A 144179-nucleotide genomic window follows, 5' to 3' on the forward strand; every position below is an offset into this window, starting at 1 on the left:
ACTAGAAATAAATGTTCCTAAAACCAAAATACTCAGATTAAATGCAAATTCCCAAGAACCAATTACTATTGGAGACCAAATTCTTGAGGATGTAAATTGTTTTGAGTATCTTGGAAGTAAAATTGATGAAGCTGGAGGCACTTTAACAGATGTTAAAGCTAGAATTAACAAATCTAGGACAGCCTTTGCCAGCCTGAACAAAATTTGGAATTCCAACAACATCTCCATAAAGACCAAGTTAAGACTGTTCAAGTCAAATGTTCTCTCTGTTTTGCTGTATGGGGCTGAAACTTGGTTCCTAAACACAGCAGTGGTCTCCAAGCTACAGACATATGTCAATAAATGTCTAAGGAGAATCCACAAGATCTTTTGGCCAAATAAGATCACAAATGCTAAGCTTCTAGAGCGCAGTGATATGTCAGACATTAAACTGACAATAAAACAGAGAAAATGGAGATGGCTGGGGCACACTCTAAGGAAAGGGCATGATGATATAACCAATCAAGTCTTGACCTGGAACCCCCACGTAGGAAAGAGGAAACCAGGTAGACCAAAAACAACCTGGAGGAGGGAACTCTTAAGTGAACTGAAAGAAAAGAAAATTCCATCTTTCAGCAATGCCTCAAAACGGGCCCAAAAAAAGGAAGATTGGAGAACCATTGTGCATGGCCTACGTTCTGCCGAGAACTAAAAGGCAATGATGATGATGAATCCAAGCTACCTGATTTGTTGTAGTATAATCCAAGCTACCTGATTTGTTGTAGTATAATCCAAGGTACCTGATTTGTTGTAGTATAATCCAAGATACCTGATTTGTTGTAGTATAATCCAAGGTACCTGATTTGTTGTAGTATAATCCAAGGTACCTGATTTGTTGTAGTATAATCCAAGATACCTGATTTGTTGTAGTATAATCCAAGATACCTGATTTGTTGTAGTATAATCCAAGCCAACTTATAGGCTTACCAAACCCTTTCCATTTGGGTGTATCTTGAATGAAATACAAAATATAAAATTAGGGTTGGGCCAGATATCCGGCTGGATACCGGATAATAAAACTATCCTAATACTGTATATATCCGGCTGATTTATTTTGCCGGATATCTGGTTATTTGCCGAATATAATTGTTCTATTCATTTTTTAAAAGCCATCAGTTAGTCTGTCAGTGTGTTTACAGGGAAATATAATTTTCTCAGTTGTTATTCAGGATAGATGGCTAATTTTTTTTTGTGAATATTTCCTATGCAATGAACATCCAGTATGTAATTTAAATTGTCCATAAGTTTATCAGTCATGATAAAAAGTTTTCTTCTCCAGTATATTTTTAACAAATGCTCTTTAAAACTCTTTGGCCATATTCCCAACCAGGTTTTTGTGCTTTGCTACATACATATGTTGTCATCCTTGTTGATAATATTAATCAATTACCACCACAACTTGCTATTACTCCCATGCCCTCAGCCCAATAATATTCATTCTCAATTCCAGGATACTAGAAAAAAAAGAGATAAAATGTACAGTAAGACTCACCAAAAAGTATTTTTTAGCATCTGCACAGCCCATATTTCTCAATTAATTATTAAAAGATGCATATGTCCTTGTTCTCTATAGATATCCACATAAGAAGATATAAAAATATGTTTTATGTCAATTAATAGCAGAAATTTTTAGAGCTAAAGTTTTGAAAATGTATTTGAGGAAAAGTAGTTTCCTAAAAAAAATGTCATGCTTAAAATACTTTTTCACTTGTTATAAAAGGCATTTTCGAATAGTGTATATGTGTATTGTGTAACACCCTAACAAAAAGAAATCCTATAAAAATAGTAGCAGATTAAAAGTATACATAAAAAGAAATCAAATACTCTTTATTTTAAGAAGTAGGAGATATTATAAGGTTTGTGGGTAAATGGTTAAAAGAAAAAAAGCATTCAAAATTTCAAAAGGAATTTTTTTATATGTAAAACTAACATATATTTTGTAAACTTGCTCTTCTTTTTAATTTGTTTTTTAATTGGTTGAAAAAATGTACTATACTAATAATAAAGCACTTTTTTCCAGACTTTGGCCTTAAAATCCTTCAGAAATAAATACAAAGAACGAGGACATTTGCATTTTTTAACAATTCATTTAGAAATATGGGCTGCAAAGGCTAAAAAATAGGTCTTACTGTATCTATAGGAAAATCAAAAAGAAAATTTACTTTATTTAAATTTCCAACTAACAATAATATTTACATATTCAAAGCAACCCTCAAAATTTGCCAGTGGTGCAATAGTCAGTAGAAAATCAATCTTGGCATCACTTTCTATGAAGCCAGGTCTGCTGTGCCGTATTTCTTTACATTCTTTGATCTGGTCTTCATCTTTGCCCTAAACAATAGAGATAGTCTAATGTAGGGTTGGGCCAGATATCTGGTTGGGCCGGATATCTGGCCGGATACCGGATATTGGAATTATCTGGATACTGGATATCCGGCTGATTTTTAATTCAGGATATCCGGTTATCCAGCCGGATATTTGGTAATTTGCCAGATACCGGATATCCGGCATTAGAATTTAGCTATATATCTGGTATCTGGCCAACCTTAATCTAGAGATACACTCTAAATCATCCAATAGAAAAAGATTGGAGGACGAACCCGCCCACATTTTTGGTCAGAAAGTGTGCAGATTTTGGTGAGAACGGGCAGTTATTTTTTCATTTTATTTGCATATACAAAGTGTTTGTTAAAATTTCCTTTTAAAATTTTTACATATTATGAGATCAGTTTGATCCTTTATGTATTATATCTATTTCTTGAATAAAATCATAATAATTTTAGCATTTTAAAGCAGGGGCGGCCAAAGGAGAATAAAAAAAATTTCCCCCCAACAAAAAAAAAAAAGATGCCAAAAACTTACTTTTTTACTTTTTTTGTTGGTCATGTGAAGACATTGATGTCCATCAAAATCATGCCATCCTTCTGGACAAGCTAAAAAAATATAATTTCTAGAAGCACAAGATAAAGGGTGTGCAAAAACAATTCGGACATTTTAAAATTTAGATTGCGCGGCTTGTGTTAATAGTAGAAAAACGTTATGCATACCATTAGAACCGCTATAAAGTCTATTTTTTGGATATATAAAAACGATTCCTGTGCTACGTATAGTTTAGGAGCTATGTGGTAAAATGTCCCAACTGGCTTAAAACTTGACTTACGAGTAAATCATTAAAGATTAAATTAAAGGGTATGCAAATAAAAATACGTACATTTTTAAAATTCTAATTGCTCAGCTTGTGTTAATAGTAGAAAAACGTTATGCATACCATTAGAACCTCTATGAAGTAATTTTTTTGGAAATATAAAAACGATTCCTGTGCTACGTATAATTTATAAGCTATGTGGTAGAATGTCCCAACTGACTTAAAACTTGACTTGCGAGTAAATCATTAAAGATTAAATTTTTCCACTTTTCTCATATTTATCAATACAGCTCCTAAACTAAAAATAGCACAAAAATCTTATTTGTATTTCCAAAAAATAGAGCTTATGACGGTTTTAACGATATGCATAGCATTTTTCTACTATTCACACAAGCCGAGCAGTTTGAATTTTAAAAATGTCCGCATTTTTGCACACACTTTTTTTATCTTTGATGATTTACTCGCAAGTCAAGTTTTTAAAGTCAGTTGGGACATTTTACTACGTAGCTCCTAAACTATAAGTAGCACAGTAATGGTTTTTATATTTCCATAAAATAGACTTCATAGCGGTTCTAATGGTATGCATAACGTTTTTCTACTATTTACGCAATTTAAATTTTAAAAACGTACATATTTTTTTATATACTTTAATCTTTAATGATTTACTCGCAAGTCAAGTTTTAAGGCAGTTGTGACATTCTACCACATAGCTCATAAATTATATGTAGCACAGGAATCGTTTTTATATTTCCAAAAAATTGACTTCATAGCGGTTCTAATGGTATGCATAACGTTTTACTACTATTAACACAAGCCGCGCAATCAAAATTTTAAAAATGTCCGCATTTTTTTTTGCATACCCTTTAAATATATCTTTGCATATATCTGCAATTTTTTATTTCACTTTAAAGTGATATTCAAAGTAACATTTTTAAATTCATTTAAACTTTTTTCCCCTTTCAAAATAAGTTTTACCTGGTAAAATATCCATTAAGTATCTTTTATGTCTTGTCAAATCTAGAGTATCAGATGGTTTCACCCCATCAGAACAGGTAAAATCAAGAGTCCAGGAGCTGGGAGGTTGACTTCCTGTTTATTAGCAAATATTATTGAGTTAAGCTGGCAGAAAGGGTTGTCACCACCCCCCCTCCCCCTCCAACAAACTTAAAATTTAAATTTAAATAAGGATTTCCCATATAACTTAAAATTAAAAATTAATAACTATTTTGGGAGAGAGTACCAACAACCTATTTATCTGGAGAAGAAAATTATACCCACCTCCCCCCCCCCCTCACCCTTCATCTCAAGCCCCTCAAAAATTCCTCTATGGTTGAAGCTGTAAGAAGGAGAGTTGATAGATAGATTTAAGTTACCTGTCCAGTCATTTTCTGTCAAAACATTCTGCTGGCTATCATCACATTCAAGAACATAAACATTGTAAGGAGAGCTGGATTCTAGTTTTAAAACCTGAAAAGTTTTATTTTTACTGAGGAAAAACTGGGGATATAGATTTTTTATCTAAAAATCATTATTTTAGTTGTCCTTTACTGGGTACTGGAACTAATGCAAAATTAATTGTCTTTGGCTAATTTTTAAAATTCTAGGTACAAATGCAGATTTGTAAAGCTTATAGTGAACAAAACTCACTGAAATATAACATTTGTTTATTACTATAGATTAGGTTAGGTCAGGTTATATTGGGTACTGGGTAGCCCAGCAAATTTAATGCCCCGCAGGGTTAAGACCCCTACAGGGGATATACATACCAAAAACTAGGCGCCCCACAAAAGATAATTTGAGGGGAAGCACCTCTAATTTCTATATACCTTTCCTGTTTAAAATTATTTAATAACATTTTTTTATTAAGATTTAATTATCTCCTGAACCAATTCAGTTCTTCATCATAAGAAAGCTTCACATTAGTCCTGGGAAGGTTTTTTAGAGATATAATTTGATGATTTTGAGGTATGATTCTGTCCTTCCCTAACCATTCAAATACAGAACCTCTTTTATGGTAGGGGTGCAGCTACTAGTAATTTATATTATTTGTATGTTATTCATCTGGCTAGTAAATCTTCCTTTCAACTTTATGGTAGGGGTGCAGCTACTAGTAATTTATATTATTTGTATGTTATTCACCTGGCTAGTAAATCTTCCTTTCAACTTTATGGTAGGGGTGCAGCTACTAGTAATTTATATTATTTGTATGTTATTCACCTGGCTAGTAAATCTTCCTTTCAACTTTATGCTAGGGGTGCAGCTACTAGTAATTTATATTATTTGTATGTTATTCACCTGGCTAGTAAATCTTCCTTTCAATTTTATAGTATGGGTGCAGCTACTAGTAATTTATATTATTTGTATGTTATTCACCTGGTTAGTAAATCTTCCTTTCAATTTTATGGTATGGGTGCAGCTACTAGTAATTTATATTATTTGTATGTTATTCACCTGGTTAGTAATTCTTCCTTTCAACTTTATGGTAGGGGTGCAGCTACTAGTAATTTATATTATTTGTATGTTATTCACCTGGCTAGTAAATCTTCCTTTCAATTTTATGGTATGGGTGCAGCTACTAGTAATTTATATTATTTGTACGTTATTCACCTGGTTAGTAAATCTTCCTTTCAACTTTATGGTATGAGTGCAGCTACTAGTAATTTATATTATTTGTATGTTATTCACCTGGTTAGTAAATCTTCCTTTCAACTTTATGGTAGTGGTGCAGCTACTAGTAATTTATATTATTTGTATGTTATTCACCTGGCTAGTAAATCTTCCTTTCAACTTTATGGTAGGGGTGCAGCTACTAGTAATTTATATTATTTGTATGTTATTCACCTGGCTAGTAAATCTTCCTTTCAACTTTATGCTAGGGGTGCAGCTACTAGTAATTTATATTATTTATATGTTATTCACCTGGCTAGTAAATCTTCCTTTCAACTTTATGCTAGGGGTGCAGCTACTAGTAATTTATATTATTTGTATGTTATTCACCTGCTTAGTAAATCTTCCTTTTAACTTTATGCTAGGGGTGCAGCTACTAGTAATTTATATTATTTGCATGTTATTCACCTGGCTAGTAAATCTTCCTTTCAACTTTATGCTAGGGGTGCAGCTACTAGTAATTTATATTATTTCTATGTTATTCACCTGGCTAGTAAATCTTCCTTTCAACTTTATGGTATGGGTGCATCTACTAGTAATTTATATTATTTGTATGTTATTCACCTGGCTAGTAAATCTTACTTTCAACTTTATGCCAGGGGTGCAGCTACTAGTAATTTATATTATTTGTATGTTATTCACCTGGCTAGTAAATCTTACTTTCAACTTTATGGTATGGGTGCAGCTACTAGTAATTTATATTATTTGTATGTTATTCACCTGGTTAGTAAATCTTCCTTTCAACTTTATGGTATGGGTGCAGCTACTAGTAATTTATATTATTTGTATGTTATTCACCTGGTTAGTAAATCTTCCTTTCAACTTTATGGTATGGGTGCAGCTACTAGTAATTTATATTATTTGTATGTTATTCACCTGGTTAGTAAATCTCCCTTTCAACTTTATGAATGGATAGAAATTACATTTATCATCCAAATGTTCAAACATATCACAGGCTGGACTCATTAAACAACGTCTTAACATAAAAAAATACAATTTAAACAAGGATGACAAAACCCATGACCAAGCACAAAAATCATAGGTGGACAAAAACAAAATGGAATTAATGCATCATATGTTAAGTTGTAATAAAAAGGGAAAATTTTCACCATACCTAAATTATAGGTATGGTATTATGTAAGTCCTTTGAAGCAAAAATGACTGACTGGCGGCTGCTATTTGGTATTGAAAGCCATCAGCTGTCTACCTTTAAAGCAACCGAGAAAAAAAATCAGATTTCCCCTGTAGAGATACGGACAGACAAACAAAGTCAGTTATAGAGTAGCTTTGCTACTAAAAAAATAATTAAAATAATAATCATCATCAGAACACTAATGATTTTAAATCAATCATTTTAGAAAATTATTATCATTAAAATAGACCTCAATTACAAAATTAAGATCATTATTAAACCATAAATGATTCAAGTATCATTAGATAGTTATAATCAAGAATAATCATTATTGAGCAATGTTTATGACAAATAAACAATTATTGTAGAAGCATATATAGTTATAAAACTTTTAATGAGATATTCTTAATAGTACAATTTCACAAAATAAAAATTGACAATCTTATTAGAATGGAGGGTGGGAGGGGACTTTGGTCTGTCTATTACATTAGTCCCCAAAGTTTAAATTAACTTCCCCTTATTAATTGGCTTAGCAACTTTTGGGACTTTTATTGAATTTTGGTTGCTTGTTTCATTTAGTTGATTGTCAGAACTTTCCAACAACTACTTAATTGTAAAGTACAAAAGGGGTAATTTTGTTTATCATCATTGTTGATGAACATTAATTTATTGGCCATTGTCTTATCCTTTTAGATCCCTGGCAAGATATTTTTTTACCTGGCACAGTCATCTGCAGTGTATATACCAACAATTTTTCGTTTTCCTGTCAACTGTTTGTGCACTGCAAATAGTAAATATTTAGGGTGGGTCGATTTTGGACATTTTTATATAATAACAAAGCGGGAACTTGCACATGGTGGTTTCTAAGGCTTGGAACATACTATTTTGAAACGGACGAAAGTTCCTGATTCTACTCCTCAAGGCCTTTTCTGGGAGCACTATGAAGCCATAGTTCTGATTCAATAAATTTTGACTCCCATTCAAAAAAAGCTATACAATTGTATGTTTTGTAGCCAACGGTTTTTAGACTTAACTTTACATAAATTTAAAATCATCCATAACATTCATAAAAATCATGTGCAAGTTCCTGCTTTGGTCTCAGATGAAAATGTCCAAAATCGATCCCCCCTAATATACATTCATCAATATAAGAAACAATTTATCATTTCTGTATAAAATTATAATTGATTTTGTAATATGCCAGGTTTAAATCATGGAGGGAGGGGATATTGGGCTGTAAATCACGTTATCTTCTTTGTTGGCTAAAAAAAATTATTAAATTCTAATTAAAATTTGATTGATTGGGTTCAAACCTAAAGTGTCAAATTATTTAAGCTAATAATTTTAAGATTTAGTTTTGTTTATAATCATTGGGAATATCATCTATTGCCTAACATTGTTTGAATTCTTTGAAGTTTAAATGATGATCATTCTTGTTAAGTGTTATTACAAAATATCTTATTTTAGTTGGTGAAAATGAAATTAATTTAAAAATTCACCTATAGAATAGTCCACACAATCTAAACAATCACACTCAGCTGAACACTAGGGAAAACAATTTTCTTGTATGTATTTGAAACCGATTATTATCCGGTGGATTAGAACCGGTTCCCATCCATAAGAAAAATGTTTTCTATGAATATAGAAATGTACAATCATCAGATTGAAACCAGTTTTTTTAGCTTGTTCCTTCGGCATCTCAGGGTTAAAAAATTGGTTTCAATCTTATTATTGTACATTTTATATCCGCAGAAATCTATAATATGATGCCAGAAATAACTATTGTGCACATTTAGAATTTATGAATTCAAAGACTAGAATTAGTAAATACTCAGACGGACGTAAAAAAAACGGATCTACTGCAGTTCACGGTAAAAAATTGCTGGTAACGAATATTACCAAAAATCTATGAATTTTAAAGGCTGCTATATAGCTGCCAAACGGCTCAACGTACAGATCATACCCGCACACTATTTTATAAGGCCTACAAATAATCTGGAATAGCCAAGATCTAATGATGCACAGGGAAAGCTTCACTGAAGAAAAAACGTGTAAAATAGGCCTTTTTCGCGCATTTCTCTGCACTGCGAGATTATTATGCATTATTGATTTATGGCTATTCCAGATTATTTGTAGGCCTTCTTATGCCGCTTAAAACAGTGTGTGGGCATGATCTTTACGTTCAGCCGTTTGGCAGCTAGCAGCCTTTAAAATTCATAGATACTAAGATTCTTAATATTAGTGGTCTTTTTGAATCTGTAAAATACAATATCTATGAAACTATAATTGAATATTTTGATTTGCCAAATAAAGCTTTCCTTAAAGAGTGTCTCGCCAGAATAAGTATTCTACACATAGAAAAAGTTGCGTTACTAAATTCTAAATTTAACCAGGATTCACTCGTTATTAATTGGATTAATATCAAAGAAGCCACTATTACGGATTTATGTTCAAATTTTCCCACAATTGAAAATTGCTACTTATTTCCTTGCACTACTTCACCTGAGATTTTTTTAGATATTTTATTAATGAATATTAAGAACAGTATCATTTCTTTTCAAAGTCATTATAAAAGTAAAGCATCAGCCTATAAAAAGGAATTAAAAAAAAAACTTTATAATTTAAAAAACTTACGTGTTCGTTATGACGATGTTAACTCTGAAATTAACGACATAGAATCTCAACTATCCTCTTTTGAAGATGAAGAATGCTTAGCGCTAATTCAAGATTCTAAATTTTTCAATATAATGAATTTAGAAAAGGCAACTCCAGCTTTTGTAAAAATTCTTAAAAACTCTTCAAATAAAAACTGCTTAGCTTCTCTAACAGACAACAATGGACAAAGATTTTCAGATTTACAGGCTAGAGATAAGTACTTAGTTGATCATTTCAAAGCAAAGTTTGAAAATCCTTTCCCCTTAAGTTCTAACATACAAACTTTTTTGGGCAATTTTGGTAATCATCCATTGGTCCAGCAACACAAATTAACTGATATTGAAAGGGATTCTCTCGAGGGGGAAATTACAGACTCTGAACTTGACCTTTCTCTAAAAACCTCTAATCTTACTTCTTCTATCGGACCTGATGGTATTCATATTAAATGTATAAAAAAAATTTTGGTCTTTTCTAAGAACACCCATTAGGGTGGCCTTTAATAAGATGATTACTTTAAAATCAACAAATCAGCTTATGCGATGCTCCAGGATAAAATTAATTGAAAAAAATGGGGATTTGGATCTTTCAAAAATTAAATCACTACATCCAATAGCAAATCTAACACACTTGTACAAACTTTTTAGTGGTGTTCTTGTAAACTGTTTAAAAAAATTTGTAGACAAAGTATGTTATAAAGCTCAGAAAGGCTACAGTTCTAAATACTGCATTCAAGAAGGTCTCATTTACACCTTTGAAACTATTAATAAGGCAATCAAAACCAATACACCCCTTGCTGTACTTAATTTGGATTTTTCTTCAGCGTTTGACGCTATAGGTCATGAGTACATTTTAGAAGCATTTAGATTCCACAACTTTGGACCTTACTTTATCGATTTCTTAAGTACTTGCCTGAACAATAGATATGGACATATAGCAACTGCAGAAGGAATTACTGAAAATTTCTGTTTTAATATAGGTACTCTTCAAGGAGATAGACCAAGTCCAGACATCTTTAAAATTAGTCTTAATCCACTAATCTTAAAAATTGTTCTATGTGAACAAATAAACATACCTAGGGAAATCCCCTTTAATTCTGATGAGACTTCTGCGGAAGCTGACCCTTTGGCAGCTTTTGCAGATGACCTGGATGTGTTCTTTAGTCCTACTCAGGAAAATGTAGAAATCTGCAACTCTATTTTAACACACTTTGGTAATCTATCTGGTCTCAAAATTAATAGAACAAAAACAAAAATTTGTCTTATTGGGGATAGGATAAATAATGATTTCAATAACTCTTGTAATAATCTAGGTTTTGAAATAGTTGACTCTTTTAAGATGTTGGGTATTATTTTTGATCATAAACTTGAAAGAATGCATTTAAATTGGGACAGATGCTTTGAAAAAATAGTCAAGATAAGGAACTTTTGGGGTATTTTTGGTCTAAGCATACCTGGGAAGGTAAACGTTATAAAAACATTTATTTTTCCACAATTAAATTATATAGGCTCTGTGCTAAATGTTCCTGATTTATTCTTAAAGAATGTTGAGGAATTAGTTATTAGCTTCCTTAATCAAGGGACACCAATAGCTAAATCAAAGATCTTTACACCTGTTTCCAAGGGAGGGCTTGGTTTAGCAAAACCTAGAACTTTCTTAAAATCTTTAGATTTATTGCTTTTCAAAAAATCTTTAAACATAACAGATTCATGGAGCTCAGAACTACGTCATGCTGCACTTAATATCAATGATAAGTTCTATTATACTAATAATATTGAAAAAAATTTTAACCCAATTTTACACAGAATTATCTCTTCATACAAGGAATTTTCTACTTCATACTGGTTAAACCATTCTAACATTTTAGATATGAGAATCTATGACAATCCCCTTTTTACTGATGCCTTAAATAACAAGTTTAACAGGACCCTCTTCACAAATCATACCTGGGAAAGGTTTGGAGAGATTTTTTTTACCCTTAGAATTGTTGACATTATCAATGACGAACACAAATGTCTTGACAGGGAAGCTTTTCAATTTAAAAACAATTTGGTAATTAACGTCATGGAATATTTTAGACTATCAAGCATTTTTAGATACAGTTTAGATAAATTTAGTTAAAAAATTAAAGAACCTTACCTATGTATTGATGACTTTTTTAAGAAAAAAAACTTGAAGTTAAAAAATTTTAGAAAATACCTATTCTATGATGATATAGATATTACAAAGATTTACACTAGTAAATCCAGATACTCGTGGACTGATTCCAGGGTTATGGACGTAGAGAGAGAAAAAAAGTGGCTTAATGTTTGGAATCACAGTTTCATACCCATACAAATTAGAGAATTTGGCCTTAAACATCTTAATAATACTAATAAATATAAATGTCATTTATCGAAAATTAATCATAATATCTCCCCCACCTGTACTTTTTGTGAACTATACAATCTATTACCTGCTCAAAGGGAAACTATCAAACATTTTTTTATAGACTGCCCAACCTCTATTTCATTAGCAAACAATTATTTTAATAATAATTTAAAGGTGGCAAACTTTAACTTTTCAATGGAAAATCTTTTAATAGGAGCACCCTCTTATCTACCAGATTTTGTAATTTTTATTCTTAATATAGAAATATTAATGTTTAATTATTTTCTTTATAGCTGTGCCAGGAAAGGAAAGCCACCCTTGATGGTTAATCTTATTTGTTTTATCTCTAATTACAGAAAACTGTTTTTAAAAAATGGCAGTTATAGTAAGAGGTTTTCTAAAATAATCTTTGACCCAGGTTGATATAATAAATAAATGATGAAAGGGGGAGGGGGGGGGGGGTGAGATGAAACTGCGCTACAATTTATATTTGGGTTTTTTAGTTTAATAAAATTATTAGGTGGATTATGAGGGGAGGTGAAGGGAAAATAAACTTATTTTCTTTATCTAAATTAAAATAAAAACTTTGTGTCTTTAACAGAAGCTCTTACCTGTCCCTCTACATAGAGTACAATTTTTTTCCCTTTTCATATCTCTTAGTTACAATGTTGAATGTATGTACATACGGCCAAGGTCAGCTATGGAGAAGCTACGCTACTAATTAATAAACCAAAATGTGTTTTTTTTTATTCTTTTTAATTTCAGTTTCCTTCAAAGTGTCTTGTTGTCCATTGAACCCTGAAAAATCCCACCCTCTAATTCTTCTGTTGCATAGCACCAAACCCTGTTACTGTTAAAATTTTTCTGTATTCTTTAGGAATGATTATATGGGGAAAAGGGGGAGTGGTGACGCTAATTCTATCTTCTCTTATTTACAATTTTATAAGAACGGACGAATAATAGTTATAAAGAAATTTTGCTACAAACTTTTTATTTATTTTAAAAAAAGTCCTCTGTCTTAACCTTTGTAGTTTCCCTTTAAGTACCTTGTTGTACACCGTCTTGTCAAACTTTTAAAATCTAAACTTTCTTCCTCTTAAATTGTAGTGTTTTTCATTAAATTAACAATTTCTTTCTTTTCAGCTGCTGAGCACAGACGAGACCAGGAGTTTTTCCAGCATCGGCGTTTTGGAGTTGGTGAAGGAGGCCACCCTGAGCGTGTTCGTGACCGCAGTTCTAATGGAGGTGCTGGACCCAGCCGTAGCCGCCGTGATGAATTCAGTGGTGGACGCGCGGGTAGCCATCATAATGTGTATCCTGGTGACCGAATCAGTAGCCATGTCTTGGGTCGAGGCAGAAATGGTGGTAGAGCAGAGATAAATGGAGAGGATTGTCATCAAACAGCTCCCAACAATCAAAACTTAAAACTACAACTTCCCTCAGATAAGGATTTTTACTTGTGTACATTAAGTCTAAACGGTCAACTTCTAGTATCCAGACAAGCATACTCTAATGACAAACTGCCCGTTTTTGACAAGGACAATCGCATCCAACGAATGGGCCTGACTCTACCAAAACCTAACTTCTTTGTCTCTGGCCTGTCAGCCTCTACAAAGGTGACCTGTACGTTTATTGGAGGTACCTGTTTCTCGTGTGATGTTATGGGTAACAGCCATAACATTAACAATGATGCAAGAGTTTTTCTTCTTGGTGATCAACACTGTCCTGTCCTTGCTGGTCTGAAACAGGATTGCTGTCCTGTTATTCATGTAGAGTACGGAACCTTTATGGACCTCAAGAATTTGCTGACTAGACATTTCAAAGCTGGGCTAAGGATACGAAGTGGGTCAATAGGTATATGTCTCCTTCTTACCCTGCTTATGAAGGTTGGCCACACAACATACTGGTCACAGCTGTTGAGCTTTTCAGAGTGGGCCGCTAATCACAACTTGCAAATTTTACCATCTATTCCACCATTCCCTACTGGCTATGGCTTGGACAGTCTAATTTCAATTAAGCAGCTAAACACACACCTGCAAGTGTGTCACTTTGGTAACAGCGCAGGAGGTAAAAATGCGAAATACTCACTCTGGCAACCCCTCACCTCCACTCTTGAACAGCATGGTGCTGTTGACAGTTCCATTCCTTCCCCCCCAATTTGCGTACAGGAGGTGGGGGGAATGTACGCACGCTGTGAAGGGCAATTTTCAGTAGGATGTGAAGGAGACTGGAGCCACGGAATACCCAGGAACATTGAGGAGACCTTCCTCGTATCCTTATTACAGTCTGTGTCAGCTGCCCATATTGATCTGAACCCAGCAGCTCCAGCAGTTCTAATCCCAAGTAAGGAATCCTTATTGGCTGGGCTCAGATCTGGCACCAGATTAGACATAAACAGTGGCAGGAACATCTACATGCTTGGTAGCTCTATAATGCAACAGACGAAACCATTTCTGCAAGAGCTCTGCATCAATAAAGGAGTACAGGTTGTCTCCTGCTGCAAAGGAGGAGATTTTTACAACTACTTCTGGAACCAAGATCACTCCTTCCTAGCTGCTGGTAAGGAAGACGACATTCTTTTCTTACACTGCCTGGGCAATTACATGCTCAATAAGGACAACTTCTGGATGGATATGTTACACAACGGCAAGAGAGTGTTCCATCTGACCCATCCAACAATCCTGACAGACCAGCAAATGGACAAGTTGATCCATGACACAAATAAGCTGACTATCTATCTAGCACAGCACTTCAAGGGAAGGGTGTTCATCCTAGGACCCTTCCCAAGACACATCTCTCAATGCTGTGGTTTACAAGAACACTCTGTGCTAGATAGTGAAAATCAGAGAATATCCATGACCGGTTATACCAACCTCCTCAACCAATTTCTACAGTCAAGCCTGATCCTACCTGACAGATGCGAGTTCTTGGTTTACCAGAACATTTTCGGTAAGAACTTTGACAAACATAGCCTAGCTGATGGAGTTCACCTTACAGCCTCAGCCTATAAAGCATGTGCCAACTTTTTCCTGGGAGCTTTTCAGCGGAAACCGAGAAGACAAGCTGATATTACCTTGAAGATGCCAACCTTCAACAGCTATCTAACCGCCAAGGGACTGCTGACCAAGAATAACTCCGACAACAAAGAACCAATGGAAAGTGCCATTGATGATGCCATCAATCTAGCAAAATAAACTATTGTAATCTTTTTTAACCTGATTTTATTCGTGCTTTTATTCATTATCCTGATATCTTTCTTTTAAATTATTTATTTATTTTAAGAATAAAGTTTTAATAATAATAATATAGATTTTTGGCAATATTCGTTACCAGCAATATTTTACCGTGAACTGCAGTATATCCAAAAAAACATTAGACTGAAAATTTATCAGTCATATATTGTTTTGCTATATTTGTCACATTTTTACACTTTAAAAAAAATATGGGTACACATGGCTGATAGATCTGACCCATTACCTGGTTATTATTATTACAGCAGGGTGTGGCAGAGGTTGGATCACACATGGCTGGTAGATATGAACCATTACCTGGTTATTTGTATTACAGCAGGGTGTGGTAGAGGTTGGATCACACATGGCTGGTAGATCTGAACCATTACCTGGTTATCTGTATAACAGTAGGGTGTGGTAGAGGTTGGAACACACATGGCTGGTAGATCTGAACCATTACCTGGTTATTTGTATTACAGCGGGGTGTGGCAGAGGTAGGATCACACATGGCTGGTAGATCTGAACCATTACCTGGTTATTTGCATTACAGCAGGGTGTGGCAGAGGTAGGATCACACATGGCTGGTAGATCTGAACCATTACCTGGTTATCTGCATTAGAGCAGGGTGTGGTAGAGGTTGGATCACACATGGCTGGTAGATATGAATTATTACCTGGTTATTTGCAATACAGCAGGGTGTAGCAGAGGTAGGATCACACATGGCTGGTAGATCTGAACCATTATTTGGTTATTTGCATTACAGCAGGGTGTGGCAAAGGTTGGATCACACATGGCTGGTAGATCTTAACCATTGCCCGGTTATTATTATTACAACCAGGTGTGTTGCAGAGGTTGGATCACACATGGCTGTTAGATCTGAATCAATACCTGGTTATTTTCATTAAAACAGGGTGTGGCAGAGGTTGGATCACACATGGCTGGTAGATCTGAACCATTACCTGGTTATTAGCATTGCAGCAGGGTGTGGTATAGGTTGGATCACACATAGCTGGTAGATCTGAACCATTACCTGGTTATTTGCATTACAGCAGGGTGTGGGAAAGGTTGGATCACACATAACTGGTAGATCTGAATCATTACCTGGTTATTATTATTACAGCAGGGTGTAGCAGAGGTTGGATCACACATGGCTGATAGATCTGAACCATTACCTAGTTATTAGCATTAATGCAGGGTGTGGCAGAGGTTGGATCACACATGGCTGGTAGATCTGAACCATTACCTGGTTATTTGCATTACAGCAGGGTGTGGCAGAGGTTGGATCACACATGGCTGGTAGATCTGAACCGTCCATGGTATAGCCAACACCACATTTACCATCTGATCTGTATCTCACTGAAAAATATCAAAATGGAGATGTGACTTTAAAGCTGATTAATATCCGCTGGATTAGAACTGGTTATGAGCCATATTTAGAAATCATGTATTGCATCCCATCATAATTTTTTTTCAAATAGTAGAATTCAATTCATGAAATTAATGTATTTAATATATGTTGATAGATTTTTACACTACAATGACATAAATAACAATCTTATTCTGCAATGATAAAGCTTTAGGCAGACATACAGACGGACAGAGAGAAAGACAGACAGACATCATTCTACTTTCTATTATAGATTACCTTGTTTCACAACATCTGTGATTGCGTCAGGATCTATTATTACACCGCTTATCCTAAAAAATTAAATTACCGTTGCTTTAACCTTTTTTCTAGATTATGTTTTTATATTCTTTAAAAATTCTATCAATTATTGGTTAAGTTAATTAATGATTAAAAATTCTAACTTATTTTTACAGATATATCAATCTTATAAACTCCAAATCGGGATGGGGGGTTATATAGATTTGATACCACCCCCGCCAGGACTTTTGCCTTTTAAAAAATATAAAATTTATACCTCTTATGGTTTTTGAAATAGTAGGATGGTGGGTGGGGGGGACCTTGGTACCCCCCACCCCATATAAAATAAAAAAAATTTCATTTACCGCCCTCCCCTCATAATAAAAGTTACCTTTTCCAATCAGGTCTACATCTTTTATGTCCGCTTGTCGCAAATTTAAGTTCACCTTTGAAAATGATTTAACTTTCATTAGAGGATTTTATAAATTTTAATTGGTAGATTTTTTATTTAAAATAAATAAAAATTTTAAAGATGAAAACATCCATAAAAGTGAACTGGATCAAATCTGAGCATTAAAATTAGACTTTATTTGCTTTGCTTAGAATAATGTACCTAATCATACTAGTAATCAATGTTGCAAAATCATAGGATAATCATATCATGTATTTAAAAAAGCTAAAAATCATCATGTTAAAAAATTGACTTTATTGGAAATTATTATAGAGTTACAACGCTTAATAAATTGTACCTAACTGTTAAAAAAATCATCTCACCAAGGTTAAAATCAAAAGGACAATTCTAACATTTAGAAAATCTTTGCTTTTAAAAAAAACATAATAAAATACCTGTCCCCAAAAGATTTTCCTAAAAAATAATAATAAATATTGTAATTTAAAATATGAAAATATTATAAGATTATATTTTGTTATGAAAAAAATGTTGACAATATAAATACTATTACAAAAATGAAAATGTGTCTATCTTTTTAATTATGAAATTATTTAGCGTATTCCCTTAAAGTGCCTTGTTAAGCACTAAACCCCCACCCCTTTTTTTAATATAGATTGAAAATAAGAGGGAGGAAGTGTTTTCCCTATGCCTATAGTCCTTAAATATAGTATCAGGATGTGTGTTTGTCTGTTTGTTTGTACCGAATGATCTCACTAACCGCTAAACCGATCGTAGAAGGGTACCACCACCCCCCACTAAGAGAAATCACAAAAAATCTATATTCTTTTTAACGTTTCTCGATTTTACAAAGAGAGCTAAACGCAACATAAACGTCCACGCAACACAGACATATTTTAAAAACATTTAATGTGCCACTGGAGGCCTCTAGGGGCGTATCCGCTAGTACTAGATAAACAAAAAAGACTACCCCCCACCCGTGTATTCAATTTATTTCAAAATAAGTTGAAGGGGGGTTATTTGTTCAACTAGTCACTTAAAGGGAAACCACGGGCCTCAATTTTCATACCTGCATCAAATAATCTAGAGTAGCTATGCTTTGTTTCATGGCTGCCGAGGTGGAGAGTATTCGGTCCATCTCAAACCAATCGTCAATGTTTCTATAAATGAGGTCCATATTAGCAACAATTAATAAAGTACACTGGTACCCAAAGTTTTATAACTACATAATCTTATTTGTTGGCCCAAAAAGTTTGGATACTTTTATTGATTTTCAACTAGTTGGTTCTAAACTAGAAGTGTTCTAACATCTCCACCAATAACTGGCGACTGAGGTGGGTAATATAGTATTTCTATAAATGAGGTTCATATTAGCAACAATTAATAAATTACACTGGTACCCAAAGTTTTAATATCCACATAATCTTATTTGTTGGCCCAATAAGTTTGGATACTTTTATTGATTTTGTACTAGGATGACAACAACCACCGAAGCTCTGAAACGGTAGGACAAACGGACGTTAACACTTGTATAGTGTAAGAACGGAATAATCAGAATAGAAATGAATAAGAGTCAAAGCAAAAGTAAATTTGTTGAAAAACTGCGTGATACAGGATAATGTTTATGGACATACTTACATTTTTAGGACTTGATTAAAGAGTTGCTTCTCCTGTAATATTGTTCTTTGTTGTGCCAGGAAAAAATATACCAAAATGAGTATAGAGTTGGTTTCTAAATCTTAACTACTACAGGAATCACCATTCAAAGTTTGAAATCGATAGGACAATTCTAACATGCCTAAATTAACACACAAAAAATCTATCTGTCTCGGATAGACGGACTGATTCTAATTATAGAAAAGCTTTGCTTTGAAAAATATACAACTTGACATTTTCGAACCCATTCATCAAAAAAACCTACGTTCAAGTAACCTCTTTTTAAATGGCATTAAAAATGAAAGGGATAATAAATAAAAAAATGACATTAAATGTTGAAAGATAATTAGAAACACTTTTATTTTACATTAAAAAGATATTCAATTAATAAAAAAAACTTATTAAGATTTTAATATTTTATTGGAGGTCTTAATCAAAAACAGAAAATTGAGAGTGAAATGATTCTATTGTCTTAAATCAATTAAAATAAATTCTGCTTTTCCCCCAGGAAGGAAGAGGATACCAGATTGTAAATTACACTGGCATCCAATGTTTTATAATTTTGAGTACTTTTTATTGATTTTCAATTGGTTGGTTGATTCCAAAAAAAAGGTTTCAAACTTCTCAATCTCCATCAATAATTTTAATCTACAGAAGGGTTGTTTTAAATACTCATTGGAGATGAATGCGATTGTTGTATTGTTATATTTGCCCTATTCTTCATAAGATGTGTATATGATGTCTGTCTGTCTGTCTTCCAGTGATATCCTTGCTCTCTTTTACAAATAAAAATTTAATTTAACCTATCCAAAAATGCCCAAATGCTTTGCGAATATCAAACTGACAATAATAAACCCGAAAATGATACTAACATTAAATTATTACTATGGATAAGACAATGGACGATAAATTATCATTTATTCCCAGTCTTGTTAAACAAAACGAACTCTTCTAATTTTAAAGTTTGTAACTACTAGGGTAAAAAAAGCAATCAAAATTGCTTAAAAGTACAAAATTGTCCATTCTAAAGTTTAAATTATTTGTTAAAAGTTTGATGCCTTGAGTTTTTTTATTTTGAGGATTGTACATGTTGGGTCCGTAACCATTCGTCCTACTTAAATCATTTGTGGAGATGTTTGAACCAACCAATGAAATTCAATAAAAGTTTTTAAGCCAACAAATAGGATAACGTTGTTATAAAGAGAGGGGTAGGTTTCTAGTAGAATCCGTAAAGGTGTGTGTTTTAAGGCTTAAAAATAGTAGTAGAATGATAATATTCATTAAATATGTGTATTTCTTATTGAAAAGAACTATAGACAACAACATTTTTTTTAAAGTTAACATAAATATTTACCGTTCTACTACTGTTTTTACCTTATAACACATAACCTTTACGGATTTTACCAGAAACCTACCCCTCTCTTTTTAAGTACCAGTGTAATTCACAGTCTAATGTCCCCTCCCTCCCTAACTATTATATAAAAGCGCTTTTAGAAATAAACATACTTATGTTGTAATATGTTTAAAATTAAAAGAGTAGTTTGGTAGCTAGACAAAGTGTCTTAAAAATCAGCCATGTGACGTCATAAAAATGAGGAAGCTGAGAGGAGAAGTAGGAAAAAAAATCCTAAAAAAACGAGATGGTTAATCCCTCATTTTTATGACGTCACTTTGTCCAGTTACAGTAGTTTGAATATGAAATTGTCCCTTATCGTCTTAGGAAGCAATATTAGCAACTTCAATGGTTTAATCACAATTATGTTATTGTCTTACAAGGTTTGAAATTGATAGGGCGACTCTATTTAATAATATGTTATTAGTTATTTCTCGCATTGTATTATAAACAGCTTTCCGCGGATAAAAAATGGACATATTATAAGATTTAAGGGACAACGTAAAGTGCTATAAAAAACGTCTATTATTCATCTCTTTTTTAGTTGTTTTCTTTCCCACTTCTCCTCTCATCCCTCCCTTTTTAGGACACAACCCAATCTTTCCCGATTTTGTATAATTTTTTGAGGAACACGACTCCAGTGACGTCATATTTTTCTTTCCCGAAAAAGGGAAGGGGGGAGATAATCTCTTCAAAAGAGATGGGGAAAACCCCTTTTTCTCCCATTCTTTTTTTCTTTCCCCCTTCCCTTTTTCGGGAAAGAAAAATATGACGTCACTGGAGTCGTGTTCCTCAAAAAATTATACAAAATCGGGAAAGATTGGGTTGTGTCCTTTTTAGACGTATTTTTATGACGTCACTCATGGCACTTTACGCTGTCTCAAGATTAAAACCATTTTGTTTAGCCCCTAGTTCCTAAAGGTACTTAAATGATTATACATTTTTACATTTGTATAAAACTGGATAGAATACAATGCTAGACATAGTTTTTTTTCGTATGGATATGAACCGGTTCTAATCCACCTGATATTAATCGGTTTCAAATGAAAATGAAAACCTACCCATCTTTTCTAAGTTCCGCCTCCAGACTGCTAAAATAGAAATTGCCAGCTCTACTGACGTGTCCCGCCAGCAAACACGTTCCAAGCAATAAATATACAAGATTTGGTTTTGGCGACATTTTCTGGGGTTTTTTTTATCACATTTTTTCTAAATTTTATGAAAAATATTATCTATTTGTGTGTAGGTTTAGACGTTTAGATCTTGTTAACTACTGAACTAATGGGGCTCTACTTTTCATGGAATATACCTGGAGAACCTGTTTTAGTTTTTAGTTTTTTTGCTAACAAAACAACGCTTTTTTTCAATGCAAAAATAAACAGGGGTTGGAGGACTTCCACACACGGTCCAAAGACAAACGCAGAAGTCCCAAACGTCGGATTTGACAACTAACCCAACCTATTTTAGACCATCCTATAGGTTTTTAAATGCCTTACCACTGCGGGGGGCTTATTTGTACATTCTTATCTTAACCTAAAATAATTTGTATAGAAATACTTAGTAATATGAATTAAATTGATATTTTAACAATCCTGCGTTTGTCCACTCTAACGTTTGGGACTCATGCGTTTGTCCTGGAACCCCAAACACCTCTTAGAAAGAGGCCCCTAGATGCTAGGGCCGAACCACCAACAACATTTAAAACAAAAAACTAAAATCTTTTGTAAATTAGATTTTTAGTTGATTTCACTTGTTCACTAAAATGAAGTTTATTCATCCAAAAAGGATGTGGGGGGGCTGGTAACCCTAAATTTTAAAGAATACATTTCATTATTCTTTAATTTGAGGGAAAGGGCGAGTTTAGATTCTGTACACCACCATTAACTTTTATTTATCAATAATATAGATGTGTTGACTTGATGACTTCAATAAAAATAAATGATGATGTCTGATCGACTAAATACCGATAAATAAGTTATAATTTGTTCATGAAATGTGCTGCACAGTTTTAGGTTGGGCCAAGGCATTCCCTAATTAAGCACTAGTAATGTTATTAGGTTATTAGGCTATGCCGCTGTGTTTGGCAAAGATACGAGATTCGAACCCACTACCTATCCAAGTGCTATATAAGAAAAAGTAGCGGTTTCGCCCCTAGCCTCTAGGGGCTTTGCCCAAAAAGTAAAAAAAATATAAAAAAATTTGGAGATGCAACCAATGCAACGACTAATACATTTTTAAAAATGGGAGGGGAATTTTTGTTTTTTGGGGGGTTGTGGGTGTCCAACCCCCCAAGAAATCTGTTCAGTAGTTACCGAGATCTTAAGGGACGCACAGACTTTCAACTTTGTATTATAGATAAAGTACTGTAACACAAATATAACATTTTATTGTTTCAGACATACGGATAAACTGACATACGAACAGACGGACAGACAGACGGACAGACAGACGGACAAACAGACAGACAGGCAGGCTTTTTATTAGCAAATGGAGTAATAAAATTTTTTAACACAATAAAACGTGGCAATTTCATTAAGGGGAAGGAATGATAACTAATACGTGGACAACCAAAAAAAAACAATCAGTAATCAGTGAATAATCAGGGATCTTCAGGGATAAGACAATGAACAATAAATTGATGTGCATTCCCAATGATGACAATTAAAATTATCCTTTATCTAAATTAAAAAGATATTGGTTAAAACATTTGGTCACTTATCTAAATCAACCAATCCATCAAAATTTAGTAAAAGCCAATGAATAAGAAAACATCAATATAAAAGTTTGGGTACTAGTGTAATTGTCAGTCCAATGTCCCCTCCCTGTCTGTAATGAATATATACTAATAGCATTTTTATTCCACAAAGTTCACTTAAAGCGACAGTAAGGAAAAAAAAATTTCCCAGGCATAAGGACAACTGTTTCTAAAATGTCCCAATGAACATTAGTGGAAAAACGAAAATCTTAAAATGAGGCCTTTTTGAGAAATGTCCCATTGATTTAAAACCTTGCATGATTATTCCTTGAACAATAAGGAATAAGAAAGACTAAAATCCATTTTAAAATGTTTAGTTATGAGCATTAATATAATGTTACAAAAGATTAACAAACTTTTTTCAAATAATTTTCATCAATTCAAACAAAAATTGTAGACGTCCCAAAGGCAAATGAGGGTAGGGGTTGGGGGGGGGTTTAGTTACACATCAACTTTCCAATTTTGTTATAAAAAGAAATTTTAGAAAATTTGTATTGCGAATTTTTATCCAGTGGTGATTTTTCAGGAAGGTTGAAGGTACCATCTCCCCTTAGAGCTATTATGGAGAACCGTATCGGTTCAGCTGTTGGCAAGAACGTAAGTTACAGACAAACATCATGTTACTTTTATATAAAATGTGATAAAAAGTTATGAATGAAGAAAAAACTTGATGTACAGATACATTTTTATTTATCCAATTTTTAATATCTTTTTGCTAAAAAAATTTGTTTTTTTGTATAAACACTGGAATAACAAAACTCACCAATAATTAGTTTCTAAATTATTTTTTGGGTCATTTGCAATTTGAAATTAAATTTTCGAATGTGTACGCAGTTTCCTCGGTGTTTCCTCATCCCATCTCAATATTTACTACTAGCTAAAAAAAATCAAAATTTGAATGTATAAAAGATTTATATAATATACATTCAAAATTTTAATTTTTTAAATTTAGATTTTTTGGATTTTTAAAGCTTTTTTAGCTTGTAGTAAATATTGAGATAGGATGAGGAAACTATGTACACAATGGGCAACTCAAATTCAGCTGACCTTTTTTGAGTATCATTATTATTAGCATGGTTTAGTTTTTACATTTTAATTATTGTATTATAGTCTGTCTTGCAGGGTTCTAAAGGGATAAGACAATGGACGAAAACTTTAAAAATATTTCAATAATGAAGAGCAAAATTACCCCTTTGCAGAGCTGGATCTTTAAATCATTTCAAATGGGGATGAGCCAACTTTCCGCTAATGAGAGCACAGCATTTTACGAAATGCCGCGCTGTGAATGGCTAAAATTCGGCGCACCCCGATTTGGCGCACCATTGAAATGATTTAAAGATCCAGCTCAGGTTAAATTTATCGGAATATAATTTTGGATAATAATGATTTTTAACCAACTAATCAATAAAAAGTACCCAAAAAATTTTAGCCAACGAGTAAGATAAAACTTTGGGTACCAGTGTTATTTACAGTCCAATGTCCCCTCCCTCTCTGACTGTTTGGGGGGGTCAAAAATATTAATGTTATTAAAAAATTTCGAGATTATGCCATATTAATACAAGAATCCTCCTAAAAAACTATCTAAGTATTTATTATGAAAGGACGTCTTAAAAACGTAAAAATTAAATACGGCTTTTATTCCTATATTCATACTATCTACCAAAATTTTACTTTTTATCTATAATACAAAGTAGCTTGATGTCTGTCTGTCTGTCCGTCCGTCCGTCTGAAGCTTAAGATCTTGGTAACCACTGAACCGATCGGATTCTACTCTTCAGGGAATATACCTACTGGTCATGTGGTGGTTTTTGGCTATTTTCTTGGGGGGTGTGACATCCCCAACTCCCCAATCATCTCTTGGGGCAAAGCCCCTAGAGGCCAGGGACGAAACCGCTAGTGTACTTATATTTTAATCATTAAAAAAAACGGTCGGACCATCACTAATTAGACAAAAACTTCAGTTTTAAATCTAAGTATTACAGAAATTATTTACAGCTTTTTTCACAATTTAATAACAAAATTGATGCTTAATAGTTTAGATAGTTTGCTTAATCTAATCATCCCATATATCTGATCTTTAAATAATAATTTCTACAACAACTAGGTATAATATTATGAGCAAAGTATCACAATAAAAAGACCATTGTTTGTATTAATAATTTAATTTTATTGATGTTATCATCCTTGTACAATTAACATATATGGGGTATAGTCCCTTACGTGGCAACGCCCCTTAAGATGCGATTCTTCATATTTTTATTATGCCTTTTGATAGGTTATTTTAGGTTAGGTTAGGTTATATTGTGTTAGGTGATTGCCCTGGAGGGTTTGGCAATTGGCCCCGCACGGGTAGAGCCCCCCGCAGGGGCTAGAAATAGGAGATAAGCTACTGTGAAAATCCCTAAAATCTTTATTAATCACAACCACTCGCAAACAAAATAAATTATAGAGTAGAAGAAATAATAAATATAACAAAAACATTTGTTAAGCTCTTATTTTTCCCTAATATGCATATTATATTATAAATTTACATTATCATTAAAAAGTTACATTATACATTATATACAAATTTTTATGGATGGTATGTAAAAGTGGTATCATAGAATAATACAGTTTTTGCGTATTCTTAAATTTGTAAGGTTGTTGACTTGTTCTACTTCTTTAGTTTGCTCCAAATAGTCAACTTTATCCTCTAGTTCAGAAATCTTGTTTTTCTGCTGATTAAGGATGACAGCAGCATTTTCAGCAGCATTAGTCTCCAGCTTTTGTACCCTTTCAGTCAGTAATTTTAGGGAGCTTTCAGTGTCAGTTCTGAACTTTGACTGAGCACTTATCTCTTTACTAACAGTTTCAGACAGTTTTTTAATATCTGCCCTTAAATCTGACAGGAGAGAGTTATTCTCCTTTACTCGATCTTCCAAAGTTTTTTTAGTCATGTATTCATGTAGGTTATCATCCTCAATTAGATTGAGAGCTTCTTTAGGTAGACAAAATGTATTTATTTTCCCATCATGAACAACTATTGCAAACTTTGGTTGTACTTCCCAGATTATATCTCTGCTATGTGCTTCACATCTATTTCTTTTTATCTTACTATAATTAAAATCTATGCTTGTCTCATTATCTGAATAAATTAAAGTAAACTCATCTCCCCAAGCTGCAAATTCATGTTTATGATCAACATTTTCATCAGCAAATACAATAATATTCATTGCTTCATTGAAATAAAATTCTGAGATATAAGTGATATTGATATAATTAATATGTCTTGGCTTGTTTACTAAATCTTTAATTTCAAGCTCATCATGGTAGCTCCAACTAATTTCATCATATTTTCTAGAAATATTTCTCTTCAATTCTTCACAAAGCTCTTTGTTTTCTAATAAAATTTTCTCCTCAACTTGATTCACTCTTTCTTTTATAGTTAAACTGAGAAACTTCTTTGTATTCGCCTCTCTAATTATATTCTTAGATATTTTTTTGTAAGTTACAATCACAATACCCTCATCCTGGTCCAATAGTTTGTAATCATCTAATATTGCCATAGTAATGGCACTAATATCATGTTTATCTTTGTTGTGATAGTGATGACAATCTATAGCTTCTCTTTCAGCATAAATAAAGTCATGTAAATTTTTATCTTGAATTGTGCCAAATTTGTTTCCTTCAGGAACTTTCTGTTTGGAAATAACAATCGCAAATGACATTGCTCTAAGAATCATATTTCTTATAAAGACATTAGCATATCCTTCTTCTGCAAAATTATCAATTATGATAATATTTCTAGCTTGAGCACCCTGGAATTCCCAGACATTTGTTACTAATATTCCTTCAGGTTTGTTCATATATGTTTTAAAGTCTGACAAAACTGGTCTAGATGAGGAAAAGTGTTTCTTTAACAAATCAAACATTGAGTTGTAATATAAATTTGTTAATACAACTATACCTTCTTGTGGTTGAAGTGAGAAATATTTTTCTACTGCAGCAATAGCTAATAAACCAGGTAAAATATTATGAAGGTTATGATAGTAATAAATATGGCTACCAATGACATTATTGTCAGGAAGCTTAGAAGGTGTTTTTGAATTTAAAGCTTCAGAAAACTTGTGTATTAGTTGGCTGTTTCGTAAGTTCTTTGTTAGATTAAAACATAGAGCATTGTGATTTTTTATCATAGTTTCTATCCACTCTGATCTCTTTTTCTTAGTGCCATCATCTACTTTCATAGAAATGCAAATTGTTTTCACAGAGCCAGGAAATTCACAACTTCCAATTATCATTTCATCAATGAATAGGTGATCACAAAGATTATCTCTAAAGAATTGATTTATTGAATACATTATTTCTTCAGTATTTCTAAATGACAATCTAGATATGCCAAAAAGATCTCTAATAGTAATAACTCTTACATTAGGATAAGATTCAAACTCCACCTTAGCCATTTCATCCATAACAGATGTTGGGTTTGTATAACTCTTTTCTTTATTAACATTTGTTATTGCTGTTAAATCAATGTAAAATATTAGATCTTGATGATTAACAGTGGCACACTTTTTTGCTCTTTCTTTCAAGACATATGTTTTCCCAGTACCATAGTCGCCATCTATGATAAGGAACTTGGCTGTTGAGTGTACTGCTTGCAGTTGTTCATTGTTGAGCATGTAAACAGGAACATAATTATCTATTGATATTCCATCAGACTTTCCTGTCAATGCTTTCTCAACTTCTTTGCTAATGGTTAATGGATCAGATATCAATTGGTTAAATCTACTTGAGTCTTTAATGGATATGTGGTATATCAGTTCAGCAACTAGATCCTCATATACTGTTTGATCATGATTATCAGATGTAACAAGTTTGTGATTAATTATCTGCTTTAACCAAGATGTAACATCATCAACATCTTGTAAAATGAATTGCTGACAGTTGACACAAGGTATTTCTGCACCTTCAACAATTTCTAGATAAGGAACACATGCAGCCCTGACAAACACCCAATCTTTAGAAAGCATTCCTCCAAATAAATTCTGCATGAAAGAAAAGTGCTGTTTAGTTTGATCTGAAGCATCTTTAAGTAGTTTGAGTTTATCTCCTTGATCTTTAGGTCCAAGTTTAACCTCTATATTGATAATAACATTATGCTTAGGAATTATCATGATAGTGTCCCATTCAGTTTTTTTTTCTTGAAGGCTAAAATTATAAAACTGATATTTGTAAAAGTTTCTTAATTTATCATCAGGGATCTTGTACAGGAATGTATTTTCAATTGTATAATGATATTCTTTGGCATACTTTTTTCTTTTAGGACATGGACTAGAAGAACACTGATCTTGGTTAGAGCTGTCAGTTATAATATTCTGGAAATCAGATTGATTGTTCTCTACAACTTTTTCCTGTTGCTTTGATTCATTATTGAAACGTTTTCTGTCTACCTGACTTTTTAACACCTAAAATAAATTAAGCTAATATTTCACATATTTTAAAATTTTTGGTTCTTGAAATAATAACTAATATTGTGATTGAATAAAAAAGAACAATGATAAAAAGACAAGAAAGATTTTTTTAGAAAGTTTGATAAAGGTATGTTTTAGACATCTCAAAAGGAAAATTTTTTAATTATTCATATGAAATATTAATATTCCTGTTTAAACAACCAGTTATCAGGTCCTTTAAATAGCAAAGGATTTTCCCTCCACTTCTTATGTTCCTCAATACAAGACATCAATTTATCCTCCTCAACATCTTCCATGCCAAGGATATCCTTCACTCTTTTCTCATATTGATTAAATTCTGCATAATTATCCTTGCCTCTAGTATCTTTTCCCTTCTTAACTATTTGTTGGATACAATCACCTGATTGAAAGCTGTTGATTATAAAGGTTTCTAGATTTGAATTTCTTGCTGCATTGACAAGCTCATGATGTAAACATTCTTCAAGATATTTATCCAGAATCTGAGCATCTTGCTGTTCTTTCCCCACTTTTCCTAACACAGTTGGTTTCTTGGGTGTTACAAAATGATTTGGAATAGCTATAACCTTACAGTCTGGATCGAAATAATAATCAGCAACTTTCTGTTTTATCTCTTCAATCTTTTCTTTAGCTAAAAGTCTCTGATTGTCTCCCGCAGGTCCATGAAAGTTTATACTCATTTTACTTAATTCTTCAGCCAAATTTGATGTTTGAGAATCTTGTGATGATAAAGGAAAAAACCCAAGTTGAAATCCACAAGTACAAATGGAAGGATCTGTAGACTCCATCTCATTTTCATCCTTAATGTATAATATGTTAACCTGACTGTTCCTGTTTGATAAAAAATGGCTGACTATGACACAATCATGGTTAATGACATGTTCACTTATTTTACTCATTAATTTAGCAACCTTCAATTTTAAGATTTTTTATTTCTTATAGACCAATATCTAAAAGTAATTTTAAAACTAGATTGAAATATATTTAGATAAAATTTGATTATTATTTTCAATGTAGAAGTTAGAGATGGTTTTTGACATTTGTCAGCAAGAAGCAGAAAAATGGTAAAAGATTTTCTATAGATTTGAATGTCTTGTGGCTATTAAAGCAAGAAAGTCAAAAAGGAGGTAAAAGGGTATTTTCCCTCACCCCTGCCCCCCCCCCATAAATTTTTTTTTATTTTGGATGGGGATAATAAGAGTTGATGGATACTTCATGATATCTATTACAATTCTGGGATCTACTGTAGTTCATGGTAAAAATATTGCTGGTAACGAATGCTTCCTGGTTCCTGGCAATATTACAAGAGTCCTGGATCCAGCAGCACACATATTCCCCTAAATCCTATGTTCCTGTTAGCTGGCAATCTGCAAATTTTCCAGGTTACCAGCAATGAGAGAAGATTACTGGCTTGCAGGAGTTTTTTACCCCATACCCCTTATCACATTTTCCTAGGGGGTAAACAGCAATGATTAATAAGGGACAGTTGCTTCAATTACCTTATTAACCCATTAGTGCCGAGCGCCACTTTTATGGGCCGATCGAGATGAAAATCTCAGGGAAGCTTTATAATGGTAAAAACGGAATTCCAATTTTTTTTGTTCTAGTGGCGTGCACAGGAAAGTTGCAAAAAAAACTGGTTCGGCCTGGCCATAAATACCAACCAGGCATTATGACCCGTTTTGGGCGGTTTCCACAGGCATTAAAACCCGGTTTTGTAGTAAAAACCCAGTTTTTTCGACCAAAAATCAAAAAATTTAATTTTTGAACGCCCAAAGTGAGATGAACACTTTTTAGAACTTTGATACAATCCGTAATTGAAAACTACACAACCTCATGTAATCTATAGAGCTACAAGTAATATACGAAGCAATTTATTTAAAATTTAGTGTTTCGGCTATAGGTGCTGCCGTTTTCGGGTAAACAAACCCGTTGCTCGAAGTATTAAAAGACACACACTACAAAAAAAGAACATATAAAATTTGGGTGTTACATATCAGAAAACGAACATAAAACTATTGGGTGACACCTATAGAGATTACTAGGGTTATTAGGGTGGTTCAAACCCTTACTAATGATGTAAACTGTTATTTTTATTGGTTGAAAAGTTAAAACCGGGTAACAAAAACCAAAACCGAGCCTGGTTTTAAAACTGTTGGGTATTTATGGCCAAGCCGAACCGGGTCATAATAGGGCGTAAAAAAACGATAAAAAAATCATATAAAAAATAATAATTTGAATAAAACGAATTCACAAATAGATGTACTTGTCAATAAACATTAGATTTCACGAAAAAAATCAGCAACTTTACTATAAAAACAAAAAAGTTAGAAGGGGTATTTTGAATTATCATGATTTTCAAATTTTGTTACCAGCAAACGGAAGTAAGCTAAACTGCCTGCTCCAGGGGGAAATGAAAGCCAGGGTAGTAGATAGGGATTCATACTGAGAATGATGCAATTATGAAGCCGGAAATCGTTTTTTTTTCCATTTTTCGGAACTGGGTTTTAATGCCCGGTTCGGCACTAATGGGTTAATAGAGGTGGGAGAAGGATATAGGGGTAGTTGGATCTTTACCTATAAATTTAACTGTTTCTATCTTAATATCCATTTCCGCGCCAAAATTTAGGCGCCACTTTTTGTTTTTATAATATATTGAAAAGTGGGGGAGATAAATTTGTAATTTTAATCGTATTAATAAATTAAATTATTTCTAAGTGAGGCTTTGAAATCAAACAGAAAAACCAACGAACTTGAACGCCTAGAGAATGCCAAAGCTTAATACTAGCCCCTATAACCTAAACTAACCTAATTATAAAAAAAAAGTGCCGCGGCCAGGTTTCATGGTTTATTTTTTTTTGGGAAGTAAGGAAATTTTTATGATATTTGTCTCAGTTCCCCCCCCCCCTCTCTCTAATTCATTATTTATATTTTGTTACATCCTCAAAACATATATCTACCATATTATGCTATTGTAACAACATAAAACCATACTTTAAACATTAAGAATTACTGTACTCTACTATGCTGTAGTTTTGTGGATAATCTATGCTAGCTTTTGTAACAATCTATACCCCCCCCCCCCCTCTCTTATATACACTGTGCAGAGTGTCTACCTCAACACCAACCTTTACCACTCCTACACACACAGGGCAGAGGTGCCCCTCAACACAATCACCGTTTGGAAGAAGTAGCAGTTATTTGCGAGCTCCGGTGCTAACACATCAAATTATATTTTCAATAGTTTTTAAATAAATATGCATACAAGGTCCTTGAAAGAGGGCTTTGGAATAAGTACAGCTCACAAAAAAATAAACAAATGAATTTTCTTTTAAGTAGCATTTAATGTTTTTATATCTATTATTTCCGACACCCAGAGGGTTGGCACTGTCATAAAAAAATTAAGTCCAAATAGTAGTATGAAATTATGTTACAGTGCTGTTTAAAAGTTAATAAAAGTTTACCCGTCCATGTGAATAGTCTTAAATTTTTAGAGATTAAAGATGCATTATACATTTTTGGGTACATTTTGGATTCTACCATTACTCTTTTTATTTCACCTCTTTATTCTCTTAAGATAACAAATTTTTTATCAATACTGCATATACTTGTGGTGCCCAAAGACGGGTTATCTTTAAAGGTATTAAAATGGTATGCCACAAATTATATGTAAATTTTATTTAAATTTGTTATCTTAACAATTTGATCAGTGTAAGGTTTTTAATTTAATGTGAATTGTTGCAGAGCGGATCTTATAGCTTTTCCTAACTCCCTCAATTAGTACAGAGAAACACCACTACCCTCCCCCCCCCCCCTCCCCTCACCACATCAGACAAACATGCCAAAATAGCTAATTTTGAGTTGTGTGAATCTTATCAACCTCTAATTGTGGGGTAAGTGTAATAAAAGGGAAATGTGAATTAAAAAGGGAAATATTGCTTTTTAACAGGAATATTTCAAACATGGCAGTGGCCAGGAGTATGCATAAATTGCTGGTAACCAGGAAAGTTAAACATTGGTAGCTCCAGAAATATTTCTTGCTATGCTAGATCCAGGAATCTTCTAACATTGCTAGGAAACAGGAAGCATTCATTACCAGCAATATTTTACCATGAACTGCAGTAGATCCCAATTCTGGAATATTATAGTAGCCTATCTGAATGATTTTAAAATCACAAAATATCTTTGTGTAAAACAAGACTAATATCAGAAATTTTATAAAAATACAAAATACAATACCAATTTTAGGCACTACAAAAATACAGAATACATACCTTTTTAGTATCACTACCAGGACCACCACAACCTGTGTTTTCATCCATTTCACTTCCACTGCCTAATTCCTCCATACTTAAATAATAATTAATAAGATTTTATTTTTTAAAAAGTTATTTTGATCTTTCTCTATAATTAAAACTGTAATCATCAATAAAACTGTTTTAAAATATTTGATTCCTCTGGCGAACTATGTTTTTTTACTATTTTGTTAATTCTTTCTACATTAACTTGATCTCCCCCATAGAGGATATAGTTTTTTCTAAGAAGTATAAGAAGCTTCCCTTTAAAGAAGAATTAAATTGTGGCTATTAGTGTTGCCGTTAGACATAGATAATTTCTCTTTGGGAAAATGTTGTAATACTGTGAAAAGACTCACCTCAACTAAATATACATCTATCTCATTGTAAACAAGTTTATTCTTGGCAGGAGTAGTAACAGCACTCCCAGCTGTTGTTGTGGTAGCCAATGAAACTGGAGGATCTAGGATCTGATAGTTTATGTATTTGTTGCACTGTCACCAGTTTTGTAAACACCACTCTTGTCAACAGAATTGCCTATAATTGAAGCAGTTTTACTACAATATTTTCATCCAATTATGTAAAGTAAAAATATGAATTATAGGATGACAACATCCATAGCAAAGACATATTGCCAAATATTTATGAAGTTGAATTAAAAAGGAGTTGCATGTTGCAATAGTAAGGGGGGAATTTACTAGAAATAACATGATTCCATATTATTTGACAGTTCAGTTTAATGTCATAGTCATTTCAACTTTTTTAGAAATTACTCCATATCATTATAGGTAGACACAGAGAGCAAGTTATACAGACAAAAGAAGTTGTAGAGTAGATGCCTTTTAGAAATCTTTACATTTTCAGTCATTTAATATGCAATATCTAATCAAATCATAGATAGACTAATCTAATATTAACATGGTTAATTCTATCAATAAACAGCAAATCATTAATACCTAAAAGTATTAAATATGAAGAGAAAGAAAAGAGTAAAAGCAGAAAGGAAAAAGATAAAAACAAAAGAAAGAAAGAAAAAGAGGGATGAACAGACAAACCCTACTTATGAATTAGCTGTCGTATAAAAAGGGACTAGCGGCTTCACCCCAAGCCTCTAGGGGCAAGCCCCAAGAGGTTTAATTACATTTTCTGTTACCTATCCAGCCGAAAAAATGTGAATAGATCACAAATTTTAGCAAATAAATAGCAAATTCAAAAGATTCGTAAAAATTCTTTCAAAATAAAAATTTGGGGGGGCGATTTTTTTGTTTTTGGGGGGGTTGGGGGTGTCCCACCTCCCAAAGAAATAGACTAAAAACACCACAGGACCAGTAGTTATATTTCCAGAAGAGTAGAATCTAATCGGTTCATTGGTTACTGAGATCTTAAGGACAGACAAACAGACAGACGGACAGATGGACAGACATACCAACGGACAGACATCATTCTACTTTGTATTATAGATAACTATAATTTACCTTTTACCACTACACTAAGGATAAAGTAATTGTTAGGAGCAAAGCTACTCAGTACCTGCAAAATAGTAATCTATAATACAAAGTAGCTTGATGTCTGTCCGTCTTTCTGTCTGTCCGTCTGAAGCTTAAGATCTCACTAACCGCTGAACTGATTGGAATCTACTCTTCAGGGAATATACCTACTGGCTCTGTGATGGTTTTAAGCTATTTTCCTGGGGAGGTGGAACACCCCCAAACCCCCCCCCAAAAAATTTAAAAAAAACCACCCTCCAAAAGGAATTTATTTACATTTTTTAATAAAATCTCAGTAACTGCTGAACAAATTGGTCTCTACCCTTCTGGGAATATACCTACTGGTCCTCTAGTGGTTTTTAGCTATTTTCTTGGGGGGTGGGGCACTCCAACCCCCCCAAAAATAAAAAAAATCCCCACTTTCAAAATTTTTAATTTATTTTTATTTTTGTAAACAAAAACCAGTAATTGGGGTGGGGGAACCCCACTGCATCATGGGGCGAAGCCCCCATGAATCCCCCCCACCAAAAAAAAATTTTAAATATTTTTTATTACAAATTTTAATTTTGTGTATGCGAACAACCTGGGTGTAATTTTTACGAATTAAAATTTTTGTGCATACAGAGCACAACCTGGGTTTAATTTTACCACAGAGTAATTAAACAAAGAATATTTTTTTTTAATATTTCTATTTAGGAGGGTTGACTTCCTATTACTTCATAGGGCAAAGCCCTTAGAGGCTAGGGGCGAAGCTGCTAGTTCTAATAATAAAGTAACAGAATGTCTGTCTGTAGCAAAGGATCTTGCTAATTGCTGAATGTAATATATTATTGAAGCTTCTTGTAGGTCCAGAAAAGGTCAATAACTAATTTTGGACCTCAAGGTACCACAAGAGAAACTGCATAAAAAAAATTATAATTAAAGTTGAAAGAGGAGCATAGACTTCCCTCAAGTGTCCCAAGAGACCTCCAGGGGCGTGGGTGCAAGTATATAGATAAAGAGGAATAGACAGACAAACAGATACACATAAGTTATAAAAAAGAAGTGCTACTAATAATTTTATTTTACCTCTTACTTTCACACAAAAGATAAAAATGAAGGCCAAGCTTATATTCTTAGGAGCAAAGCCTCTCTATACCTAAAAAAATAAATATGTTTATGTTTACATGAAAGTAACAGTGTTTGTCTGTACCAGAGGATTTTGTTAACCGCTGAAAGGTTCTCTTTAAACTGTTTTTAACCTATTTTTGAATGGGGGTTCAAAAATATACTAGGACACCTATAGAATCAGACTGCAGAGCCCAAATTTGAATTAAGTCCCCAATAAACTTTTTTGGGGGGATTTAAAAATTAATTTTTAGTGTTGCTGTAATCATTTTGACGGAGCAAAAACTCTTTTTTTTTACTTCGGGTAATATTGTGGCTTACAGAACATTTTTATATAATTCACTTTATATTGATACAATAAAAAAAACATTACTCTGTTCATTGGAAATAATTTTTTTTTCCAAAACAATTAATTTCATTGAAAAATCTAACATTTACAATAAAACAAATAATTCTGAAATCTAACCAATAAAAAGTCTTGTTTTATTTCAATTCCTAACAATTCAAAAAAAGAGTGTTTTTACTAAGTGACTTTTTTCCAATGTAGTTAAATAATTTTTATTTAATTAAAATGAAAAGAATGAAAACCATACACACCAAAGATACATTCTTTTTAAAATTACTTTAAAAAATAAATTTGAATAATCTTATTTTATAAAGCATTTGTATATGTGGAAAAAAATAAGTTTGTTGTATTGCATAAACATTTGTTGTCATTTAACCCTTCACAGCCATTTTTATGTTTTTTAAAATAAGTGAGAGAACACAAACATGTTAATGTTAATTCGTTGATATATTATAAAGAATTAACTTTTTTGTGAATTTTTATAGTAAAATCATAAGGCCTAATTTTACTCTATACAAGAATACAATATTTATGAAGCAAAACACTCTAAAAGCTACGAATTTTACCCAAATAAAAAAAAAGACCTTTTGCTCCGGTCTAAATGATCACGGCAACAGTAAAAAATTAATATTTAAATCCCCCCAAAAAAGTTTATTGGGGATTTAATTCAAATTTAGGCTCTGCAGTCTGATTCTACTGGTGTCATAGTATATTTTTTATATACGTTTTAAAAATAGGTTAAAAACAGTTTAACAGTGTAGCTTTGCTGGGAAGGTATAACTTTTTTGGGGGGAAAATCCCAACCCGCAATTTTTTTTACTAAAATAAAAAAATGGGGGATCATATTCAATTCCTGATACAAAGAAACCTTAGAGGAATCTAGAGGCGTAGCTGTTAGCAAATGATAATATTTACTAGCTTTTAAACACAGTAGGGTAGATTTTCATTTGATCATTTCTGTAGGTCAGGTTAGGTTGGGTTAATTGAGTACTTTAATTAATTGGGTTATCAGTGCTGAAAAAGGAACTTTATATGAAGCTTATATACTGTTACAATGTTTCTCTATGATCCTTTTTTTATTGAAAAGGAAGTGTAAAAATGGAATAATGAAAAAAGGGGAGGGACAAAGCATAGATACAGAGTAGCTGCGCTACTTATGAAAATAAATTATTTAACACTTACCTAAGCATAAAAGATAACTCCAAGCTTATATTCATATGAGCAAGTCTTCTGTACCTGAAGTACGTCCATTATTAAATATAGCTGGCTTTTATACACTGTAAAGTAGTTTTTTTGTTTGTTACTTTTGGTGATGTTAGGTTAGGTAGTATTGGGTACTTGGTAGCCTTGCATATATACTTTCAAAATTTTTACTTAGAATATACTGTATACATATGTACATATAATAATTTTTATTAAAAGGAAATAAGAAGGATGACAACATCCATAAGAACAAAGCTCTGAAACGGTAGGGCAAACAACCATTAACACTTGTAAAGTGTCAAAACTGAATAATTATAATATAAATGTACAAAATTATAAGTACATTTATTGAAAAACTGCTGAAATATAAGATAATGTTTCAGGACATACTTACATCTTTAGGACTTGATTTTAAAGATGCTTCGCTTATAACATTGTACTTTCCTAAAGATCAATCGGGTATTTTTATCACATAAAAATTTCTTGTTAAGAGACAAAAAGATAAACATTAACCTGCTTAGAATAGACATACAGACATTCTGGTAATGATTATAGAATTTCTACGCTTTCTAAATCGTACCTAACTACTACAGGAATCACCATGCAAACATTAAAATCGATAGGACATAACAAAAAGAGCTAACTGTTTCAAGAAAAAGAGCTAACCAATATGGACTGACGAACGGACGGACGGACCTACTCAAATTATAGAAAAGGTTCACATTTTTAAAAGGAAAGTGGGGAGGAAGGGACACAATTTCAAAAAATGCACTATTACAAAAATGTATAATTTTACAACTTACCTGAGCATAAAGATAAAGATAAGACCAAGGTCACAGTTATTCTTTGTGAGCAAAGCTTCTCTATAACTAAAAAAAATATTTACATTAATGCTTACACTTTTTGTATTTAATCTTCTTTGTTTTTGTTTAAGCCTTGGTTTTATGAGTTTTTCTTATATTATTTGTTGTCAGATTTGGAAAATCAAAGGCCAATAAAAAGTTTTGAAATGATAAAACATATATTTAAGGGAAGGGAAAGACTTAATTATAGAATAGCTGCGCTACTTATTAAAATGTATAATTCTACACCTTACCTAGACTGCAAAGATAATCCAAATGCAAAGTCCTTGAAAGCAAAGCTTCTCTATAACTAAAATAACAAAAACATCCATTAATAATTACAATTAATCTAATCTTCTTTATAATTGTATGTGCCTTGGTTTAAGACTTGCCCTATTTTATTTAACTAGCGGCTACGCCCCTAGAGGCCTCAAGTGGCACTTTAAATGTTTGTTTTTTTTATTTCAAATATGTAATTATTTCTATGTTGCGTTCAAGTCTCTATGTTAAAAAATTTTCTCGATTTTGTGTGATTTCTCTTGGGGGGGGTGGTGGAACCCTCCCCCAAAATAGTTATAAACCTTCCTGGGACCTTTTAGAAGCTACTCTGTTAAGGAGAACCCGATCGGTTCAGGGGTTAGCGAGATCCTTTGGGACAAACATACAAAAACACAAACACACAGACAAACATTACTAAAACATTACTATATGGATGTCAGATTTCATATACGTCCAAGGGGGGGGAGGGGTAAAGTGGGGATTACCCCCACCCCATTTAAAATTTACCCCTACTTATACCCTTACCCCTTCTAATGAGCCAAGCTTCTCTATAACTAAATAGATAAATACGTTTATTATTAACTCTACTTTGAACATAAAAATTTCCTAAATACATATGTAATATAGAGTATAATAAAAACGAACATAGAAAATGTAACTGACACAGTGGCGTGCGAACCGAAGGGGGCATTTGGGGCAATCGCCCCCCCCTTCCCCCCCCCTAGATATACCACACTTTTCTGGGATCTTGCCAGATCAAGTATCAACTGTGGGGAATACCAAAGGATGACTCCATGCAAAATTTGAGCCTGATCCGGCCAAAACCGGCCGTGATTTTTATAAAAAAAACCCGGTTTTTTCCGGTTTTTAGGGGGTATCTGTAAATCGATTCAGCTGAAATTTGAAATTTTGATTAATTAATAACTTTTTTCTCATAAGAGATAATGACACAAGACTTTCACTTGGTGAAAATTCAGCATTGTGGGCCGACTAGACTTTATATTTGGTGACCCTGGGGTGACGGGTTCAGTGCCCCCCCACACCCACGAAGTGGGCATACTTTTGAAAATCACATTTTTTCTGTTTTTCCTCTTAAAGTAGGGGAAGGAGTCGTTTTAGAGACTTTAAGCATCTTGCATGATGTTGAACAACTTTTTGAGGCGGACATTTCTTTACTTATGTTTGATTCGTCTCCGGCTGACCGTTTAGCCGTTATTCGCCGCCGAAGGCATGATTTTTGGCGATTTTTGCCGTTTCCGAGATTTTAATGGACATTTAGGAGGGGAAAGAGTTGTCCAATCAAGTTGATGATGAAGTACATTTTTGTAGGCAATTACATTGGCTAAATTTCATGTGAAGTAAAATTTTTTGTACCTCCAACCGGTTTTGCTCCAGCTGAATCGATTTACAGATACCCCCTAAAAACCGGAAAAAAACGGTTTTTTTTAAAATCACGGCCAGTTTTGGCCGGATCAGGCTCAAGTTTTGCATGGAGTCATCCTTTGGTATTCCCCACAGTTGATACTTGATCTGGCAAGATCCCAGAAAAGTGTGGTATATCTACCCCCCCCCCCCTGCCCACCCTAAAAGTTGAAAAATGCAAAAAGGCAGTCTGACCGCCATTGATGTGTTCTTGAAACGAAAGGAAATTTAATTTTGATATCTATAACTGAAAAACTTTGGAAATTGGACCATAAACACCAAAGGTATGGAGAAAAATGTTAAAAATAAAAAAATAGCCTAAAACCTGCTTAAAGGCAGTCTGACTGTCATAGTTGTTTTCTTGAAACGACAGGAAATTTAATTTTGATTCTATAACTGAAAAATTTTTGGAAATCGGACCATAAACACCAAAGATATGGAGAAAAATGTGAAAAATACAAAAATAGCCTAAAACCTGCTAAAAAGCGATCCTATCGCCATTAATGTTTTATAGTTAATTGTGCTTCTAGATAATGGGAATGTTGTCAAAAAATTTCAGCCCTTTATCTTTTATAGGAGCCGAGAAAATCACGTTTCCCCCAAACTAAGACGGACAGACGGACATACGAACAGACGGACATTTCAAATATAGAGTAGCTTCGCTACTAAAAAACACTTCCAAACTGAAATAATGTTACGGACAAAAGTAAGTTATATCTTTATAATAAAGTAACAGGATGTTTTTCTATCTATTTGTCTGTACCAAAGGATCTCGCTAACTGCTGAAATGGTATTGTTTTCCTTTACAGGGTAGCTTCTCATAGGTCCAGGGACAGTTTATAACTATTTTGGGGAGGGTACCACAACTTTACCAAGGTAAATCGCCCCTGAAACATTTCCCCTACCCAATTTTTTTTTTAAACTGAAATTGAAAATGGGAGGGGGGTCGACCTACCCCCTAAAAAACAATTTTTTTTCTTTTTAAATATTAATTGGTTATCAAATTCGACTCTACCCTCTCAAGTTCCCATCTAGGCCTCTAGGGGCGTATCCGCTAGAACACATTAAAGTAATAAGGCCTCTAATTATGAAATTTCTTTATCCATATCTCTTAATCAATATTAATCAATATCAAACAGACACAGTGAGTTAAAAAATATCTTTGCTACAAGAATATAAAAGATAGAAGTGTATTTAAAAAAACTAAAGAATAGATGTGCACTGGAACTCTCCATTCCACCTTTTTAAATGTGAAGCTTTTCTATAATCAGGGTTGGTCCGTCCGTCTGGAACGGATAGCTTTTTTCATTAATGTACACATGTTAGAATTGTCCTATCGATTTCAAACTTTGTATGATGATTCCTGTAGTTGTTAGGTATGATTTAGAAAGCGTATCAACTCTATAATCGTTACCAGAATGTCCGTAAATCCATTTTAAACATGCTTATTTTTTTTAACAACTAATTTTTATGTGATCTAATTATCTGATTGATCTGATTTTTGGTATACTGATTTCTGGGACAACAAAGTACAATATTATGAGCGAAGCTATAATCAAGATCTAAAAATGTAAGTATGTTTATAAACATTATCCTATATCAAGCAGTTTTTCAACAAATTTACTTACAATTTTGCTTCGACTCTTATACATTAACATCGCTTTTATGGATGTTGCCATCCTTGTTGTAAGGTTTTGTGATTATCCATTTTTTAAAATTTTATATTGTTTTTCTATTTTTATGACAAGTATTTTATAAAAGTTTGGGGACTAGAGTATTAACCCTTTACAGTCGGGCCCCTTGCCGCACCTTAATCAGTCGGGGGGGGGGGGGGGGGGGGGGGGCGTTCAACGCCCCCCCTAAATATCTCAGTTCCTATTAGAGCTAGAGGGCTAATTTTTTTTGTGCAAGTCCCCTGTTTGATAATGAATTTCCGACCTTTTATAAGTCTAAGTCAATTTTCGCTTCCTTCACCCTTTTATTTAACAACCTTTGTTTTTAGGTCCTTTTCAAATGGCTGTAATTTTTTTATTTTTAAAGCTAGAAGAAATTTTTATTGCAGAAAATGTTTATTTTTATGTAAATTTTACATTAGAAATATCAAAGTATAAATTTCAGCGGCCGCAGCTGTACTTGGCAGCTGCCAGCCGCCGCAGTCGGCGGTCGGCGGGAAAACGGCGGCGGATCTTCATGAAATTTTAATACGTTATGTAGACATGTAAGAAAAGCTTAAGTTTAAAATTTGAAGTCTCTAAGTCAAAAATTGCGGCCACAGGAGCCTTTTAAAGATTTCTGGAGACCTGGAGGATCAGGACCTGCAGGATCATACCTGGAACCTGAAAGTGACTTGAACACCTGCATTTCATATAAGGATGTACTACTAGAGGATTTTTTAGTATTTTGGTATGATAAAATGTTTTGTTTTAGTCAAAAAAATATTTTTGCTCTTTACCTGGATGACCCTGACAGGTTTGCTGGCATCCTGTGCCCGCCAGGATGGAGATATTCAAAAAATTCCAACTCTCAGTTATTGTCATACCCATACTTAAAAAGTCAAGCAGTTTGGGCTCTTTATCTTTCACACACAGAAAATGAGATAGAAAAAACCGGATGGGGGGGTGTTCAACGCCCCCCCCCCTCGACCATTAAGGGTTAAGCAAAGAAAATTTAGCATAAATGGATATTTAAATCCAAAGGTATTAAATGATCGAGCGGGGGAGGGGGGCGTTGAACGCCCCCCCATCCGGTTTTCTCATTTTCTGTGTGTGAAAGATAGAGCCCAAACTGCTTGACTTTTTAAGTATGGGTATGACACACAACTGAGAGTTGGAATTTTTTGAATATCTCCATCCTGGCGGGCACAGGATGCCAGCAAACCTGGCAGGGTCATCCAGGTAAAGAGCAAAAATATTTTTTTGACTAAAACAAAGCATTTTATCATACCAAAATACTAAAAAATCCTCTAGTAGTACATCCTTATATGAAATACAGGTGTTCAAGTCACTTTCAGGTTCCAGGTATGATCCTGCAGGTCCTGATCCTCCAGGTCTCCAGAAATCTTTAAAAGGCTCCTGTGGCCGCAATTTTTGACTTAGAGACTTCAAATTTTAAACTTAAACTTTTCTTACATGTCTACATAACATATTAAAATTTCATGAAGATCCGCCGCCGTTTTCCCGCCGACCGCCGACTGCGGCGGCTGGCAGCTGCCAAGTACAGCTGCGGCCGCTGAAATTTATATTTTGATATTTCTAATGTAAAATTTACATAAAAATAAACATTTTCTGGGAAAAAATTGTTCTTCTAGCTTCAAAAATAAGAAAATTACAGCCGTTTGAAATTTTTAAATAAAAAAAGACCTAAAAACAAAGTTTTCTTTTATAGTCCCTTAGATATATAGCTATCCATGAAGGTAAGTAACAAAAACAAAGAAATAAACATTTTTTAACAATTAAAAATTAATTTTTCTTCAATCTTTATCAAACATATACACATTATACACAAAAATGATAGTTATTCATGTAAAAAGCACACATTACTTCAGAGTGATCTTGATGAAACAGTAAATGCCCATCAAAACTCGGAAACAGAATAAACAGGAAAAATTTCCCTTTTGGCGGTGAATAATGGCTAAACAGTGCACTGGAGGTATTTGATGCATAAGTAAAAAATTATATGCCTTTATAGCTGTAAAACAAAGAAGAATAGATCTATGGCCTTAAACAACTCGGACCACCCCAAAAAGGGCAAAAACTTACTTTAAAAAACATACACAAGGTGTCTGAAAAGTGTGAAAATTTGTAAAATAGGCACATACTATTGTTATTAGTCAGAATCGGTATCCTTGAACCACCCAACAGACCATAATATAGAGTATTGCTGAAATTAGAGAGGTAGTGCAGTTGTATCTTAGTTGTATCTACCTATGTCACTAGATTAAGCTCTCCAATCACACTTACAAATAACACAATACTGTAAACGCTATGATATTATAGAGAATCCTTAGAAATACAAGATAAGCTTAATTTTAAAATATAAGTCAAGAGACATTAATGTTAGCAAGAGACCTGTAAGATCAGGGCCTGCAGGAACATATTTACAATATTTTATTATTTTGGCCAAATTTAGAGGTTGCCATGTTTTGCTAAGTTTCATGACATCCTGTGCCCCCTAGGATGACAAAATAAGGAATTATGTAATGTGTCACAATACTTCTTTTTTAAGTCTATTATTTGTAGCCTTCTGTATTTTACAAAAAAAATGAGATAGAAAATTACCCCCCCCCCCTTCCCTTGCTCTTGAAGTATTTAAGAAAGGTGTGATTAATTTACCATCAAAAAAGGCAAAAAAATATGTCGTACATTCTATAAAGGACAATAAAACTCACCATGAAAACTTTATATTGTATATTTGCTTACAATAACTGATTTACTAAAATTTTACAGTTGCAAAATTGATAAGAAGCACTTCCTATAATAATTGGCGGGACTATAGTTTCTAGAAATGTCTAGGTACTAACTTGATAATTCTTAACATGATTAATTCCTTATCAAAACAAAATTACTTAAATCTGTGGCGCATACAGGTTTTTCCAGGGGAGGGGGGGGGGATGAGTAGGTGGGTAAGTTAAGCACACCTATAATTGGGACAAAATCAAAAAGGGGTGTATTATAGCATTCAAGAGTGCTACTTAATAATTTCCAGGAGATTTGAATACGAAATACTTAGCCCATTGCCACACATTTATCAGTTAGGGGGGGGGGGGTTCTTTTTTACTTAAAAATTTCAAAAGGCTGTCATTTTCTTATTTTTGAAGCTAGAAAAAAACTTTTTTTAAATGTTTATCTTTGTGTAAATTTTGTATTAGAAGTCTCAAACTATAAATTTTGCTGTACTTGGCAGCTGCCATCTGCAACAGTCGGCGGTCAGCAGGAAAACAGCAGCGGATCTTAATGAAATTTTAATATGTTATGCTTTTAAAGGTTTCTGGAGACATGAAGGATCAGGACCTGCAGGATCCTACCTGGAACCAAATATTGACTTGAACACCTATTTTTTTCACTATTTTTACTGAGAAAAAATATTATTGCATGTTACCTGGATGACCTTGCCAGGTTTGCTGGCATCCTGTGCTTGCCAGTATGGAAATATTAAAAAATTAAAACTCTCAGTTATTTTTCATACCAATATTTAAAAAGTCACTCGGTCATAGCCCTCTATCTTTCACACACAGAAAATAAGATAGAAAAAACAAACATTTTCCAGTATGGCTTTGAAACTAATTGATATCCGCTGGATTAGAAACGGTTCTCAAATATACTGAAAAAATCATGAATAGCATCATACTAATCGTTTTACAGACAATTTTCCACGAAAAATAAATAAAACAGTAAAATTAGTAACCTGTTTTTTAGTCCGGGCCTACAGTCCCTCAGGGCAAACAAAACTGGCACTTTAACAGTTATAAATCTATCTCAACCATAACATTTATAAATTAGTAACTACTGCTGCTTCATAACGAAATATATTTCAAAGAAAAAAATCTTCATTATCAATCGCATCTGTAATAGAAAACAACAACATAAATAAATGAAAAAAAAAGCATTAAGAATTATACAAAAATAGTCAAAATGTTAAAATATATCATAAAAAATAAAATTTTAAATTCACAGCTACTGTTTAGATCTTTACTATAACACAACCAAATAACAAATAAAGGAGAAGCGGTCAAACTGGCTGTGTAATAAGAGAAAGAAAGGGAAGGGTATATAGTTTGAAAAAAATATTTTTTTAAAAACAATTGCAACTGCATTTTGAATCAAGTTCTACGATTTAACAATGGTTCAAATTTTCTAATATAAAATTTTTCACGGGCTAATCTTATCCAAGGATTATTACTTTTAAGTTGCTCAAAAGGAACAAATTGTAAATGGCAAGGGTTGTGGCCATTTTGTGAAAAATGTTGTCCTACAGTTTTTACAGAATTTGGTTCAATTGAATTTTTATGTTCTCTAAATCTATCCACTGCTTTACGTCCTGTTTGTCCAATATATTGTGGATGAGATTTACAAGTTCCATTATCTTTAGTACAAGTTATACAATATATAATATTTTCCGAATTACAAGTCAAATTAGATAAAATGGGAATAGTTTCTTTTGTTACAGAAGATACAATGTTGTTAACAAATTTAGGTGAAAATTTACATAACATACAATCATTACCACAATGTTTAAAACCTATCTTATTTCTGGAAGGTCTTTTAGGAACTAAACTTTTTGGCAACTTTGCTCTTATGAGAAATTCTCTCAATTTTTTTGGTTTTGTCCAGCACACCATCGGTGGATCTGGAAAAATCTTTTTTAATAAAGGATTTTGTGTCATGACCTTCCAGAATTTAAACAAAATATTTGAAATATGTGGCAACCGTGGATCATATTGTAAACTAAGAATTGGGTGGTTTACAATTTTTTTCTCTACTTTTTTCAAAGCAGTTGACCTATCAATTACAGAAACACGTTCAAAAGCTTTTAAAATGTAATTTGGTTTGTATCCACGGGTCAAAAGTAATTCTTTTAAAGTATCTAATTGTTTTACAAAATCTAAATTATCACTGCAAATGCGTTTTGATCTCAAAGCTAATGAATAAGGAATATTTTCAGTTATATGACTAGGGTGACAAGAAGATGTAAGCAAATAAGAACATTTTTTGCCAGGTTTAACAAATAAATCAGTTTTAATATAACCATTTTTATCAATTGATATCACAGTGTCTAAAAATTCTACAGATTTGGTCTTGAAATTGTAAGAAGCTTTAAATTTAAGATAAGGATGAAAATTGTTCAAATGTTCAATAAACTTTAAAAGTTGTTGCTCAGTGCCAGTCCAAAAGAAAAAAATATCATCAATATATCGTTTGTAAAGGTGTGGTTTGATGCCTTTCCATGATGTTAGCATCAAACATTCTATGGCACCCATGAATAAACAGGCAAAAGTGGGTGCAACACGCGTGCCCATGGCTGTCCCAATACGTTGTAAGTAATACTTATTATTAAAAACAAGAACATTACATGTTAGCACTAGGGTTAAAAGAGTAATTAAGAAAGTGGTTGGGACACTTTTATCAATTCTTGTTTCTAAAAATTTACCAAATATATTGATTCCCTCGTCTAAGGGAATATTCGTGTACAGACTTGACACATCCAAAGTCACAGGAATAGAACCTGGAGGCTGCGGCCCTTTTAGATTCTCCTGCTCAAAGTTCCTTAGCATATCTGGTGTATCCTCCCAATATGATGGCAAGGATTTAACCAGATGGTTAGAATGAATATCCACGAAATGGCTTGCATTCTCGAAAGTAGTACCACTTGCTGACTCTACTGGCCTGAGGGGAGGTACAGTGGTACCTGGCGGCCATTTCTCAGGAGCCACATGATCTTTAATCAAGCCATACAATCTACCTGGCTTTGGCTCCTCTGTTACAAGCCATGAAGCTATATCGTTGTCTATCCAGCCCTCCTTTTTAGCTTTATTTACTTCCGATTTAAGCTTCTCATGGTCATTAAACTGGATTTGATCCGCCTGATATGTATCCAGCTCTTGAAAATACGGGTGCTCTTGACCATCAGCATCTAAGTGTTTAGCCTTAAGTAAAATCTCCATAGAATCAATAAAATCCGAAGTGTTAAGAACGGAGCAGCCACCTGTCTTATCGTTCGGTTTAATTGTGATTTGGCGGGATTTTTGAAGTTGAATCAAGTCATTCATAGCACGCCTCTCTGATTCAGGCAAATTTGTATGAATTTTGTTTAAATCCGTACCTAGGACGCAAGCCAATGAACCATTTAAAAATGTGTTTAAATCTGCAGAAGGAGCGCTTTTTGGAAAACTAGTCTTAACCTTATGCCACGGCTTTTTACCTTGTGTAGGTTCTATCAAGGTTTTTTCCATGTCGTCCTCCTTGTGAAGATTTTCACGCCATCTCATAGATCTGCCTAGCTTCTGAAAACCAGCGTGAATATCTGTAGTGTTAACAGATTTCGGTGTCATTGCAAAATTTAGGCCACGGTTTAAAAGGTCAGACATTTCTTTAGTTAATTCTATATCACTGTAATTAGTAACCAAAGAGTTCAAGCTTTTATTCTGGTTTTAATCTTACAATTTTTCAATTTAATTCCATATTTAGTGGAATATAGGTTAGTATACAGATAGATAGATAGATAGATAGATAGATAGATAGATAGATAGATAGATAGATAGATAGATAGATAGATAGATAGATAGATAGATAGATAGATAGATAGATAGATAGATAGATAGATAGATAGATAGATAGATAGATAGATAGATAGATAGATAGATAGATAGATAGATAGATAGATAGATAGATAGATAGATAGATAGATAGATAGATAGATAGATAGATAGATAGATAGATAGATAGATAGATAGATAGATAGATAGATAGATAGATAGATAGATAGATAGATAGATAGATAGATAGATAGATAGATAGATAGATAGATAGATAGATAGATAGATAGATAGATAGATAGATAGATAGATAGATAGATAGATAGATAGATAGATAGATAGATAGATAGATAGATAGATAGATAGATAGATAGATAGATAGATAGATAGATAGATAGATAGATAGATAGATAGATAGATAGATAGATAGATAGATAGATAGATAGATAGATAGATAGATAGATAGATAGATAGATAGATAGATAGATAGATAGATAGATAGATAGATAGATAGATAGACAGATAGATAGATAGATAGATAGATAGATAGATAGATAGATAGATAGATAGATAGATAGATAGATAGATAGATAGATAGATAGATAGATAGATAGATAGATAGATAGATAGATAGATAGATAGATAGATAGATTGATAGATAGATAGATAGATAGATAGATAGATATATAGATAGATAGATAGATAGATAGATAGATAGATAGATAGATAGATAGATGGATAGATAGATAGATAGATAGATTGTCGTCGGGGAGGTGATGAGCTCGAATCTCGGTCCGACACTGCATCATAACTAAAGACGTTAAAAATGATTCCTATTGCTGCTATGTCAGGTGCGCGACATAAATAGTTAAAGTAGGTGAAATTCCTTGGCCCATAAACAGGCGCAACTCATTACCATGCACAGTTAAGAATTCTCAGATAAAGATCGTGCAATATAAGGGTTGGTTGTCTGTCCTATTTCTAGCCCCTGCAGGAGGCTCAAACCCTGCATTAGCAATTTCCAAACCATGCAGGGAAATCATTAACATTTACCTAACCTAACATAAAATAACAAAAGCTATTATGAATTCCGAAACGCACTACTTCGTTTTCTTTCCATGGTCTAATGGTTTTTTCGGTTTTAGAATTGTCTAACCGAGCTTAATCAAACTAGAACACTATGTTTGTAAGTCTTTACACTTAAGAACAGTAATCTTATTGCTTTGGACAAGGGACAATTGGCTGTTTATTACACTAGTCCCCAAGGTTAAAGTAACGTTTTATTATTCGTTGGCTTAACAACTTCGGGGACTTTTTGTTTTGGTTGATTGATTCATTAAGTTGAGTGATCAAACGTTTCAACCACTAATTTTAATCTACAGAAGAGGTAACTCTGATATTTATCTTTGGGAATCTACATCATTTTATCGACCATGGTCTTATCCCTTTAGATCCCTGTTCAAAAAGGCGGCGGATCTTTATGAAATTTAAATACATTATGTAGACATGTAAGGAAAGCTTAAGTTTGAAATTTGAGGTCTCTAAGTCAAAAATTGCGGTCACAGGAGCCTTTTAAAGATTTCTGGAGACCTGGAGGATCAGGACCTTCAGGATCATACCTGGAACCTGAAATGGACTTTAACACCTGTATTTCATATGAGAATTTACTACTAGAGGATATTTTAGTATTTTAGTAAGATAAAATGCTTTGTTTAAGTCAAAAAAATATTTTTGCTCTTTACCTGGATCACCCTTCCAGGTTTGCTGGCATCCTGTGCCCGCCAGGATGGAGATATTTAAAAAATTTCAACTCTCAGTTATGTGTCATACCCAAACTTAAAAAGTCACGGAGTTTGGGCTCTTTATCTTTCACACACAGAAAATGGGAAAGAAAAAACCGGATGGGGGGAGCGTTCAACGCCCCCCCCGACCGTTAAGGGTTAATACTTATCTTGTTAATTTTTAATTGTAGGCCTGCAGGAAAAGACGATTATTGTTACGATATCAAAGAATATGATAATTTCAACAAAAAGAAACATTCTCCATTTTTCAGGTTATCAATATACTAAAGTAACAGGATGTCTGTGTGTCTATATGTGTGTCTATCTGTCTGTCTGTATGTATGTATGTCTGTCTGTTACAATATCAAAGAATATGATAATTTCAACAAAAAGAAACATTCTCCGTTTTTCAGGTAATTTTCTAATGTTTTGGGCGTAAGTTTTGAACACGACTGACGGACGGACCTTGATATCTACTTTGCTTAGAAGCCTCGCTTCGATCCTAAAACACAGCAAAAGAAATATAATATGTACAAGTTTATTGGGCTAAAGTGTTCACAAAACTAATAATAAAGATGTATACACACAAATAAGGTTAGGTTACATAGGCTAAAAGTCTTCCCCCCATTTATGATTTAGGGATAAGGTTCAAAAGGTCATAAAGAGAGTTTGAAAATAAAAATAAAAGTAAAGACAAAAAGGATATATGATAAGTGCAGTCAATATTCTCTAAAATGGCTATAACATTTGGAATGATAGTGCAGCTATTACCTTTTATGATACAAATAAGGATTTTAATTGCCAATTATCTGAAAAGTTTATATCCTTGAGCTAAAATTTTTTTTTAATTTTATAACTCTGCCAACCCTAAATCTTCATGCGGTTTTTAATATCTTTGTTATGATTCAATCCACGCATATAACGATTGCTTTAATCGTTTTCCAGGTCCCATAACTGTGCTGCTAGACCTTTATTTTTTAAAAATCGGTTCAGAAATAAGGATTTTAGAAGCTATAGTATTAGAATATTAGTTGTTTGATCCTTATCCTATTGGGGAGTCTGATGGAGGTCAGGACAAAGCCTAAAACCAACCCTAAGACATTTATAAACCTTCCCTTAAAAGTGTAACCAAATTGGAACAGTATTAGCAAGCTGTTTTCGTTATCGGCCGGCCGGAAATCGGCCGACTTCGGCCGGATTCGGCCGATTAACATAATCGGCCCAAATTTTCTTCATGTTAAGTTTAAAAATATCGTATTCGGCTATTCCTCAGCCGATTTAGTCGTCTAAGGTGGCAAAAAAATAGTCCTGGTCGTAATAAATTCAAATCCGTTGATCAATCTAAAATCCGTCCACTGGTTGTCGCGTAACAATGTTTTTAAAGTTGTAGACATGATATTAATTGCATAAAATAGAAGTAAAATTTAAAAATACCGTAGCCGGTTATTCCTTGGCCGATTTAGTCGGCCAAGGTGGCAAAAAAATAGTCCTGGTCGTAATAAATTCAAATCCGTTGACCAATCTAAAATCCGTCCACTAGTTGTCGCGTAACGGGGATTTTAAAGTTGTAGACATGATAATAATTGCATAAAATAGAAGTAAAGTTTAAAAATACCGTAGCCGGTTATTCCTTGGCCGATTTAGTCGGCCAAGGTGGCAAAAAAATAGTCCTGTTCGTAATAAATTCAAATCCGTTGACCAATCTAAAATCCGTCTACTGGTTGTCGCGTAACGATGTTTTTAAAGTTGTAGACATGATAATAATTGCATAAAATAGAAGTAAAATTTAAAAATACCGTAGCCGGTTATTCCTTGGCCGATTTAGTCAGCCAAGGTGGCAAAAAAATAGTCCTGGTCGTAATAAATTTAAATCCGTTGACCAATCTAAAATCAGTCCACTGGTTGTCAGGTAACGATGATTTTAAAGTTGTTATAAATGCTGCGTATATTATAAATATAATAATGTCGTCTTCGAAATGAAAATTTTACTCTAAGAAAATTTTTGAACTACAAATGTGATTTAGATGGACCTTTTACCATAAAATTACTTTTTCATAAACTAACTATTATTTAACTACCTTTTTTAAAGTAGCTGCAACCATTTTCCACCCAAAAAAAATTATTGACTGCACTTAATATATAAGAATAGAAGATACAAGAAAATCACGAAACCTAATTTATGTATTTTATATCAGGGAGGGAGGGGACTAGTCCCCAAAGTTTTATAATATTATTATAATATATTAAGAACTTTGGGGACTTATTGAATTTTTATTGGATTGTTGAGTGTCCAAATGTTTCAACCATTAATTGTAATCTACAGAAGGGGTACTTTTGTGTATCATTAGTGGGTATCTCCATCAATTTATCGGCTATTGTCCCATCCCTTTAGATCCCTGATTTTGAAGATTAATTTACTGACGGACAGACAAAGTAGATAAATCAGTAGCTTTGGGGCTAAAAAAAACTGGTTTTTATATTATAATTGTACATTTTTATACCTGCGGAAAACTGTTTATAACATGATGCTAGTCATAACTTTTCTGTTTGGCTGAGAACTGGTTCTAATCCACCGAATATTAATAGGTTGCCAGGCGATACTGGACAGAATATTCGGATGGATTTCTTGAAATATTATCCCTTCTAAAAGAGGGTGGGGGGGGGGGGCATAGTTAAATTAATATTCTAAAAATACTATTAAAAATCAAATATGTTATTATAGGAGACAATGGATGAATGGAAAAGATGACCCAGATTTACAAAAAGATCCCAAAGATCCAGGTAATGATAGCCGTTTACAAAATCATACTAGACACATATATTCTTTAGTTAAATGGAGATAGGACAACTCTTGGACTTTAGGTGCATCTTTTCTATTTGGCTATTTCTTTAAACTTTTGGTATTAGCACAAAAAGATTTCGAGGATCCAGGTATTGAGAGCCGTTTACAAGATCTTATTGGATATACATACATTTAGCTTCTTTGGAGGGGGGGGGGATATAGGGATTGAACAATGGGTCTAAAACTAATTTTTTATTGTCTTTGACTTTGGGTACTAGCACATAAAAAATCCTAAGGGTCCAGGTAATGATAACCGTTTACACGATCTTACTGGACATACATGCATTAGGCTTATTTTGGGGGATATAGGGATGGAACAATGGATTTAAAATTCATTATTTTGGTTGTTATTTTGGTACTAGCACAATAAGATCCAGGTCCAGGTAAGGATAGCCGTTTCCAAGATCTTACTGGACTGGACATACAAACAAACATACCTACATCCAGCTACTTTAGCTTATTAAGGGTTAAAGAAATGAGACAATGGATCTAAAATTCATTATTTTGATTGTCTTGGACTTTGGGTACTAGAACTAATGTATCTTTAATTATTTTTGGCTTTTTTAAAGACTTTGGGTACTAACACAAAAAGATCCTAGGGTAATGATAGCCTAGATCTAACTGGACAGGCAATACACATGAACATACATCATGTTAATGATTTGTGCCTGTTTTTGGGCCAAGACATTTATTTCTCTTACTCATACTATTAATGCCATATATGCATCTGACATTGCAGTACAACGATTAACATCTTTAGTTATGAGACGTTAAAGTCTAGAGTTTTGTTTTAACTTTTCACCTCCCAATTGTAGCAATTATACTACAGTAATGGGCCTTTTTTAACCTATCCTAACCTAACTTAACTATTTTCAGTAACACAGATGGGTCTACACCAACAAAATGGATATGTTTTAACCTATCCTAAATATTTTCAGTAACCCAGACATTATTGAAAAACGGCCAGGCAGGTTCTACACCAACAAAATTGATCTGTTTTAACCTATCCTAACCTAACCTAACTATTTTCAGTAACCCAGACCTTATTGAAAAACGGCCAGGCAGGTTCTACACCAACAAAATGGAGGCGTAACCATACAAACAGGAAATTCATTCAATTAAATCTTTTAGTATGGGTTAGAACCGGTTCTGATCCATGCTGAAAAATCATGTATTGCATTGTATCTACTATACTTCTAAGGTTTAAATAACATTGTCATAAATTTATCCTCAGAATTATTTATAACTTATTGTGAAAGAACACTTGATTTGAAATTGATAGGACATACAGAAGGACATTTTTAATTAAAGAGCAGCTTCGCTACTATGTATAAATACATCTTTATTCTGCCTCACTCATTTGATAAAATAAGTACTCAGGGAGGGAGGGGACATTGGCCTGTTTATTTATCTAGTCACCAAAGATTTATGATAATTTTTTATTTTAACTTTGGCGACTTTGAATTTTAATGCTTTTATCATTAAGTATCGATTTGTTTCAACCACTATCTAAAGATGGGGTAATTTTATGCATCATCATTTTGGATGTACATCAATATTTATTGGCCATTACCTTATCCCTCTCAGAGAGGGAGGGGACATTGGACTATACACTAGTCCCCAAAGTTTTATAATAACGCTTTCTTATTCATTTGCTTAACAATATGGATACATTAATTGGACTTTGATTGGTTGGTGCATTAAACTGAGTGTCCAAACGTTTCAACTACTAATTATAATATATAGAAGGAGTAAGATCTATGATAATTACTCTAATTGAATTATTCTAAACGTTTCATTGATTAGAGAAAAACACTAGAAAGGGAAGGGATTAACGTATTTCCCTATCCCAATGACCTTGTGCTGACTTCTAATTGGGTCTTTGAAATGAACTAATTGTGTCGGAAATTTGAACATAGCCAAGTAGCAGATAAGAGTTTGCTTGCAGACGAAAAAAGTCAATGGAAAAGAGAGGGAAGGTAGCTATCTGTATATAAATCTATACTAAAGATCTGATTTCCAATGATTGGGATGTATATCAATATATCGGCCATTGTCCTACCAATTGAATGAATTTATTTGCTCTAGTCCTGAAAGCCTACAGACCAACAACACTTGTCTGCTGGAGTCTAATTTCAGGTAAAAAAAAAACAATCCTTATAATAAAGTAACAGGATGTCCATCCGTCTGTATGTTTGTCTGTGTGTACCGAAGATCTAGAAAACAATACCCCCCCAAAAAAAAAAAAAATTTATATATATAAAAAAATATTTTTGAAAATAAAATTAAAAATGCGGGGTTTAATTTCTCCTCCCCCCCCCCCTTCCAAGTGCCCGTAGAGGCTAGATATATAATACATGGATATTGCGACACAGGAATATGCAGCTTCAATTTAGGTTGCTAATATAATCCTCAGAACTTGGTCCTTTATAGTCTTGAGAAGGAATTTTTTGTATGGGGGGGGGGGGGTTGTTAGGTTGTGTTACGTTACATATTTCGAAAACTGTGTTTTTTAAAGGAATTTTTTTTTCTATTTTAGCAATAGCGTCTACAGGTATGAAAATAAAGTAAAATTACTGTATATTAGAATCAGTGGAGTTCAGAAGGGGGGGGGGGGTTGTATAGGTGTTTAAACAGCCCATCCCCCTATAAAATTGAAATTAAAAAGGCTTGTCTTCCCCTTTTCACACCCCTTTGTTGAATCTCAGAGCACGCCACTGATTAGAATAGAAATAATTCATCTTTTAGATAAAACTCAGGGACAATAGAATGATATTCTGACAAACAACTCTAAAGAAAAATTTCCTCACAAACCCCTTCCCCTTTTCCTCCCCTTTTTTCCCACCCCTCTTCAGTTACATGACAAAAACAAAATATACCACCAGATACTTTATAAGGTGATTTTTTTGTAGAATTGTTGGTTAGAATAGCTACCCCAGGATAAAACTATAATCTTAGACAACTTATAGTTTATTTTGCAGTTTATATATACACTATTATTAGACATACAATTAAAATTACCTAAATTTATACTTATAATCGAAAAAATCTTGTGCACACCCTTTATGAAACAGCATATAGTGCCTAATAAAAAATTACGTTATACAATACAAATGACTAATAATAGGCCAGGATACATTGTAATTGGCCAATGGTAAATTGTATACTGGCCTTTCATTGGTCATTTATATTGTATGACGTCATTTTTTATTGGACACTACACGTTGTTTCACCCTTCAACTAGAAAACATCAATAAATGTTAATTATAATATTTTGTCCTAGTTTAAGCGATGAAGAATCAGGACGGGGTGAAGGTACCAGCTCCCCATTAGCCTCCAAAGAAAAGGTAATACAGAATTGTCCTAGAAATTTTAAACTTTGCATAGCTTAAAACAAAAAAACTATAATCTTTACCAAAAGTCCTTATGTCTTCATGCTGATATTTTAGATATTTTAAAATCACTTTTTTGAATGATATGATTGAATGCAAAATATTGAAGACGCATACAAAGACAGTTTTTCGCGGGTAGTAACATTATGTTTAGTTGGCCCTGATTTAATTATTAAATTTTAGGCAAGAAATTTATGGAAGAAAGCCGCAATTCAAGCTTCCCCACCCCATAGTCCAACAGCAGACAAAACACCAGCAAAAAAGCAACAGGTATTCTTTCTTTTCAATTTATTAAAGTAGAATGTTGTCTTTCCATCTGTCTGTCTATATGTCTATCTATCTGTCTGTCTATCCGTCTGTATATCTGATCCTTTGATCTGTCTATCTGTCCATCCCATAGTCCAATTCAACAATTAATCACAGTAGAAAATTGTCTGTCTATACGTCTGGATGCAGCTTAGCATAAAAAAAAAGAAAAAAACTAACCTACATAGTGAAGGACAACAGAGGTGTATTCTTAATAAAAATTTGCCCCATTAATCGCTTAGTGGGACAAAATCATATGTTAATAACCCTTCTATGATTTTGATTAATTTTGTAGATTTTTAATGTGATTTTGGTGGATTTTTCACGAAAACAATTTTGCCCCACTACGCGATTAGTGGGGCAATTTTTTTAAGAATCCACCTCAAATATCTTTGTCTGTCTATTATGTTTATATAAAATTATCTATAGTGAAGGACATGTATATGTCTTTATCTTTCCATAATCTCTGAACTGACAAACATAGTGATGGACAACAGATAAATGTTTGTCTTTCGGTTATGTTAATTATGCAAAATCAATGTCAAAATTAAAATTTGTTATTGAGTGCTCAAATCAATTAGCCCCACTTTTAAGGAATATGAATATTCCCCTGTTTGTATGAAGAATCTAAATTTATGTTCTTTACTAAGAATCTCTCGTGAAAATAATAGCGTAATCTATTTGTAGTTGAGTTCAGCATGATTTGAACTGACAACAAATAGTGATGGACAACAAATAAATGTTTGTTTTCCATTAAATTGATATGAAATTGAATATATGTCCATCTATAATGTGTTACGTTACTAATTGCTCAAATCAAATAGTCCAACTTTTATAGGATTATGAATATTCCCTTGCCTGTACGAATTTTCTAAATTTATGAAAAATCATCTGTCCATCTGTAATGTCCATCCATAGTGTCCATCTGTTTGTAGTTGAGTTCTGCGTGGACTGAACTGACCAACATAGTGACGGAGGACAGATATTTGGAGGAACAAAGAAAAGAAATTATTGGAGACGAGTGGAGAAAAATATCCAGAATTTTGGACAGGTAGTAATTTTGTAATCGGACAAAGTGTCTCAATATTTAGCCATAAGACGTTATAAAAATGAGGGAGATGAGAGGAGAAGTGGGAAAGAAAATCCCTAAAAAAGAGATTGATAATCAGTCATTTTAATGATGTCACATGGCTTATTTTTTTGACACTTTGTCCAGTTACGGTAAAATTTGAAGTTCAGATTTTCCAAACTAAAAAGGCTTCCCTGAAAATTTGAATTCTTACAGGACATGGGAGAGGACATGGGCTGTTTATAGCACTAGTTTAACATATATAAACAACTTTGGGGATTTTTTATTAATTGGTTCATTAAGTTGAGTGTCTAAACGTTTCTACCACTAACTTTCATATACAGAATGGGTAATATTGTGTATCATCATTGGAGATGTACATCAAATTTATCGGCTATTGTATTATTCCTTTAGATCCCTGTATCTTTTTGATAATTAACCAAAAAAAATTTGATGAAAATTATATTTCTTACATTTTTACAAGTCGTTTTAGAGATCGTACTGTACCTAATATTTGTATTTTCAAATATATTTAGTTTTATTAATTGATAACTAGCGGCTACACGTCCATAAAAGCCTCTATTTTTCGGTTTCCGTTAAAAACGAAAAAGTAAATTATTTGGGGGTGTTATTTTTCTATGGCCGATTTCTTTGGTAGGATGGAAAGAAAGATACTCTTCCCTAAATGATGTTATAACTTTACTGGACCATTGCTTAGAGATCTTTAGTTACAGACACAGACAGACTGACAGACATCCTGTTACTTTTATATTAAGTATTAACATCATAATTATTTCAGATTCCTGTTAATTATATTTGTGATTTTATCCTTGATAAATACTGTCTGGTGCATTTTTACCTCTCCCCACTTTCCCCCAGGGTAAGAATTTGTTTTCTTGTATTCATTCGAATCCGGTGGATAGGAACCGGTTCTCATCCATACGAAAAAACTATGTCTAGCATCGTATTATATCCAGCTTTCTACGAATATAAAAATGTACAATAATAAGATTAAAACCAGTTTTTTTAGCCCGTGACTTCGGCACCTCGGGGCTAAAAAAACTGGTTTTTATCTAATAATTGTACATTCTATATCTGCGGAAAGCCGTTTATAATACGATACGAGAAATAACTATTATTGTATTTAGTGAGAGAATGTTGCTATTCTCTCAATCAAAATAAATAATAAACTTCCACCTACTTCACCCCCAAAGGGGGACAACAGTAGAGGAAAGTTTGATCACATGACCAAAAATTGGTGAATATTTAGAATATCCTTTACAGTATTAATCAATATTACGAAAATATGATAAATAACTATTCTTGTATTCATTTGAAACCAATTAATATCCGGTAGATTAGAACTGGTTGTCAGCCATACAAAAAAAATTATGTCTAGCATCATATTATATTCATTTTTCTACAATCAAAAGATTAGAACCAGTTTTTTAGCCCATGCCTTCTGCATATCAGGGCTAAAGAAACTGGTTTTAATCTTATACTTGTACATTTTATATCCCCGGAAAGCTGTTTATTATACAAAGCGAGAAATAACTATTTAAAGTGAAGCTTCTCTTTAATATAATTAGGGTAGGTTCGTCCGTATTTCCGTATAAAATTAAGTTTTATAATAGCATTTCCTTATTAGTTGGATTAACAACTTTGTGAACTTTAATAGAGTTTTGACATTATGTTGAGTGTCCAATTTAAGTTCAACCACTTATTGTAAGAAGAGGTAATTTTTTGTATCATTATTTGGGCTGTACATCAATTTATCTGCCATTGTCTTATCCTTCTCAGGAAGGGAGGGAACATTGGGCTGTTTATTACCCAATACCCAAGTCCCAAAAGTTTTATGATAACGGTTTTCTTTTTCGTTGGCTTAAAAAACTTTGGGGACTTTTATTGAATTTTGATTAGTTGGTTCATTTTGTGTCCAAACGTTTCACCCACTAATTGTAACCTAAAATATTTATTGTACAAGTCGTCAAAATTTTATAATAACATGTTCTCATTCTCTTTGGCTTAACAACTTTGGGGATTTTGATTGGTTTATTAGGTGTCCAAACGTTTCAACCACTTATTTTAATAATCTTTCAGAGATGCCGAAGATGATGACGTGCTTCTTGACAATAGAACTATAGAAGAATAATTTTGAATATCATCATTGGGGATTGTTTATGCAGAATCTTCCATTCAAAATCATACTTTTTAAAAGCTGTAATATGAAAATGTCTTTAATAACGTTTTCTTATTCGATAGCTTAACAACTTTGTGGACTTTTAATCAATTTAATGAGTTGATTCATTAAGTTGAGTGTCCAAACGATGCACACAATAATTGTAATCTACAGAATAGGGAATTTCGATTACCATGATTGGGGATGTACATTAATTTATTGGCCATTTTCTTATCCCTTTAAATCCCTGACTCCTAGGCTAGGCTTTATAGGAATTGATTTATTTTTCCTAAGACAAAATTTTACAATGTTTGTTGTTTTAGTTAATTTTTTAAGCCATATCAAAATTTGGTAGCGGGACAAAGTGTCTCAAATATCAGCCATGTGACGTCATAAAAATAAGAGAGATGAGAGGGGAAGTGGGAAAGAAAACCCCTACAAAAAGAAATGGATGATCCCTCATTTTTATGACGTCACATGGCTGTTTTTTAGACACTTTGTAAAGTTACCATGAAAGGCATTTTTCGTGAAATAGGGTGATTTCCCTCAAAGCGCTTAGTCGAGCACAGAACATAAATTACCCCCACGGGCAACCCCCCTCTTTATTTTGAACAATTACTAAATAAACTGGGCACTTACTTTAAGAGAAAGCACGAAAATATAATTTTTAAGAGCTTGATTAAATTAGGAATTTTTAACTTTTCTAAATTGTAATTTAATTTTTAAAATCTTGATTTAAGGACTTTTTAAATATTAGATACCAAAGAAAAGACTGTTATTTTACCAGTCATGCTTGTAAAATATACACACACAAAAAATCAGCATCAAATATTTTTACATAAAATTAAATGATATTAAAATGTCAGATTGAAAAGATTTAAATTTAAGTTTGAAAATACGGAAAGTGTCATGTGCGACGTCATAAAAATACGTCTAAAGCCTCTTTTTTTTTATTGGTTTCCTTTCCCACTTCTCCTCTCATCCTTCCTTTTTAGACGTATTTTATGACGTCATACATGATACACCTGATTCCAAAACTAATCACCAAAATGAAACTATATAAAGCATATGGTAACCATATATTATAAGTTCTTCTTGCTACATATTGTACAATTATACATCATAAATAATACAAATAATACTCATTTTACATTTAATATTTTATAATTTAATAATTTTTTTGACAAAAGTGTTGTTTGGTGTAGCTGGACAAAGTATCTCAAAAATCAGCCATGTGAAGTCATAAGTGAGTGATTATCCATCTCATTTTAATTTTAGGGGTTTTCTATTCCAATTCTCCTCTCATCTTCCTCATTTTTATGACGTCACGTGGCTGATTTTTTAGGCTACTGTTTTGTGCATTTTTTTTTAATTTCTCTATGTTTTTTACATTGATTTTTAAGCTTAATTATTTCAATGCAAATAAACTGAGTAATAATGGATATATAATACATGGATATTGTGAGAGATTCTCCCATCCCTTGACAATGGAGGAACTTATTGATCAATATTTGAGGACTATATTAGCAACAAAAAATCCACCTGTCACAATATCCACGTATTCTATATCCATTTTAGTAATAATTCTGTTGATAATTTTTACTTTTGGCTGCCACATAGCATTTGATTACCTAAACTTAAAATTTAATTATTGAAAGAAATGGATATAGCATACGTGGGTATTGTGACAGGGGAAGTTTAATTGTCAATTTAGATTGCTAATATTTACCCCATTTATTGATCAATACGTTTCCTTCATGGTCAGGGGGAGGGGATAAGGAAAAGTGTAGGGAGGGGGGGATGAGGGGTGAAGCGGAAAGGTGTCTAAAATACGATGAATAACTATTATTTATTGATATATTTACATAAGCTTATAATTTGAGAGGTTATGAGGTATTTTAAAATAAAGTATACAAATTTAATTATTGTATTATAACTGTATATACAGGGTGTTTCAATAGAAATGTTATTTTTAAAAACTTAATTATGCATAGAAACAAAAACAATTATGTAAAATTCTTTATATATAAATAAAAACCTTTTCTGGTGCATTTATGTTTCAAATATTCAAAAATGATTATTTCAATAAAATATGCCTCAAAAAACCTATTTTTCCAAAGGCCTTATTTTTGATGGTTTATGGGTTTGAAGGTTGTTCAAAAAAGAGCACATTTTAAAAAATCAAATTGCGCAGCTTGTGGTAATAGTACAAAAATGTTGTGCATACCATTAGAATCGTTATTAAGTCTAGTTTTTGGATATATAAGAATCATTTCTGTGCTACTTATATTATAGGAGCTACGTGGTAATATGTTCCAACTTTTCAATAATTTGTTAAATAATCTTATTTCTCGTATTCAATTGAATCCGGTAGATAGGAACCGGTTCTCATCCATATGAAAAAATTATGTCTAGCATCATATTATATCAAGCTTTCTATGAATTCTATATCCGCGGAAAGCTGTTCAAAATAAGATGCGAGAAATAACTATTAAATATTTGAGACATGAATGTACAAGAACAGGTTTTCCAAATATATAAAGCATTTTATAAAATTGTTTTTTGTTTCTATGCCTAATTAAGTTTTTTAAAATTAACATTTCTCTTGAAACACCCTGTAGTATAAAATGTTATCTTGTAAAGATCTGTACATTATAGTGCTGAAATAAATTTAAAGAAACTTGATGTTTTTGCTTTAAAAGTACAGCGCTCTATTCTACAAAATTTGTTGATTAGTTCTCTGGGATTAATGCAAATATATTCTAAACCTTTGTTTTGTCTATCTGTCTGTTGCTTTACAATTATACTAATTGCTTCCCCCCTATCCTGTAAGAGAGGGCGGAGAGGTAAGAAAATAGCTTAAAACCTTACACAAAAAGGTACAACCAATTTGGATCAATTTTCCGACATATTAAACTTCAGACAAAAAACATTGAATAATGGGATAAGTATGCTCATTGCTTGGCTGCTATAAGAGATAGGCTTCCAAGATTCTCCTGACCAATGAGATGCCAATCTACAACAAAAGCTGTATCTAATCTGTTGGGCTTTATTTATATATTCAATAATAGCGGCTACGCCCTCTCTTTGTAGTACACTAACAGGATGTTTGTCTGTCTGTTTGACAAACAGTGTGTGTACCAAAGGATCTCGCTAACCGCTATGGTTCTCCTTTACAGGGTAGCTTCTTACATGTCCTGGGAAGGTTTAGAACAATAACCACGTCCCCCCCCCCTGAAAAAAATGCTTAAACTTAAATTAAAATGGTGGGGGTTGGTCATCCCCCTCCCAAAAAAATTTCATTTAAATCTAAATTACAAAATCTAATTCAACTCCCCCTTTCTAAAGTGCCCCTAGAGGCTGAATATCTAAATAAAGCAGCTACCTATGGACAAGATTGTCAGTGGTAATATTAATTATGTCAAATATACATGATGAAAAAAAATGTGCAACCTGCTTATAAAATCACGCAACTTCAAACCCTCCAAATATAAAGTTTAATGTTATAAAGTAGAAATATAAGCCATTCTGTTTAAGAAAAGCTATTAAATGAAAACGATTTGTAGAACTATAATCCCTAAAATCTCTATTAATTAAAACCACTTGCAAACAAAATGAATTATAGAGTAGTGGAAGTCATAAATATAAAAAAAAAGATATTTTTAAGCTCATATTTTTCCCTAATATACATATTATATAATACATTATCATTAAAAAATTACAGTATATACAAATCTTTCTGGAATATAAGTAGAGTTTGTATTAAAGAATAATGCACTTTTTGCGATTTCTTATTGATTTGGAAATTTTTTCAACCTCTATAGTTTGTAGGTTATCATCTTCAATTAGATTGAGAGCTTCTTTAGGTTGTTTCACCTCTTTAGTTATGTATTCATGTAGGTTATCATCCTGTATTAGATTAAGAGCTTCTTTAGATTGACTAAATGTATCTATTTTCCCATCATGAACAACTATTGCAAACTTTGCTTGTGATTCCCAGATTGCATCTCTGCTACGTGCTTCACATCTATTTCTGACCTTCTTACTCCATTTAACCTTGATGCTAGTCTCATTATCTGAAAAATTTAAAGTATTCCCATTTCCCCAAGCTGCAAATTCATGTTTTTGATCAACATTTTCATCAGCAAATACAATAATATTCCCTTCTTCATTGAAATAAAATTCTGAAAATTCATTGATATTGATATAATTAATATGTCTTGGCTTGTTTACTAGATCTTTAATTTCAAGCTCATCATGGTAGCTCCAAGATATTTCATCATATTTTCTAGAAATATTTCTCTTCAATTCTTCATAAAACTCTTTGTTTTCTAATTTGATATTCTCGCCAACTTGATTATTTCTTTCTTCTCTAGTTAAACTAAGAAATTTCTTTGTATTCGCCTCTTTCATAATATTCTTAGAAATTCTTGTGTAAGTTACAATCACAATACTCTCATCCTGGTCCAATAGTTTGTACTTATCTAATATTGCCATAGTAATGGCACTAATATCATGTTTATCTTTGTTGTGATAGTGATGACAATCTATAGCTTTTCTTTCAGCATAAATAAAGCCATGTAAATTTTTATCTTGAATTGCTCCAAATTTGTTTCCTTCAGGAACTTTCTGTCTTGAAATGAAAATCGCAAATGACATTGCTCTAAGTATCATATTTCTTATATTTCTTATAAAGGCAATATTATATCCTTCTTCTGTAATATCATCAATTATGATAATGTTCCTTGCCTGAGCACCCTGAAATTCATAGAAATTTGTTACTAATATTCCTTCAGGTTTGTTCATATATGCTTTGCAGTCTGACACAACTGGTCTAGTTGAGGAAAAGTGTTTGTTTAACAAATCAAACATTGAGTTGTAATATAAATTTGTTAATACAACTACACCTTCTTGTGGTTGAAGTAAGAAATATTTTTCTACTGCAGCAATGGCTAATAAGCCAGGTAATATATTATGAATATTATGATAGTAATATATATGGCTACCAATGACATTATTGTCAGGAAGCTTAAAAGGTGTTTTTGAATTTAAAGCTTCAGAAAACTTGTGTATTAGTTGGCTGTTTCGCAAATTTTTGGTAAGATTAAAACATAGAGCAGAGTGATTCTTTATCATAGTTTCTATCCACACTGATCTACCTTTCATATAGCCATTATTTACTTTCATAGTCATGCAAATTGTTTTCACAGAGCCAGGAAATTTACACTTTCCAATTATCATTTCATCAATAAATAGGTGATCACAAAGATTATCTCTAAAGAATTGATTTATTGAATACATTATTTCTTCAGGTTTTTGGAATAAATCTAATTTACAATTTAGATCTCTAATAGTAAAAACTCTTACATTAGGATAAGATTCAAACTCCACCTTAGCCATTTCATCCATAAAAGATATTGGGTTTGTATAACAGTCTTCTTCACCATAATATGTTAATGCTGTTAAATCAATGTAAAATATTTTATCTTTAAGATTGTTAGTGGCACACTTTTTTGCTCTTTCTTTCAAGACATATGTTTTTCCTGTACCATAGTCACCATCTATGATAAGGAACTTTGATGTTGAGTTTACTGCTTGCAGTTGTTCATTGTTGAGCATGTAAACAGGAACATTATCATCTATTGATATTCCATCAGACTTTCCTGTCAATGCTTTCTCAACTTCTTTGCTAATGGTTAATGGATCAGATATCAATTGATTAAATCTACTTGACTCTTTTATAGAAATGTGGTATATCAGTTCAGAAACTAGATCCTCATATACTGTTTGATCATGATTATCAGATGTAACAAGTTTGTGGTCAAATATCTGATTCAACCAAGGTGTTGCATCATCAACATCTTGTATAATAAATTGCTGACAGTTGACACAGGGAACTGTGGTTCCTTCATGAATAGTCAAATAAGGAACACACGCAGCCCTAACAAACATCCAATCATTGGAAAGCATTCCTCCAAATAATTTCTGCATGAAAGAAAAGTGCTGTTTTGTTTGATCTGAAGCATCTTTAAGTAGTTTGAGTTTATCTCCTTGCTCTTTAGGTCCAAGTTTAACCTCTATATTGATAATAACATTATGCTTAGGAATTATCATGATAGTGTCCCATTCAGTCTTTTTTTCTTGAAGGCTAAAATTATAAAACTGATATTTGTAAAAGTTTCTTAATTTATCATCAGGGATCTTGTACAGGAATGTATTTTCAATTGTATAATGATATTCTTTGGCATACTTTTTTCTTTTAGGACTTGGACTAGAAGAACACTGATCTTGGTTAGAGCTGTCAGTTATAATATTCTGGAAATCAGATTGATTGTTCTCTACAACTTTTTCCTGTTGCTTTGATTCATTATTGAAACGTTTTCTGTCTACCTGACTTTTTAACACCTAGAATAAATTAAGCTAATATTTCACATATTTTAAAATTTTTGGTTCTTGAAATAATAACTAATATTGTGATTGAATAAAAAAGAACAATGATAAAAAGACAAGAAAGATTTTTTTAGAAAATTTGATAAAGGTATGTTATAGACATCTCAAAAGGAAAATTTTTTAATTATTCATATGAAATATTAATATTCCTGTTTAAACAACCAGTTATCAGGTCCTTTAAATAGCAAAGGATTTTCCCTCCACTTCTTATGTTCCTCAATACAAGACATCAATTTATCCTCCTCAACATCTTCCATGCCAAGGATATCCTTCACTCTTTTCTCATATTGATTAAATTCTGCATAATTATCCTTGCCTCTAGTATCTTTTCCCTTCTTAACTATTTGTTGGATACAATCACCTGATTGAAAGCTGTTGATTAAAAAGGTTTCTAGATTTGAATTTCTTGCTGCATTGACAAGCTCATGATGTAAACATTCTTCAAGATATTTATCCAGAATCTGAGCATCTTGCTGTTCCTTCCCCACTTTTCCTAAAACAGTTGGTTTCTTTGGTGTTACAAAATGATTTGGGATAGCTATAACCTTACACTTTGGATCGAAATAATAATCAGCAACTTTCTGTTTTATCTCTTCAATCTTTTCTTTAGCTAAAAGTCTCTGATTGTCTCCTGCAGGTCCATGAAAGTTTATACTCATTTTACTTAATTCTTCAGCCAAATTCAATGTTTGAGAATCTTGTGATGATAAAGGAAAAAACCCAAGTTGAAATCCACAAGTACAAATGGAAGGATCTGTAGACTCCATCTCATTTTCATCCTTAATGTATAATATGTTAACCTGACTGTTCCTGTTTAATAAAGAATGGCTGACTATAACACAATCATGGTTAATGACATGTTCACTTATTTTACTCATTAATTTAATTTAATTAAGCAACCTTCAATTTTAAGATTTTTTATTTCTTATAGACCAATATCTAAAAGTAATTTTAAAACTAGATTGAAATATATTTAGATAAAATTTAATTTATTATTTTCAATGAAGATGTTAGAGATGGTGTTTGGCATTTGCCAGCAAGAAGCAGAAAAATAGTAGAAGATTTTCTATAAATTTAAATGTCTTGTGGCTACGTAAACAAGAAAGTCAAAAAGTGGGTAAAATGGTATTTACCCTCCCCCAAGCCCCCCCCCCCCCCATAAAACATTTTTTTTTATTTTGGCTGGGGGTAATAAGAGTTGATGGATACTTCATGATATTTATTACAATTCTAGAATATTATATTAGCCTATCTGAATGATTTTGAAATCACAAAATATCTTTGTGTAAAACAAGACAAATATCAGAAATTTTTATAAAAATACAAAATACAATACCAAATTTTAGGCACTATAAAAATAAAAAATACCTACCTTTTTAGTATCACTACCAGGACCTGCACAACCTGTGTTTCCATCCATTTCAGTTCCACTGCCTAATTCATCCATCTCTAAATGAAAAAAATTTAGATTCAAGATTAAGATTAGAAAAATGCACAAGTAATTTTGGATCTTTCCTATACAATACCTAGAAATATTTTTTCAATTAACACAATAACATCCATGACCATTTTTACAATATCTTTAAATCTTTGTTCCCTCAGCTTTGGCAAATTGGTTTTTTTTTTAATAAAATGGCTTGGCCTCCAATCTTTGGTATTGTCCAAATTGATATACCCAAAAGTTGATATAGGCTTTTATAAAAGATATAATAAATCTTTCCTGTAATGAAAAATTGGTTCTAGTGCAGTTCACAGTAAAATATTCCTGGTTTTTAGAGGTAATCACATTTAGAATCATTTTACCATGAACTGCACTAGACTTAAAGGGACTGTGAATGTACATATTTCTCATCATATTATCAAATCTTAACATTTTCTAAGCACCTTTCACTATACTGATCAACCAAAAACGTTCTATTAACAAAAATATTGATGATTTATTCCTGGATTTTACAGCATTTCAAGAGGGAAAAATGGAAAAACAGGGAAAATCTGAACGTTTTTATTTATCAAAATGTTTCTAGGGATATTTAACTTGTCATACATAGTTTACATGATTTAATTACTGTTTAGGATTTATTTTATAACATAAAATTGCCAATTCATGTTTTAATAACATAGTAATTAGGTAATAAAGATTGATTTTAAATTCGTATTATTGACAAACAAATACCTCACTGTCTACAAAGGGTTGAATCTCATAGGTTATTTGAAATGATAATATTTTATATTGTGCCGGACAATAAATAACCCACATTTGATTACACTTTTATCAGACTGTTTATAAAGAAATATTGCACCTGTATTATATACAAATTTGTAATTAAAGGTTGGCGAGAGATGGGCCAACTGACGTTACTTGGATACTAATAAGAAAATCTGTCTTTTGCTTTGTTATTGTATTTGATATTAAATAAAAAAATATTGCTTATTCTATTAATTTCAAAGCAATTACAGTTTGGTTTAAAGCAAGGACTATGTTAAAAGTAGACTTAACCGTTAGGAAAAACAGAGAACTATGTCCAAAAGATTAGTTTTAGCTATAGAAGGAAAAAAAGACATTTAACTGCACATTTATATACTCCGGAAATTCTTTCCCTAATCTTGGATATAGTAAAAATCGGCGGAATAAGCCATTATTTAAGGAAACAAGAGCCTGTTTTGCCCTATCTTTGAGATTATGTGAATAAGATGATGTTAAGGTTTGATAATCCGATGAGAAATTTTTGTTCACCGTCCCTTTAAACAATCTAAAAAATTATTAGCTGCTCTCAGGGAAACCTTTGGCTTCAGATAATAATAATCAGATAATTCCTATAACAGAATATCACTGTATTGTAATACTATAGCAAGACCCACCTTAAACAGATATAAAGTTATCTCCTTGCAATCGAGTTTATTCTCGCCTTGAGCTGCAAGAGTACTGCCATCTGTTGTGTTGGTAGCAAGTGAAACTGGAGTATCTGTACTTCTAGTTTCTATGCTTGTTGCAATGTCAAAAAATTTTGAGAAATCGCTGTTGTCAACAGAATTGCCTAAAATTTAAGGAGATTTAGAAGAATACTTAAATTAACTTAAAGTTCTGTTATATTTCTTTTAAAAAATCCTAAGGTTGAGTACCACCTCTGGCCCAAAATGCTTTATGACGGGGTCTATGTAGATTATTATTAAGCAAAACCATTTTACTAAATATTTATGAAGTTGTTAGAAATGCCAAAAAGACAGACAGACAACATGAGCACAGGTCTGTAGCATGTAAGATCCAAGGAAAGTTTATAACTATTTCAGGATATGTTAAAGTAGCAGGACAGCTATAATTCTGCTGCCCAAACTAACCGCCATCCCTAATCTGCCAGTGAACTGGCTCCCAACTATACACCACAAGGGTAGAATGTACATCCATCCCCTCAGTCATATTTAACTGCTTTGTAGGAGAGCTTAACCTAACTTAATAACTGTTGTTTCATGTAAATAATCAGTATTGTCTGTGCTTTTCACCAATGAAGACGTATTTCAAACAACCACATTTTGTTTATACTTTATTATATACTAGCGGCTTCGCCACTAGCCTCTAGGGGCTTCGCCCTATGAAGTAATGGGAAGTCAACCCTCCTATATAGAAATATTCAAAAAAATTATTCTTTGTTAAATTACTCTGTGGTAAAATTAAACCCAGGTTGTGCGCTTTATGCACAAAAATTTCAATTCCTACAAATTAAACCCAGGTTGTTTGCTGTATACACAAAAATTTCAATTCGTAAAAATTAAACCTAGGTTGTTCGCAAACACAAAAATTAAAATTTGTAAAAAAAATTTAAAAATTTTGGAAGTTGGGATTTTTTATTTTTGGGGGGATGGGGTGTCCCACCCCCCAAGAAAATAGCTTAAAACCACTAGAGGACCAGTAGGTATATTCCCAGAAGGGTAGAGCTCAATTTGATCAGCAGTTACTGAGAAATTTTTTGGGGGGTGGGTTTTTTTAGTTTTTTGGGGGTTGGGGGTGTCTCACCCCCCAAGAAAATAGCTTAAAACCACTACAGGACCAATAGGTATATACCCTGAAGAGTAGAATTCGATCGGTTCCGTGGTTACCAAGATCTTAATGGACGGACAGACAGACGGACGGACAGACAGACAAACGGACAGACATCGTTCTACTTTGTTTATAGACTAGCGACTTCGCCCCAAGCCTCTAGGGGCTTTGCCCCAAGAGATGGTAAAAAAAGTGTAAGGTGAAATTTGTAAAAAAAAATATTCCACAAAGGAAATCTTCCACAAAGGAAATCTTCTACAAAGGACTAAGGATATTTCTTACAAAAAAAAAAAGAAAAAAAAAATGGGGGGGATTTTTTTTATTTTTGGGGGGGTTTGGGGTGTCCCACCCCCCAAGAAAATAGCTTAAAACCACCACAGGACCAATAGGTATATACCCTGAAGAGTAGAATTTAATCAGTTCAGTGGTTACCGAGATCTTAAGGGACAGACAGACGTACAGACGGACAAGCTACTTTGTATTATAGATAATACAAAGTAGAATGATGTTTGTCCGCCTGTCTGTCCCTTAAGATCTCGGTAACCAATGAATCGATCGGATTCTACTCTTCAGGGTATACGCCTACTGGTCCTGTGGTGGTTTTAGGCTATTTTCTTGGGGGGTGGGACACCCCAAACCCCCCAAAAAACAAAAAATCCATCCCCCCCCCCCATTTTTTTGCTGAAGAATTCCTTGGTCCTTTTACGAATTTTACCAAATTTTTTTTTGATCACCACTTGGGGCAAAGCCCCTAGAGGCTAGGGGCGAAGCCGCTAGTAGATCTATATTCTGCTTATTCAGTTCTGACACTCTACTAGTGTTAATGTTCTTTTGTTCTTCCTTTTTATTTTATAGCTTCGCTTTTATGAATGTTGTCATCCTTAAATAAAATCCTAATGAAGTATAACAAGATTTATATCTTAGAAATACTACCTACATAGAATAAAAATAATTCTTTCATAAATCCTAAGATTACAAAAAATATAACTAATGTAAAACAGTTACAATCAGTGTCGTGCTTAAGTAGGGTGTTTATCAATGTCAAAACCACCCCTTAAAATTGAAATAGGAAAGACCTACCTGATTCCCCCCCATTCTAATGGTAAAGGACCCAGGAAATCTTCTGCATAAAAGAATATATATCCCTAGAGGCAAAAATATGCAAAGGAGTGTTCATACAAGTTTGTGAAATTTTATATGGAGACCTCATAAATGCTATTACTTTTTTTAAAAAAATAATTCTTATATGTTTTTTTTATAAAAAAAATTTAATCGGCGAATTTTGGCAATAACCCGCTTGCAGAAAAACGTTTTCATCGAGTTTTGGGAAAAAACCTCTTTGAAATATTAATTAATTATTCAAATGTCGTCTTTGTGTTAGGAATCTGTTGTGTCATGTTCTAATTATTTGTTTCTGCTAAAAAAGTAAAACATAAACAATGAAAATTGAATATGTCACGTTTTTACTAGCAGTCTAATTAAAACAAAATCATTTAAATTCTGGCTAGTTAATATCTAGTTACTTATTATATTTTTAATTGAAGAAGTTATGATACGTTTTTTAAAACATATATGATAATTAGTTAATTTTCACAATTTTATTTCTCTGTACCTAAGGAGATTACTTTAATTTTGATGAACCCTTTATTTAATCATTTTACTTTAATTATTAACTATAGCGGCTACGGCCCTAAGGGCTTATATGGGTATTTGCAGTAGTGTTGGTTGAATTTGATCCCCTATCTCCCCTCTATTTTTTTTAGTTTTAACAGTAAAATAAAAAATCCCATTAAAAATATATGTCTGGGGGGGAAGGGGTGGGAGTTAGTTTTAAACCTTCCCAGGACCTATAAGACGCTACATTGGAATGAAGTACCATATCGGTTCAGTGGTTAGTGAGATCCTTCAAAACATCCATACACATTTTCAACATTTTTGGTTAAAAAAACTGGTTTTAATCTTATGATTGTACATATCTATATTCGTAGAAAACTGTATAATACAATGCTAGACATAGTTTTTTTTTGTATGGATGAGAACCGGTTCCTATCCACCGGATTTGAATGAATGCGAGAAATAGTTTTACCAACTATTGTCACCTTTTAAAAAAGACTTTCATTGACCCTAAGATATTTTCTTTTGCATGAAATTTTAATATCTACTTTTTAATGTGTCTTCGCGCGCTACTTAGCTACATTCAAAACACAATATATTTTACCTCGTACCTTATTAACTAAAAAATATATTTCAGAAAATAAAATGTGCATTATTTAGTGAGCCTTCTTGTGAAATGACGTTAATTTAAAGATAGTTACAAGTAAGTATCATTATTTTTGTATACCTTTCTGAAAATAGGCATATAATTTTCACCTACTCTATCAACTAAAATTTTGTTGGGCTTTCTGGTCCTTTGTATGTCCCTTGATAGCCAAATAGTTTGTAAGTCTTTCCACATTATCTAAAACTAGAAGTATGGTTTGTTTAGTTTTAAAATTGTCTAACCGAGCATAAGCAATCTAGAATACTACGAACATCCATATATATACGTACATCTCTCCGTCCGTCTGAAGATATGCGGCATAATACATAGAAAAAAAGATTCACAAATTGACTAACAAACGAACATTGACTAACAATGCCTACTTTTTGCCTGTTTGGCCAAGGAATCGTGGTATAAACAATTATGTCATAGAGGACAACTATATCCCTAACATGTTTAGGCTACCTAACGTTTGAGAGATTGTATTTATAAAACGTTGTGTACCAATATTATATAATTTCCAGTCCAATGTACCCCTCTCTTCTCCTATGATTAAGTTTTACTAATTACCTAATAAATGTAAATAATATACCTACCTATGCATCGAATTACGTAAAGTAAAAAGACATTCTACTTACCAACTAAAAGAAAATTTTTTTTACTAAATGTTTTTTTTTACTAGTGTGCTTCGCCAAATTGATCAAGGGGGGGGGGGGAGTTTTGACACATTTGCATAAACCGTGTGTAAAGGCTTTATCTTTGCACTTAGAGGATAGGTTGTTAAAGATAAAATCATTCCTATATGATGAATTTCCTCCAGATTTATGATTTTTGGATAGGTCTCCAGATTCCGGAGCTCTAGGCCTCCAGGTGGTCTCTATACAAAAAATGAAAAAAAAAATTTTTTTGAAGTGTTAGAGGTCAACTTACAAAACAAATGTAATTCACATATTTGAAGAAAAAACATACATGTTTTGTTTCACAAACTGACATCTAACTTAACAAAAAAAATTTACCTTTCCAGAGACTACCTGTAAGCCTATTCAAAAAATCTTAAATCTGGGAGAAATTCATTATATAAGAATGATTTTATCTTTTATAACCTATCCTCTCAGTCCAAAGATAAAGCCAAAACACACACTTTACGCAGATGTGACAAAACTTCCCCACCCCCCTTAATTTCTATTGTACCAGATATTGACTTTAAAGAGTTTTTTTTAAATGTCACATAAAGTTTTGTTTAAATTAGGGATGGGAATCCGTCGAATTTTTGGGCCGGATTCGGATTCCGGATTCTGAAGGAATCCGTCAAAAAAAGTGACGGATTCTTGCGGATTCCGGATTCTTATTTTTGGCGGATTCCGGATTCGGATTCCGGATTCTAGCAGTATTTTAAAAGGCCGTCCGTCACAGAGGGATAGCTTTTTTCGTTGATTTATCACTATGTTACTTGGTTGAAGCCTTGATTTGTTTAAAGTGTTGACTTCCAGCATAACTAAAACATTTACATCACATTAGTAATTATTAAAATTTGTTATGTAGAAATTTTTTTTGATCTTTGCCTTCAAACAGAGGGAGTTGTAAGAAAAAAGACGGTAATTTTAGCCTACCAATTTAGAATCCGGAATCCGCTATAAAAAACGGATTCCGGATCCGGATTCGGATTACAAAATTGGCTGAAAATTGGGCGGATTCCGGATTCCAGATTCGGATTCCGGATCCGGATTCCCATCACTAGTTTAAATATAATAATACCATCAGCTTGCGGAATGGGAGTCTAGTCCGATATCAACAGTAACACCCATGCAATTAAAATTTGAAAGGCCTTGCCCTTTTTTCACCTAAAGAAATACTCTCCTGGCGAAACCCTGTGCACGCCACTGTTTGAAACTTTTGGCTTGATAGAGCATCAATTACTAACCCTAGCTTTTGAAATCACCCATAGAGAAGATAATTAATTTTCCTAAAATATCAATTGTAAAAATAACCATGGATTATAGGTAAATGGATAAAACAATGGACTATAAATTAATATGCATCCCCAAAATGATTATGAACAAAATTACCCTATCTGTAGATTACTACTGATTTGAAACCACAATAAATATTTAGTGTAAGTATAGTAAAGTTTTAAAGTAATGAATAAGTTAAGTTTGGGTACTGGTGTAATTTAGATTACTATGTCCCCTCCCTCCTTAAAGAAATAAGCATGTTTTTCTTTATCGACAAAAAACTAAATGCCTACCTATATAAAAAAATTTATGTAATAACCTCTAACAAAAATAAACTTAGCCTTTATATTTCAGAATGAGGTGGAATGGAGGCAGCAACAATCTACGTAATGTCCTGGGTTACCACCAAAAAAAGGTACCTTTTTTATTTACCTTAAAGATGATTACATTAATTTTCGGTTAGGTTTTATTGATTTTAAGTTTATTTGGGGGGGGGGGGGTATGATACTTGACGTATATTTATTAGAAGGATCAAGCTACTCTTTAGCTAGTGTCATTTATGTATATCTCTTATAAAACAGACGGGATATGTAAGATATACTTATGTCTTACAAGTACACTAAATTTTGCCACTGACTTTTCTATGTCACTACGTTCGTCTATCAGAGACAGTTGCAACAAATTTTTGGTTAGTTTTTAATTAATTTTTAATTAATTTTGAGGTTATTTTAAAGGGCGAGGGTGCTGTATATCATAATTGAATTTATTTGTTTAGTCTGCTTTTACACGAAAGGACAGTAGGCATTATTTTTCACAAAGGCATGACTTTTCATGAAAACTATTTAGTTTTTATTCATGGAACTACTACTTTCTTAAAAACTGAAATCTAATACCTACTTAACTAAAAAAAATTTGTTTTCTAATTTTCAAGAGAATGGTATTTTTTGTGCCGATTGCCGTAAACATAATTTGCAGGCACCTGTGATCATTAATTACACAGCTGCTGTACATGAAAAGATACTTTTATCTTATTTAAGGGTTCAGATTGCTTTTTTTCCTTGGTTTGTTTCTGTTAGACTAGAAACTTTGCATCTGACTGGTTTGTGGACATCATCATCGCTCCTTAGAGGTAAGCCAAGGTCATATTTTTTTATAGGGGTGGGGGGGGGGGGGGGGGATAATACCCTTTTCTGAACAGATATTTGGATGAAAAATCAAATAAGTGGGTACATTATTTCCATAACCAAACTCCAAAGAAATCATTGTTTTAGAACGTTTTTTTCAAATATATCATCAAATACAATTTATCCAATAACTACCTAAACTCAAGAAAATATAAAAAATACTTGATACATCTCTTCAAAAATCAAAATTGTAAGTAAGCTTTATTCAAGTATAGGGTTGATTTTAAATTAAATTTGTTATTCTCCTAACTGAATAGATTTTTAAGATATCAGTTTGACAACTCCCATACGCCCCCCCCCCCTCCCATAGAAGAGAAAAATTCATTTCTAAAAATAATAAAAACAACACGTAAATGTAGCTCGTCATTATTTTAAGTTTTAAAATTGTAGAACGGGTCTTTTGATTGATTAGATAAAATTAAATAAATACCTATGGTTTTAATTTATATGTTCGTTTTCAATACCTATTATTCGTGAAATTAAATTATTTGTAGTTTGTAGGTTTACAACAATATTTTTTTCAGGTGGAATGAAGTTCATTTGTTGAGATATTGTGCCTGTGGTGGAATTTGGGGACAGAACTACGAATGTTTACATTATTGTGAAGCAATTATCAATACAAATTGCATCATTTTTATTACAGGTATTTTATCAAAATTTTCTCAAATCTAAACCTATCTAACTTTCATTTTTAGATGTCATGTTTTTTTTATTTAAATAAGTAAATATTAAATAAATAATCGAATTCTTAATTTAACTTTCTAGTGGCTCTGACCTAATTGTAAATTAGGGGAATGAAAATATACTTCTGCTACTTAAAAAATGTATTGAAGCTGGCCTAAAACCATCCTTTACTCATGAAGGAGATCGTGATCTTAATAAACAAATTTCTTATTATTACAGGATAATGTTTTAAAAGGGGGGGGGGGGGCGAAAGTGACACTTTTTGAAACCAAAACTAAAAGTCAAAGGAACTTGACTAAAAAAATAGTTACAGGTCTGACATTTTGTATGGCAGTTGCTTTATAGGGGTACAATATGGAACTGTGAAGAAACGGCGTCGCAACCGCCGAAAACCGCCGTGAAAAGGCAAAAAAAATTTCGGCGGGAAACGGCGGTTTTGGTGGTTGCGACGCCGTTTCTTCACAGTTCAATATTTTACCCCTATAAAGCAACTGCCATGCAAAATCTCAGGTCTGTAACTCTTTTTTTAGTTGAGTTCCTTTGTTGACTTTTAGTTTTGGTTTCAAAAAGTGTCACTTTCCCCCCCCCCTTTTTACAATCTTATGTTCAATATTATGTACAGAAAGTACCTATTTGAACGCCGGATCTACTAGTTAATATTTATATTAGGGATGGCAATCCGGATCCAGAATCCGCCCAATTTTTGGCCAATTTTGGAATTGGAATCTGTTTTTAATAGCGGATTCCGGATTTTTAATTGGCAGGCTAAAATTAGTGTCTTGAGTTTTTTCTTTCAACTCCTCCTCTTTGAAGGCAAAAATTTTCATCAATATATATAATATATTTAAAAATCTGGTTCGATTTTCGGAAGTGAATTTTAGAGAACACCAAGAACATTGATTTTTAGGACATATGTAGCACTAAATTTTTTAATTTTTTTTTTTAAATCCTTTTAAAATATTGCTAGAATCCGGAATCTGAATCCGCCAAAATTAAGAATCCAGAATCAGCAAGAATCCGCCACTTTTTTTGACGGATTCTTTAAGAATCCGGCCTTAAAATTCGACGGATTGCCATCACTAATTTATTTACCTATTAAAGTTAATCTTTTTGTTAAGGAGTTTTGATATCAGAGGAGGACAGGATTGTTAATTCCATCCCAGTTAACGAGATTCCCAAGGAGTATTCTGTTGACATGCTACGTTGACATCCTTGGCTACACAGAAAAACAAAACATTTTATATTATTTTCATTAATGTTTTAATTGTTGTGTTAAATTAATAAAATTAAGTCTGATTTTTTTATTACTTTTATTATTGGTAAATTGTAATAATATTCCAACATCAATCGTGTTTTTAAAAGCTTAGTTTCTTGTACCAATTACCTATAGTGTTTGATATTATAGCGTGTTGACGGATTTGAATTTTTTCCTAAACCGCGTTATAACATGTCAAAGTTCATCCACTGCTGCAATCAATTGGTTAGTTGCCTCTAAATTAAGTAGTATAAAAAAGCTACAGGACCTATATTTTTTTTTAAATTCGTCTCTTAAGGTTAAACACCTGCCATAATTCAGGTTTTTTTCTCCAGATATTCAGTACTACCGGCCGCCAGAAAGGGAGGGCGCACTAGTCCCCAAAGTCTTACAATAAAGTTTTCTTATTCGTTGGCTTAACAACTTTAATTGATTTTAATTTTAATTGGTTGTATAAGTTGTGTGTCCAAACGTTTCAACCACTAATTTTAATCTACAGAAGGGATAATTTTGTCATTGGGGATTTACATCAAATTATTGACCATTGTCTTATCCCTTTAGATCTCTTAGCGGCCTCGCACAAAGTATTGATAACGTTTTCTTATTCGTTGGTTTAACAACTTTGAGGACTTTAATTGGTTGTATTATGAAGTTTTGTGTCTAAACGTTTCAACCAATAATTTTGATCTACAGAAGGGGTAATTTTTATATTTTATCAATGGGGATATGCATCAATTTCTTGGCCATTGTCTTATCCCATTAGATCCCTGAGCGTCCGCACACAAAGTATTGATAGCGTTTTCTTATTCGTTGGTTTAACAACTTTGAGGACTTTAATTCGTCTGTTAAGGTTGGACACGTGCCATATTACGTTTTCTTAAGCATTTATAAAGTTTTCCTATTCTTTGGCTTAACAACTTTGGGGACTTGAATTGGTTGTATTATGAAGTTGTGTGTCTAAACGTTTCAACCACTAATTTTAATCTACAGAATGGATAATTTTGTGTATTATCAATGGGGATTTACATCAAATTATTGACCATTGTCTTATCCCTTTAGATCTCTGAGCGGCCTCACACAAAGTATTGATAACGTTTTTTTATTCGTTGGTTTAACAACTTTGAGGAATCAATTCGTCTGTTAAGGTTGGACACCTGCCACATTACGTTTTCTTATTTGTTGGCTTAACAACTTTGGGAACTTTAATTTTCTGTTAAGGTTGGACACCTGACATATTACGTTTCCTTATTCGTTGGCTTAACAACTTTGGGGACTTTAATTCGTCTGTTAAGGTTGGACACCTGCCACATTACGTTTTCTTATTTGTTGGCTTAACAACTTTGGGGACTTTAATTCGTCTGTTAAGGTTGGACACCTGCCACATTACGCTTTCTTATACGTTTCAACTACTAATTTTAATCTACAGAAGGGATAATTTTGTGTTATCAGTGGGGATATACATCAATTTAATGGCCATTGTCTTATCTCTTTAGATCCCTGAGCGGCCGCACACAAAGCATTTATAAAGTTTTCCTATTCCTTGGCTTAACAACTTTGGGGACTTTAATTGGTTGTATTATTAAGTTGTGTGTCTAAACGTTTCAACCAATAATTTTGATCTACAGAAGAGATAATTTTTATGTTTTATCAATGGGGATTTACATTAAATTATTGGCCATTGTCTTATCCCTTTAGATCTCTGGGGACTTTAATTCGTTTGTTAAGGTTAAACACCTGCCATATTGCGTTTTTTTCTCTCCAGATATAAAGTACTAGCGGCCGCCAGTAAGGGAGGGGACATTAGGCTGTTTATTACAATAGTCCCCAAAGTCTTACAATAATGTTTTCTTGTTCGTTGGCTTAATTTATTAACCATTGTCTTATCCCTTTAGATCCCAGGGCAGCCGCACACAAAGCATTTATACGGTATGGCCTAAAACCATGCAAATAAAGTAGTAAGATTTGCCTGTTAATTTTCCCTTCAATTGTAATAACATTGCACGCAGGGGACAACGGTCTGTTTATTACACTAGTCCCCAAAGTTTTATAGTTTTTTCTTATTCGTTGGCTGTTTTATCTACAGAAAGGGTAATTTTATGAAAAGTCATTGGTGATGTACATCAATTTATTAGCCATTGTCTTATCCCTTAAGATCCCTGAATTGCACCTCTTGCTATGCTGTCTGTAGTTATGGTGCAGTTTGGTACAAAAAAAAGTTAAATATAAATAAAAAACAAATGGAGATTCTTTGGCAGAGGATTTTTTTTATATTTTGTATCAATAATACATACAGAAATATTATAATTTATAACATTCTTAAAAAGGAATCAAATAAGACTAGAATAGGTATTAATATTTTCTAAAAACGATTTTTCTTTGATAAAACTTGTATGGTTGGTAATTAAAATTTTTAATTCACAATTAATGTTCATTTTTTGGTGGGTTTCACTAAAATGGCATGATTCGCCATCATTTTAAATTTTAACTGTGATTTGTAAAGCATTTAGCACTGTTTTTTATGTGATTAAATCCCGAAATTAGCTTCTTTTTCACTAAATTATTAGAATTTTGTTCACTAAGTTTTTGGTAAACAATGTTAAAAATTTCAATTTATAATTTGAAATGTTGTCTTTCTCATTATATTAAACTTCTTGCTGAAAAGTATCTGAAATTATTTTAAAAATTCAAATTTGGATAAACATTCAAATATACATAAACATGATATAATAGTTATTTCTTGTATCGTATTATAAACGGCTTTCCGCGGATATAGAATGTACAATTATAAGATTAAAACTATGATTGTACATTTCTATATTCGTAGAAAACTGGATATAATACGATGCTAGACATAGTTTATTCGTATGGATGAGAACCGGTTCCTATCCACCGCATTCGAATGAATACGAGAAAAAATGTTAGTCCTCTATGCATATTCGCTTCGTCTCTTATTTTTATTTACATTTCGTATTGTCTGTTTATTTTTATGTTTCGGTCTGCTATTGATGAGGGGAAAGCATTACAAGTGCTCAAACATGTTATTTTTTAAAATTTTTAAGAGGTAGCTTTGCTTATCAAAAATATTGTTTTAGTATATTTAAAAGCATTAAAGTAAAAAAACGTTCTTTTATATATATATATTAATTTACCTATAGTTATATACATATATACTATATGAAGCTAGCTTTTGAATCAGAAAAAAAAGGAGTTTAAGAGTTTAAAAATGAGGTTATAATATATGTAGTCTTTGGGGAATAATGTTTTGTAGATTTTGTTTGAAATCTTATTCACAAGGAAAAAACCGATAAAAGACAAAAGTTTTAAATGTTTTAAAAATTATATGGAATTTTTTATCTTCAAAATCTACTACCCCAACATCACATATCAAGAACCGTTTCTGTCAGCGGTTTTTTCGTAAAAAATGCATATAATTCTTTATAAGGCGGATAATTGTGAAATTGTGTTGATTAAATTTTTTGTTTAAAAAAAACATACAAATAATCAAAATTTTTAAAAATCAATATAATTTTTGAAATCTACATAAAAAATTTCACAAATATAGTATACAATAATGGGTAAAAGGGTAAATATTCTTGATCTGCAGAAGATTTCCTAGGTCCTTTAAGGTTACTGGTTACAATGTAAATGTGGTAGGCGGCATCATACCGACAAGCCTTTTCTAGAGTATGCGATGCTCCGTGTTTACCAACTCACACCCCGGCGCTAATCCCAGCTTATCACCATTCTATCCAGCCCCTCTCTGGGCATTGTCTACACATCAGAAGCGGCGGTCACCTTGGACACCGCTGATAATGGGAGGGGCGCTGCCCCTCTCCCCTTCATGCCCCCAGCAACCTACCCTTTTCCGGGAGATGTCTACCTTGCCCCTTACGGGAACCTACCACTCTACTGCTCACCTGAATGGGGCTCCGCCCCATCTCCCCCACACCCTCTTCTACCTAACCCATTTATCATCTATTTTGTATATAAACTAGTAACCTTATTATAAATGTATTCAGTTCAAATATATCTCTTTAACAGTAACTACTTGTAGTTCTTTATTGATAGAATCCTAAAGGCTAGGGGCTCTTTTGAATCGAACTCGCGTTGTAGGGTTGAAACGCTTCACCCTACCACAATTTGGTGTCAGCGTGTTTCAATCGAGCCCTGCTAAAATAGCCGATTCTATCTCTGATTGGACCCTTTTGCAAGTAAGGGGACAGTCAGCTGCCAACCCAAGAAGTGTTCCTGGCTGAGAAATTGGACCCTTTTCAAGCAAGGGGACAGTCTATCGGCATTCCAGCAGCCTTCAAGAAGCCAACTGACCCGAGAGACGGCCTTTTTATTTTGAACACACCACGTAGGTATTTTTACCTACTGCAGGTAACTTTTGCCTGCTGAACACACCACAGACAACCTAATTCTAGGGCTCAAAGGACCCAAAGGTCTAAACACAACTGTAGGTGAAAGCCTCGTTCCCGAGCAGTTACACTAGCTGACACTCCTAAAAGCTTGGAGAATGCTAGCATAGTTGTAGTCGCCTCCTGCGAGTATCAAAGGACTAAAGGTCCAGACGCAGCTGTAGCTGAAATCCTTGTTCCCGAGCAGTTACACTAGCTGACACTCCTAAAAGCAGGGAGAATGCTAGCATAGTTGCAGTCGCCTCCTGCGAGAAACAACCTAGAGGGGAGTCTTGAATAAAAACGACCACATTTGCCGCAATGTTTTGCGATTACACTTAGGAAGGAGCATATGAATGCATTGTAGGAAGTGTGGGGCACCCTCTGCGGGGTGTAACAACTGTGCTTAGGAAGGAGCATAAGTATTGCACCACAGAGGTGTCCATCATTTGCCACACTGTTGGGTAGTCACGATTGGGGTGATACCGCAGTGTTGGAAGTGTTGTCCACGTACTTTTCCGCAATTACTGGGGAATTGTACACCACTTAGTACAGCATTTGCCACACCGCTGGGTAGCTGCGATAGGGGCACTGCCGCGGAGATTGGAAGTGTTAGCCCATACGGTTAGAGCGGGTTCTAACTTGGCACGTGCAGCTGGGAACAAGCCCCAGGGCACAAGTAGGCCAGACCCATGAGACTGAGTGCTAAGAGCGGGTTCTAACTTGGCACGTGCAGCTGGGAACTAGCCCCAGGGCACGAGTAGGCCAGACCCATGAGACAGAATGCTGCGTAGATGGTTTCCCCCGAGAATCTACGAGACCAGGCGGGCCTCCAGAACCGCGGAGAGCGGCGAAATCTAACGGAGAATCGTGCGTTAGACGGCTGAAACATGCCCACTGACTGGCTGAAACATGCCCACTGACTGGCCGAAGCAGGCCAAATAACTGTAGATGGCTGAAACATGCCCACTGACTGGCCGAAGCAGGTCAAATAGCTGCAAACTGGCAACGTGTTGGCTGGACAACGCCCCAACACGAGTAAGCCCAGACCCCGAGATGGACAGCTGATTAGCTGGTCCCCCTGAGAAGGCAATGTGTGGCTGGGAAGCTCCAGCACACAAGTAAGGCCTACCCCCTGCGACGGACAGCAGGACACGCATCCACGGCGCCTACAGGACGAGTATTCCCTGCCGCCACCGCTTCCAGATCCACCTGTTTAGCTGGGACAAGCCCCAGGACACAAACCCACGGCGCTTGCAGGACGGGTATTCCCTGCCGCCACCACTCCAGATTCGAACCCATGGCGATTGCAGGACAGGTATTCCCTGCCGCCACCGCTCCAGATACGAACCCACGGCAATTGCAGGACGGGTATTCCCTGCCGCTACTGCTTCTAGACCCACCTGTGTCGCTGGGACCACCCCAGGACACAAACTAACGGCGCTTGCAGGATGGGCATTCCCTGCCGCCACCGCTTCAAGAATCAGCTTCTAGAGCTCTGTGCCCCCACCATGGTGTGAGAGGGCACCATAGCTGCGGCCCGGCCGCCGCCGAAATTCCGCCCGACGCCAGCGAAACGCGAGAACCCCCTGTCTAGTGGCCAGGATTTACCCTTCCACATCAGGGTGCGGTTCCCCACTCACGACCCTTCCCAGCACGTGCAGGTCAACGCAATGATAGACCCAGGCAACTGTATGCCCGGGTCTGCAGTAATTTTTGAGTCCCTCATGCACGCAATGGGCGTGCAGAAACTACTGATTCCAACACGTACGCATATCATAACTGCCGATGAAAAGGGGCAGTCCCTCCAGGTAATTGGCAAACTAAGCGAGCTCTATATGGCGGTGAGCCATTCGCTCATCCTCCATTTGTACAGCATGACTGTAGTCAGGAATCTCTCGCACCCACTGAGCTTAGGGGGGGTCTTTCTGTGTGAGTTCGGAACTAGGCTTTGTTTCAACATGCAGACCCCCTGCCTGTGGGTGCGTGGGGAGTTTATCCCCCTCCACGGTGTCCCAGTGGACCGCGAGACCGCCAAGAGAGAGTTAAGCTACAAGGGGCGGAACCCGTCGAGTTGCGGCCAGCTAAGTCCGGGACTGGGCCCGTCAAGTTGTGGCTTGATGCCCCCGGTGCCGGGCTCGGCCAGCGGAGTACAGCCACCCCCGGAACCAAACCCGTCAAGTCGCGGTCAGCTAAGTCCAGGACCAGGCCCGTCAAGTCACGGCCTGAGGCACCCGGTACCGCGCTCGGCCAGCAGAGTCCGCCAAGACCGAGCCCGCCAAGACGCGGCCGGTCCCCGCCAAGTCCGAGCCCGTCAAGTCATGGCTGGATGCCCCTGGTGCCGGGCCCGTCAAGTCGCGGCCGGCCACCTCTGAGCCCGAGCCTGCCAAGTCATGACCAGACGTTCCCGGTGCCGAGCCTGTCCAATTACGGTCAGCCACCCATGACAACACTGAATATGAACCAAGCCACAAGGAGCCGCTGCCGGGCCTGAACCCAGAATCATCCCATGTTGGTGAGAGCGGAACCCACTGGGTGGACACGGCCCTCACCGCCAGCAAGGGAACCAACCTGCTGGCTGTGACCCTTCTACCTGTACCAGACACGGGTGCGGTAGAATCGCCAACAGCCTTCCCGGAGACCGATTGCCTCCCGGAAGCCTTCCTGACTGAGGATACTTTCATCAACGGCCAACCGTGTCCTCCCGAATCCATCCCCGAGTGCTCCTACCAAGCCGAGCCCGTCAAGCCACGGCCGCCTATGCACACCTTGAACGCCGTGTTCCCCTTGAATGGGCCCCGCTGATCACGGCCAAGCAAGTCACCCTGCCGGCCTGCAGCCTCACGATGGTCTCCATCCAGCTACTTGGCCAACCCCTTCAGGTCACAATCCGCTTGGCTGTCCCAGCGCAGCAGTTTGGGGAGCACTACCTCCCACGGGATGCTGGCCTCCCTGCGGCTAGGGAGCTAGTCAAGCCTGATGTTCTGGAGGTTTCCACCAATCTACCCCAACGTCTACATGCCAGGGGAGAACCTGTAGGACTCCAGGCAGACCTGGAGCTGGACAAGACTGAATTCTGGGAGACAGACCCCATGCTCAAGATGGAGGGACCAAGCGCTCCAGGACAATGCCAGGGCGTCAATTACCCTTTTGACCCAGGAGGATGGAATCTTAAGCCGATACAGCCCAGGGCCGTAGGAAGAGGCCATCACCCGGCACCAGAAGTAAGGGGGAGCCAGCCCCCCTGAGGAGAGTCCAGGCCCCCACAGGATCAAGGCCTGGGGAGGACCCCAACCACAAGCCTCAGGACTGCCCGCCGGGGAATCTACCTGTGACATCAACCCTGTACGGTAGGGTTGCCCCTGGAGGCCCCGTTGCAACCATGTCCTTTCACTCGGACCCGCCACTACCTGGTCACCTGGCCCAGCTTATCGCCTGCCTTGGACAAACGAGACGTCCCACTTTGCAGCAAGAAGTCAGGGATGGCCAGCTTGGGACCCTCAACCACCTGGCATCAATGACCACCGCCTGGCTGCCGGTCATCGTATTGTTAATGTTGAGTGGTTGTACCTGGCTCTTACCTCTACACCTCTCGATATTCTTACAAATGTTCGACCGGATTGGAAAGTCAGCGACTGAGTACAGCAGCGGGGGTATATGGCAGCGTAGGAGAGTCCAGGCATCCAGCCTGTTGCCATATCCAGCGCCATCACAGACACCCAGAAGATCCCCTGACCAAGGCTCAGGGGGTTCGAACCCATGCCCGAGAATTGGTTGCCTACGAGAGAGGTACCAGACCCCCAGGACGGGCCAGAGGCCACCAGAGGTTGATCACCAAGCCAGCCCAGAGCAGCTGCCAGCCATTGCAGCATCTCAACCTGCCCTGACACAGTGCCACCAAGGGACAAGCCCCCCAATGGGAGATGTGATGAGAGGAGAGGTTACCCCTGTCACCACCAAGGAGAGGAGAGGGGCAATGACCGTTGCCGCCACGGAGAGACCAGACCTACTGTACGAGCCAAGAGGAGGAGTGACCACCATTGCCCCCAGGAAACCAGCCAACAGGGATCTGCCAGAATTCGGAGACCCTGCTTGGACGCTAGGGCTCCAGCCAGATGAACCGAAGGAGACTTTAGCTGAGGCCACCACCCCAGCTGTGGACTGGGTCAGAGGTGCAAGGGGATCGCAGAACACCACTCCCCAAGAGGCCTGGAGGCCCCTGTGAGACGATTGGCCGCCTGCCTCTGCACAGACCCAGTAGCGACCAACCTGCCTGTTCCTGGGAAGGATTCACCAACTCTACCCTCAACTGCCAACGAGTGGTCACTTAGATAAGATAAGATAAGATTTATTTTCCTAAGGTGCATACAATTAGGGCGAGTTACTGATTAAGTTTACAATGGTTTACTAAGGTTTCATCCTGAAATAGATTGCAATTTATAATAATAATGTTTCTGGCTGAAATAGAATGCATATATATATATATATATTATCTATTACAATGATAGGATTTCAGGAATGTAGTAAATGTATCAGTTTTATTTATTATACATGATAATAATTTAAGTATGACCAGCTCAGGGCTGTATTAAATATTTCGTCCGCTCCTATATTCACATACATTTTAAATATAAGATTACATTTTTATAATTATGAACACTGAGCAGCTGTGTCACGAGTGGATGGCTTAACCCATCAGGGTTGTTGAACTGCGAGGTGTCTTGCAGCGCTTACCAAATCATGACATAGCTTATAATAGGATTTTTGCATGAATATTGATTACATACAATAAGATAAAATACTATAATATTCGCTAATAATACCCTTAACGACCGTTCCACCTTGCTTATTTCGGGGTCTCCAAGAATGAGATCCATACAATTAAATTACGGATGTCGTGGGATTTCTCCACGCTTCTATTCCCGTTCTAGACCTTTTCCTTGACCCACCCAACTTTTCCCTGGATTAGTTGAGTTTACACATTAATGTTATTCTATATCCATGGGATATAGCATCCCATTTCCGTAGGTACCCAATGACTTTTTCCCACCCCAACAAATCCTTACATCCCTGTGGCAATTGACGGATTAAGGCTTAGATAAACATCAAGATTGAGATGTTAACAAGGACGTTAACATTATTGTGTGAAAATACGTACTTTGAGAGATAAATAAGAAGTAAATAAGAAGTTATGAAAAAAGAAAGAAAAGGTGTTTATTGAAATTACTTTTGTCTTGAAATAATTTGAAAAGATTTTGTACCTATATATTTAGTTTTCTTAAGAGCGATTAATAATATTGAAAATGTTTTGCCAATGTATCCATATTCGAAAAACTTTGCTTCTTAGTTGCATCGGCTTACAGAAATGAAAACATGAAAGTTTCTAGTTTGGTATGGGTACAATTGGCTTAAAATATTTAAATATCTAAATATCGTACATCTATAGCTTTAGTTATAGTTTAGCTTTGATTTTGTGTGTTATAAATTCTAAATTCTACGGGATAGACAAGACTTAAGACTTTATTCATTATATTAAGTTTGATATTTGTTAAAAAAAAGTAAAAAGAAGAAGAAACATAAAGTTAAGATTTGAAATTAAGATTTGAAAGTTATTCGTGAGATTGACACCGGAAGTGCTGCGGGCGGCAGCCTCAGTATGTCCAGCCGGATCCGGAGAGCATGTACCGCTGCAGTGGCTGGCCCTTGGGTCGATTTAGCACTGCGCTTTCGAAGCGTCAGGGAAAAGCTTGTCACACTGCTGTGGCAGCTTGATGAAAATTCAAGTTTCTTTAAAGAAGTGATGGTCCTTCATGACCATGTGTGTTTCTATGATCAATATTTGTTTTTGAATCGACCCCAAGGACTCGCCGGCCACTTTCGCAGTCTACTCCGCCTGCGGCATATCAAGATTGCGGCTGTTCTTTGTGAACAACTCTGTTCCCGATATGCGGAGGTGGGAGTCAAGTACATGACCTGCCAGCCCAACTAGACCTACCTTATCTGCCATCCACAGCTCCTCCAGTATCTTCACTATTTGTTGATTCCATGTTCTGAAAAAATAATGTTTAAGATTATTTTGACAAGTGCATAATTTACATGGAATTAGTGAGGAATAGAGACATAGAGACAAGAACACGTACAGACAATGACGATAAAATGTTACAATTTCCAGCACACAAAGTGATGAAATTATCTACACTTGACCCATCCCTGTATACGCCTTTATTGAATAACCTCACTAATATCGAGTCTTAACATGTTAATCTGTTTAATATTTCCACAATTAATATTAATACATAAATTATGCAGTGTTGTTAATAATAAAGAAATTAGAATTTTGTGCCTCCTAATTGATATTTCTTTTGTGACGTACCTCAATGCTGCTCTATAACTATGTTATGTACATGTAGAAAGACAATAAAGTAATAAGCACCTATACTTTCTATACTTCTTACTTCTTCCCTCCCCCCCCTTGTGTATTTTGGCAAGCCTTCCAGGCTTTATGCCTAGTATCTTGATGTTGAGCTTGGTTTAAGTTGAAAAGTTTCGAGTTATCAAGCGTTCCCTCCCTCCCTCCCTGATATATCGGGCGAACATTCCATGTTTCTTGCCCAATGATTTGATTCTTAGGTAGTTTAGATTATAAATTTGTATATACTAGATAATAAATTTTTGTTAGTTTTAGGTAAATCTAAAGGAATAAAAGATAAAAAGTAAAAGAATAAGAAGATAAAATAGATTAAAAGACGATAAAATCATTAAAAAGCGTTTATGTTAATAGAATAGAGAGTTCTTTGGTTGTTAGTTAACAAATTAATATTTAATATTTAAGCATTGGACTTTCTCATTTATAACTTATGCAAATTCTATTTGGTTTAAGAAGAAAGTATGGCATTTTCTATTAAACTCCTTCTCACTTTCAATTTGTTTTATGTTATTTGGGAGATTGTTGAAGATAGTTGGAAAAGCGTGAAAAGGTGCGTTTAATAGAAAATTTCTGTTTCCTCCTTGTGCGTAGGCAAAGTTATTTGCATTTCTCATGTTATACCTGTGTCGATCTCTGGAGAACTCCCAGGTATTGTTAAATATTTCCGGCTGGAGGCCATTCTGATATTTAAACATAAATTTGCAGACGTTATATTTTATGAGTAAGTCAAAAGGTAAGATTGAGTTGCTTTTAAAAAATTCAGCAGTGTGGGCTCTACTAGGTATGTTTTCAATTATTCTTATTGCGGACTTTTGAATCTTAATAATTGAATTCAATAAATATTGTGGACATGCAGTGAAAAGAATGCAGCAATACTCAATATTACTTTTGATGTATGATGAATACAAAATTCTCAAATGTTTTTTGTCAAGAAAGTGGCGCATTACACGCATTGAATAAATTATTTTAGAAATTTTTGCATATACTTTTTTTAAATGATAGGTATATTTTAATTTTGTATCCAACAGAACACCCAAATGCTTGATAGACCCTTCATTTGCATCAGTTAGTGATTTTTTCTGGTGTTATTCATATTTACAAAGACGTTGAATTCAGACTTAATTAAAGATTCTTCGGGGGTGAGTTGTTCTCTAGGAGAAGTGAAAATCATACACTTGGTTTTTAAAGGATGAATCAATAATTGGTTTGAACTGTACCAGGTAGTCAGTTTTGGGATTATATCTTTGGCAAGCTCAATGAGTTCGGCAAGTGATTCTTTCTCCAGGTAGGAGAGAGCATCATCTGCAAAAAGGTTAATTATTACATTTGGATCTATATTAATTAGATCATTTATAAAAATCAAAAACAATATAGGTCCCAAAACCGACCCCTGGAGTACGCCAATGATAATACTTTCCAAAGTTGAAAACACACCCTTAAAAAAAACTTTCTGCGTACGATTACTATAATAGCTAACGAACCAACTCAACGGTAATCCCCTAATCCCTGCGTTCCTAAGTTTTTCAAATAACACTTCTCTATTTATCATGTCGAAACATTTCCTGATATCCAAAAATATGGATAAACAGGAATTGTTTCGACTAAGGCACTTTGTGATCATATTTGAAAGGTCTAGGATGTTATGATAGGTTGAAACCCCCCTCCTAAACCCAAATTGGCGTGCGTTGAAAAAATTTCTTTCGTCTAAGAAGTTGACCAAGCTATCACATACATGTTTCTCCAGCGGTTTGGAGAAATTATCAATCAGACTGACACCACGATGGTTGTCAGTCTGATTGAGTGAACCTGATTTGTGTAAAACTATAACCTTGGAAACCTTCATGCTAGAGGGGAAAGTACCGATTTGGAGGGATAAATTATAACAATGACAGAGGGGTTGTGCTATCACATCCGCACATTTTGAAAGTAGAAACATTGATACATCATTTGCGTCGGTACTTTTCTTTGGTTTAATATTTCTGATTAAGTTTATGACTTTAAATGGGTAAAGAGGTTCAAAGAAAAGTGAATCTTGGGTTGGGGGTGGGAGGTACTCAGAGAAATGTTTGTTTGTTGTTGGGATCTCAGGTTTTAGTGAAGTTCCAAGGTTACAAAAAAATCTATTAAATTCGTTTGCGATAGCTTGGTCACCCTCAATTTTCCTATCCCCAACTTCCAAATATGAGCACTCAGCTGCCCTCTGATCAAAGCCTAGCATTTCCTTTAAGCATTTCCAAAGTTTCTTGCTGTCCCCCCCACAATTCCTAATATTAAGTCTATAATAATCAAGTTTAGCTTTCCTTACATTTCTGTTGTAACTGTTCCTATATGAGTTGTACACTGCCTCGCTCTCTCTCGTTTGTTCTCTAAGGAAGTTGTCATGCAAGGCGTGTTTATGTTCACGCATTCTCAAGAGATGTGGTGTCATGAATTTTTGCAGGGGTGTAGTTTTTTTGTTTTTCTTAATCTGAACGACAGGGCACAAGGTGTTGTACAACTCTAGGAATTTTTTTATAAAAATATCATAAGCAGCGTTGACGTTATTTTTATTTAAGACATCAGACCAATCAGTACTGTACAATGCTTCGTTTAATGAATTAATGTTGTCATCACCCATCATCCTTTTTTCATAGAAATCAGGTTGTGTAGGTTTTTTTCCACCATTAATCCTGAAAGCATTGACCAGCATTAAGTGGTCTGATATCTGGGAAGTTAATACACAAGAAAGCATTAAATTTTGGATAAAATTACCTACGCCAAAAATATCAATTAGTGTGGCACTTGTTCTTGTTATTCTTGTGGCTTTAGTTATTGTGTTTAAGACCCCGTTAAAGTTTAGTGCTTCAATAAGACGCATACTATGACTATTGATATCATTAAGTTTAAGCAAGTCAAGATTAATGTCACCAACAATGAAAAAGGGAAGGTCAAGTGCAAATATCCTATCGAGTAGTTCTAGGTATGTGTCGAAGAATTGTTCGATTTCGTCATTAGATTGATTCGGAGGCCTGTACGTGTTCAGGACAACAAACTTGAAGCCATTGAGAGAAACTTTAAGGCATATGCTTTCGCAGATCCTTTCTTTAAATGAGATCCTTTCAAACAACCTGTCTACTTTATATTGTTTTTGAATAAGTATCCCAACCCCCCCCCCCGCTGATGCTTTCTAAGATTAGTGTGCCAATTGTATCCTTCTACATTAAAAACGCCAAGATTTGCTTCGGTATTAACCCACAATTCTTGACACGCAAGGATTGTGGGCATTATACCTTTATTTCTGAAGTTATCAATACAACTAAGAATTTCGTTATATTTTGCGTGGATACTTTGACAGTTAATACTTAACCCTTACAGCTCGGGCCCCAATTCCCACCTTAATAGATCAAGGGGGGGGCTCCAAGAGCCCCCCCCTCTATCTCGGCTCCTGTTACAGATAAAAACGTAAAATTTTTTTCTGGTGGTTCATGTGTATTTTTAGAGAAAATTACTTTTCCTAGTCATAGCAGCCAGGCCGCTCCTTAGCCGCTTTTTAGCGGCCAGCCGCTAAATTTTAAAACAGCTGTAGAGCGGCCAATTTTGCAGCTAGGATGACCAAATTTTAGGACGAACTTTTATTTTTCATAACAAAAAAATTCCTTTTTCTGATCATCGCCAAAAAACGGCAAATAACGGAAACCGCCATTTTCGGCGGTTATGGCGGTAAAATGGCGGTTGGCGGCGCCGATTAATATTTTTATCTGTTTGATGTTGCTCAAGGATTCACCAAAAAAAATTATAGGACTCTAGCTGTAATAGAAGCCACGATATTCATGATATATGTCTGTAGTAAAAGCCGGCCAAAAATCGGTCATAAAGTCGGTCAGGGAGCGGTCAAACGGTCATAACACATTTTTTCTCAGAAGGTCATTGATATCTAAGTATTCACCAAAAAAATTTTAGGTTTCTCCTTATACACAAAAGTCATAATGTAGAAATTAAGATTTTTTTAGAATTTTTTTCTAATTTTGGTGCTACCCAACCGACTTTGACCGGACACCATGACCGACACAGAGCAGATATCCTAATAAAATTAACTCTTGCCGACGTATAATTACTAAACTTAAAAAGTCATGAAGTCACAGCACTCCATTTTACCTACAAAAAAAATGAGATTAAAAAAACTAGAGGGGGGGGCTCTTGGAGCCCCCCCCCCCCGATCTGTAAGGGTTAATAGGATTATTAATTGCTCTTTAAATGATTTTAATTTACTTATTGCTGCATTTTCTGTTAGGTAGGTACAATTAATATTAAATTCTTCTTCTAAACCTTCGAAATTATTGCCATATAAGGGATTAAGTAAGTCATATAACGGGTTGAGATTTAAGTCATTCGGTACCTGTTCATCTAATCCATTAGGGAGGTTTGTTGGAGGTAGGTTCAAGGTCTGGATTTAGCGCAGGAGGATTAGCACGAAACTCGCTCGGTGGGAACAACTGAAAAAAAGTATAAATTAGCGAATAAAATACATAATAAAATAGTTTATATTTACAATATGGGTTGCGAGAATAAAACATTAGTGAAGGGTGTCAATAGATGAGCCCTCCACTACTTTACTAGTTCCTACCCTTAAATAATTTTAGGAAAAATTGTGTGTATATGGGTAGTTGATTGAGATTAAGTAATTTGAGAGTTTTGATTAATCTTAATTACATAATGGTATATGATGCACAAATAATTTTAAGAATTAATTAATATTAATCATAATATATGAAGTGTAATGATTCATACGTTTTAATAGCTTTCTTTTTAACGGCGATAACATTAAATTAAATTAGCGGCGATAATAATAATTTAGATGGTAGCCAGATTAATCTTTAATTATAGCAGTTAGACAACTATTTTAGACTTTTTTTATGTTGCCTTTATAACTAGGTAGCTAGATAACTAGGTACTATCCATAGATTTAGGTCTAAGCTATCTTATCTTACTGTTTTTTTGGCGTTTCTGACTGGCTGAACTTTCTGCTGTGTTGGCTGTGATTTTGAGGGCTCGAACTCACTCTCGGTCGCTGCACTTGTTCTCGCTGCGGCTCCTTGGCTGGCTGGGCTCGCTGTTGGCGGGCTCCCTGGTCTTCTGTGGACGTCGACCTGTTCAGCGTCTGTGGCTGCCTGGGCTCCTCCTTCGTCTGTTGGACTCATTGGCGGGAATTCCTCATCGTTGTTAAGCTGTGGAGGGGGTGGGTTATTGTCCTCAAAATCGTCCTCACTCATCAAGGGGTTGCAAATGTTGGTATTTCTGAAGAATGAATCTCTGTGGGCGTATGGGAGCTTGTTGAACTTGACCAGTGGCGGGGCTTCCTCTCTGCTGAACAGATAATCTGCGCCCGGGATGGGTTTTGTCATCTCCATGAGTGTTTCACCATATGGGTTTAGGACTTTAAACCATTTTGTTCCAGCCTTCAACTGGAACGCCACTGTCTCCGAGGCTATTTTCGTGCGGGCAACCAGTTTAGTTGAGTGAAGGTAAGTCTGTACGGACTTATTGAGTTTCGTTGCGTCATATTGAATCTTCAGCTGGCGTCCTGGGTAGTAGGGTGCGGGTGACAGGCTCTGGTTGGCTGATTTATACTTGTTTAAGTTGGCAGCGTAGTTGTCCATCACGGTGCGTTTGGATATCATAAACGCTGTGAGGAAGATCCTACTGTGAAAACGGAAGATGGCGACCGGTATCTCCTTCTTGGCTGGCGAATGCGGTAGATGATGAGCGTATTCAACTACATCCCCCCAGTGTTGGGGGATGTAGTCGACCAGGCCGTTTTTCCGCGCTATCTGTAGGGCTGGTAGGATTATGGAGGTGTATATGTGGTACATGGTGATTCTCTCACGGCTGTGAGGCGCCTGGTATCCCGAGATTCGGCAGGACCAGCTGCGGGATCTTTGTTCCCTACAGGAGTTCTGAAAATATTGGAACTTCTTGTAATTTATGTTATCCAAATTTAACATATGTACGTTAGTCTCAAGAGCCGCGATACTATCCTTTAACGTTTTTAAAGTCGACGCTGATAATTCTGCGTTTTTAAAACCATCAATGTTTTCTAATTTTTCATTTAAACTATTAAATTGACTTTTTACCGCTTCTATTTCTTCGTTTTGCTTGGAGAATTTATTGAAAACTTCTTTGTGACGTACCTTCGCTGTCTTGTCATCGTATTCCTCAAATCTCTTCGATAGCATTTTATCCATTTTTTTCCAAAAGTCAGGACTGGAATCAAAGTTTGAAGCCATCCTGTTGTTGGTGAGTTGTAAGAAGTTTGTTTATACTCTTGGTTTGGTTTGGTGTTGTCGGCGGCCAATGGATGACGTGTATAGTTGTTGTAACCAATAGCAGAAGGTGTCACTGCAGGTTGACCAATGGGGTGACGGCACGGATTTTGGCCCTTAATACAAGTGGCCAAGATTAGTGAAGAAATAGCGGAAATTAATAGTTTAATATTTAATTCACATAATGTTTATAACGTTAATGATAAGGATAGCGTTAGCGGTTTACACTGCCAATTGACCTAAACGGCGGTGTAAATATGGTGCCAGAACTAGATGCGAGTTGCCCTAGGCTACCATATCTTCCCTTTACACACAATCGCGGAGTGACCACGGGCAATGGGTAAGGGGGAACTAGTAAAGTGTGGGGGTGTGTTGTACGACTAGTACATTAAACACATTTAGGGCTGGAGAGAGAGATGTTGTCGGCTCCACACACAAAACTAAACTAGCCCGACACCCCTGTCCAAGGCCAGCCAAGAATAACTTGCCAGCCAAGGGAGACCTTCCAAAACCTAGAGCTTGAGATACCTGAGAACCTAACCAACCACCCTGGAGGAGAAGAAGAGAACCTGACCAGCTAACCTGCAGAACTGGGAACAGCCCCTCCGGCGCTACCCACCGACGCAATATGGAACCCAGATGCCAACATGGAGCCTCTGCCAGCCAACAGCGAGTCCCCAGGACAAGAAGCAGCCACTGAGATGGAAGTTGCGGCCCCTGAGGACGACGCCGAAGCAATGTGCCCCCTCCAGATGACAGCTATACCCACCAGGGTTGGAGCCAAGACCCCCAGTAACCTGGACAAGGCGGGCGCACCCCTGGAGCTCTATGCGCCTACTTCCATCGCCGTCCCCCCTCTAGGGGCCTCCAGAGTGAGCTTGGGCCTCCATGTCAAATTGCCAGCTGAGACAGAAATAGTTCTCCAGACAAGGCCTAACTTCAAACGCCGAGGCTTGACTGTCACCCACCCTCAGCTACGAGCCAACCGGGAATTGACCATGCTGATTACTAACCACAGCCAGACCGAGCAACGAGTTTCCCGAGGGGCCTGTGTGGCCCGAGCTGTCCTACACCGTGCTGTGCCCCAGGGAGAGTCTGCCGCCCACCATGGTTCAAGGCCTGATTTCCCGATGGTCCCACAGCCCTTGAAGGGGAGGTTGTGGTAGGCGGCATCATACGGACAAGCCTTTTCTAGAGTATGCGATGCTCTGTGTTTACCAACTCACACCCTGGCGCTAATCCCAGCTTATCACCATTCTATCCAGCCCCTCTCTGGGCATTGTCTACACATCAGAAGCGGCGGTCACCTTGGACACCGCTGATAATGGGAGGGGCCCTGCCCCTCTCCCCTTCATGCCCCCAGCAACCTACCCTTTTCCGGGAGATGTCAACCTTCCATCCTTACGGGAACCTACCACTCTACTGCTCACCTGAATGGGGCTCCGCCCCATCTCCCCCACACCCTCTTCTACCTAACCCATTTATCATCTCTTTGTATATAAACTAATAACCTTATTATAAATGTATTCAGTTCAAATATATCTCTTTAACAGTAACTACTTGTAGTTCTTTATTGATAGAATCCTAAAGGCTAGGGGCTATTTTGAATTGAACTCGCATTGTAGGGATGAAACGCTTCACCCTACCACATGAATATTAAGTTCTTAAATTGAATTTATAGTTTGAAATGTTCTCTGTTGAAATCCAAATAAACATCCATAAAAGCAAAGCTCTAAAATCAGAAAGAAAGTACAATTGAACAATAAATATTGTTGAGTGTTAGAATTTGATAAGCAGATCATTAATTTCTAAATCTAAATGAAATTGTATATAAATTTGTTGCAAAATTGTGTAAATATAGGATACAGTAAACGGACATACTTTCCTTTTTAGGGCTTGATTTTAAAGCTGCCTCTCTTATTATACTTTACCTTGTTGTCTTAAAGGGACTGTAAACGAGAAAATATCTCATCAGATTATCAAACCTTAACATCACTCATTCATATAATCTCAAAGATGGGGCAAAACTGTCCCTCGTTTCCTTAAAAAACGGCTTTTTCCGCCGATTTTTATCATGTCCAAGATTGGGGAAAAAAATTCCGGACTATATAAATGTGCAGTTAATTGTCTTTTTCTCCATCTATAGCTAAAACTAAACTTTTTGGCATAGTTCTCTATTTTTCCTAACAGTTAAGCTGACATTTGACATAATCCTTGCTTTAAACAAATGTATAATTACTTAGAAATTGATAAATAAGCAATATTTTTTATTGAAAACCAAATACAATAACAAAGCTAGAAACAGGTTTTTTATTAGTATCCAAGTAACTTTAGTTGGCCCAACTCTCGCCCACCTTTAATTACAAATTTGTAAATAATAAAGGTACAATATTTCTTTATAAACAATAAAAAAGGATATTATTATTTTAAATAACCTTTGAAATTCAACCCTCTGTAGACAGTGAGGTATTTTTTGTCAATAATACAAATTAAAAATAGAACTTTTTTACCTAATTACTACGTTTTATTAAAAAACTAATTGGAATTTATATCAAAAAATAAATCCTTAACAGTAAGTAAATTGTTTCAACTATATATGACAAGTTGAATATCCCTTCAAACATTATAAGAAACAAAAACGTTCAGATTTTCCCTTTTTTTTTACTTTTTCCCTCCCAAAATACCATAAAATCAAGGCATTATTCCTGGATATTTTTGTTGATAGGACGTTTTGGTTGATCAGTGTAGTGAAATGTGCTTAGAAAATGTTAAGATTTGATAATCAGATGAGAAATTATTACGTTTACACTCCCTTTAAGTATTATTCCAAAATCAGATGAATATCATACAAAAAAATGTTGTAAAAATATTTCTCGTATTCATTCAAATCCGGTGGATAGGATCCGGTTCTCATCCATACGAAAAAACTATGTCTAGCATCGTATTATATCCAGTTTTCTACAAATATAGAAATGTACAATCATAAGATTAAAAACTATTTTTTTTAGCCGTTGCCTTCGGCACCTCGGGGCTAAAAAAAACTAGTTTTAATCTTGTAATGTAATTGTACATTCTATATCCGCGGAAAGCCGTTTATAATACGATGCGAGAAATAACTATTAAAAATCAGCTTGTTTTACATGAACCTACGGACTTTCAGGTAACGATTACAGAGTTTATATGCTTTCTAAATTGTTATAGGAATCATCATGCAAAGTTAGAAATCAATTCTAACATGCCAAAGTTAACGAAAAGAGCTAACCGTTACGGACCGAGCCTAATTATAGAAAAGCTTTGCTCTGAAAAAAAGCATTTCACTTTTTAATGAAATTTTGTGAGTTGTGGGTGTGTGAGTAGATTGTTTAGTTTGTGTGTGTGTGTGTGTAAGTAAGTTTGTGTGATTGTGCTTTAGAGGTGTGTTTTTCGTTATAATTGAATGGGTGTGTGAGTGGGTGAGCATAAGAATTAAGTGTGTGTGTATGTGTTATTTTATTAAAAGTACATAACTTCAAGAATAAATATGTATCCTAGGTGTTTTTCTTCAATAGATGAACCATTACGGTTCAGTGGTGTAAAGACAGACAGTCACAATGAAACAGACAGATATCCTGTTACTTTTAGTATTATTTTTTGTCTAAGGTTTTAGAAGTCAACAATTACTGAACTAATTGAGTTTTTCTTTTAAGGGAGGCTTCTTGTAGGTCCCGTGATGGTTTTAGGCTATTTTATGCCTCTTTCTCTCTCTCACCTTTTTAATTACAGGGCCCTAAAATACTAATTGCACTACTGCTAGTCTATAATACAAAGTAGCTTGATGTCTGTCTGTCTGTCCGTCCCTTAAGATCTAGGTAACCACTGAACCGATTGGATTCTACTCTTCAGGGAATATACCTACAGGTCCTTTGGTGGTTTTAGGCTATTTTCTTGGGGGGTGGAACACTTCAACCCCCCAAAAAACAAAAAAAAATTCCCCTCCCCATTTTTTTAGTCAGTTAATTTAACATAGGTGGTTGCAGCACCAGAGGTACTTAGTATTTATTTTTAAATTACCTCTTGGGGTAAAGCCCCTAGAGGCTATGGCGAAACCGCTAGTAGAATTTTTAGGAGAGTTTGTTAATAATCTAGGCCAGGTTTTAGGCTTCAATTTTTCATGTCAGAGATATAGTCCAAGAAAAAAAGTTTGAAAACCTTAGGATGATTCTAACATGCCTCATAACAACAAGAACCATCCAATACCTACGGACGAGATTAAGAGCAAATCCTTTAATGTAGAAAAGATTTACTTTAACAAATTTGGTACTCTATACTATGTACCATAATAATAAAGACTAGCAGTTACGCCCCTAGAGTCAGAGGATAGCAAGATCCTTTGTTGCACACACACACACACACACACACACACACACAGATCCTGTTACTTTATTATAAGGATAATATTTGTAAGTGTTATTTCTAAACAAAATGAAATTTTTAAAAGCCAGATGCGGCACAGACAATGGATGGGGAGTGTGAGGGCCCATTTCAAGTTTATTATTTCATCTTCAATTGAAATAAATGTTGTGGTATAAATTTAGGTTAGGCATATGGGCCAGGGATCTAAAGGAATATGACAATGGCCGATAAATTAATGTACATACGAAATGATAATACACAAAAATATCTGTAGATTAAAATGACAGAAACATTTAAACACTCAACTTAATGAGTCAATCAATCAAAGTACCCAAAGTTGTCAAGCCAACGAAGGAGAATATGTTATTGTAAAACTTTGGGGACTTGAGTAATAAACAGCCCATTGTCTTCTCTCTCTCTGCAGATATTTACCGGGAAAGGGGAAGGGATGAGGGCCTCTATTTCAACAAAATTTGAAATATCTGCTGTAGGCAACAGGGATCTAAAGGGATAAGACAATGGCCGATAAATTGATGTACAGCCTCAATGATGATACACAAAAGTACCCCTTCTGTGGATCAAATTTAGTTATTTAGAATCAAACAATCTAAATTCTTTAAAAAGTCCCCAAAGTTATTAGGCCAACGAATAAGAAAAGGTTATCAAAACATTTGTGGACTAGTCCAATAAACAGTCCACAACCACAACCAAGTGCGTGAACAGATATTTACAGGGGTAAGGAGGAGGGGGGGGGGGGTAAAGAATCAAAAGGGTTATAACAAAATAAAAATAAGTATCTCAAATCTAAGACCTTGGCCTTACCTATAAAACTGAATGATAATTACAAATGTTACTAAGGTTGGTGGAAGTGGGGGGAGGGGGGTACACAACTCCTCCTTCTTAGGCTCTTTTGCATTAAATGCCATGAAAGCGAAGCTCTAGAATTGGATGGAAGGACAAACGAACATTAACACTAGAGTATGAGAACTTAATAAGCAGGATATTAATTTTAAACTCTAAATAAAATTTTAGTTTAATTTGTTGCAAAATTGCATATTTACAGGACACTATTAAAGAACACAATTTAATTTAGGATTTAATAACAGAAATGCTTTACTTGAAATATCATACGGTGTTGTCCTAGGAATCATTGTAACAAACTCATTTGAATTGGAAAATTATTGAGTTGCTGCGCTTTCTAAATTGTACATTTTACAGGATTTATTATAAAAAGTTTGAAATTGAAAAACCAGCCCTAACATACCCAAATTAACAATGAGCGCTATCCTTTACAGACCGACAGAACCTAATTATAGAAAAGCTTAATTTTTATAAAGCCATAGATTCAATTTAGAACAATTAATTGAGTAAAATATAAAAAGAAAAAGTTAATTTTTTGAAGGAGGAAAGATTTTTTTTCACAAAATAATTATACACCTTCTATGGCCTATAACAGGCTTTACAGCAAAGGAGAACCCAGCGGTTGACTAAATACTTGAGTACAAACAAACAGACACAGAGCTAGACAAACATTCTGTTACTTTTATATGTTGGATGTGTTTATTATAGTTATGTTTGTAAGTATCATAATAACAACATTATAAGTTATCAACACTTTGGATAAAAATATATGTAGTAGAGAGAGAGAAAGGAACAATGGGCTATTTAGTATTTATTACACTTGTTTTATAATAATGTTTTCTTATTTGTTGCCTTACCAACTTTGGGGACTTTAGTTAATTTTTATTGGTTCATTCATGAAGTTGAGTGTTCAAACGTTTCAACCAATACTTTTAATCTATACAAAGCGTTTGTTCAAAATCATTGGGGATGTACATCAATCTATCGGTCATCTATCTTTAGGTCCCTGTTAAGGAGCAATAAATCGTTTTTATCTGGATAATCAAATTTTAAGATACCAGAGCCAAATTATCCTAATAACGGAAAAATAGCCTAAAACCATCCAAATTCTTAAATAAAATAGCTTTAAATCAACCCAATGCATGTAAAGCTTAGCTAAAATGGAGAACTAAGTGTAAATATTGAAATCTTAATCTTCAGACAGAAAAAACTTTACTACTTTTTATGATACCTCCGGCTACGCCCCTAGAGGCCTCTAGTGGCACTTCAAATGTTTTTTTTTATAATACGTAACATTTCTATGTTGCTTTCAAGTCTCTACATGAAAAAATTTAGATTTTCAGTGATTTCTTTTGGGAGGGTCGTGGTACCCTCCCCTTAAATAGTTATCAGCGAGATCCTTCAGTTAAGATAGACAGACAAACACACATCCTGTTATTCATTATAAGAATAGGATAATAGGGTTTTGTATATATGTACACTTTTAATAATCATTAATAATAATGATTCCAGTATGGCTTACCGATTAATTTATGCTTGATTAGAATCGGTTCTCAGCCATTCTGAGAAATCCTGTATAGCTTCGTATTTCACAAAATTTTCCCTGTATAATTTTTTCCTACTTTTTTCTATTAAGATTGGGTGAGGGGTTGTAAATCCCCCGCCCCCCAGCTCTCAAACTTTTCATAGGTCCTGGAAAGGTTTTCAACTAAACACCCCCCCCCAAAAAAAAAAAAAAATTCGTAGCCATTAGTATACATACATATTAAGATATATAAGTTTTCCGGAATTTTAAAGTTAGGGGGAGATTTGAAATCTGCGTCAAATTTTAAGAATTTTTTATAAAATTCGTTTTTTCTATAATTCTTTATCTAAGAGCGGAAACACATTTTAAGTTAATTAATTTTGACCAATAGGATAGGTGGATTTTAAACTACCTGCGCTCTAATTGGTTGAATGATGTACGACATCCAATCAGAGAGCAGATTTTTTAAATCCACCAATCACAGATGCCAAAATTAATTAACTTAAAATGCATTTCCGCTTTTAGATAAAGAATTATAGAAAAAACGAATTTTATAAAAAATCCTTAAAATTTGATGCAGATTTCAAATCTCCCCCTAACTTTAAAATTCCGGAAAACTTATATATCTTAATACATATATAGCTAATTTTAAAGAAAAGAGAGAAAAGGCTTTTTAGAGGAACGGAGAGTCCTGGTTAACGAGTAGCTGCGCTACTAATGAAAATGAATAATTTTACAACTTACCTAACAACAGAAGATAAAACCAAGGCCAAGTTATTCCTTAGCAGCAAAGTTTCTCTACAACTAAAATAACAAATATGTTATACATGCACTAATACAGCTTAAGATCTCAGTAACCGGTGAACTGATTGTGTTTCTACACTTCAGGGAATACACCCACTGGTCTTGTGGTAGTTTTAGTCTATAATCTTGGGGGTGAGAAACCCCCACTCCCCGAAAAAATTTCCCCCAACAATTTTTTTAACTAAAACAAATAAGCGGGGCGGGAGAACACCCACCCCAACCTCGAGGCAAAACCCCCATGAAAAAATCACCCCCCCCCCCTTTAAAAAAATTATATTAGAGGCTTGGGACGAAACCGCTAGTAGATTATATAATAGGATAATATGATTTTTTATAGATACCTTAATTTTAATAATATTTCCAGTATGACTTCAAAATCAATTCAATCTGCTGGATTAGAACCAGTTCTCAGGCATTCTGAAATATCACATTACAGAAAATTTTCCACGAATATTAAAATAAAAAACTCTAAATCTAACACCAATTTTGATAGCCCGGAACTCTGGGCTAACAATTAATTAAGAATTAGCAATAGTTTTAATCTAATTTTTTATTTTAATATCCGCAGAAAACTTTTATTTATATGATGGGATAAATAAATATTTGTACCTTATACTGCAAATCACACAATAAGTTAGTAAATGTATAAATAAGTCTGAACAAATCTTATGACTAACATAGTAAACTATTTTCAATTCTTTCTTTTGTGATAAACTAAAGACAAACTGGAATGATATTTCAACTTTTAAAGCAATCAAAGCACTGAGTCAGAGTATAGTAATACATGTTAAGGTTGCCAAACGTACTAAAACTTTATTTCAAACAAAAATACTTTTTTGAAGACAATATATTTTTTAAACTTTATCTGAATAAATAGACTGACAGAGACATTACATTACTTTGTAATAGAAAAAGGATTTGCTAGTTGGGTTGGGTTATTTTGTCCCCTCTCCAATATAGCCTAAAACCTGCCTTGGACTTAAGCCAAACTTAAATGACACGAGTTGTCTAAACATTTACAGGATCTTAATAGGCATTACACATACATACATAATAACACCTTTTTTTTTTACTTGTTGCTTCGCCATAGCCTCAAGGAAAATAGTCTAAAACTACCCAAAAACATTTATAAAGCTTACCTAATAAATAATAACCAATTTGGACCAGTATGACTTTAGCTTCAGACAAAAAATAATTCCTACTTTTTAATACAGGATTACAGATATAATGCATGTATTTAAAAAAAATATATTTTGATCTAACAAATTTGGACACCTTTCTTCTTCTTATTTAGGCAGTAAAAAAACTTGTTGGGTAAGTGCAGGGATATTAAGGGATAAGACAATGGACGATAAATTTATCTTCACTCTTAATCATGATAACAAAATTTCCTTTTCTATAAAAGTTTAGACAGTGCTAGTATGAACCAAACTATCAAGATAAAAGTACCCAAAACTTCAAAGACAAACTTTGGGTACAAGTATACCTCTCTCCCTGAATAAGTGAGAGTGTGGGTATAGCGGTATATTGTCTGTGCAGGGATTTAAGAGATATGATAATGGATGGTAAATTAATCATCCCTCGGATTATAACAAGATTCAGCCTTTAGTAGCTATTAATATGGTGGGAAAGGGGGGGGGAGGAAATGACAGCAGATTATTTTTACTTGCATTGTCCACTCCCTTCCTTTTCTGTTGCATTTGTTTATGTTGTAGAATTTTTCTAGTCTTGCTTCCAAACCGATTGATATCCGCTGGATTAGGACTGGTTTTTAGCCTTACTGAAAACTCATGTATAACATCATATTAAACAAAATTTCCCACAAATGTTAAAATAAAAGTAAAACAATTTGTCCAGTTTTGTCATCCAGTATCTGCGGCCCCTCGAGGCTGAAAACAAACTTGTTTAAATCTTATAATTTTTATTTTAAAATCCGCGGTAAGCTGTCTATAATATAATGCGATATATAACAACTATATAGATAGATATATGTGTGTCTATGAAGACAGAGAGAGAGTGACATTGGGATGTTCATTACACTAGTCCCCAAAGTTTTATAATAACCTTTTCTTATTTGTTGGCTTAACAACTTTGGGTAAATTTTATGTTTTGGTTCATTTAGATGAGTGTTCAAACCTTTTAACCACTAATTGTAATCTACAGAAGGTGTGTTATTGGGTATCATCATTGGAGATGTACATATATTTATTGGCCATTGTCTTATCCCTTTAGATCCCTGCAATGAAAGGGTTTACTAGTAGCAAAGCTTCACTACAAATCAAAATGTCTCTGACTGTTAGAACTGGGGTAAACATTAATTACATGGCTGCTATTCTAGATAGAAGGTTCAATTTTTGTGTGAAGATTTCCTTTAATATTGATAATTCTCCAATATATAATTTACTTGGTCCATCTGTCTGTCTGTCTGTCCCTCTGTCTGTCTGTCTGTCTGTCATGCTACAAAAGTGTACAAAATTTATAATTTCTATACCTTTATTATTTTACTACTGAACATCTGCTTTATAACTGCTGTTTGTCAAACAATGATTTTTGTGCTCCGCTCTGACCTGCTGGGATATTGTCATCCTTGTTTTTTCAAAGGCGTAGCTATCTTACAACAAATTGTGACCTTGATAAGGACAGATAAGCAAGGCCAAGTGGGAAGAAGTACATATGCTTTTGTGGATAGTGCGCAACTTATGAAAATGTATAATTTTACTCAGGGATTTGAAGGGATAAGGCGATAGCCGTTAAATTGATGGACATCCCCAATTATGATAAACAAAACCACCGCTTCTGTAGATTACAATAAGTGGTTAAAACGTTAGACATTTATCTTAATGAAACAACCAATCAAAATTAAACATAATTCTCAATGGCTGGACAATTAATCCACTGTTTACAGTTCTGTTTAGCTTTTATCAGGCTTCAGGCTATTTAATACATTTTTAGATATAACAAGGATGACAACGTGCAAAAAGCAAAGGTCTGAAACGGTAGGACAGACAAACATTAACTCCTATAGAGTGTCAGAACTGAATATGCAAAATATAAGTATAAAAGTTTTGACAAAATTATACGTAAATTTGTTGCAAAACATTTTAAATACAGAATACTGTTTAAGGACATACTTACATTGTTAGGACTTGATTATAGAGATTCTTCGCTTATAATAATGTACCTTGTTGTAATGAAAAACAGAACTCAAAAAACTCTGATTATTATATCACATAAAAATTTGTTGTTAAAAAAGTTTAAAAACAGCATGTTTAAAATGGAGGTATGGACTTTCTGGTAACGATTATAGAGTTGCTTTGCTTTCTAACTTGTATCTAACTCATATAGGAATCATCATGCAAAGTTTGAAATCAATAGGACAATTCTAACTTGCCTAAATTAATGAAAAGAACTATCCGCTACATACAGACGGACACACCGACCCTAATTATAGAAAAGCTTTGTTTTTAAAAAGTTTGTGTAATAGTTATTTATCGCATTGAACTTTAAGATTTTTCTGCAGATGCAATGGTAAATTTAATAATTGGTTCTACCAGATTTTAACCTTTTAAATTCCATCAATATAGGTATGCGAACAGACACTTTGCTGCCAGCAATTCAGCAGCTACCCATAATTAAAATCATTCTGTTGGAACAATAACCTTCTCAATAAGTATTGTTCTATTTAATTAACTAATATTAAAATACTTTGGAAAAAAAAGTTAATAAGGCTTAATTTGTTCAAAAATAATCATACACCTTACCTCCTCCAAAAAACTTGTTAAGTTCTAAAATTTTTTAAAGGTTTATTAAGTTATCTTGCTTGTTTATTAACAACTTCAAAGACTTGTAAAACATTAAAATTATCTATTTAGAAGGTGTCATGTACTTTGTTATCTTGTAATTGCTATAGATATATATTTGTTATATTGTTATTGCTGCGCTACTTATACATATATTTATCTAATTGTCCTTGTGTCTCATTCTATTATATAATGTAGTAAGGTTTTTATTGGCTGTAGCTTTAGATTCAATTTGCCACTGAACCAATTGAGTTCTCTCTTCACAGGACGGTATTGGCCTATTCAGTTTTTAAATTAACATTTTGGGATAGCTATTTTCTGCTTTTCCTCCCCTTTACAGAGCTCCTAGTTACTAGGGGCGCTATCCTAAAATGCAGGATGTTTGTACCAAAGGATCTCGCTAATTGCTGAACCGCTATGATTCTCCTTTACTGTGTAGCTTCTTAACGGTCCTGGGAAGGTTTATAATTATTTTTTAAATCTAAATTTAAAAAAATAAGTTATCCAATTCACCTTCCCCCCTCCTCAAGTGCCTCTAGTGGCCTCTAGGGGCGTAGCCGCTGGTATAACATAAAGTAGTAAGATTTTATTTAAAGCTAAAGAACTACTTAATAAATCTACCTATGGGCAAGATTGTCAGTGATAATATAAATTATATCAAATATGCATGTAAAAATACGCACAATCTTCTATTCAAATCTATTCAATGTAACCCAATGTAATTCAATGTAAAAAATCTAGTGTTATAAGTAGAATTAAAAGACATTCTGTTTACAAAAAGCCATTAAAATCTTTATCAATCACGACCGCTTGCAAACAAAATAAATTATAGAGTAGTGAAAGTCATAAATATAGAAGAAAAAAAATATTTTTCAACTCTTAATTTTCCCTAATTTACATATAATATTATACATTATCATTAAAAAATTACATTATATACATATTTTCTGGAATATATATGATCTTAAAGAATACAACACTTTTTGCGATTTCTTATTGATTTGGAAGATTGTTCCACCTCCCTAGTTGTATGTTCTTCCTCCTTCAATGGGTTTGTGTTTTCTTTAGTTATGTACTCATGTAGGTTATCATCCTCAATTAGATTGAGAGCTTCTTTAGGTTGACTAAATGCATCTATTTTCCCATCATGAACAACTATTGCAAACTTTGGTTGTGATTCACAGATTGCATCTCTTCTAAGTGCTTCAAATTTATTTCTGTTTATCTTACTCATATTAACATATATCCTTGTCTCTATATCTAAATAATCTAAATCTGTCTCGTCTCCCCAAGCTGCAAAGTCAAGTTTATGATCTATATTCTCATCAGCAAATACAATAATATTCCTTGCTTCATTGAAATAAAATTCTGAGTAATAATTGATATTGATATAATTAATATGTCTTGGCTTGTTAACTAGATCTTCAATTGCATACGCATCATAGTAGCTCCAAGATATTTCATCATATTTTCTAGAAATATTTCTCTACAATTCTTCATAAAGCTCTTTGTTTTCTAATTTAATTTTCACCCTAACTTGTTTCTTTCTTTCTTCTACAGTTAAACTAAAAAACTTCTTTGTATTTGCTTCTTTCATAATATTCTTAGAAATTCTTGTGTATGTTACAATCACAATGCCCTCATTCTGGTCCAATAGTTTGTACTTATCTAATATTGCCATAGTGATGGGACTAATTTCATGTTTATCTTTGTTGGGATAGTGATGACAATCTATAGCTTCTCTTTCAGCATAAATAAAGTCATGTAAATCTGTATCTTTAATTGCTCCAAATTTGTTTCCTGTAGGAATTTTCTCTTTTGCAATAACAATTGCAAAGGACATTGCTCTAAGTATCATATTTCGTATCCAGTAATTAGCAAATCCTTCTTCTGAATTATCATCACTTATGATAATGTTTCTAGCTTGAGCACCCTGGAATTCCCAGAAATTTGTTACTAATATTCCTTCAGGTTTGTTCATAAATGCTTTGAAGTCTGACACAACTGGTCTAGTTGAGGAAAAGTGTTTGTGTAACAAATCAAACATTGAGTCATGATATTGAGTAGTTAATGCAACTACACCTTCTTGTGGTTGAAATGAGAAATATTTTTCTACTGCAGCAATGGCTAATAAGCCAGGTGATATAATATGAATATTATGATAGTAATAAATATGGCTACCAATGACATTATTGTCAGGAAGTTTTGAAGATATTTTTGAATTGAAAGCTTCAGAAAACTTGTGTATTAGTTGGCTGTTTCGTCAGTTATTTGTTAGATTAAAGCATAGAGCATTGTGATTCTTTATCATAGTTTCTATCCACTCTGATCTCTCTTTCATAAAGTCATCATCTACTTTCATAGTCATGCAAAGTGTTTTCACAGAGCCAGGAAATTCACAACTTCCAATTATCATTTCATCAATAAATAGGTGATCACAAAGATTATCTCTAAAGAATTGATTTATTGAATACATAATTTCTTCATTTTGTTTAACTGACAATCTAGATATGTAAATAAGGTCTCTAAAAGTAATAACTCTTACATTCGGATAAGATTCAAACTCCAACTTAGCCATTTCATCCATAACAGATGTTGAGGATGTATAACTCATTTCTTTATTATAATTTGTTATTGCTGTTAAATCAATGTAAAATATTATATCTTCATGATTGTCAGTGGCACACTTTTTTGCCCTTTCTTTTAAAACATATGTTTTCCCAGTACCATAGTCGCCATCTATGATAAGGAACTTGGCTGGTGAGTTTACTGCTTGCAGTTGTTCAATGTTAAGCATGTACACAGGAACATTACTCTCTCCTGTTATTCCATCAGAATTTCCTGTCAATGCTTTCTCAACTTCTTTGCTAATGGTTATTGGATCAGATATCAAATGATTAAATCTACTTGACTCTTTAATAGAAGCGTGATATATCAGTTCAGCAACAAGATTTTCATATACTGTCAGATCATGATTATCAGATGGAACAAGTTTGTGTTCAGATATCCACTTCAACCAAGGTGTTACATCATCAACATCTTGTAGAATGAATTGCAGACAGTTGCCACAAGGTATTTCAGCACCTTCAACAATCTCTAAATAAGGAACACATGCAGCCCTGACAAACACCCAATCTTTGCAAAGCATTCCTCCAAATAATTTCTGCATGAAAGAAAAGTGCTGTTTTGTTTGATCAGAAGCATTTTTCAGTAGTTTTGTTTTATCTCCTTGATCTTTAGGTCCAAGTTTTACCTCTATATTTATAATAGCTCTATGTTCTGGAATAATGATTAGAGAATCCCATTCTGTTTTTGATTCTTGAAGTCTGTAAGTAAAGTATTGATAGGTATAAAATTTTTCTAGATTTTTGGTGGAAAACCTATACAGGAATGTGTTTTCAATTGTGTTTTTCTTATTGCCTACATGCTCTTTAAGAACCTACAATATTATATGTTTTATATTCCTTATCCATATTCAATAATACTTTAAATATTTTTTGTAGAATATAACAGAAATAAAATAAATGACACGAAATATTAACCCTTACAGATTGGGAACCCAATTTGCACCTTAATAGATTTTTTTTTTTTGGGGGGGGGGCTAATTAACCCATCCCCATTCTAACTCGGCTACTGTTACAGATAGAGACATAAATTTTTTTCTAGTGGTTTATGTGCAATTTTAGAGAAAATTATATTTTCTAGTCATGGCTGTCAGACTGCTTCCTAGCTGCTTTTTAGCAGCCAGCTGCTAAATATTAAAACAACTGTAGAGTGCGCAATATTGATGCTAAGATTACCAAATTTTAGGTGGCACTGCGACTCTGATAGGAAATTGACAACATATTCATATGTGCTGTACTAAATCAATCATTACTTGGACTAATTTAACCAAATTAGGTTTTTTTTAGGTTTTTGATAATTCATACAACCCCCTTAAGTTATTCATTACAATAGAATACAATTTCAAAATTTATTTACTGTGTAAATATGCATAAATATGACGTTTTTACTGACAATTAGGTTGATTTTTACTCAAAACATATTTCTTGTAGACAATAAAATGATTAAAACTTTCGTTCTATTTACGATAAATTGATGAAATAAAAAGTATATTCAATTTTATCATGCTGAGAAGTCACTTATTGATTTTAAGAAATAATAAACCCCTTTGAGTGGGGGAGGGGGGGGGGCGTTGAGTATCGAAATAAGAAACTAATGTAAATTTCTTTTCTATTGTGGGTTTTAATGATTCATATAGCAGCCAAACTGTTCTTAGGCAGTACCCATTTGTCTGTCTGTCCCTCTGTCTGTCTGTCCCACCACTTGTCTGTCTATCTGTCTAACTGCCTCTCTTTTGGATTTCAATGAATCATCTAGCATAGCCTAATTGTAATTTATTAACGCCTCAAAGACTGTCTGTTACTATTTAACTGTCCTTTAGTCTGTCTGTATGTCTTTCTGTCTGTCTTGTCTGTCTGTCTATCCCTCCGTCTGTCTGATTATTCACAGGTTCTCTATTGGATTTTATCTAATTAATTGTCTATTATAGTCAAACTTTGATAATTCTTCTTGCCTGTCTGTCTGTCTATCTGCTGAGTTTCTACCCTTGGTCTGACAGAATGATTCACTTAATTTATAAAAAAATTAGATTTAACTAATGATATGGTGGTATCTTGTACCAAGAGATACACAAATAACCTTGTGTTGAAAAAAAACAAATAAAAAATTATTCATGCTCCTTTAATCTCTTTGTACATCAAAAATATGTTTCAAATTTATAATATCAGGTTATATTCCATTAATTTATTAACAACTAAATTTTTTGACACCCCACTTATGACTTTTAACAGCCCTCTTTAACTAAAATCAAGGGTGATTTTATTAAGATATTACCAAAACTACTTTACATAAGAAATTTATTACATTTTAAAATTTTTTTATAAAAAGAGGATTGGGATATTTATCCCTCCCAACATTAACTTTGAGCACTATTGTAAAATATATTAAAAGTTATAAACATATATCTATCAAGATCATTAAAGGAATTAACTCAAGTTTAAGGGGGGGGGGGAGTTAATGCAACCATCTCGTAATCAATGCGCAAATTGCACTTAGAATTTGAATTTCATTACAAAACTTGGCATGAGTAATCCTTGGTTTATCTATTTTCCCAAAATGAAACAAAAAGTTGGAAAATTGACAGCTGGCAGCTTAGTCGTTTAGCCGTTTTTGGGCTATATTCAGGGCAAAACTATCATTAATTACATAGGAATCAACTTTTTAAAACATATTTTTGCTTTAAATATCCATTTTTAAAATTTCTTGTACCAGCTGCTAAATGGCTAGAACTGGCTGAAAATGGCTGGGAGCGGCTAAGAGTATGAAGAGTAGATAGGGCTTGTGACATGTCTAGGGGTAGGTTTTTATTGGTACCAAGCTCAAAAATACTACTATAAATAGTAGGGGTCCATCAATTTGGCAGCTGGGGCTGTTACACAGACTGTTAAAAACCTACCTAGAGACATGTCACAAGCCCTATCTACTCATTCTACTCTTGGCCGCTCCCAGCTGAGCTGCGGCCGTTAGCAAGCTGCCATATGGATGTTGTGTGGTATTTTTGAGCTTAGCACCCATAAAAACCTACCCTTAGACACATCAAAAGCCCTATCTACTCATCATACTCTTGGCCACTCCCAGCTGTTTCCAGCCAGTTCTAGCTGTTAAGTGGGTGGTACTGAAAATTAAAATATGGTTATTGGTATAATTTAACATACATTAAAGCAAAAGTATGTTTTTAAAAAAAAACCTACCCTAGACATGTCACATCTTCCAAAGTCAAAATTGCATAAATATATATAATACAATTTTTGAGGTCATAATTTACTATAAATACTAACACTATCTGTGTAAAAACTTTGAGGGAAACCCCAAATAAAATTAATGGTCTTCTTATCAATAAAGGGGGTTTAGTGTTGGAAGGTGAGCAAAATTGATATATATTGAGCTAAAATTTTGAAACTGCCTGGTTACAGTAGTTACTGCATCTAAATGAAAACCAAATTAAAATTTTTATTTTTAAGTTATGTAAGAAAAACTCTGCAAAAATGGAATTTGACTTTGCAAATTACTTGAAACACCTTCTTATGTTATAATTGAGACTGCTCCATTTTTTTGTTAAATTTCAGGTTTATATTGACATACTAGAATTGAAATTTTGTAAAAATCTTTAAAATTGAGATCACACAAAAGAACTAAAAAAAATTTTTTTTTTTGCAGATTTCAAAAACTTTGCAGTGCTCATGAGGTCACAATTATTGCATCACAGAAAAATATTTAGCATGGGTCATTTTTTTGCTTAAATCAACCAATTTTTACTGGGGGCAAAACTTTTATCAAAATTTTTCCAGGGCGGGATGATTTAATCTACAATATATACTTTTGGCTGTTGACAGCCGTTCTCAGCCATTTTTGGCAGATTTTAGCTGTTATGACAGCGAAATCTAGAAATTAAAAAAAGTTCTTTTAGTAATATGTCCATGACATAAAGTTATAATGTTAATTAAGAAAAGTTTAATTCCATGGAAATATTCAATTTTTTTATAACCTTATAAGCCACTAGCGGCTTCGCCCCTAGCCTCTAGGGGCTTTGCCCCAAGAGATGACAACAAAAAAAATTCAAAAAAAAAAAAATAAGAAGAATTAAAGAAATCTTCTACAAAAGAAATTTTCTACAAAAGAAATCTTCTACAAAAGAATTCTTCTACAAAAGAATATTTCTACAAAAGAATTCTTCTACAAAAGAATATTTCTACAAAAGAATTCTTTTACAAAAAAAAAAAAAAAAAAAAAAAAAATTGGGGGGAATTTTTTTTGTTTTTGGGGGGGTTGGGGGTGTCCCACCCCCCAAGAAAATAGCTTAAAACCACCACAGGACCAATAGGTATATACCCTGAAGAGTAGAATCCAATCGGTTCAGCGGTTACCGAGATCTTAAGGGACAGACAGACAGACAGACAGACAGACGGACAGACGGACAGACGGACAGACGGACAGACATCAAGCTACTTTGTATTATAGATTACCCAGCTGCCACTATTTTTGGTAGTATTTTTCAGCTCAGCACCCATTAAAACCTATCCCTAATGGATGATTCCTACATGATTATTGATGGATTTGCCCTGAAAATAGCCCAAAAACGGCTAAACAGCTGAGCAAACAGCCATTAGCCATTACTTTTCCAACTTTTTGTTCCATTTTGGGAAAATAGGATTAATAGTTTTGTAATGAAATTCGAATTCTAAGTGCCATTTGTGCATTGATTACGTGATGGTTGCCTTAACCCCCCCCCCCCCCTTAAGCTTAACTTTTTGTTAAATTTTGAAAAACAGACCTACCAAGGATTACACATGCCAATTTTCATAACAAAATTTGGATTAATTGATTATGGGATGGTTGCATTAACTCCACCCCCCCCCCCCTACATATGTATGAGAGCTTCCTCATGTCCCAATTTACTAATTAAAAGTTGTACAGTACAGTTGTACAGAATATTGCAAGATTATTTTAGTAAAGTCTGGTAATTAATTTATCTAAAAATAGATAGCATATAATTATCTGAATCTGTGACTTGCTTATATACACCCTTCTTAAACACCCCCAACCCCACTTTATTTAAGGGGTGTAAATTTATTTCCTTTACGTCCCCTTGGAATTTATAGAGGGGTGTATCTGAGGGTGTAGGCTCTTGTCAAGAGGGTGGACATGGGTGGACACCTAGGGAGGTGTATCCATCCCCCTTAATTTTACAAGGGTGGTGTAAACAACCCCTATACCAACCTTTTGCACGCCTTTGATCTTAACTATACTTTCAGAGTCCATAACGTTGTAAATTCTGTAATTATTCTACAAAAATTATCTTCCTAAATTGATATATAATTTTCGGGGTGACGTGGGGTGGACTAAACATTAAAATTTTATGGAAAAAAAGATATCTTTAGAACATTCATGACTTGAAATTATCCCCCCTTTGTACTCAATACGCATTTTTTATTCTAAGTGCGTCAATTTTGCGTCTAAAGATACCCTTAGTTTAAGCATTAATTTCTCCTAAAAATGATGAAAAAAGATAATTTTTTTTTAATAAAATGATAAAAGTATATGTAAAATAAAATAAACAGCAAAAAAAATTATAAAATTACGTTAAATAGAACGAAAATTAGAGCGTTTTGTATGCCTTATAAAATGCGTATTTCTCATGAAAATTGTTATGATTTCGTGTGTTGAGTAAAACTTTTATAAGTTTCCCATTTCTATAAGTGAGCGAGCCGCCGTGGTGGAGCTTTTTTTAAAACAAAAAGATATCTCTTTCTAGTCATATTCGTCAGATCGCTCTTTTGAAAATTGGTCAAGGAGCAATCAAACTGCTATGACCTTCCTAACAAACAGAAGTTCCTTATTGCTTCAGCACCCCCCCCCCCCCACCCCTCCTGATCTGTACGGGGTTAATAAAAGGGGAACTGCTTTTAATTAATCCCTTTAAATAAACTTTTATTATCTATAAAACATTCCTTTTTAAACAGCCAGCTCTTTGAATCTTTTAATTCAAGCTTGTTTCTTTCCATTTTAAATGTTCCTCTATGCATAAATCTAGTTTTTCCTTGGGAATATCTTCAATGTCCAACAATGCCTTTATTCTTTTTTCATGCTCATTAAAATCTGCAGTTTGATTTTTTCCTCTGATGTCTTTTCCTTTCTTAACTAGTTGTTGAATGCAATCTCCAGATTGAAATCCTAACATCACAAAATATTCAGACTTCGATTTTCTAGCAGCATTAACAATGTGATCATGTAAGGTTTCTTCACAATGTTTGTCCAAAATTTGATCATCTTGATTCTTTCTCCCTTCTTTACCTAACACAATTGGTTTCTTAGGTACTACATAATGATTTGGAATAGCTATAACTTTACAGTCCTGATCAAAGTAATAATTAGCAACTTTCTCTTTGATCTCTTTAATCTTTTCTTTGGCTAGCATTCTTTGATATTCTCCTGCAGGACCTTGAAAATTTATACTCATATTACCAAGTTCTTTGGGCAAATTCGAAGATTTTGAATCTTGAGATGTTAGAGGAAAAACTCCAAATTGAAGTCCACATGCAATTGTACACATGGAAGGATTTGTAGACCCCATCTCACCTTCATTCTAAATGTATCATGTGTTAGGTGATAATTTTACTGCCGTTTTTCCTAGTAAAAGAATCTTTAATGAATGAAGCATCTTGGAAATGGTCACAGATTTTTTACAAAATTGAAATATGTAAGATACATTTAAGTTTAAAAATTGTGGGCAGAAGAGATATGGAAAGTTTCTTAAAGACCTTAAGGACCCGCAAGATCTTACATGGATTTAAAATTGTAATATGCAACTATGCTTTAGAGATCTTTTACTAGGAGTTGGTATTTTGAGATATTATTGTTTTCTTACAACTTTAAAAGTATAAACTGAAATATTTTTTTGTATAATTTTCAAGACTAATACCAAATTTTAGGCACTAAAAAAATAGGGAATACATACCTTTATAGTATCACTACCAGGACCTGCACAACCTGTGTTCTCATCAATTTTAGTTCCTGTGCTTAATTCCTCCATTTCTAAATAATAATTTGTAAGATTATACTTTCAAAAAAGGGATTTTAACCTTCTTCTATAAATAACACTGTAATGTTCAATAAAACTATTTCAAAATCTTTGATTCCTCTAGCAAACTATGTTTTTTTACTATTTCTTTAACTCTTTCTAAATTGACTTGCTTTTCCCCATTTCCAAGAAGTTTAAGAGGCTTCACTGTAAAGAAGAATTAAATTATAGCACATAGTAAATCCTTTTGTTGAATTTATTCAATTATTTTACACTACCTTGTCTATGAGAAGTATTTTTGTGATATGATAATCATGTTTATATTTCTCATGATATAGATAAAACAAATTATAAAATATAAATCATAGGATGTCAACATCGCCAAATATTTATGAAGTGGAATTAAAAAGGAGTTAGAAACACAATAGTAAGTGGGGAATTTACAAGAAATTACATGATTCTATATTAATTGGCAGTTCATAGTCATTTCAACATTTCTAGTAATTACTCCAGATCATTATAGATTGAGCCAAGTTAAACAGACAAAAGAAGTTGTAGAGTAGATGCCTTTTAGAAATCTTTACATTTTCAGTCTTTTAATATGCAATATCTAATCAAATCATAGATAGACTAATCTAATATTAACATGGTTAATTCTATCAATAAACAGCAAATCATTATTACCTAAAAATATTAAATATGAAAGGAAAGAAAAGAGTAAAAGAAGAAAGGAAAAAGATAAAAACAAAAGAAAGAAAGAAAAAGAGGAATGAACAGACAAACCCTTCTTATGAAGTAGCTGCTGTATAAAAAGGAAATAATCATAATTTACCTCTTACCTCTACACAAAGGATAAAGTACTTGTTAGGAGCAAAGCTACTCAGTACCTGCAAAATAAAATTGATAATATACATTTTTTATTGACAGTAGGCATCCAGGGCTGATAAATTTATGTACATCCTCATGATGACACAAAATTACACATTTTGTAGATTACAGTTGGTTGTTGAAACGTTTGGACACTCTTGGACACAAATAAGAAAACTTTATTATAAAACTTTGGGGGCTAGTGTAATAAACAGCCCAATGTCCCCTCCCTCCATGAATAAAACTGTAAGATATCTTGTAGCTTCTCATAAACTACCTTGTTGAGCAATGATAATACCCCTCCCTCATGTTTTAAAATTGCAATAAGTGAGACAAATTTTTATTTGATTTTAAATACTTTAGGCCAGGGTTAGAAACTTCCATTCCCATTAGTTTACAGGTTGTCAAAGTGTCTGTAGAAAAGAATCTTACTAACAGCTTCATCAAAGTTTCTTATAGGTCATGGGAAAGTTTATGACTTTTTCAGGATAGAATAAATCCACCATTCCAATTGAAATTACCCCCAAAAATTGAAAGAGGAGGGGATACTTCCCTTAATTGTCCCTAGAGACCTCTTTGGTGGAGAACCAGACAAACAGATATAAATCAGTTATAGATTAGTTGTGCTACTAATAATATTTTTACCTCTTATTTACACACAAAAGATAAACATTAAGGCCCAGCTTATATTCATAAGAGTAAAGCCTCTCTGTACCTAAACAAAAAAGATGTTTATCTTTTTATGAAAATAACAAGATCTGTGTCTGTCTATTCTCTTTTACAGTATAGCTTTGCTTAGGTACTGGGAAGGTTTAAAATGTTTTTTTTTAAAACTGTAACCCCCCTCCCCCATTATTTTCTTTTTATAAAATAAAAATGGGGGACGAATTCAACCCCCACCACTTAAAGTAACCCTAAAGGCCTCTAGAGATGTAGCTGCTAGTTAATAAATATATTTAAACATTGTAGGGTATATTTTCATTTGATCATTTCTGTAGGTTGGGTTATATTGAGTTCTTTACTTGGCTTCCCTTTGGTTTTAGGCATAGAAACAACCCCTTTATATTCAATCTATCTAAACAAGGATGACAACATGCATAAAAGCGAAGGGGGGACTGCCATTTACACATCCAGCAAATTTACAGTGGATGTGTTTTCGCCAGTGCAATGGATGTATTTATGACAAACTGAATTTTTACTGTATAAATGACAGTAAAATCGATTCTCACGCCATAAATACATCCAACACTGGCAAAAATACATCCAATATTTTTATACATATGTCAAAAATACATCTGACACTGGCATTTACACATCCATACTTTTTCAATTATATGTCATAAACACATCCAACACTGGGATTTATACATCCATAGAAATTTAATTTAAAATAATAAGAAAACAACTTGTATATTATTTGAGTTATAATATATTTGTAAGGTTAAAATAAAAAGCATTATAAAGATTTAAATTATAATATATATGTCAGGTTGTCTTTTTTTGGTATCTTTTTTAAAATACAAATAAACAGGTAATAAATCAACCAGTAAATAAACTATGTACAAAGATGGATAAAGTTGTAAACTAATGAGTAGATTCTAAATTAAGAGAATTAAGATAGTTTGAATTTATAGAAAAATTGAGGATAGGAGAAAAATATTGGAAGGAGTAATTGGGGAATGGGTGTATTAAGACTCATTCAAAAAGCACATCATTTTGAATCTAATCAAAATAAGCAGGAATATAGGATAAACTCAATTTAACCCATTAGTGCCGAGCGCCACTTTTATGGACCGATCGAGCTGAAAATTTCAGGGAAGCTTTGCTATGGTAAAAACGGAATTCCAATTTTTTGTTTTGCTCTAGTGGCGTGCACAGGAAAGTTGCAATAAAACCCGGTTCGGCGCGAGTAAAGAAACCGTTCGGCATAGGTAACCGTTTTTGGCGTTTTTTGGTGCTTTCCCCCGGCATTCAAGCCCGGTTTTGTCCTAAATACCCGGTTATATGGCCCAAAAAATTAAAAATGTAATTTTTGAACGTCCAAAGTGAGTTGTAGAGTAGCTAATACTACGATACCATCCGCAATTGAAAACTACATAACCTCATGTAATTGATAGAGCTACAAGTAAGATACAAAACGATTTATATCACATTTTGTGTTTTGGCTATAGGTGCCACCCTTTTCAGTTAAAAAAGCCCGTTTCCTAGAAGTTTTAAAATTTTGATATTATATGTGGACGGGTATCTTTACTCGCGCCGAGCAGGGCAATAAAACTAGCGGGTATCTTTACTTGCGCCGAACCGGACCTATATAGCACGTAAAAAACGATACAAAAATCATATAAAAAATATTAATTTGAATAAAACGAATTCACAAATGAATGTAGTTGCCAATAAACTTTAAATTTCACGAAAAAAATCACTAACTTTACTTCATAAACAAAAAAGTTAGGAGGGGTATTTTAAAATCACCTCGTTTTTCTTGGTTTTCAAATTTTGTTGAGCTATACCGGCAAACGGAAGTAAGCAAAACTGCCTGCTCCAGGGGGAAATGAAAACCAGGGTAGTAGAGAGGGGATTCATACTGAGAATTATCAATCCTGAAACTGAGAACCGGTTTTTCCGGGATTTTTTGGAACCGGGCGATAAAAGCCGGTTCGTCACTAATGGGTTAAACAACAGCTATATAGGTCTGATTGTTTAAAAGCATAATGTACATTCAATGAATATTACTCCTTGTTTTTAAAATACACTGCAGAGTTATATTTTAATATATTATATATTCTTCTAAACATAATAATTTTTTTTGTTTTTCCAAACTATTTATCCCTTTTTTAAACCTTACCCTACCTAAATCTCACAACCCTATTTTAGAATTTTTCTAGAAAATTTACAAGGCTTGGTCATATCTACAACATTTTAATTAAGATTTATTTTATCAAATGTTTGTATTTTATTTACTGAAACAATGAAATCTGTAATTTCATCTTTAGTTATTTAACTGAATTGTAATTTAATGAAACTAAGAACTGATACATGGACATACTTACATTTTTAGGACTTGATTATAGAGTTGCTTCGCTTATAACATTATACTTTGTTGTCCCAGGAATCAATATACCAAAAATCAGATCAATCGGATGATAAGATCACATAAAAATTTGTTGTTAAAAAGTAAAAAATCAACTTGTTTAAAATGGACGTACGGACATTCTGGTAATGATTATAGAGCTGCTACGCTTTTTAAATCGTACCTAACTAGGAATCACCATGCAAAATTTGAAATCGATAGGACAATTGTAACATGCCTAAATTAACGAAAAAAGCTATCCATTATGGACGGACGGACGTACGGACGGACCGACCCTAATTATAGAAAAGCTTCGCTTTTAAAAATAAGGGAATGGTGTTATCAATCAGTGATTAGAATTCACTTTATATGAAACTAATATACTGTTAAAAAGTTGTAGATATTTACGATATATGATCCTTGTTAAAAGCGAAGCTTTTCTATAATTAGGGTCGTTCCGTCCGTACATACGTCTGTTCGTCCGTCCGTCACAGAGAGTTAGCTCTTTTCGTTAATTTAGACAGGTTAGAATTGTCCTATCGATTCCAAACTTTGCATGATGATTCCTGTAGTAGTTAGGTACAATTTAGAAAGCGTAGCAACTCTATAATCAATACCAGAATGTCCGTACGTCTATTTGAAACGTGTCGATTTTTAACTTTTTTGACAGCAAATTTTGAATGTTAAAATTATCCGATTCTTCTGCTTGTTTTTTGAAAACTGATACCTATTACAACAAGGTACAATGTTATAAGCAAAGCATCCATATAAACAAGTCCCAAAAATGTAAACATTATCATCTATTTATGCAGTTTTGCAACAAATTTACTTACAATATTGTTTGTACTGATGCATTTATATTCTGCTAATTCAGTTCTGACAATCTACAAGTGTTAATGTTCGTTGTCCTTACCTTTCAGAGCTTCGCTTTTATGGATGTTGTCATCCTTGTTTTATTGACAAGGAAGTGTAAAAAGGGAATAATGAAAAAAGGGGAGGGACAAAGCCTAGATACAAAGTAGCTGCGCTCCTTATGAAAATGAATAATCTAACACTTACCTAAGCACACAAGATAACGCCAAGGCCAAGTTATTCTTAGGAGCAAAGCTTCTCTATAACTAAAACAAAAAATATGTCCATTAATAATTACATCTTAAGTATCTAATCTTATTTATTTTTATAAGTCTTGGTTTCAGTCATATCGTTAGTTTCAAAAACTAATTTACGGCTTCAAAATATTAAAATTGGTGCCAAATATTGCTAAATTCCCTAATTTTCATACTGGGGGTTAAACGTGTGAAAGAAAGGGGTTAAATAGGTATTTGATAAATATTGAAATAGCTATACATTTTCATACGGCCAGGATATCGTTGTAAATCACTAATTATCCCTTTCAAAAACTTAGCTAGACCGTTTAATTTTATTGGGCAATTTGAGTTTTTTAAAAAATAGTGGATTTCTCAAATAAAATAGCCTGTTCATATGATCACGGAACCTTCGCATATTACAAAAAAAAATTTCTAGCAAATTTTTTTTTTTGTTGAAATATACATGAAAAAAATAATGGAATTAAATACATGAAAAAAATTTAAATAGATATAAAATTTGTATAATAGATAAGATTTTTAACACTGAAAGGTTTTTTTACTTAATATTTACTTAATATGCACGTCATTATAAAGTATAAACATTGTTTACTGAAGCAAAATGTTGTCCAGATTAAATAGTGATTGTCAAAGAACCACTTTATCTTGTTTGACTTGTAATTTTACAGTTCGTATTTGTAAAGTAACGGCACTGCAGAAAAAAATTTATCTTCAGTTAAAATTTCCCTCCTTTTTATGAGGTTCTTATGATAATACTCCACCCCCCCCCCCCCTCTTTAACAGTTCATCTTAATAAACGGGTCAACATATGGGAGAGGGAGAGGATTAAGAATCAAATGAGAGATAAAAAACAAGTATGACAACTTCCTTAAAAGCAAAATAGTAGTACAAACAAACATTAACACTTGTATTTTGTCTGTTGTTATAACTGAATAATCAGAATATAAATGTTTAAGTGAAAACTAAATTATAAGTGAATATTATAGAGTTGCTATGCTTTCTAAATTGTACAATAGAACAATACTAACATGCCTAAATTCTAAAAAATCTATCTGTTCCAGATGTACAGACGGACGGACGTGCAACCAACCCCAATTATAGAAAAGAAAATTATGATAAGAGATATCAGTAAAGGACGGAGCGGCCTTGATTATAGAAAAGCTTCGCTTTTAAAAATTAGTCCTTAGAAACACATTCTTACAAAGGTATATCTAACATTGTCTCACATAAAAGTTAATTTTTAAAAGCGAAGCTTTTCTATATTTAGGGTCGGTCCGTCCATATGTCCGTCCGTCACTCCGTACGTCCGTCCGTAACGGATAGCTTTTTTTGTTAATTTAGGCATGTTAGAATTGTCCTATCGATTACAAACTTTGCATGATGATTCCTGCAGTAATTAGGTAAGATTTAGAAAGCGTAGCAACTCTATAATCAATTTTGCATCGACTCTTATACATTTATAATCTGATTATTCAATTTTGACACTATACAAGTGTTAATGTCCGTTTGTCCTACCAGTTCAGCGCTTCGCTTTTATGGATGTTGTCATCCTTGTTGTTTCTATAAATGCTCATATTTAAACTTCCTATTGTATAGGATTATGGGGGGTGGGGTGTGTTCACAGGGTTTTTTACCCCCCCCCCCCCATATTCAATTGAATATGATTTACTTTACAAGGCATAGGAAAAAAACAAGCCGTTCTTATTTTCTCTGCTCCCTTCCTGAATTACAAATGAATTCTTAAGAGCAACTTTTTTTATAGGGAGGAGGAGGGAGATTAGAATATAGAATTAGTTTTTTTCTTCGGCACCTCGGGGCTAAAAAAACTGGTTTTAATCTTATAATTGTACATTCTATATCCGCAGAAAGCCGTTTATAATACAATGAAAGAAATAACTATTATTGTCCATGTTTTACCTTTTACTTTTATTTTGGCAGAAAATAGTAGTAAATCATATTCAATTGGATATGGGGGGGGGGGCAACTCTGTTTAACTTTAGCCAAATAAAGGAAATCGGAGGGTTTATCAACAAGGATGACAACATCCATAAAAGCGAATCAGTAGTACAAACAAACAATAACACTTGTAGATTGTCAAAACTGAATAATCAGAATATAAATGTATAAGTATAAACAGAATTATAAGTTAATATTATAAAGTTGTTCCACTTTCTTAATCTATCGGTTCTAGATGTACAGACGGACAGACGTGAAACCAACCCCAATTATAGAAAAGCTTTGTTTTTAACAGCAGTAGATATAATTAACACCCCTTCCCATAAATCTTTACAATAGGAACTTGATATGTTTAAATATGAGCAGTTTTAAAAGTTAAAAGAAACAAAATTTAACTTTTCACTTAATTAAGAAGCTTTATTGTTCATTGGTTCAGTGGTTAGTGAGATCCTTAGTTAGAGCATGACCTGGACCTTTCTAGGGAATAGGTAGAAAGCAATCAATTACAAATCTGCAAAATTAATCTTTTTTTTTAAATAGAATCTGTTTGTTTTGTATTGATTCTCTGCTTGTAAAACTTATATAATAAGCTTTTTTTTAAGCGAAGCTTTCTATGATTAGGATCGTTCCGTCCGTTCAGAACAAATAGCTATTTTTTGTTAGCTAAAATTTAAATTGGATAGGGAAATGGGCGGAGATATGTTATATATAGAATCTCTACTTATACTTTTGTCTTTCCAACCCCTTCAGTATTCTCATGCAATAATTTTTGTATGCATTAAAACAGCTATTTTTTTAGAAAAATAAAATATCATTTTGTATGTAATAAAATAAAAAAATCAACATGTTTAAAATAGTTGTACGGACATTCTGGTAACCATTACAGAGTTGTTACGCTTTCTAAATTTTAATTTTAATATGAGCATTTATAAAAGTTATAAAAACAGAATGACAACATCCATGAAAGGGAAGCTCTGAAATAGTAGGACAAACAAACATTAACACCTGTAGAGTGTCAGAACTGAATAACATTATACATTGTTGTTCTAGGAATCTGTATTCCAAAAATCATATCATTCAGATAATTATAATGCATAAAAATTTGATGTTGAAAAACTTGAAAATCAACATGTTTGAAATGGACATACGGACATTCTAATAACGAAAAGAGCTAACTGTTACAGACGTACAGACCGACTCTTAAAATAGAAAAGAAGTTGAGGTTTTGATTTGAGCAAGGGGTCGAACTGGAAACCTTACTTTTAATAAAGCAGAGCTTTTCTATGATTAGAGTCGGTATGTCCGTCAATTACGGTTAGGTATGTCCTTTAAACAGTATTCTGTATTTAACAATTTTACAAAAAAATGACGTATGATTTTGTCAAAAATAATACAGTTATAAGTCCAATCAAACGAATGAGAAAACGTGATTATAAAAGGTTGGGTACCAGTATAATTTACACTTTACAGTCCATTCAATCCCTACTTGCCTTCCGGGTTTTTAAAAATGGACAAACAATGAAATAATATGAAATATACATGGATATATTGAGAAAGAAAATTTGTAGTTAATTTAGCTTGCTAACATAGAACTCGTTTATTGTTCATTAGTTCATCTAGTAGAAGGGGAGTGGGTAGATTGGGGGGTGGGGGGTGTGGTTATTTTAGCCAGCTATGAGTTTCACTTTATCAGAATACATGAAAATATGATGCAGCATCCAAGTAATAATATTTCCGTTGTAGTAGCGCCTCTAAAATGGAATGGACACACACACAAATAATCTATGGTTCATACCCAGGAATCTGAAGGGATTAGAAAATGGACTTTGCATTGATGTACATCACCAAAAATTATAAATAAAAATCTATACAATATAAAACATTGGTTGAAAAGATTGGGCACTACAAGTTCGGACCCTACCAATCACAATTCAATTTTGTTAACCTACGAGTAAAAAAACTTATTAATAAAACTTTGAGAACTTGTGTCATTAATTATCAAATGTCCTTAACAGTGCAGTGGTCCTTTTTTGGGATAGTATCGACTTTAAAATGGATTTATAATTACTTGGACATTACATCAGATTTTTATGTTCTATTAAAAAGTGAACTATTCGGCGGGCTAAAATTTATATCTCCCCCATTCCTCTTCTTTACCCCTTCCCTTCCATCCCGACCAACAAAAGTGAGGGAATATTGCAACCTACATTTTTCTCTTCTTGTAGTCGATATAAACCAATAAAATTGCATGTTGACAAGGATATTGATCAGAGATCTAAATTGATAAGACAATGGCCGATAAATTGATGTACATCGCTAATATTAATACACAAATTTACCCCTTTTTTTACTACAATTACTACAAATACTCTTCTTATATTTATTTAAGTCTCGTTGTAAGTAAAAGATCCCTACCCTCCCCCTATTATGATGTATGAATGATCATCGGTCAACTTTTGCTAAAAGAGATGGGGGGGGGGGAGTTCAGTATAGGTCAAATGAAAGTTAAATCCTAAAGGGTATTATTTCCTTCCATCCAAAGTTGCAAGTCAAATATGAATATGAAGGGGGGGGGGGTGAGGAATATTTTTAAGGTTTAATTATATCAACAAGGATCACAACATCCATAAAAGCGAAATGGTAGTACAATCAAACATTAACATAAGCATAAATGTATAAGTATAATCAAAATTATAAGTAAATATTATATAGTTGCAACGCTAACCCACCCAACTCGAACTCTCATTGGTCTGTTTGTTTCGTGTCGTCCGACAGATTTTGCGCTCTCCTTGGTTAGGCTCGGAATTGGTAAAGTTAAAGCTAAGAAGATGTCTTTATTTATATTACTAGTAAGTAGTAAAGAGGAGGGAGGGGACTCGAGTATTATTATTATAAAGTCTCCTGTATTTATTTAAATGTATGATTTATGGGGATTAACCCTCGGAATATGGGGGGGGGGGGTGGTGGTAAGTAACTGGTAACATGATATTACGGTCAGCCAAGGTGTTCGTACAGAAATGTTGTAAGAATTATTCTTTAGAAAATTCAAGCTATATTTTAAATTTGAGAACTTAAGTAACTGATATAGATATTATATTAATTATTATAAAAAAAAATTTTGTTTGGTATATTAGATAAATAAATAGCTATTTCTGATCATTGATACATCAAAGTCAAGCAATATTTTGAAAAATTAAGTATCACATATAGATATTATAAAAAAACCTTTGGTTGGTATATTAGCTACTTCTGAATCTGATGCATCATTGTAACCCCCCCCCCCCCACGCCAGAATTCATTAACAATATATATGGGTCGATGACAAATTAAATCCACGCTGTATCACGGGATGGGGGCGTGATTGAAATATGTAGTATACTCCTTTGATTAAACTCAATTTACGGGTTTTTATATAATTGCAACGTAGTTATAAGACTTTTGGTAGCAATAAATTGAGACGTTGGGTATCCCTCTAACTGAACCGATTTTTGATTAGTCAACGGTCTAAATTTGTCTCGGCCAGGATATGATTAAAAGCCTAAATCGGCCAAGGAATAGCCGAGTACAATATTTTTAAACTTAAAAAATTAAAAATAAAGAGCTAAATGATTTATTGTGTCTTTCTCTTTTTATCGACAGACGCACTTGGATATATTATTTTCATAATTAATTATATGTATTTCCCATATTAACGTCACCTTATGTGTAAATTTGGTGAGCCACAGTATTGAGTAGCGTTGTTAAGTTAGGATGGAAGAATTTTGTAATGAAAGCAAAAGTGGGGTAGAGGATAAGGGATGGGGTAAAACGGGTTATCATAATGTTTTATTTTCTTGACTTTAAGTTAAACTCTATCTATATATGCACCTGTTTCTCTACTGTGTGTGACTCACGTATAAGATATTTTAAGAAATATGATTGGGGGGGGGGGGGTTACATAACATTTTTAAAAAATAATACATAATTAATAAATCTACAAAATCCTATTTCTTTATTTGAACTGACAAACACAACAGAACATAAAGTAACTGGAAAAGTCAAAAGATAAATTAGCAATAACAACTTTGGAGACTTTTTTTCTTTAATTGTGATTGGTTGGTTTATTAAGCATGAAATGCTGCCAAAATGGAAATAAAAAAACAAGCGAAATTAGCAATAAGAACTAAGATTAACTATCTTGATAATCTGGCTACGAGATTGCGTGATGCTATAAAAAAAAACTATTCACCAAACCTCTATTATTCCAAGTCATAAAATTCTAGTGAGGTCATAAACCTTCTTCGTATGTTAATATTTTCCGGAATTTTTATGATTTTCTGACAATGTTTGACCGTAAAGATATGTGAACATATGTAGTATTTTACAAATACATCCCAAATCTAGCATAAGTTGACCCCTTCTCTCCGTATGAAAATGTTAACAGAGGTGTGAAGTCTCAATTTCCGGTCGTTTGAATATATCGGGGAATTTGTATATTTTTAGGGTTATTTTAGTATTTTGAAAATATTGAAAACAGTAACATTTCTCTACGAAATCACCCATCGTTTAAGATTTTGAGTATGTTTTGAAAAATACTATAAACTAAAACTATCATTGCTTGGTTTTATGACTTTTCCTATATGGTTTGTTGCTAGATTTAGTAATTCACAGGCCTATACAAAGTTTTAAAATGATTATAACAGCTATTTTGAGGAAAGGGCATAACCTTGTTATAGAGTGGCTGCACTATTTAAGAAAATGAATAATTCTACTGTTTACCTAGTAATAAAAGACTACACCAAGGCAAGTGTTAAACTAAATTAAAATATGTCCATTAATAATTACACTTTTTGTATATAATCTTCTTTATTTTAGTATGAGCCTTAGTTTTATGAGTTTTCCTATATTATTTCTTGTCAGATTTAGAAATTCAAAGAGTAATTAGTTATTTAGTGGAATGGATGAAAAGGCATACATAGCTTATAGAGTAGCTGCACTACTAATGAAAATATATAATTTGAACACTTACCTAAGAAGAAAACATAACACAAGGCCAGAGTTATTATTTAGTAGCAAAGCTTCTCTATAACTAAAATAAAAATAATTAATAATTACACTTAGTGTATCTAATCTTCTTCATTTTTCTATGTGTCTCTTTATATAACTTTCCCAGTATGATTTGTAGTTAAATTTTGTAATTCAGAGGCCAATAAAACGTTTAAAATCATTAAAACATCTAATTAAGGGAAAAGACGGGCATAACCTTGGTACAATCCTTAAGAAAATGAATAATTCTACTGTTTACCTAAGCATAAAAGTTAAGACCATAGCCAAGTTCTGCTTAGTACCAAAGCTTCTCTATAACTAAAATAAAAATATGTCCATTATTAAATACACTTAGTGTATGTAATCTTCTTTTTATGACTTTTCCTATATTATTTTGTCATATTTTTGCAGCATTTTTTTTACAATTGAATTAGGTTATAGGCTAGGGGGCCGAGGGCCCGCGTCTAGGAAAAGTAGGGGTTCGAGCGCCCACGGCTAGGCAAGCTAAAAATGGTTTTAGCGCATTTTTCTCATACTCAAATTTTCTTCCCCTTGCAAGAATGGCTGCAAAACGCTTCAAAGTTACAGCGTTAAACATTGATATTATTGGGGACATGTACTAGAACATATTAAAGTTTGAAGGCCATATCTCAACCAGAGAGGGAGTACTGGCCCCCCAAAGTCGACTACTGAAAATCCAATTTTTTTCTTGCAAAGGGTAGAAGATTTGAGCTTAAGAAAAATGCGCTAAAACCATTTTTAGATGTTGACACCTAAGTTTTGAATTTTTTATTTTACTGTACTTTTTAAATACAAATTAAAATATTTTTTTGATGTTCTATAAATGGTTATAAAAAACGAGAAAAAAATAAGCCATTAATCATTAAATCCTGATAACTATAAGTGGGGTAAAATTGCTTTCAAAAAAGTTTTCATAAAAAAAAACACTCTGTAGATATGGCCAATTACATATTTGCTTCACTTATTTATGGATGTTACCTTTCTTGTCATATTCTTATTTATTTTAACATTTTACTTTTTTGAATGAGTTTGATATATTGTCAAGACGACGGTAAAGAAACAACTAAACAATATCCCTTACTCATCTTTCAGTTTAATTTTTAAAAGCGAAGCTTTTCTATAATTAGGGTCGGTCCGTCCGTTACAGTTAGCTTTTTTCATTAATTTAAACAGGTAAGAATTGTCCTACGATTTCAAACTTTGCATGATGATTCATTACCAGTTAGGTACGACTTAGAAAGGGCAGCAACTCTATTATCGTTACCAGAAAGTCCGTACGTCCATTTAAAACATGCTGATTTTTTTACTTTTTTGACAACAAATTTTTGTATGTTAAAATTATCCGATTCATCTGATTCCTATAACAACAAGGTATAGTGTTATAAGCGAAGCATCTCTATAATCGAGTCCTAAAAATGCCAGTATGTCCTTAAACAGTGACATGTATTTGCAACAAATTTACTTATAACTTTTATATAGACATGTGCATTAATATTCAAGTTTTTTCAGTTCTGACACTCAACAAGTGTTAATGTTCGTTTGTCATTCCATTTCAGAGCTTCGCTTTTATGAATGTTGTCATCCTTGTTAATAGGACATGTCAAATGCGCATTCAGCCGCTAGGCTAGGACTGCGGCTGAAGAAACTTTAGCAGAGTTAAACTGGCAGGGGTTAAAAAGAGCTTAGAACAGAGGAGAGAAGCTTGTTATGTCGGGGGTCTAAAGGGATAAGGTAATGACCAGCCCCAATGATGATACACAAAATTGCCATTTTCTGTAGAATGGATTAATGATTGAAACATTTGGACACTCAACTTAATGAACCAACCAAAACAAATTTAATAAAAGTTGTTAATCCAACCTATAAAAAAATATTATTACAAGACTTTGGGGACCAGTGTAATAAACCGTCCAATGTCCCTCTCCCTTCCAGATGTCAGTGGATGAATATTTGGTAGCAGTGTCTGATTTCAGTTGCGGCTGCCGAGCCTTGTTATTTTATTTTCAAATATTCCAGGATAGGGAAATAGATAAACTATTTTCTAGTATGGCTTTAAAACCGACTAATATCCATTGGATTAGATTCTCAGCAATACTGAAAAATCATATAGCAACGTATGGAAGACAATTTTTCATGAACATCAAAATTCAAAATCATAAAATAAAAACTGGTTTTGTCAACTAGGGTCTTTTGTTCCTTTGCTGCTAACAAATTTGGATTTAATAATATAATTTTCATATTTGCGGAACTATGATGTGTAAATAACTTTTACCCCAAGCTTTCATAATATTATGTAAAAAACGTATATGTCTCTGAAATGTACGTTTTAAATTGACACAACCTTGTAAAAACAAATGAAGAATGACTTTATCTAAAATAAACACTAACAATAAAAGTGCCTGCTGAGCAATAAATACCACCTTCTTTTTTTTTGAAAGAGTTTGTTTAAGGAAAAGGAGGGGAGATAGAATTTAGACAAAATATAAACCAACTATCCCTCATTTAAAATATAAATCAAATAAAAAGGAAAAATGTAGGGGGGTTGCTGTGCTTGACAAGGCTCTCTGAGCGAAACTACCTGGCAGTCAAACAGACAGAATAATGTATAGAGTAGATAAAACACTGTAAAGGGTTTTTACACAAAAAAATCAGTCTTTTATCTTAAAATTTAAAGAAACATTTCCAAATAGAAATAATGTTAATTGCGCTTTAACAAAGAACGGACAAGAGTAAGTTATAAGGTCAATGCACATTAATTTGTAGAAATCTAATTACGATTAAAGTTTATATACAATCTTACTTATATGATTTAAATAGATTAAAATTATGAAGAACTATCTATGTTACTTATTTTAACAATTCCGCAATGACTAACATGTCCATAAGTATTGTTCGGTTATTGGCTATATGAGAGAGAGAAAGATAGATTTAGAGAGAACAGAGATAAAGCAAGAAAGAGAAAGAGATATTAAGAGAGATAAAGCAAAAAAGACAGAGAAAGAGAGAGAGAAGGAGAGAAAGAGAGATAGATTCGTAGACTGAAAGAGAGGAAAAGACAGATAAAAGAAGAGAGAGAGGTAGAAACAGGGGTAGCTATTTTAACCAACAATTCTACAAAAAAAATCACAAAACCTTATAAAGTATCTGGTGGTATATTTTGTTTTAGTCATGTAACTGGAACACAGTAATAGTGTCTGACTGATTATGACGTAACAAAAAAAAATCAGCCAATGAGAGGCCGTTATTGACCAATGGTAAAATTTATAGTGGCCTCTCATTGGCTATTTTTTTTTGTTACGTCATAATCAGTCAGACACTATTACTGTGTTTATGTAACTGAAGAGGTGTGGGAAAGAAGGGAAGGAAAAGGGGATTGGGGTTGTGGGGAAATTTTCCTTTAGAGTTGTTTGTCAGAATATCATTCCCTTGTACCTTGGTAGATAGAGAAAGAAGGATATAAAAACCTACAGAGTAGGTCTGCTTTAAAAGAAAAAAACCTTGCTTATTTGCTTAAATGAAGAAAACAAATATTTGAAATGGTACAAACAAACACACAGACACACAAACAGACAGACATCCTGTTACTTTAGTATAAGGATAATGGGTTCGGCTTATCCAGGATCAGCTGAAATAAATTTCCTATTCGAGCCCTAGTTTCCTAAAGTGTACAGCAGATAACCCAATTATTGCAGACCCTATTTTCAGCGACTCCGGTCAAATGGAAAAGCGATTTGATGTATAAACGATTTATACATTATACATTCAAAAATTTTATTTTTTCAAATTTTGATTTTTTTAAGTTTGAAGCTTTTTTAGCTAGTAGCAAATATTGAGATAGGACGCGGAAGCTACGCACACTTTCAGAAACTAAATTCAGTTCATCTTATCCAGGGATCTAAATGGAGAGGACAATGGCCGATACAATGCTGTACATCACCTCTTATGATACACAAAATTACCCCTTTTAATCTTTAATGGACGATAAATGGATGTACTTCCCAATGATGACACACTAAAATACCACTTCTGTAGTTTTAGTGGTTTTATATTTTTAGACACTCAACTTAATAATCAACCAATCAAAATTAATTAAAAGTTGTTAAGTCAACGAATAATAAAACGTTATTATAGAACTTTGGGAACTAGTGTAATAAACAGCCCCCCCCCCCTAAATGCCCTTTCTCTCTGTGTTTATAGTCGGGCTATAAAAATATGACGTCATACAATACAATTAAGTTGAGTGTTCAAACGTTTCAACCTCTAATCTATAGAAGAGGTAATTTTGTGTGCGCCATTAGGGATGTATATCTTCAATGATGATATACAAAATTACCTATTTTTTAGATTTTCAAATAGTAGAACATTTGAACCCTCAACTTAATGAACCAACGAACAAAAATTAAGTGCCCAAGTTTGTTAAGCCAGCAAATAAGAAAACGTTATTATAAAACTCTTGACTAGTGTAATAAAAATTTCAATTAATTATTGATTTACTTAAAAAGAAAAAGTTTAAGAAACTTTTTTTGGGAGAGATTTCTAGTGGCGATATCTCTATAGAGGTTGGTGGTACTGGTACCCTCCCAAAAAATAGTTATAAACCTTGCAGAACATGTGAGAAGCTACCATGTAAAGGAGAACCATATCAGTTCAGCGGTTAGATCCTTCGGACAGACACACACAGATCATGTTTCTTTATTATAAGGACTTTTAATCAGAGAGAGAGGGGATAATGTTTTATAATAATGTATTCTTATTCGTGGGTTAAAAAACTTTGGTGACTTTCAATGGATTTTGATTTGTTGGTTTATTAAATTGAGTGTCCAAGCGTTTCAACCACTAATTGTTTTCTACAGAAAAGGTGTTTTTGTGTATTAACATTTTGGCATGTTTTAAAAACAAAGTTAAGTGATTCAACAAATAAAAGTAAGGTTGATAAAGTTTCTTTGCTGTGACAAAATGCGAAGAATGTTTCACATTTTGAAAACTACAACCATAATATAAGGTAACAAGATGTTTGTCTGTCTGTTTGTAACAAAGGATTTTGCTAACCGCTTAACCATTATGGTCCCCCCTTACAGGGTAGCTTCTCATATGTATGTCCTAGGAAGGTTTATAACAATAACCACCACTCTCCATCCCCCCCAAAAAAATGTTTAAACTTAAATTCAAAATGGTGGCGGTTGTTCATCCTCCTACCGAAAAAATTTCATTTTAAATCTAAAATACAAAATCTAATTTGATTCCCCCTTTCTAAAGTGCCCCTAGAGGCTAAAGATCTATATTATAAAGAAGCTACCTATGGACAAGATTGTCAGTGGTAATATAAATTATGTCAAATATACATCATGTAAAAAAGCAACCTTTTATTTAAATCACGCAACTTCTAACCCATCAAAAATAAATTTAATGTTATAATGTAGCATTAAAAGCCATTCTGTTTAAGAAAAGCTATGAAATGAAAACGATTTGTAGAACTATAATCCCTAAAATCTCTATTAATTAAAACCACTTGCAAACAAAATAAATTATAGAGTAGTGGAAGTCATAAATATGAATATTTTTCATAAATATTTTTTAAACTCTTATTTTTCCGTATATACATATTATATATTATCATTTAAAAATTACAGTATATACAAATTTTTCTGGAATATAAGTAAAGTTAGTATTAAAAAATAATACAGTTCTTGTGTTTTCTTATTGATTTGTAATGTTGTTGACTTGTCCTACTTCTTTAGTTGTATGTTCTTACTCCGTCAATAGGTTTGTGTTTTCTTTAGGTATGTATTCATGTAGGTTATCATCCTTGATTAGATTGAGAGCTTCTTTAGGTTGACTAAATGAATCTATTTTCCCATCATGAACAATTATTGCAAACTTTGGTTGTGCTACCCAGATAAAATCTCTGCTACGTGCTTCACATTTATTTCTGTTTCTCTTACTCTGATTAACATTTATCCTTGTCTCTATATCTGAATAATCTAAATCAGTCTCGTCTCCCCAAGCCGCAAATCCATGGTTATGATCAACATTTTCATCAGCAAATACAATAATATTCCCTTCTTCATTGAAATAAAATTCTGAGAATTCATTGATATAGATATAATTGATATGTCTTGGCTTGTTTACTAGATCTTTAATTTTACCCTCATCATTGTAGCTCCAAGATATTTCATCATATTTTCCAGAAATATTTCTCTTCAATTCTTCATAAAGCTCTTTGTTTTCTAATTCAATTTTCTCCCCAACTTGTTTCTTTCTTTCTTCTATAGTTAAACTAAGAAACTTCTTTGTATTTGCCTCTTTCACAATATTCTTAGAAATTCTATTGTAAGTTACAATCACAATACCCTCATCCTGCTCCAATAGTTTGTACTTGTCTATTATTGCCATAGTAATGGCACTAATATCATGTATATCTTTGTTGTGATAGTGATGACAATCTATAGCGTATCTGTCAGTATTAATATATTCATGTAAATTTTCATCTACAATTACTCCAAATTTGTTTCCTTCAGGAACTTTCTGTCTGGAAATAACAATCGCAAAAGACATAGCTCTAAGTATCATATTTCTTATCCAGTAATAAGGATATCCTTCTTCTGAATAATCATCAATTATGATAATGTTCCTAGCTTGAGCACCCTGGAATTCAAAGAAATTTGTTACTAATATTCCTTCAGGTTTGTTCATATATGCTTTGAAGTCTGAGACAACTGGTCTAGTTGAGGAAAAGTGTTTCTTTAACAAATCAAACATTTTGTTGAAATATAAATTTGTTAATACAACTACACCTTCTTGTGGTTGAAGTGAGAAATATTTTTCTACTGCAGCAATGGCTATTAAGCCAGGTGATATATTATAAATATTATAATAGTAATAAATATGTCCACCAATAACATTATTGTCAGGAAGCTTAGGAGATGTTTTTGAATTGAAAGCTTCAGAAAACTTGTATATTAGTTGGCTGTTTCGTAAGTTCTTTGTTAGATTAAAACATAGAGCATTGTGATTCTTTATCATAGTTTCTATCCACACTGATCTCTCTTTCATATAGCCATCATATACTTTCATAGTCATGCAAATTGTTTTCACAGAGCCAGGAAATTGACAACTTCCACTTATCATTTCATCAATGAATAGGTGATCACAATGATTATCTCTTAGGAAGCTATTTAAAGAATTTAATATTTCGTTTCTTTCTATGCTTACAAGTTCATCAATATCAAAGAGACTTTTCATTGTAATAACTCTTATATTAGGATAAGATTCAAACTCCACCTTAGCCATTTCATCCATAACAGATGTTGGGTTTGTAAAACTGTATTCATCTTCAGCATATGTTATTGCTGTTAAATCAATGTAAAATATTATATCTTTGTGATTGTCAGAGGCACACTTTTTTGCTCTTTCCTTTAAAACATATGTTTTCCCTGTACCATAGTCGCCATCTATGATAAGGAAATCAGATGTTGAGTTAACTGCTTGCAGTTGTTCATTGTTGAGCATGTAAACAGAAACATTACTATCTATTGATATTCCATCAGACTTTCCTGTTAATGCTTTCTCAACTTCTTTGCTAATGGTTATTCGATCAGATATCAATTGATTAAATCTACTTGACTCTTTTATAGAAATGTGGAATATCAGTTCAGCAACAAGATTTTCATATACTGTCAGATCATGATTATCAGATGTAACAAGTTTGTGGTCAAATATCTGATTCAACCAAGGTGTTACATCATTAATATCTTGTAGAATAAATTGCTGACAGTTGACACAAGGTTTTTCTGCACCTTCAACAATCTCTAAATAAGGAACACATGCAGCCCTGACAAACATCCAATCTTTAGAAAGCATTCCTCCAAATAATTTCTGCATGAATAAAAGGTGCTGTTTAGTTTGATCTGAAGCATTTTCCAGTAGTTTAAGTTTGTCACCACTATCTTCTGGTCCAAGTTTTACTTCTATATTTATAATAGCACTATGTTCTGGAATAATGATTAGGGAATCCCATTCTGTTTTTGTTTCTTGTAGACTGTAGTTATAGTATTGATAGGTATAAAATTTTTCTAGATTGTTGGTGGGAAACTTATACAGGAATGTGTTTTCAATTTTGTTTTTCTTATTGCCTACATGCTCTTTAAGAACCTACAATATTATATGTTTTATATTCAATAATACTTCAAATATCTTTTGTAGCATATAACAGAAATAAAATAAATGACAAAAATTATTGACCTTTACAGATGGGGCCCCAATTCGCACCTTAATAGATTTTTTTGGAGAGGGAGGGGGGGCTAATTAACCCCTCCCCCCTCTAACTCGTCTACTGTTACAAATAGCGACATAATTTTTTTTCTGGTGGTTCATGTGCATTTTTAGAGAAAATTACTTTTTTTTAGTCATGGCTGTCAGACTGCTTCCTAGCTGCTTTTTAGCAGCCAGCTGCTAAATATTAAAACAACTATAGAGTGGCCAATATTGATGCTAAGATTACCAAATTTAAGGTGAAGATTTTTTATAACAAAAAATACCTTTTTCTAGTCATATTCGTCATATTCTTTAGAAAATCTGTCAAGGAGCATTCAAACTGCCATGACCTTCCTAAAAAACAGAAGTTCCTTATTGCTTCAGCACCCCCCACCGCCCCCCCCCCCCCCCACCAAATCTGTACGAGGTTAATAATGAACTTTTATAAACTATAAAACATTCCTTTTTAAACAGCCAGCTCTTTGAATCTTTTAATTCAAGCTTGTTTTCTTTCCATTTTAAATGTTCCTCTATGCATAAATCTAGTTTTTCCTTGGGAATATCTTTAATGTCTAAAAATGCCTTTATTCTTTTTTCATGCTCATTAAAATCTGCAGCTTGATTTTTTCCTCTGGTGTCTTTTCCCTTCTTAACTAGTTGTTGAATGCAATCTCCAGATTGAAATCCTAACATCACAAAATATTCAGACTTCGATTTCCTAGCAGCATTAACAATGTGATCATGTAAGGTTTCTTCACAATGTTTATCTAAAATTTGATCATCTTGATTTTTTCTCCCTTCTTTACCTAACACAATTGGTTTCTTAGGTGTTACATAATGATTTGGAATAGCTATAACTTTACACTCTGGATCATAATAATAATCAGCAACTTTCTCTTTGATCTCTTTAATCTTTTCTTTGGCTAGCATTCTTTGATATTCTCCTGCAGGACCTTGAAAATTTATACTCATATTACCAAGTTCTTTGGGCAAATTTGAAGATTTTGAATCTTGAGATGTTAGAGGAAAAACTCCAAATTGAAGTCCACATGCAATTGTACACATGGAAGGATTTGTAGACCCCATCTCATCTTCATTCTAAATGTATCATGTGTTATGTGATAATTTTACAGCTTTTTTTCCTAGTAATAGAATCTTTAATGAATAAAGCATCTTGGACATGGTATCATATTTTTACAACATTGAAATGATAAATTGTGGACAGAACAGATATACAAAATTTTCTGGAGACCTTGAGGATAAAGGCCTGCAAGATCATACATGGATTTTAAAATTGTAATTTGCATGCTTTAGAATATCTTTTACTAGGAGTTGGTATTTTGGGATATTTTTGTTTTCTTACAACTTTGAATGTTTTTTAGTAATTGAAATATTTTTTTGTATAATTTTCAAGACTAATACCAAATTTTAGGCACATTACAAATACAGAATACATACCTTTTTAGTATCACTACCAGGACCTGTGTTCTCATCCATTTTAGTTTCACTGCTTAGTTCCTCCATTTCTAAATAATAATTTGTAAAATTATAGTTTTAAAAAAAGGATTTTTTAATCTTTCTCTATAATTAACAATGTAATGTTCAATAAAACTATTTCAAAACCTTTGATTTCTCTGGCAAACTATGTTTTTTAGCTATTTCTTTAACTATTTAATTCTAAATTGACATGCTTTTAACCATAGTAAATATATAGCTCTTTCCAAGAAGTTTAAGTAGCTTCACTGTAAAGAAGAATTAAATTGTGGCTATTAGTGAATTCTTTTGTTGCTATCAAACATTGTTAGGTTCTCTTTGAGAAAAAGGTTAAGTTGTAATACTGTGAAAAGACTCACCTCAACCATATTTACATCTATCTCAATTCAAACAAGTTTATTCTTGGCAGGAGTAGTAACAGCACTCCCAACTGTTGTTTTGGTAGCCACTGAGTCTATAGAGGATCTAGGATCTGCTAGTTTATGTATTTGTAACGCTGTCACCAGTTTTGTAAACACCACTCTTGTCAACAGAATTGCCTAAAATTGAAGGAGTTTTACTACAATATTTTGATCCAATTATATAAAGTAGTAAGGTTTGTTTTTGTCTTGTTGTCTATAAAAGTATTTTTGTGTTATGTTATAATCATGTTTATAGTTCTCATGATATAGATAAAATAAATAAAGTTGAATAAGAAAGGAGTTGCATGTTAGAAACACAATAGTGAAGGGGGGAATTTACAAAAAAAATTACATGATTCCATATTATGGGGCAGTTCAGTCTAATTTTATAGTCATTTCTACATTTTTAGGAATTATCCATATCATTATGGATGGACACAGAAAGCCAAATTATACAGACAAATGAAATTGTAGAGTAGATGCATTTTATAAGTGCTTTTAAAAAGAATATAGAAAATGGACATAAATAGAGGACATAAATTAGATATGGAGTAGCTGTGCCACTATTAATTATGAAATATTAAAACTTACATTCACCACGCAGAAGATAACTCCAAGGTTAAGTTATTCTTTAGGAGCAAAGCTTCTCATAAACTAAATTGATAAATACATCTATTAATAAATATACTGGCTCTACTAAGTGTTGCATCTCCAAGGTATAGGTTTTTTTTATTATTCCCGAATTAATATTGTTGGTGCTTTAAGCTGCATTTGTTTGTTTGTTACTTTAGGTTAGGTTGGATACTGGGTAGAACTCATGGGTAGGGCTTTTCACTGGGACCCCACTAAAAAATATATTCAATTTATTTAAACAAAGGGGGGGGGGTTATTGGTGCTAAAATTGAACTTTAGGTGAAAGCACTAATATACTTTTGCAATATTTTATATACTAGTTATTTATCACATCGTATTATAAACAGCTTTCCGCAGATATTAGAATGAAAGATTAAAACCAGTTTTTTTGGGCTAACAAAACTGGTTTTATTATTATGATTTTGATTTTAGCATTAGTGGAAAAATGTAATACAATGCTAAATATGATTTTTTAGTATGGCTAAAAACCAGTTATAATCCATGATGTACATGACTTATAGAGTAGCTGAGCTATATAATTTTATTTCTTACCTTAACAACTCAGAAGATAACACCAAGGCCAGAGTTATTCTAAAGAGCAAGGCTTCTCTATAACTAAACATAAATTACGTCTATCAATAAGTATTTAATCTTATTTATTTTGTATGAGGTTAGGATAATGACTTCTTCAATACTATTCGTTGTCAGTTTTAGAAATTCAGCTATCTAGTGGAAATTTTAGTTTTAAAACATTTTTTTTGGGGGGGGAGTGTTGAATTATGAGGAAAGTACAAACATAACCTGGTTAACGAGTAGCTGCGCTAATTATAAAAATATATATAATATTAACAATTACCTAAGCACAACAAATAATAAATGATAAGGTCAAGTTCTGCTTAGTAGCAAAGCATCTCTATAAAGAAAAAGTAAAAATTAATAAAATCATCTTTAAATTTCATCATAACTTCTTTTGTTTTTATTAGCGAAGCTAATATATAATTCGAAATGTCCGTCCGTCCGTCTGACCATCAGAGACAGACAGGGGGAAATGTGATTTTTTCGGCTCCTATAAAAGATAGAAGGCTTTCAGGGATTAAATATGTTATTAGTAGCGAAGCTAATCAATAGTTTGAAATGTCCGTCCGTCCGTCTTTCTGTCAGAGACAGAAATGGGGAAATGTGCTTTTTTTGGCTCCTATAAAAGATAGATTCGTCAATTAATTGGGGTGCTAGATAGATTCCTAGATTTTTAAGTTTTCATGATTATCTTTACTCCTATTCAAGATAGACAGCTGATAATTATTTATTATAATAATTTCATAATTTACATATCCCCACAAAGTTTCAATAAGATTTGCATATTGGTTGAGGTGCTAGATCGATTCCTAGATTTTCACATCATAAATCTTACAAGGTTTCATGATTTTTTAGATTAATGTTTTTTTATGAAACTGTAGATTGTTCATTTTTTTCCGAATATCCATCCATAATTTTTGAGCTTTGCTACTTATGGATGTTGTCATTCTTGTTATTTTTTGTTTGTTTTTTGTCTTTAAATTTAAAAAATAAAAAGTCCAATTTTGAGAGTTGTAAATAATTCTTTTAATAAAGAAACAGGATGTCTGTCTATACCAAAGGATCTCGCCAACCGCCAAACCAATATGGTTCTCCTTTACTGTATAGCTTCTCATATGTCCTGGTAAGACGGTCTATAGCTATTTTAACTATCCCTATCTAGCATTAAAAAATATTTTTGGTAAACATCTGATCTTAACATAGAAAGAAAAGAAATGATTTTACATGTACTGCAATAATTAAACCTAAGAACTACTAATCTTCTCTGAATATTACAACTTACAAACCATTTTAATCATTAAAAATATGGGTAATTACCCCCAAAGTGCCTTGTAGAGCACAGAGCTTCCCTCCATTTCCCTACCATTAAAGTAAAACAAATTGAAAATGATCAAATGGGCAGTAGTCCTTTTGGTATAGCATAGGAAACCAAAAAAAAATTAAGAGAGGGGAACAGTGCTTGATAGGCAACTTTGTGTTAAAGCCCCAATATGTGTTTTTTTTATGCTTATAATACATTAAGTTGATCTTCAAATAGAATTTAGTATTTTATGTTTGAAGGTTTTTTTTTATTTAAAGAGATGCTTTTCTATAATTAGGATCATTCCGTCCATAGGCATGTTAGAATTGTCCTATCATTTAGCAACTCCATAATTGTTACCAGAATTTCCGTATGTCCATTTTAAACATGGACAAATTTTCAGTATACTGATTCCTGGGACAACAAAGTACAATATTATAAGTGAAGCAACTCTGTAATCATGTCCTAGAAATGTGAGTATGTCGATAAACATTATCCTGTATCAAGCAGTTTTCACTTACAATTTTGCTTCGACTCTTACACAAATATATTCTGATTTTTCAGTTCTGACATTCTACAAGTATTAATGTACATTTGTCCTACCGTTTCAGAGCTTTGCTCTCATAGATGTTGTCATCCTTGTTTAATAAGTAATGAACAATGAATTTAATTATAGGCTTTGGGCATAAGTTTTATTATTTTCTTATTATTTTCAATTTTTCTGCAAAGATCCAAATTGATAGGGTTGAATTTGTCCTATTTCCTTTTTTATAGATTAGTCATTGAATCATTTTGAAACTTTCGCCTTAACCTGCCTCAAGGGGTTAATCAAGATGTTAATCAAAGTGCTTTTGATTAAAAATTTGTTGAAGTATTTTGTTTTGTAAACAGTTACAAATATCATGAATAAGAAAAAAATTGAAGATTTTAATTTCAGGAAGTATTTTAAAATATTTTTAAAATCTCCCTAATTCTAAATTGTTTAGTAAGAAGCCTTAGTTTTGATTCTACCTGCAGACGATTAATTTGGTTTGGTGATAGCTCATGATTTATACTTTCTGAATTGAACAATAGTACAATATAAATACAAGTATGTTGTACCTTCTTTTTTGCTAAAACTAGCCAATTCTACCTCTGATTGGACCCTTTTGCAAGTAAGGGGACAGTCAGCCGCCAACTAAGAAGCCAACTGACCCGCGAGACGGCCTTTTTTAGGTCGATTTTCCATCATTTTGAACGCATTATGTAGGCCTCTGGCCTACGGCAAGCAGATTTAGCCTGCTAAAAGCGCCAGTTGACGGCGTTTTCCGTACCGTGTGGGAGCGGCGCTAGGTGCGCAACCACGGTGATCGGATAATTTAGCTCAGACGGCTACAGAACTGAGTCTAATTTGGCACGTGTAGCTGGGACAAGACACCCAGGCCAAACCTACGAGACGGACAGCTGCATAGCTGGTCTCCCTGAGAAGGCGATGTGTGGCTGCGAAGCTTCAGCACACAAGTAAGGCCTACCACTGCGACGGATAGCAGAATTCGAGCCCAATGCGCGGTAGGACGGGACATTCCCTGCTGTCACCTCTCAGGATTTGAACCCACGGCGCTGCAGGACGGGCCATTCCCTGCCGCCACCTCTCTGGATTCGAACCCGCGGCGCTGCAGGATGGGACATTCCCTGCCGCTACCACTCCAGACACAACCCACCGGCGCTTGCAGGACGGACATTCCCTGCTGCCACCGCTTCCAGAATCACCCTTAGAGCTCCTAGTGATAACTACACATAAGTGTTTATAAATGTCAACCAAGTGATAAAATATAAAATTGTTGACCCAGTGATTTGATAAGCTCAAGTGATTCGAAGCTCAAGTGTAAACCACCACCAAAGGTTTACACCCACTATGGTAGCCCGACACCGGCAGAACGGGAGGCCCCCTTGTCCCATGGACAGGACCTCCACTTCCCCTAACATATCAGGGTGAGGTTCCCCACTCACGACCCTGCCCAGCACGTACAGGTTGATGCCATGGTGGATTCTGGCAACCGTGTACCAGGGTCCGCTGTTATTTCCGAGTCCCTCATGCACGCAATGGGCGTGCAGAGGATGTTGATTCCAGACAACACCCATATCCTGACCGCTAATGAGGAAGGGCAGCCCCTTCAGGTAATTGGAAAGTTATATGAATTATATATGGCAGTCTCACACACTCTTATACTCCATCTGTACCACGTGACCGTGGTACGGAATTTCTCGCATCCACTGAACTGAAGGGGGGTACTTCGGAGCTGAAGGAGTTCGGAACTAGGCTCTGTTTCGACATGCAACCCCCCTGTCTGTGGGTGCGTGGGGAGTTTATCCCCCTCCGCGGCGTCCCTGTGGACCGGGAGACCGCAGAGAGAGAGTTGAGTTATGAGGGGCCCCTGCCAGGCCCTCTGCTGGAGCAGCCGCGCGTAGTCGAGCGAGGGACACACTGGATGGATACCGCGCTGAACGCCCACAGGGGGACCAACCTGCTAGCCATGGGAGTGCCCCCAGTGCCCCGGGTGCCTCTGGAGAACCTGCCAACGACGTTCCCCGAGATTTCCAGCCCTCCAGAGCCCATCTTCTCCGCCGATACCTTTATCAACGGCCAGCCGTGTCCACCTGGCCCCCTCTACCTGGGGCCCCCAGCGATCCAACCCGCTAAGCCGCAGTTAGCTAAGTCCGAGACCAGGCCCGTCAAGTCGTGGTCTGATGCACTCGGAGCCGCACCCGACCCCCAGGATTCAGCCTCTCCCGGCGCCGTGCCCGTCAAGTCGTGGTCGGACGCCCCCAGAGCCAAGGCTGGCCCTGACAACCCGGCCTCTCCCAGCGCCGAGCCCGTCAAGTCGTGGCCAGACGCCCCCGGAGCCAAGGCTGGCCCTGACAACCCGGCCTCTCCCAGCGCCGAGCCCGTCAAGTCGCGGCCGGTTGCCCCCGGAGCCAAAGCTGGCCCCATGCCAGCCACCACTTACAAGCTAAATGCTGTCACTCCAGCCAATGGCCAACCACCCCAACTCCGCACGGCCAAGCGGGTGGCCTTGCCTGGGCGCAGCATCATGGCTGTCCCTGTCGAGCTAGTGGGACACCGCACCAAGGATGCCATCCAGCTGTCTGCTCCGGAACAAAGGTTTGGGGAGTATCTTGTCATCCCAGAAGGCCTGTATGTGCACAGGCCTGGCTCCGCCAACGTATTCCAAGTTCTGGTGGTCAATGAGGGGGAGATGCCTCTCCTGCTGAACGCCAGCCTCCCCGTGGCTGGGGAGCTGGTGAAGCCCGACGTTCTGGAGGTCTCCGACGAGCCTCCCCCTCACATCCATTCCTTCCAAGAGCCTGCTGAACCCCCAGATATGCAGCAGCTGTGGGCGGATCTTGAGATGGAAGAGAACGAGTTCCTGCGTAAGGACCCCCTGTTCAAGAAGGAGGTCTGGACTCTGCTGTCGGAGTACAGGGACGTCTTCTCCAACTCTACCCCGGGCTGCACCGACGTCGCCAGAAATTTCGTGATTTGAAACCCCGGCAGGAGGCTGAGTTGGAAAGCCAGCTGGATACCTGTTTGAAGGAAGGAGTCATAGAGCCCTCGGACTCGGCCTGGAGCAGCCCCCTGGTGCCCATCAAGAAGAAGGACGGGAGCACCCGTTGGGCGGTCGACTACCGGGCCCTCAACAAGTGCCTTGAGCTGGACAGCTACCCCCTGCCCAAGATCCAGCAGCTGGTAGAACGAGCCGGGGGACACCGCGTCTACAGTGCCTTAGACGCGGTGGCTGCGTACTACACCATCCGAGTGTCCGAGGATAGCCGGCCCTGCACAGCCTTCACCACCCCTAGGGGCTCGTACCAGTGAAAAAGGATGCCCTTTGGCCTAGCCACCGCACCTTCCGTCTACTCCAGGTTCATTGCCGGGGTTCTGAACCCATTGGGCACGGCCAACCTCCAGTCATACCTGGATGATGTCTTGTCTTTCCACAACGACACCTGGGCCCACCTGGCTAGGCTCCAAGAAGTCTTGGAAGCCCACCGCAGGGGAGGAATCCGCCTCAAGCCCTCCAAGACCAAGCTGTTCTGTGCCAAGGTAGACTATCTGGGCCACACCCTCAGCCGTGAGGGCATAGCCATGCAAGAGGGTTACATTGA

The 144179-nt window shown here is 34.2% G+C and overlaps 4 protein-coding genes and 3 long non-coding RNA genes across 7 annotated transcripts in view; 3 read left to right on the forward strand and 4 right to left on the reverse strand.

Moving 5' to 3' along the window:
* Positions 1–1421: 1421 nt before the first annotated feature.
* LOC145335342 (uncharacterized) lies at positions 1422–4265 on the reverse strand. The gene is made up of 4 exons (XR_013885190.1): positions 4160–4265; positions 2902–2972; positions 2236–2370; positions 1422–1493 (listed from the first exon to the last, which is right to left on the reverse strand). It is a non-coding gene; the product is annotated as an uncharacterized LOC145335342 (long non-coding RNA).
* A 24460-nt stretch (positions 4266–28725) lies between these two features.
* Positions 28726–120391, reverse strand: LOC145335343 (uncharacterized). The gene is made up of 6 exons (XM_080181078.1): positions 120328–120391; positions 35415–35484; positions 34335–34389; positions 33219–33396; positions 32839–32914; positions 28726–29364 (listed from the first exon to the last, which is right to left on the reverse strand). Exons 5-6 carry the CDS (start codon positions 32911–32913, stop codon positions 28726–28728), a joined length of 714 nt encoding a protein of 237 aa, XP_080037204.1. The 5' UTR covers position 32914; positions 33219–33396; positions 34335–34389; positions 35415–35484; positions 120328–120391.
* On the forward strand, positions 49469–53524 carry LOC145334860 (uncharacterized). The gene is made up of 3 exons (XR_013885038.1): positions 49469–49849; positions 52300–52358; positions 53452–53524. It is a non-coding gene; the product is annotated as an uncharacterized LOC145334860 (long non-coding RNA).
* On the forward strand, positions 53935–59364 carry LOC145335344 (uncharacterized). Its single transcript, XM_080181080.1, has 7 exons — positions 53935–53939; positions 54508–54558; positions 55703–55766; positions 55995–56081; positions 57053–57168; positions 57986–58066; positions 59287–59364. Exons 1-7 carry the CDS (start codon positions 53935–53937, stop codon positions 59336–59338), a joined length of 456 nt encoding a protein of 151 aa, XP_080037206.1. The 3' UTR covers positions 59339–59364.
* On the reverse strand, positions 65956–102639 carry LOC145335345 (uncharacterized). The gene is made up of 6 exons (XM_080181081.1): positions 102501–102639; positions 102233–102308; positions 101832–101891; positions 68675–68850; positions 67188–67264; positions 65956–66594 (listed from the first exon to the last, which is right to left on the reverse strand). Exons 5-6 carry the CDS (start codon positions 67260–67262, stop codon positions 65956–65958), a joined length of 714 nt encoding a protein of 237 aa, XP_080037207.1. The 5' UTR covers positions 67263–67264; positions 68675–68850; positions 101832–101891; positions 102233–102308; positions 102501–102639.
* On the forward strand, positions 71723–77230 carry LOC145304165 (uncharacterized). The gene is made up of 5 exons (XM_080145936.1): positions 71723–72165; positions 74415–74475; positions 75098–75199; positions 75769–75887; positions 77047–77230. Exons 2-5 carry the CDS (start codon positions 74426–74428, stop codon positions 77133–77135), a joined length of 360 nt encoding a protein of 119 aa, XP_080002062.1. The 5' UTR covers positions 71723–72165; positions 74415–74425; the 3' UTR covers positions 77136–77230.
* A 16717-nt stretch (positions 120392–137108) lies between the features above and the next one.
* The window catches only part of LOC145334851 (uncharacterized), an 11460-nt gene continuing 4389 nt past the window's right edge, over positions 137109–144179 (reverse strand). Inside the window, exons 2-6 of the long non-coding RNA XR_013885035.1 lie at positions 139014–139070; positions 138710–138772; positions 138116–138178; positions 137483–137662; positions 137109–137155 (exon numbers count right to left, since the gene is read on the reverse strand). This is a non-coding gene — a long non-coding RNA (uncharacterized LOC145334851). The remainder of the gene's footprint in view (positions 137156–137482; positions 137663–138115; positions 138179–138709; positions 138773–139013; positions 139071–144179) is intronic.

The sequence above is a fragment of the Acartia tonsa genome, chromosome 13, assembly GCF_053477335.1.
Source record: "Acartia tonsa isolate MP-2025a chromosome 13, ASM5347733v1, whole genome shotgun sequence".
Taxonomy (NCBI): Eukaryota; Metazoa; Arthropoda; class Copepoda; order Calanoida; family Acartiidae; genus Acartia; species Acartia tonsa.

Bases quoted from the DNA above. Each gene is read 5' to 3' on its own strand.
- LOC145335345 (XM_080181081.1), bottom strand. From the start codon at position 67,262: ATGGATGAATTAGGCAGTGGAACTGAAATGGATGGAAACACAGGTTGT. The intron at 66,595-67,187 runs GTAGGTATTTTT...TTATACATTAAG, and splicing joins CTGGTAGTGATACTAAAAAG to GATGAAAATGAGATGGAGTC.
- LOC145335344 (XM_080181080.1), top strand. The intron at 55,767-55,994 runs GTAATACAGAAT...ATTAAATTTTAG, and splicing joins CATTAGCCTCCAAAGAAAAG to GCAAGAAATTTATGGAAGAA. The intron at 56,082-57,052 runs GTATTCTTTCTT...ATCTGTTTGTAG, and splicing joins CACCAGCAAAAAAGCAACAG to TTGAGTTCTGCGTGGACTGA.
- LOC145304165 (XM_080145936.1), top strand. From the start codon at position 74,426: ATGGAGGCAGCAACAATCTACGTAATGTCCTGGGTTACCACCAAAAAA. The intron at 74,476-75,097 runs GTACCTTTTTTA...ATCTTATTTAAG, and splicing joins TGGGTTACCACCAAAAAAAG to GGTTCAGATTGCTTTTTTTC. The intron at 75,888-77,046 runs GTATTTTATCAA...CTTTTTGTTAAG, and splicing joins TTGCATCATTTTTATTACAG to GAGTTTTGATATCAGAGGAG.
- LOC145335343 (XM_080181078.1), bottom strand. From the start codon at position 32,913: ATGGAGGAATTAGGCAGTGGAAGTGAAATGGATGAAAACACAGGTTGT. The intron at 29,365-32,838 runs GTATGTATTCTG...TTATACATTAAG, and splicing joins CTGGTAGTGATACTAAAAAG to GATGAAAATGAGATGGAGTC.